This window comes from Hydractinia symbiolongicarpus, chromosome 6 (assembly GCF_029227915.1).
Source record: "Hydractinia symbiolongicarpus strain clone_291-10 chromosome 6, HSymV2.1, whole genome shotgun sequence".
NCBI classification, from domain to species: domain Eukaryota; kingdom Metazoa; phylum Cnidaria; class Hydrozoa; order Anthoathecata; family Hydractiniidae; genus Hydractinia; species Hydractinia symbiolongicarpus.
Window position 1 is genome coordinate 19,172,468 of NC_079880.1, and position 105,033 is coordinate 19,277,500.

Consider the following 105,033-nt stretch of genomic DNA (forward strand, 5'->3'; position numbering starts at 1 on the left):
ATTGAGGAAGATTTAATTTTTTTTATAGTTACCTCGTAATTAGTTAACAAATTTCCACAAATAAAAGATGCTATCTTCACCATTGCTACTTTTCTGAAAGACCCATCATGTTGAAAAAAAGTTGATGTTTTGCTTGACGTATGTATGTATGTATGTATGTATGTATGTATGTATGTATGTATGTTTTCTACCTATTTCATATGAAGAAAGCAGAAACTTAAAACTTAAAATATAAAATATAAAATATAAAATATAAAATATAAAATATAAAATATAAAATATAAAATATAAAATATAAAATATAAAATATAAAATATAAAATATAAAATATAAAATATAAAATATAAAATATAAAATATAAAATATAAAATATAAAATATAAAATATAAAATATAAAATATAAAATATAAAATATAAAATATAAAATATAAAATATAAAATATAAAATATAAAATATAAAATATAAAATATAAAATATAAAATATAAAATATAAAATATAAAATATAAAATATAAAATATAAAATATAAAATATAAAATATAAAATATAAAATATAAAATATAAAATATAAAATATAAAATATAAAATATAAAATATAAAATATAAAATATAAAATATAAAATATAAAATATAAAATATAAAATATAAAATATAAAATATAAAATATAAAATATAAAATATAAAATATAAAATATAAAATATAAAATATAAAATATAAAATATAAAATATAAAATATAAAATATAAAATATAAAATATAAAATATAAAATATAAAATATAAAATATAAAATATAAAATATAAAATATAAAATATAAAATATAAAATATAAAATATAAAATATAAAATATAAAATATAAAATATAAAATATAAAATATAAAATATAAAATATAAAATATAAAATATAAAATATAAAATATAAAATATAAAATATAAAATATAAAATATAAAATAGAGTTTTGCATGCATGTTTTCAGAGCAAGACGAGTATTGGAGAGCTTAATCATAGCATCTCTGTCTTCCCAACTTGCATGAGTGTCTCCTTTTCATGATCATTTTTCAACTCTAGAATATTCGAAACATTAAGTGCAGGAGAAGGCGGCAGCCAAAACAGGTGACACTTGGAACAATCTAAACATCTGAAAACAAGGTGTATATCATAATTTTGAAATCATAAACATTTTTAATGACGAACAAATCTCACACAAATACACCTTAGTCACACCTAATACAAACGAACTCGATGTGTTTGAAGGATTACAAATCATGTCTTACCATCAGCCCAGTCAATTATCTTTCCAATACAAGATGAAAATGACATCGTCATGTGGACGTCCCTAAGTCTAACAACGATACATATCTATGCATTTCTTCTTTCCATCTGATCATTTGAGTTTTAGCATAGACTGCTTCATTAAACACAACAATCTCTTTTAAATTACCTGTTTTTATAATTTTGTTGATAAAAATAGAAACATTGATAATTAACAGATAACCCAAAAGGACTTTTTTATTCTGCTGTTCCGCTGTCTAATTCCTTTTTTTTCTGCAAATCAGACTTGGCCTCAACTAAATTTACAGATCTAATTAAATGTGAGGACTTTAGTGTGTCATATATGCTATCCCACTTCCAATTTATTGATTTAAGTGCTCCTTCTGCATTAATTTTCATATATTTCATGTCATTTTTTGTTGACTGTATTTCAAATGACATGGTGAAAGAGCTGTCCCCTGTTTTTTTCTTATTTATTGGTGTGTTCATTTTATTAGGTGTTCGCACTCAACAATTCTGTCCTGATGGGCGTCTTTATATCTATTGACTTGTTTGTATTTAAAGGTGTATTTATGTTTACTGCTTCTGGTGTATTTTGCTTGCACACAATTGGTGTGTTTATAGACATATTTTTATTTAACGGTGTGTTTGTATTGATAGCTGTATTTGTAATACTGTCTAATGTGTTTGTTATGTCCAAGAAAACTTTTTTTGATGTTTTATATTTTTTATTTCGGCGTCCAGTTGCAGTAGGAAACGTATTTTTTCCTCTAGTAGTAAAGAAGAACCATCCTTCACAATTATGATTGTGTGTGTATTTTTTTCTACATTGCTGAATTTGTTCCAAACATCTCTGGAATAGTCCTTTAAGTACTTCACCCTGATATTGCCATGCATTTTCTTTTTCTAACAAAGGAAACAAGCTCTTTAGCCTTCCTGTTAAAGTGAGATTTCTTCAAGTTTACACAAGAAGGGAACATAGAAATGAAGGCATTGTATCTGACACCTTCATGGTGGTAACTTACACTCTGGATCTCACGTAAAACCTCTCCTCGCATAAAGGCGCGTTAAAAATAATTTGCCATGCAACCATGTATTGAATTTCTCTGCCTCCAATTCCCGCTAAATATCCGCCATTTCTATTAAAAATTCTCCCGCGCGTTTTACATCTGCTGGCATCACGGAAAAGTTCCGACGCAGGCACGGCAATAATGTCAAAACCGTGAATTTTTGCCGACACATTCTATTTCTGACAAATATTCTTGTGAAAGTGACGGAAAAGCATGATCGCACTATGCGCGTAGGACTTACGACATATTTTGTTGACGTAATTCATCCACAAAATGATTACGAACGGTAAAAAAGCCGTTCAAAGATTGTCGTATTTATATTTTTCGAGATATTCGCGAAAAGAGGATTGTTCAAAAACCTTCAAATCGAGGCTGTGACGTCATAATATTTAATTTACAATTAAAACACCTTTTTTCAGGAAGCCCTAAAGTCATGTTAACTATTGGACATTCATCTGTTATTGTGACTAGTACCCTTAAAGTGCGCCGATGAATTTAACAAATCCCAGACGTTCCGTAAGTTGCCCGAGTTTACCTACTTTTCCTTGCCGACTTTTCCTTACTGATAAGGTGTATAAGGTGTATATGTAAAAATGTTCTTCAAGTGTTGATATTTTTAATGGTGTGTGATTTGTCGTAAACCACAGTTCAAACATGTTATTATAAGTTTTATATTACTGTCTTTCTAAGAAGAATTATTATATCGGTGTTCATGATCAGCTATTCTATGACGAGTGGTATTAGCTTTCTTCAAACAACAACAAATTATTTAAACTGGTCTAAAAACAAACGAATCAAGTCATACATGCATGCAAGTCTCTCGAATCTATATTGCTACAACTGACTGGAAACCTGATATACATCATCAGCTAAGTAGTACAAAAAGATCTGGGTTTAAAGATCTGGGTTTGATTGCATCCAGTTCAATGATCATTCAAAGACAAAAATAAAAACATTTGAAAACTCATGTATATAACCTTTCTACGAAATTTTTTCAAACACACTATTTTCTCTGTTAGTGTACAAAATTTTTGATACACTTTTAATAAGTCATTGAATAGGCTATTTGATGTTTTTATGAAAAATCATTTATATGTCCACCAACAAAGAAGGATTTATAATTAATAAAATTTCTAGATCACATTAGTGTCTTTAGAAAATTGTTCTGATAAAAAAGCATGTAGCTACATAATAAGATTTTAAACTATTGATATTTTTAAAAGACAACTTAATTAATTTAGAAATATGAACAGATAAACATCGTTAGGAGAGGTATAATGGCTGTTATTGTTTGCTGATTTTATCCAGGATTCTCAGCCGAACTTTCTTGTTTACATTTTTTGCTATAATTAGAGGTGTTACGTAGTCAACAGTTATACCGGACTGTTTAAAACCCATCGTTAAAGGTTCTAAGCTATGCACGGTACTCGCATTAATCGGATGGAATTATCTATTAGTTAATAAATTACGTTACCAACCATTACATCCTGTTTAAAAGGGGCTCAGTTAATGCACCGTTATTTCCTTGTGTATTTTACCGTCTTTACCGGCTAAAAGGTTAGTAAGCAATAAATATTAGATTTCCCGGAATAGAAATATGAAATATTTTAAATGTTCTTTAAATGTGCAAAAAGCAGATACGTATAGAAACGTACAATTGAGGAAGATTTAATTTTTTTTTATAGTTACCTCGTAATTAACAAATTTCCACAAATAAAAGATGCTATCTTCACCATTGCTACTTTTCTGAAAGACCCATCATGTTGAAAAAAAGTTGATGTTTTGCTTGATGTATGTATGTATGTATGTATGTATGTATGTTTTCTACGTATTTCATATGAAGAAAGCAGAAACTTAAAACTTTGATTTCGTTAGGTGTCGAAAATTTGTACAATAATTTGTGCTGGTAAAATAGAATTATGGTGTAAGTTTAAAATTCCTATCCTAAGTCTTACACAAGTTATATTTAACCGGTCATAGGGATTTCATACAAATTTAAGCGGTAGTTTCAAGTAATAGCCAACCCTTTTTTTTACTTGAAACTATGGTACCAAAGAAGAATTTTTTGAAGATTGGCAAAACTTATGCAATATCCCCAGCCATACATTTCAATGAATAGAAGAGCACGTGATAAACATTAATTCTCATTAAGAAGAGGGATATACCTACGATTTTTTTATTGTTTTGTTTTGCCCCTAATTTATTGATTTACAAAAGCAATTTAGCAAACTCCGCCTTCCTAGCCGGAATGAGTAATCAAAGAAATTGTTAAATATGGCGACTGGAAAACAACAAAGAAACTAAATAAATTAAAGTACCACCATTTCCAGTTTTAGTAACTTTTAGATCTTCCAGTTTTCAGAAAAGTCGTAACTCCTCCAAGACTTTAAACAAATCAAAAAAAGTGTATGTTGATTTTTTGCGACAAGGCTGATTACGTGCCTTTAAAACCGGCTAACAGTTTCTTAGCCAATGATGATAGAGTGGTACGAACTTTGTAACATGTTTAGTTTAGCACTATTTTTTTCTTTCTTTTCCTCTCACATCCCTAACATTTCCACCTCTAGTAAACCCTCTTTTTTGATATGAGTTGTAAAATAATCTTTTTTCCGTCTAAATTTTGAGAATCTCAATAATTTCCTTGGTATACTTCGCGTAGCAAACGTCCTTTACAATTTTGATTTGCTCCGAAAAAAAATTGAAGTTGACAAAAGTGTTAAGAAAGGGCGGGGGGAAAGCGCACGCCCAGTATATTTAGGGTTAGAAAAAGATAAAGAACAAAACATTTGTAAATGTCAGCATAATTAGCCAATACGCAATACATCAATGCCAGAAATTAGTTATCACATGAGTACGACCAAAGTCCTCTCTTACATTTTCTTCCACCAGCGCAATTGCGATCAGTGCAGCAGGATGACAGATAGCCACGACAACCATTGCAATTCCTTGTGCTAGGACTACAATCCTTTGAGACAGTGGTGAAATCTTCAGCTCGATTACCTATGGGTACAATTTATAAATAGAAAAAAGAAGCAAATACGCCACCTTCATTATTTCTCGTAAAGTTTTTAGAAGTTTAGGTAAGCAACATAGACTTGTAACTTACTTGACTGTGCGTCAGCGTAGCCATTTCTGTATCCTTCCTGATACATACGAGAGTCGGCATCTAAAGGTATTATTACAACAATCTAGAGCAAAATTATAAGGATCGGTAGCTTAGTCGGTAGGGTGGCCGATGCATGTCAAATAGTTCGATCCCTTGTTAATGCCGCTTTGTATATTGGGTAAAAACGTCAAGGTTTCTGAGAGCTTTAAACACTGTAAAACATTTGGTGACTACTACTACTATGCAACGAAAGATCATTGATTTTTCCCCACTGAAAAAGTGCATACCTCTTTCTTCTGGGTAAGTGTTAAAAGCGGCGACGGTCGCAACAACCGCAAGCATCACTACAACAAACTTCATCTAAAAGAAAAAAAAATTAATACCAAAGATATATAAACATGGTTTGATAAGTTCTAACCTGTTAAATGTTAAGTTTACCTTGGCGTAAGCTTTTACTACAGGAATCTTTGACAAATTCTGTTGCTTTCTGGCCAACGTTTTCTACTCCGCCTGCATTTATACTGTGAAAAGTTAATGAAGCTGAAAGCAACTGCAAAAAGGTATAACTGGCTATTGCAAAAAACAATTAGGATAATTTGTTAGTAACTTTCTTTCTGATTTTATCAAAGTATAATTCTATTCCATATGAAATTGGATTAGCAGTGTTGCCACAACACCTCACCGAGCTATTTAAAGCTTAATGAACTTAACATGAGCTATAATAAAGCCGTTGTCGGTCTGTCTGTCTGTCTGTAAATGTAATTAGTCAATGTAAATAATACATTGACTAATGTCGTGATAAGATACGCACCGATCCTACTAACACAAAAGTCTGAGGACCGGTGGAGTAGCAGCCGGCGATTTTCGTGGATTTTACTAACTGGTAAAAAATTAAAGACAGAAGTTGATCCACCGAATTGTTTAATGGATTTTTACTGATAAAAACTTTAAAAAAGAAGAAGTGTAAATTGCAGTTTTGTCTATAAAGAATGAAAGATTTCAAAAAAGCACCTATGACGGAGATCGTTATTTTTAAAAACTCTTAAAATTATATTGTGACTATTGTATGCATGTCTCTTAAATCAGATTTTATGGGGAATACTTTTTTTTTGCTGATTTCCTTCTTTCATCAATTGACCTATTTCCTTTACGGAAATTATTTTTCTCACAACCTTGTACATCTCAAGTCCTTTAAATTCCGGGGGTAATCCTTAATAATATATCGTATTTGCTATTTTGTGTGTCCGTAGTACAACTTCTTACTAGAGGACGTAAAAACACAATACGACTAATTAACCTATTGGACCGGGGGTACCTTTTACCAATTTTTTTACTAACTAAAGGCTACTTTCTAGGGGGTAAAATTTGGTGAATTTTCATAATTTTTATTTGCTTTAGTACAAGCAAAATATTTTTGGTGTGATTTCATGTCTGTCGCTGTGATGTATTATCGCTTAAGAGGTGGACAGGGGAAAAACGGTCCAGAAAGTTTTCTTTTCTTGTTTATGATTAATAGTCATATTTTATGTGTTGAAATCAAGTAATTTTACACAGTTAAATAGTTTTAAAAGGCTTTTTCTTATTCTAAATATATGCTCAACAGTTTGCCTTATTTTCGTGATTGATATATAATGACATTACTCTAGGCTAAATAATGCCGTCCAAAATTTTTATCCCTCACTTCCCAAGAAAGTTTTCCATTCTTTACTATGACCTAGTTTATCGATTGCCAGACGCCAGCTTATCACGTCAAGATGACCCTATAATTAAAATCTGGTTGATTCCAATTATAGGGTTGATCTGTTTTTTTATCTTTTTTTATTCGATCTGTCGTAGACATAAATTAACAAAACTTCAACTTGTAATCTGATCCCCGATTACGGTTTTGTTTTTAAATAACTTTTAAATAATTCTACTGCAACTTAGGTATCAACGACAGAAAGAATCGTATGGAGTGGGAAACATGTTAAAAACGGTAATTTTGACAGGGCTTTCAACGTATTTCCTCCTATAATTTGGCTCCACATTTCTGTGATTTTAAATTAAGTACTGCTATTGGCGCAAGTTGTAGTAGTCTGGGAAGTAGCTTCAGACGTAAATGTGGGAATGGTCTAAATTGCTTGTCGACCCTGCTAGCCATTTCACGGTCAGTTGAAGACGCCCAATGAATTACATTAAAAACTAGAATTTTCGGCAGAAATAGTTCCGGGGAAAAACCTTGATGGAAAAACTTGCTGACACAATTTTTTTTTTTAGCGGAAAAATTTTCTGACAGGATTTATAAAGTCAAAAAATGTACGGGCAAGTCTTTTGATGGAATTTTAACCAAATTTCAAAAAAGTAATGATTACGGAAAATGCAACACAAAAAAGGCTAGAAGCATTTATAATATAGATATATTCCGTCAAGATCTAGAAAAGGGTGTTTAGGATCCAACTTTATAAATAGAGCCTAAGACAAATGTGAAAGTAACGAAAATAAAAATTCAAAAACTACAGTTTTTATTGATTTTTTGAATACGCTATATATAATTTCTATGCACTGAGTCTTTTCTTAAAAATTAGAAAAAACAAATATTTTCGGACAAAAAAACTTTCGGCAGATTCAAATTTCAGACGGAAAAATCTTCGGACATAAAAAATTCGGAAAGATTTCTGAAAAATCTTCGTTTCTAATGCAAAACCAGTACACTTAAATTGGAACAAATAGCGGGACTTCAAACCTGCAACCGCGCGTTTTTAAGACGAAAACACTACCACTATACCACCTCCGTTCGATTTCCATAATTATATTTGTAGTTATGTTTCGTGCTCTATGCCAGAGAAATGTTGTTTTGATCAGGTATAATTAGTTTTTCCTAATTGGCTTGTTTATCCAATATTGCAGTTGTATTTTATATGCAAAAAGGATTGTAAACCAGATACAAACACACAAGTAGGGGCGGATCCAGACTTTTTCAAGACTTAGTCAAAATAATTTGAATTAGTCTTGAATTTAGCAGCTGGGGTCCTGGGGGGTGCTGTAAGCGGGTACAAAAATCGCCGAAAATTGTCTTCCGATTTATCTAGTTATTAATAAAATTGACAAAAAGAAACGCTAAGCTATAAGAAAATCTCCTAAGAACATTTTTTATAAAAATCAACTCTCCATCTTACACATCTTATTTTAGATAGATAAAAGCACTAAAATTAACAGGGATTAACTACAATAAAGTGAGACAATTGTGAATATATTTCATTATTTATAAACTCTTGCTGTTTCTGCCAATATCAGGCTTCATCAGCATGACTAGGTGAATCAAATGATCACACCGGCCATGGACAGCAAAATGAAACACAATCATAACAAAAACAATAAGAATATGGAAAGATCAGGATAATGAAGATGAAATGTACATACATGTGATATGATACATACACACCCCAACCCATGTATTTGTTCAGATATATTTGTTTATTCAAAGGGCTAAACTCATGTTTCGTTTGAACTTTAAAAGAAGAATGAAGAAGGGCAATTTTCTGCTTTTTGCATGCTGAAATAGGAAAATGCAACTTTCGCTTAAGAAAGTTGCAACCTGGAACAAGGGGAACGTAATGATTTGGCTTGAAGTCTACACCAGACTTAACGATACCTTCATAACAAAATAAAGTTTTTAACTGATCTTCATCAGGTAAAATAGATGGGCGTGGCAATATACACTGTGTAAAGAGAGTTCGAAACCGTAACAAGCCGAACTGTGGGTAAAACGTATTAATTTTTCTCTTTATTACTGTTGACAAGGCAAGTATTGATAGAAAAGGAGACCATGTCTTGGGGGTACAGTTGTTGATTGCTTCTGCTTTAACTGCCTCATATCACAAACAATATGGAAAAGGGAAAATCTGAATAAACTTTTTTCACATATAAAAATATTTGCCTTTTGGTTTTTAAAAGCAAATTAAATACAAGGATGATTGGAATAAAAGGAAGGATGCAAGAAAAGTTCTGTGGATGTCATGATTATCAAAACATCAACAAGAGAATTATCACCTACCAATACCAACTATGCTGAGCTGTATAGACAGTCTCATGATGGATTGGATCTAAATATAATATATTTTGGCATGACTTTCACTCAACAAACTTTGTTTCCTAATAGCCATTCGAAGAGTTTTTTTCATCACCAACCTTAGCTACTTATCCAGTTCTTGCTTCTAATAACAACACAAATATTAATTGAGAAAGAACTCCTCCACAATGCTGAAAATTCTGTTCAAAGCTCATGTTACAAAAACAATTAGCCAGCTAGCTAGCTATAGCTAATGAAGTATTTGTTTTCAATAGTCTGTTGTAAAAAGCTCTCCCTCAACTAGCTTTTCGTAGCGAATATACTGAAAACCTTTAAATAAATGCAAGCTGTGTTGGAGAGTAAAAGACATACTTCTCACTTTAAATCAATAATTCCTTTATCTTCACACCTCGCCTCAGATGGAATGTATATATCTGCACCTGAATTCCGATGAAAATTTTTACCAACCAAGGGATAAATATGCCCAGATAACAAAAATGTTCGAGAATAAACACTTTCTGAAAGTTCTTTTTGCATTTTACGAAGAGATTCAACATTATCACACTTTAAATCAGTAAGCACCCGCGTCAACATGTCCGCAGCAGCCGAAAGGCCTGAGTCTTTGACCAAACCTGACGGATGGGAGTTAAAACTATAGCCTAACAGGTTATAAGTAACCACGCAGTACGGAACCTAAATTTTCTACGCTGGCTGCAGGCCACATATTGTTGGACTACGCATGGAGCTTGAAAATTACGTCACGATTTTGACGTCACATGCCCTTTAGGTGAGATGGGGAGGGTTGCGGGCCATAGCTATTTGATTTTTGACTGACTGAGTGACTGACAACATCGCCATAGGGGAAATGGAGAGGGCTGTGAACCATGGCTTTTCGCCGTAAACAATCTGATTTTTTAACGCCCTCCGTCTGCATCACCTGGATCGTCGACATCATTCACTTGACTAACATTTTTCGTCAAATTTACACTTAGTCACGCGACTTATCTGACTAACCCTGGATCCGCGCCTGACAAGAGTAAGGAACTTTACCGAGCGTTACAACGATGTTGTTGCCAAAAGGATAAAAAAAAATAGTTTTAATGCGTCAGTAACTGCTTATCAGCAGGGTTTACAAGTATAAACCCAGACCTACAATGCACCTTTCCCGAATTTATATTTTGTAAAATATTGCGTGCATGAAAACGAGGCAAAGAGAGATATTTTGCTTAAAAACTGAAAACTAAAACTGAAGAAAAAACGTGGGGAAAAACATGGAGGGAATGCCACCGTTCACGATAAAAGAAATTGAAATGCATCGATAGTGGTAAACAGCACGGTGTGGCAATTACTAAGACTTTGGAGCGTGGCAGAAAGTTTAGGGATGAACTATACATATCTGCTGATAGCATTTTCACATCAACAACTACATTTGCTCCAAGTAAAAACAGAATTTAGACTTATGGTCAGCCCTGTAAAAAGTAATGCTGACAAAAAGGTATCCATCTAACGTTATATGATCCTAGAATTAATGATAGTTTGTGTAACATAAATCCAAGAATATTAAAACTGCAAGAAGATATGCTTATGGTTGACAAACGGGTTGGTTTTGCTCATTTTATTTACAGTACACGAAAAAGAAAAAACAACATTAAATATGCGAACTTTCTTGTTCGATCTACATTGTCACACCAACTACTACCGTTAAAACATACCATCAAGATTGTTACTAATATTAATATATCAAATACTTCAAATAAATCAAAACATAACGAAACACAACCCTATGAGTTTATTGATGTAAATCCTGTATTAATCCCAAAAGATTGGGGTAAATTAAATCAACATTACACACGCAGCTAGCTGTTCAGTACAGTCGTTTATACTATCATCAATTAGTTTTTCTTTTAACATTGAATTCATAGTTTTGATAGTTTCTAATTCATCAGGAGTGAAAAAACCAGGTTGTTCTTTAGTGATCTCAGCAGAATCAGATGAAGAACTTTCATATGTGCTTTCAGAATCTGTTTCGACTACTACAGGAAGTGATCTTTTTTCGGACTTTTCCTCTTTTGTGTTGTATTATTTTGTTTGAACGTAAATATATATGGCACAGAGCCATTGATTAATGTTTTCCGTTCACGACCAAAACCTAATTTTACACAGTGTACTTCAAAGTGGACTTCGCATACTTTTGTGTTCTTGTTTACTGTGAACACATCACACCTCTCCTTCTACGATATCTTGAAATGATGCTTACCCATTGTTTTCTCAAACGTGGATCCGATGGAAATGAAAACATTCCAATGCCTGTTTAACTCTGGGTTTATTAAGAGTAGAACTTTTGCATAACAGTACGCAACAAGAGTTACCAGGTCGAGAGGTTGATATACCTGGATAGATTAAATTATGATAATTTTTTTGCCGACCTTTCTGATTGCTACTCGCCATCACAAATACATATTCTTCTTTTACAAGACAAGTATGTTTTTAAATACATTATAAGTGGTTTCGTTAAGAATAAAAGATCATTTACAACGCATAAAAGTATCACACTCACCAGCTGTATTTTTAGTGTTTACAAAGTTTACTAAGAAGTGCCTCGTTTTTATGCCGATGATGTAATCGATAATTTAAATTCGGGAAAGGTGTATTGCTTCGGAAATTTTGCAATTACTATTCAAATGTTACGATAGTTAAGGACAACACAATTTGTTTGTGATTTAAATGAATCGGGAAATTTTATTTTAAACTAAGGTATTCTTACTTTTAAAACCGCAATTATTTTTATGTTGTTCTTATATTTCGAGCAGTTTTGATTCATTTCATAGAACACTGATTCGATTTGTACCTGAAAAAAAAGGTGTTACAAAATGTCTTTTATGTTTTTATCAATAAGAATTTAGACTTATTACCATCTTTTTTTTTCAGCTATGTTACGATTATTTTCCAAGTGTTATATAACACTTAGGCTTACTGTTTTTATAAAACTGTTCTTATAAAAAATTCAGATTTTTTTTTAACCTAGAGACAATATTATTAACTTGGAAGTGACGCCAGAAATTATGCGACGTCATAGTTTGTGGTTTATGTAATGTTGCATGCTTTACGACTAGACACTAAACATTATAAATTAGCTGCTTCACACGATTACATCATGCAGCTTGCGCAAAAGAATTATTTTTATAATGCGTGATTATTTTACTCAAGGTTTTAACGTCTGCACTGGTAACTCACGATGATCAGTAAAATTTGTAAAATTTGTGAACACGTAAATCTCTCTACAAGCTACCAACTAGTCTCTTTAATAGTAGCCGTCGCCTGTCTGTTCGTGCGCCAAGAGCGACTTGTGTTAACCACGCACGAAATACAAGCATGCTAGCGCAGAAATGAGAAGCCTGTCGGACCCCCGCTTGCACAGGGACGAGTTCTCACTAAAATAAAGGTCCAATATTCCTTAGCAACTATTTTACCTTCCCCTAATATCAATCTGAAATTTGGCAAACAGATCGGAGCAACACATTGCTGGAGAAAGAAAAGTTTCCTAACTGTTTGCTTTCTTTTTCTATTTGTGTTCTAACAAAATTGCAGTTTCTTTCAAAACTTTTTGGTATTTTCCCAATTGCTTACATTTTTGTTCACCTATATGTTATGGGTAGCTAGCTATCCAGTCACGTTGAAGCTTTGTATTAGTTTATTTGTCTCTTAATGTCACGTTCTCTAGCCATATACAATTCTTTAACAAACCAATTTTAAGATTCTGGCTACCAACGCAGATGTGTTATTTTTATGTTAGCCAACATTATTGATTTTTGTGTCATCTTTTCTTCACTTAGCTACACCTGGGGTTGTGGCTGCGGTTAGGTACAATTGGCCAAACACATTTGGCTGCAACAGAATTTTTAAGTATTCTTTTTTATACTGAATGCAATTAAGTAGTTAGCTACCACTTTACTGTAATATAAACTTTAGCAAAAGTCAAAAGTTTATTAATGAGATACGGAGTACCTTTGCCATGTGTTCATCCCTTTGTTAACGACAGTCTGCTTCCTGAGTTTTTATTTAAACTGAAGTGATAATACAGTTTTTTAGAAAAGGCTATTATGCCTTATACGCATGTGCGGCACAGTTTACCTGTACTAAGCGCTAAGCCCAGTGTTAACAACAGACTGTTTTCTGTGTTTCTATTTAAATTGAGGCGACAATAAAGTTTTTTTGAGAAAAAGGGTGTAAGTCCTATACTGATGTGCGACATGGTGTATATATGTACATAACCTGTATATAAGCGCTCATCCGGGTGTCGCGATTAATATTCAAACTTTCACTACTTTTCCTGCAAAATAAAACAATGTTTCACGATTCTTTTTGCTTAAATGGGGTAAAAACAGGTTAAAAAGTGTATTTTTTTCACAAATTAAAAAAGGTTCCACAGAATATAATTGGTCAGTGATTGTTTTAACTGATTAGGGTAACCTGTGTTTTTATTTTGGAAAATGGTAATACACGGATATGCGAAAAGATATATACCTGTACTAAATGCTCAGCCCAGTATTAACGATGTGCTGGTTGTTTTCCAGTGTTTCTGTTTGTTGCGAAAGTTTTCTTTGAAAAAGGCAATTACACCTTTATGGACGTGCGAGATTGTTTACCTTTACTAAGTGCTCAGCCCTGAGTAATTCATTTTTGAACTTTCATTTTTGTACACTGTTTTTTATGTCAGCTAAAGTTGTGGGAAAGTTATTTTTTGAAAAATATATATTCACCAGAAACACCATAATGTTGTGTGCGCTTTACTCGATTTACGAAATTCTGCATACCTGTCCTAAAGCGCTACACCTAGATGTGTAGCACACTTTGCAGTTCTTATTAAGTGCTCCACCGGACGTTTACGTCAGGGTCACATAGTTACTTGTGGCTTAACCCGACGTTTCGAAGCAGGGTCCCACGGCTATCTATATAATAATACGCCAGTTCCGTCTGTCTGTGACTTTTACAAAGTGGATTATCATCTTCACTATTTTCGTTGATAAAGTCTGTGAAACATCCCCAAAAATATATTCTGTAATTTACCAAACTTTAAGGTTAAAAATATATTAACGTCAAAGGAAAGTATATTAAATTAATGAAGCCATTACAGCGCACCAAATAACTTGGAAACGAGGTGGTTACGTCAATGTTTTTTCACCGCGTGTGTAACTAGGGACCACCTGGGACCAATTTGAGTAAGTTTACCAAACCTAGGTCCCCAAATCCGTTTCAGAATTGACGGGTGATTACGTCATCAAAAAACTTTCAAATTCTAATATCTCACCAACCGTTTGTCAAAAGTATATGATCCTATACATTTTCTTGATCAGCGTTTATAAATTTCTAAATAAATTTTTTTTGTGTTTTCACGGGCCTTTGCTGACGTCAGCACAATTTTTAAACCCTTATATCTCCTTTTGCGTTGCTCGAAAACATATCATCCTATACATTATTTTGATCAGCGTTTCAACCTCTACACATTACCATAAAAGAATAAAATAAATTTCTCTAATTTTTTGGGGATCTTCACTGCTGTCGTCAGCAAAACAACCAAAACAACCCCTTTTTCCATTGTCCATCTGCCTAAATGGATTTCTCCACGGGCCTTATCGACTAGTCTATATAATAATACGCTAAGTCTGTCTGTCTGTCTGTCTGTCTGTCTGTCTGTCTGTCTGTCTGTCTGTCTGTCTGTCTGTCTGTCTGTCTGTCTGTCTGTCTGTCTGTCTGTCTGTCTGTCTGTCTGTCTGTCTGTCTGTCTGTCTGTCTGTCTGTCTGTCTGTCTGTCTGTCTGTCTGTCTGTCTGTCTGTCTGTCTGTCTGTCTGTCTGTCTGTCTGTCTGTCTGTCTGTCTGTCTGTCTGTCTGTCTGTCTGTCTGTCTGTCTGTCTGTCTGTCTGTCTGTCTGTCTGTCTGTCTGTCTGTCTGTCTGTCTGTCTGTCTGTCTGTCTGTCTGTCTGTCTGTCTGTCTGTCTGTCTGTCTGTCTGTCTGTCTGTCTGTCTGTCTGTCTGTCTGTCTGTCTGTCTGTCTGTCTGTCTGTCTGTCTGTCTGTCTGTCTGTCTGTCTGTCTGTCTGTCTGTCTGTCTGTCTGTCTGTCTGTCTGTCTGTCTGTCTGTCTGTCTGTCTGTCTGTCTGTCTGTCTGTCTGTCTGTCTGTCTGTCTGTCTGTCTGTCTGTCTGTCTGTCTGTCTGTCTGTCTGTCTGTCTGTCTGTCTGTCTGTCTGTCTGTCTGTCTGTCTGTCTGTCTGTCTGTCTGTCTGTCTGTCTGTCTGTCTGTCTGTCTGTCTGTCTGTCTGTCTGTCTGTCTGTCTGTCTGTCTGTCTGTCTGTCTGTCTGTCTGTCTGTCTGTCTGTCTGTCTGTCTGTCTGTCTGTCTGTCTGTCTGTCTGTCTGTCTGTCTGTCTGTCTGTCTGTCTGTCTGTCTGTCTGTCTGTCTGTCTGTCTGTCTGTCTGTCTGTCTGTCTGTCTGTCTGTCTGTCTGTCTGTCTGTCTGTCTGTCTGTCTGTCTGTCTGTCTGTCTGTCTGTCTGTCTGTCTGTGACAAGCAAAGTGAATGTGTTCATTTTCCTTTGATTTCGCCAAAAAACGTATGTCTAATAAGTTAAATTTTCTGTCGTTACGGCGCGACAAAAATGACACTACTTTAACGTCAATAGCTTATATTAAATTAATGAAGCCATTACAATCCACCTAAAAATTTGAGGCCAAATAACTTAGAAATGAGGTGGTGACGTCAATAATTTTTCACCGCGTGGGTAACTAAGGACCACCAGGGACCAATTTGGGTAACTTTCCCAAACCTGGGTCCCCAAATCCGTTTCGGAATGAACAGGCTAATGACGTCATCAAAACATCTTCAAACCCTAATATCTCTGCAACCGTTTTTCAAAAGTACATAATCCTATACATTTTCTTGATCAGCGTTTCAAGATCTATGCGATGAAAGTAACAGATATACAAATTTCCAAAAAGAATTTTTTTAGTTTTGACGGGCCATTGCAAACGTCAGCAAAAGTTTTAAGCCCTCCTATCTCATTAACCGCTCATCAAAAGCACACGATCATATACATTTTTGATCAGCAGTTTAAGCTCTACACAATAGAGGCAATGGAAAACAAGCCTCTGAACTATTTTTTGTGGATGAGTTGCTGACGTCACCAAAATTCAAATAAAGCTTCTTTTTCATTTTTATCCTGCCTCAGTGGATTTCTCCACGGGTCTTATCGACTACTCTACATAAAAAAATACGAAGAGTGTTTCCGTCTGTCTGTAATTGGCGAAATGGATGTGTTTATGTCTTGTTTATGGCAACCGTCTAGACTTTACGGCACGTCAACAATGCATTTAGACTAACAACAATTCATTAAATGAGAGTAGGAAAGCCACTGCAGTGCACTTTTAAATTTGAGGTCAAATAACTTGGAAACGGGTGAGTATAACTGACATCATATCATGCGTGGATAACTAGAGACCACTTGGCATAAAAATAGGACCGAGTTCCTAAAGTTGGTGAACCCATTCGTTTCGGCCCAGATGAGGTCATCCAAAACCCTTTAAACGTCAATATCTCCTTAGCAATTTCCCAAAAGCACATGATCCTTTTTCATTTTTGTAATCGCTGTTTCCAGGTCTACACAATTAAAGCAACGTGTAAACATGCATCTAAAATAAATGTAAAACAAAATTTCATTTTTTATAAAACAACGAAAGGATAAGCTCCTGCATCTTGTTGATCTTAAAATCCTTGTGAAATTTTTTTTACAATTAAAGGATTTTTAATTGCACAGCTTTTTGCTAACCATGTTCAGCACAGTGTGATAATGCATGTGGCGTTCGTGCGATATTGTGGAAATCGATAACGCAGATGTTATCTCGAATTTCATTTGTTGAGAGAAAAAGGACATTGACTCTTTTCTTTTGATTTTATGATACAAAAATTTATACTTTCCGTGTCTGGCATTGAAAGTCTCAATGCATTAAGCGGAAAGGATATGGCTTTTCTCAATAACTTTTTCTTTTGTAACTATTGTATCGGACCATCTTAATTCCATAAGCTATTTATAGGATATGGCTTCGTGTTTCTTATGGTATTGTCACAAAATACGTGCTGCATTTTGGTCTTTTACTGCTGTGGAAGAGGTACCCAGTATTGTTTCAAAAAGCGGTCAAAATGTTAAATAGGCAAAAATATGGGTATTTTCTGAGGCAAAAATCAATCAATTAAAATTCGACATTGTTGGTCAAACATCCGATTTAAGGATGAATATTTACTAAAATTCTAGACGAACTCAATTTTCTTATAAGATTACATCATAAAGGTTTCTTGTCACGTGGGTCAGTACATTTCAGACCAAATTGGGGGTAGAAGTTAAATTAACTACTTCATCATGTGATTGAAATGTTTGTTTGTCTATATTTTTAACACGCTTAATGATTTGTGGCTTCCAGGTAGATCTCTTGCTTTCCAGCGCAGAAGGTCGTTTGTCCAATCCTCTGAAATAGCATAAAATGTGAATAAGTCCTTTCTGATCAGCATTCACCATGACAATAGGATTGACGCTTTGGGTGGTTGTCTACCTGAGTGTTAGGTGCGCTCGCATGACTTAGTAACACAAATGAGAGCTTTAAATAAGAGCTTTAAAGACACTAGAACGGCTTCTGCAGTACCCCTATTGAAAACAGTTCAAATAGGAACTAGGGGGAGCTAGCCTGAGAAAATAATTGCAACAAATAGTAATAACTTTTTGAACTGTTTGTGTTTAATAATTCACGCGTTATTCTGTTTAGGTCTATGATAATGTGGGTGCTGAAGACAGAATAAATGGCTGAAAATTAAAACAAATTGGGTAGGAAAAAACATTGCTATAAACAAAAAAAGCTTTGCAAAATATAAAAATACGTACTCAAAAATAAAAAGTAGACTTCAATTACAACATGATTGTAATAAAATGACTTGGCGCATTGACAATAAAAAAGGCCAAAGAAATACACTAAGCAAAAGTAACATTAACAGAACTCAGCATTAACCAAGATGTATAAGTTTTTGAAACTTTTTATATGATTCTCATAAAGTCAGTAAAAGTTCTTTTTTACAATATAAATTTTCTTTCTTTGATTGCAGCATAAATAGTTATCTTATTTAATGATGTTGTGCACAAAAAATATTGGGAATTTATTAATAAAAAACCTTTACAGGTATGTTAGTATCTAATATATCGTGAATTGAATAATCCAGAATTTGGTAACAGTACAAATTACATTTTTAAGAGGTTTGTTAACTCTATGCTAAAATCTCTTCGAAAATAATTTCGTTAATAACACAAACGACACAGACACGAATTATTCAGACCTGTATAGTGGGATGCATTATATCATGCTTAAAATAACAGAGGAGCAATGTAACATAACGTTAACAGCTATAGCTACAAATATGGCTACGTATTTTAGAAACATCAATGACAAAAGACCACCTAAAATACTTGCTGTCTGCTTAAGTATTGCTCGATGCTTTCTAAATAGCTTTGGTTTTTCGACGATACCAACTTGACCAATACAACAACTAAGAACAACTGTTCGCCTATTTCGGAAAAACTAGCAGCAACATTGTACAACACGAGCAGTGTGATTTTAATTTTAAAACCGAGGCGAACATAGACAAATATATATTGGCATAGTAGTAATGCAATAATAGAGACCTGGCTTAAGATTCCAACCCAATGAGCATGTACACCACTCAGTTTGATTCTAGCACTGCAAGACACAGCAATAGGACTGCAATACTTCTTGAAACAAAACTGATTGCAACGGTCCCGTAAGACATTGATAGCACGTCCAATATCAATACTGGAAAATTTCGACCAAATGCAAGCCCGAGAATATTACATGATAATGACATGGCGAAAATAAACAAAATACTTTTTGACTGTAAAGCGTTTTTTAGTATTCTCATTCCATCACTGCCAACTACGCGTCTTTCGGAAAACTCTTCCTTTCAAGATTCTGAATCTTTCAAGTCATATTCCCTTGAAAGATCATGCACAAAACATATAACACTGATCTGTATAATAATGGTAACAAACAAAAGAATCAAGCCGGAGATATTTCCATACTGAATTCGTACATGACCAAAACGGATATTGTGTTCTGCAAACGGAAGAACAACACGAGGTCCAATCATAAATCCTAACCTGGAAGCAAAAATAAGATATGACATCTTGCCTTGTACATTTTGGATGGGTATGATCTAGCTGTTTTGCCTACAATCAAAGGCCTCGATATAATCACAGCCCTATTTAAAAATTGTCCAAGAAAAGGAAAAATTGGAGAGAAAGGTATGACATACAATATACTTCCAATCATGGCTATATAGTTAAAAATAATAATTAACAGTTTTATTCGTCTCTTGTTATCGGCATATCTCGCAACGACAGAAGACAGTAACATTGGTGGGATATAAACTGCAATGTTTATCAATCCATAATATAAACCTGCATGAACTTTTGTGATCAGTTTTGTCAAATAAATCCATAGCGTAGCTGTATTTGCACTTCTTTCTAGTCCTCTTAGAAAGAAGACTGGCATATAAACAAGAAAGGTTGTTTGTCGTTTTTTCTTCCTAGTTTTAATATCAAGTAACTCTTCCATGATAAGCGCGTGTGCTTAAGAAGATAAAGCTGTGAGTGTCTTCGTAATTGATGATCTGCTTAAATACTGTCTCTTTTGCATAGATAGCGTTCTTTTTTATTTTATTTTTTTTGAAATCCTTATCCTTGTTATTACTAAGTCCAATACAATGGAGTAGCTAATAACCTTCCAATGCAAAAAAGAAATAATTTAACACGTTCGGATGTGTGAATAAAATCTTTTTATTAATTACATTCTCCTAATGAGGCCTAAAGTTAAGTTGAAATTCCCTGCTTGCACAACAACAAAAGATCGTATTAGTTAGGTTGCTATTTGTCTCCGCGCACTGGAATTTATCGAAATATAGGACTTAAAAGAATTCACTTTGACACTTTGCAAAATTATTGCAGGAAATTTCGAGCAAATGCAACACTGAGAAGGAGACTAGAAAAAAATGTCATAGAAAACATAAATAAAATAATTTTCGATTGCAAAGCTGTTTTTAAATCTGATATGGCATTAGTGCCGGAAACTCTTTTTGTTGCAGAAGACGCTTTATTGCTCCTTTCTGATTCTTTTAAGTCATATTCTCTAGACAAATCATGTGCTAAGAAATAACACCAAGCTGGATGATAATGGTAACAGAGGAATTATGCGGATATATTTCCATACTGAATTCGTACATGACCAAACTGGATATTGAGTCCTGCAAACGGAAGAACAATATAGGAGGACCTAGGATGATTTTCATTTAAAATGCTTCCCAACAAAAGAAAAAATTAGAGACATAAGGAGGTATAAGGTATAATACGCTGCCTACCATGGCCTGAAAGTTTAGAATAATTAAGAATCAGTTCTATACGCTTTGTTTAATCAGCATATCTCCCCACCACAGACGATAGCAACATCGGTGGAATGTAAATTACAATGTTATTGATTCCATACAAGTCCGGATGGTCAGATGAGTTTTGTCAAATAAATCCATAACAAATCTGTATTTGTATTTTTTTCGAGTTTTAATATGACTTGAAACCTTCTATGTAATAAAAATGTTGGCACATATTAAACAAGAAGCAAAGACGTCTGTAGATCAAGGACGTTGTTTCATTATCTAGGTCGTAGAGACTAGATATTGATAAGGAATTGAGGTGTCTGTCCCACAATGGCATTTTTCATTGACTTTGAGCTCCTCCCGTATGTGACGTAGATTCGAACCCCAGCCGGAGCCACCGGAAAAAGTACTCCCCTAAAAAAGTACTCAAGTACTCACCCCTACTTATTTCCGGAAAATAAGTACTCCCCAGTATATATTTCCTAGGTAAAAAGTACTCCCAACTTTTTCCCAAAAAATTCGATCAAATAAAAACAACTATCTGTGTTTTTCAAGAATAAACCAAGCTAATTTCAAATTTTTGTTTGCAATTGGTTTACGGACATCATCGATTTCCGCACTTCCATCACTAAAATGTCAAGAAAGTTTGTTTACACTTTCGTTCTCTTTGTTTTGATAAACCGGCAACCTTTCCAAAACATTATTGTAGAAGTCCAGGTACACCGATCGCAAGACGCTACTCTGTTTTGGTTGGATCATTGCTAGGAATCTCGAACAAGTATTTTCAGTGGTTTATAAGCAGCGACATCATTCTTTATTGATAGATATAAAATCATGAGGACTATCTCGGTAGAAAGATGGTCAAAATAATTTTTTTGTGGTTTTTGCTGAAATTGTACGCTTTTTTGGGTCGTGATACAAGGTCTTTGGCGGTTGTTGCGGGTTGGGATGCGGGATGATCGGCGTTCGCTGTTGGTTTGCATGCGGGTTGTTTAGTGACCGTTGTTGTTTGTGATGCTGGACGTTCGGCGGTTGTTGTTAGTTGAGATGTAGGATACCTTTTTCCTTGAAAATAAGTTCTAGCCTAGTCTAGTTTTTTTTTGTTAGGATTTATCGGAAAGTCGCAATTTTTTTTCAGTCTGAGGCTTGACAATGCGTTTCCTAAAAAGCAAAAAAATAAGAAATAGAGAAGGTAAATGTTATTGTCCATTTCAACTTTCGCGGCAGTAATTAAAAGTGTTTAGAGGGAAGGTTCCCACTTAGCTAATTATACATATGGTGATGAAAATATTGAGCCAGATTTTCAGCGTGACATTTATGAACAGTTTTATAGCACGGTTAAATTTTTAAACTACGCACTTCATAAAAATGCCAATAAAATCAGTGTAATACATCCTTAAAACTCAAAACTTTCAGGTTTTATTCATTTTACATAGATCTATTCGAAAATCTAAACGAGAAGTGTTTACACAACTTTTAAATTTTGTCTGACGTCATGCAATTCGGGCAAGGTGTATTTGGAACCGAAGTGAAAAATGTTTCGATTTGGATAAAATTTGTTGCACTAAGCGAAAAAGACATTTTGACATCTGAAGTACTCTGATTTTATTGAATTTTGGTACTCGTTTGGAAACAAAATTAATTATGACTGTCAATGTCTGTGTTTTGCAAGCTGGTTGCCGTATATTATACGTCTTGTTTCTTTTAGCCGTTAAGTAGGGCGTAAGTAGGGCACCTATTTGACCGGGTTTTTTTCGAGGTGCGACTATTAATTTTGTTGTGTAACAGTATGATTCTCGAAAACGGATAATCTAAACAAAAAAGAATAAAAATTAAAGAGGATGCAGCTAAAAAAAACCTTCTTTGATTTTTTCTTCTTTGTTTATCTTACGCCTCAATTTATCTTCAAGACAACTATACGTCGCAAAAAATAGAAATATTGAGCTACAAATTTACATATTGCCACACGTAGTGTATTGGGTCGTCTGCCGCCCCCAGTTCTGGGTACCACGGATCGAATCCCGCCCACTGCCAAGCAGTATGTTAGTGATGAAAAAAGTAGTTCTTCTTCAATATGACTTTTATGTACTCAAAATCTTTGCGGAATCGATACAATGTTGCAGAAATATATACTAGCTCTACGAATAAATATGTAATTCTTGGTTAAATTTTCACCAAAATAACATAGCATTTGGCAATTTTTTGCTTAGGTAATACATGTTGTAAAAGGAAAGCAATAGTCCATACCGAGGATATCAGGTACTAAAATCATGTTGTGGACCCCACACCATCACAATTATGTTAAATATAAATAAAATATCACCCCGTTTAATTATTTTTTTTTTTTTTTTTTTTTTTTAAGAATACATATTTACCTGGCAGAGAAAATCGTATTAGAGCTTCGATCGAAGCTAGAAAAAAAGAATTGTATATTAAGGAGTGTAGGGGACTACAGCGAAAATTACAAGTGCAAGCAGCAGAATGAAATCCAGAGTGCTTACTTTGTAACAAAGGTTTCAGCCTCTTCACTGCTTGCGCTTATTACAGCAAAGATGGAGAATTATGCAAGATGTCAATCACTGTAACAACAGAGTAGAATGATAAATCTGGGGTGGCGTCCATGTCGTGTGTAAACAAAGTGATTGAACACGTTAGAGAAAAATTAGATCGTCAAATTTCTCTCGTTCATATTGTCAGCGATGGATGTAGCGCAAAATTTCGTTCGAGATTTGTGTTCAATTTGCTTATCCATTTCCAGAAAGATTTGCAATTGGAGTGGCATTACAACGAAGCTCATCATGGAAAAGAGCCTATGGATGGCATTGGTGGAACAATAAAAAATTTGGTACACCGCAAAGTTATGTCAAACGCTGTTGTGATAAATTCTCCTGAAGAATTTGCTTCGTGTGCAATTGAAATCAGAAATGTCGATTGTTTGTTCTTGTGAAAAGAAGATCTTTTGAAAGAGCCAGAGGAAGTTGCCAAAGCTACTCCAATTCCTACAACCTTGAAAATCGTGTAAAGCAAGGAAGCACTTTTGAAAACGAGTTTTTTTCTTAAGTGAGGATTCAGAACCTTTCTTCACTCGTAAGTATAGCATTCAGTGTGGCCATAAAGTGATGCATTCGGCCAGCGATAATCTGTGCAATTACTGCGAGAATGAGCATATTGAAGGTGAAGAATGGATGCAGTGTCCTATTTGTTCCTAGTGGTACCACGAACAATGTTTTTATAAATAGAGAATTCTCTAATGTACCTTTTTTCAAATCTGTTGGACGGAAAATTAAGTTTACTTTAACACGACTTTAAGCGTGATTTTTAGAATTTTTTTCTTAATTTGATATGATAAAGAGAAATACGTTCAAAACAGTTCCGTCCAACTGTATTAAGGTCATATTAACTAGAGCCAATAACTTCTTAATTAACTTATACAATAAACTGATTTCATTGTTTTTAGTTCCATAATTTATTGTTCCTGTTTAAAAGTGTAATTTGACTTATGCTATTTTTGTTATTTCGATAGAAAGACATGTTGAACATAAACTCATTTAGAACAAAATTCTATCGATTCCGTCCAACAGATGGGTTTGCAATCTCTTTTCTTCGCACCAGCAAACCAAAATTGTTTTAAGTATACTTTAGTAGAAAGTACTCAATGAATACTTTGATCAATCCCTCTTGTTTACTGATCTTCTAAGGAGGACGAACTTTATGACATTTATTTCTATCGATTTCCATCCAACAGATTTTCTCTATTCTAAAATAGCACGTACAGCATGTGTGGTGGAGAATGAAAACAATGTGGGTAGAAAAAAAAGCATTGCTGTAAATAAAAAAGAACTTTTGCGAAATTTATGAAATCGTTATTAAAAACAAAACATGTAGTCGAAATGAAAAGGAGACGTCGATTAAAATATGTTTACAACAGTCACAACAGTTTTTGTTGGCAATATAAATTTTGATTTGAATATGTATTGATTTTAATAGCTATCGACCAAGCGGTAAAACCACAATTTTTTTGTAAAATTTGGCGCATTGATAATAGAAAGGAAAAAGAAAAAAATTGAACAAAAGTAACTACAGGCTAAACTTTGAAATGAGCAATATTTTATCAGTTATCAGTTTTTGATCCTCCATATATAGAAGATTTTTATTGTAAAATTAATTTTGTCTCTTTGATTGGTTATCTACTTTGCTAATGGCACAAATCACATCTTTGAGGTTTGATTTATTAAAATTTGGCGCCATCTCATCATAGCATATTCATCGTTCGAATATCATAGTATTTTGTGAAAAAGGGACTTAAAACATGATAAAATATTGTCATGATAGATATTTCTTAAGTTCAAAGAAGTTTCAACAAAGACTATTAAATGCTGTTACTACTATAGCACGTAAAATATTCTCGGTTATCCTAAGTGAAAGACCTTATTTTTTATTTTTACTGGTAAGTACTGCTTATTTTCATCCTGTATAGCCATAAAGATTTTTTTTACTGTGGAAAGCTTATCATTTCTTTTCTCTGTTCAAGAATTCAATATCACAACAGTCTTAAATACAGTTTTTGACGATATGAATATTGGTGTGAATAGGTGAGAAAATTCATGTCTATCGACCAAACGATTAAAACCTTAAGAATGTCAATTAAAGATATTGATATTTTTTTTAGCCACTTAGATTTTGTTCATGGCCAAAATGTATTAAAAGGAAAAGAGGAAAAAGACGCACGGTGAAGCTAAACTTTGAACTGACCAAAATTTATTTTTATTGTAAAATTAATTTTCTTTCTTTGATTGGTTATCTACACAGATTTAATACTTCTGTGTACAAAAAATATGAAATTATTATTAAAAAGTTCACACAAATATGTTAACGGCTTACGTGTTGAGAACTGAAATTTCTAGACTTTGTTAATGGCCCAAATCACATCTTTAAGAGGTTTGTTATCTCTACATCGAAAATCTTTTCAAAAATAATTTCCTATTAACTCTAAAGATACGCACGTGAATTTTTCAGACCTGTATACTGGGATGCATTATATCATGCCTAAAATAGCAGAGGAATAACGTTAGGATAACATTTAAAGCCATAGCTATAAATATGGCTACGTATTTTAGAAACATCAGTGCCAAAAGACCACCTAAAATACTTGCCGTCTGCTTAAGCTTCCCTCGTATCCTTCTAAATAACTTTGGTTTTTCGACGACACGAGCTTGACAAATACAACGACTAAGAACAACTGTTCGCCTAATTCGGCAAAACTCGCTGCAGTATTGTACAACACTAGTAGTGTGATCTTCGTGTCAAAGCTAAGACGAACATATACAAATATATATTGACATATTAGTAATGTAATAAAAGAGATCTGGCTTAAAATTCCAATGCAGTAAATATGTACACCACTCAATTTGATTCTAGCACCTGCAAGACACAGCAATAAGACTGCAGTACTTCTGAAAACAAAACTGATTGCAACAGTCCCGTAAGACATTGATAACACGTCCAATATCAGTACTGGAAAATTTCGACCAAATGCAAGCCCGAGAACGAAACATGAAAATGACATGGCGAAAATAAACAAAATAATTTTTGAGTGTAAAGCTTCCTTTAGTATTCTCATTCCATCACCGCCTTGAACTACGCTCTTTTCAGAAAACTCTTCCTTGCAGGATTCTGATTCTTTTAAGTCAAATTCTCTAGAAAGATCATGCACAAAACACATAACACCGAGCTGTATAATAATGGTAACGGACAGAAGAATTATGCCGGATATATTTCCATACTAAATTCGTATTTGACCAAAACGGATATTTAGTTCTGCAAATGGAAGCACAACACAAGGTCCAACCATAAATCCTAACGTGGAAGCAAAAACCAGATATGACATTTTGCTTTGTACATCTTTGGATGGGTATGATCTAGCTGTTTCTCCTATTAATAAAGGCCTCAATATAATCACACCTCCATTTAAAAGCTTTCCAAGAAAAGGAAAAATTGGAGACCACGGTATGACATACAATATGCTCCCAATCATGGCTATAAAGTTTAAAATAATAATGATCACCTTTGTACGTCTTGTTTTGTCAGCATATCTCGCAACCACCGAAGACAGCAACACCGGTGGGATATAAACTGCAATGTTTATCAAACCATAATATAATTCTGGATGGTCAGCTCTGATGAGTTTTGTCAAATAAATCCATAGCGTAGGTGTATTTGCACTTCTTTCGAAACAAGAAATGTTGTTTGTCGTTTTTTCTTCCAAGTTTCAATATCAAATACCTCTTTCATGGTGAACGCGTATGTTGCAGATGATAAAGCTGCTAATTGCGTCGTCATTGATCATCTACTCACATCCTGTCTCCTTTGTTAAGATAATATGCTATTGTTCCTCAAAATCGTTGTTGTTACTTAGGTCCCATACAATGGATCAACTGATAACCTTCCAATGCAAACAAAAAACAATTTTACAAGCTTGGTTGTTTTAATAAGATCTTTTTTAATAATTACATTTTCCAAATAAGGTGCAAAGTTGAATGTTGTAATTCTCTGAATGGCCCAGAAAATCATATTTTTATTATTAATGTTTTCCAGTTAGTCGTCAATCCACCTGAGGATTCTTAAATATTCTTTTATATTATTTAATGTGTAGTAATATGCGCCCGAACCTCGTCTCTAGCTCACTTCTACGACTTTGATATTTAGGCTCTGGCTTTGCAAAAGCTCAGGTCCAGGCTGATAAAAATAACTTAAAAATGGGTGGTGGTGTCAGTTATTTCACCCCACTAGATTAAATCGGTCAATGGTTCCAAACCTGGGCCAATTAACCCGATTCGGGATTGATGATGTTGTTGCAACGAAGGAGAAGGAGAATATTATTCTTCATTCGTGCGTATGATACTCCGGTAATTATCGTCATTCTCCACAACACCACACCGCTAATGAGAGTAGAATCGACTGCTGTCATCAGTTGCCGTTGATAGACCGATCAGTGAAGAGCTGACTAACGTATCGTAAATTTGTTGTTGTTCTAAGTTCTTAGGAAGAAGCAGAATCCGAATAGTGGAGCATGACGATAATCTGAGTTATTTCAAAGATAGTAAGAGTTTATTTTCCATTTGTATTTATTTACGTTGTGTTTTGGTGTATTTATTTATTCTCCATTTTTGTAGCTTTGAATATTTTGTACATGTTATGTCGATTTTGAACCGAATTCAAAAAGTGGATTAGTGGATTTTTCCACGGGCATTATCGACATATACATAATTCGGTTTTTCGCAGCAATTGTATATATGCATTTTTCTATAGAACGAAGAGGAAGACCAACCCGGAAGACGTGCTAGAAGATACACCAGAAGATGATATTGACGTAACGCAAACACAAGCTAGTCGTTTGAGGAGCCGACAACTCACACGGAATCAAAAGGTTCGTAGCATAGGCTCTGCTCTTGATATTGAAATTATGATCATTTTATATTTTATCAGTTCCCCATCCAGTGCAAAGTGTATCAATTTAGCAACAAGCTCCAAACAAACAACGTTTGCCGCACAAATCGTGTAAACATAATACAGGGACTGCAAGAAGTGCAAGCAAAAGCGAATTAGACTGACACTAATCAGGATGCGTTTATTATCTCTCCTGATATGATAAGCAACCTTGTCACGTGTTCTAATATAAAAATAAGAAAAATAATCGAAAAGTTGCCTGATGACTTTAAAAAAAATAATGAATATGGTTTTACAGCACTTATCGATTCCTTCGAAATGAATGCATGCATTGGTGTATTTTTATACAGAGGATTGTAGAAATTGAACACCATGGATACCCCAAAACTTTTTTATAATAAATATGGGCCACCATTTCTTAGTGCTACAATGTCGAGAAACCGGTCCAATTTTATTCTTGTATATTTTTCGTTTGATGATGAGATTACCCGAGACGATAGAGGGAAGTTAGATCGTTTTGATGCAATACGCGAGTTTTTTTAGATGTTTAATACGCAATGTATGATGACTTTAGTTCCTGGTCATTATCTTTGTTTAGATGAAATTTTATATGCCATGCGAACGCAAATTAGTTTTAAGCAGTACAACTCAAACAAGCCTGCTAAGTATGGTTTACTTTTTATATCCATAAATGCAACACGCTATTTCTTTACATTTATCGCCGTTGCTTATAGCAGTAAACCGGTTAAATAAGGAGGTGATTATTGTGTTCAGGGTACGGAAAATATCTTACATAGTTTCACTAACCGATTAGACCCTGAAGCCTCATTGGCTGGTCGAAACATATCGTTTGATAGATTGTACACATCCCTCAGTTTGGTACTTTGGCTATATAACGAGAAGAACATGACCAGCATAGGAAAAATGCAAATCAACCGCGAAGGTATACTGGCTGAAATAACAGATATGAGCCATAGAGAACTACTCTCTTCAAAAATTTACCGGCAAGAAAATGGCTCATCTTCCCTTTGATCTTACGTGTTTAAAACATCGCCAGGTACAAAAAACGTGGTGTTGATGTCAACAGTAGAATCCATCCTTGGTGTCACGTCAGATAATAATAAAGTCAATCCAGCACTTTACAAGCTGTACGACTTCACCAAAGGTGGCACTGATATCAAGGGATTTTTGGCAAGTAAGGTGAAATCTAGGAGATGAACGTTGATTGCTTTCACTCAGCTAACCTTTGATCTTGTGATGCAGCTGGTAAAACCTTTCATTGAGCAACATAATACATCAAAGTTGCCCTGAATCGTCAAGAGTAAGATCGCGTTATCGCTTGGTCGACCAGAACAAACGCACAATATGAAGTTGCGCATTTAGATCCAGCGACCAGCAATAAAAGAGGTCAGTGTAATGTTTGTTAACGAAATTATATTCGAATTTGAAATTTTGTATCAAATCAACATTTTTGTGACATAAAGTTGTGCTAAGTTTCTGCGGTTATATATGCGTCATTATAACTTCTATTTTTATGCGTACTGATGTAATATTTGGACACCTTATCATATTTTTTGCCAAATATGAGAATTTTCACACAATACTTGTCGTTTTATTACAATTACAGTGACTGCAGGGTTTTTATCAACCGCTTGTCGATTTGTTTCCCATAGCGATGTCCGCCATTATGGATTTTAATTTTTTTTTTGGAAAATGGTACTGCAAAGGTTAATTTGATATTTGGCTTTTAGTGATGTAGCATACCTCAATTAGAAATTACCCGGTTGATTCTTTTTGCGACTATGTTTTATGTCAACTAACATTGTTTTTTCTTGTTGATCAGGAATGTTTTTAATAAAAACCACGTGTCTAAAGATAAGTTAAAGCTTGCCAGTGGCAAATTTGGAGTATGCTAGGCTAATCGGGTGGACGTATTTATTTTTTTGCTAAAAGCCTTATCGGTCACATTTAAAAAAGCAGTTCACTCACATAAAAGCCTTGTTGAGTGCGTTTTTAACCCTATTCGGTCCGGGGATTTTCGAACATACTATGACCGGGGGGTGGGGGGGGGCAAAAAAACCCCACCTCAATAACTTTATATAGGGTTGTTCAAATGGAATAAAACTTGACACGCTTATAGTAAATCATAAAAGGAACAAAATGGCAGCAATAAATTTTTGCTTGCGTCAGCACATTTTCTGTGACGTCATCAGAAGCTTTAAATTTGTTAAAAATGCCACTATCTGCTTAAAATTTAATTACTTTTGTTCCAGAGCGAATTTTTGCATTCTGTTTAAAGTTTCTGAAAGCTAAATAAAAGTTAATTAACATATCTTCCGGTTTTTACGTGGATCGCATAAAAAATTGCCAAAAAGTGTCCGAAAATCCGTTTTTTCAGATTTTCGGAGAAAATCCGACAAAATCGGGAAATCGGATTAATCACGTGTCCAAATTATGTAAAATGATTCTTCTTAATAAAACAAAGTTGTGTTGCAAGTTTCAAGTTCTAAGGATAATCCTAACAGAAGTTATTAAATTTTCCCCATTATAAGGATTTCATAGAGATTTTTAAGGGTAGTTTCCAGTAATGCTAATATCAAAGCCTCTGAAAGGTATGGGACCTAGAAATTTGGCATGCAGGTGTTTATTAGATAATTATTGAAACTCAGTAAGTTTAATAGCCATATAACATAGCAATAAGGAGCTATTAAAAAAAACCGGAATCCGCCCCCCCCCCCCCCCCCCCCAAACCGAATAGGGTTAAAATGCAAATATCATATTAAAGTCTAGCGCATGCTCATAAGTTGTATGGCGTCATGTGTAAGAAACCACCTTTAAAAAGTTAGTGGCGATTTTTAATTGAAGTTTTCTTTTATTTATTTTCTTTAAATAAATTAACGCTGGCAGAATAATTATGTAATTCATGAATGTTATAAACGATTACCTAATATATGAATCGCTCTTGTGATGAATGATTTCAAAGAAACTGTAATGGTATAAATTACATTTTTTTACCAATTTTTTTTTAAAAAAATAGGTGGAGTTTGATATTCTCTATCAACTTATAAATATGTAATGAGTTGTCGGTAGTTCGCTTAACACCTTCTTCACATCTTTGAATAGGCTATTGTTGTAAAGGTCAGGTTGCGAAAAAATCTTTTACGAGTAATTTTAGTTGTTCGTTTTTCACGATGTGTACATGACTTAAAATGTCCGAAACTCCCCTCCAGGATGGAGAAACTTAACAAAACTTTGCACACGTGCTCATCGATACCTGCTGCAAATGACTTTGTCACATTTTATGTATATTTTGATTATTTAAAGAAAAAGACAGGTTAAAACACAAAAGTCGCAAAAATGCCACTATATGTCGCAACTTGCAACACTATATGTCGTAAACGCCACTATATGTCGCAAAAACGCCACTATTTGTCGCAATCAAAGTTAACACTATATGTCGCAAATTTTTTTTAGCGAAAAAACACACTTGTGGCGTGGGATGAAGCAACGCTTTTGTTAAGAGCACTAACGTATGGTTAGTTTACCATTCTTTTAATAAGGTGGCGGAAAAGTGTATAGTCTTAATAATAATAATCTATACTTTTAAACATTTGAAGATATTATGTTATGTTATGTTATGTTATGTTATGTTATGTTATGTTATGTTATGTTATGTTATGTTATGTTATGTTATGTTATGTTATGTTATGTTATGTTATGTTATGTTATGTTATGTTATGTTATGTTATGTTATGTTATGTTATGTTATGTTATGTTATGTTATGTTATGTTATGTTATGTTATGTTTAGGTCTTTTGTTTCATATTTTGTTTAGCAGAACATGTATATAAGATGTTAACTCAAAAGTCAGATTTTTTGGTAACTTTGATTGTATTATTTTTCACTAGTAAACCTGGGTAAATAAGGCCTTTGATACTAAAATTAAGAACAAAAATTTAAAATCAAGCAAAAAAGAGGTAAACGCAAATGCAAATAAAACCATGTGCCCTTTCTCTGTATTTATCTTAATTTACCTTTAAAGCAGGGGTTCACATGACAATTAATTTGGAGGGAGTTTCAGTACCAAATTTAGGCCACGCACTTTTAATCCTTATAATGCCCTGTACACACCTGCTAAGTTTCAACATCAAATTCGTACGGGAAATAAGCTTTTTGAAAAAAATGGACATATAGTGTCAATTTTGTATTTTCTTTCGACATATTGTGTTACGACATATAGTGGGGTTTTTTGCGACATATAGTGTTGCAAGTTGCGACATATAGTGTCACGACAGCAAGTACCATGTTGGTTACTGAAAAAATGTTCTTCTTTGCTGGAAGACTGATGGCATCTAGTCTGTTACAAGGTCGAACTTCACCAGCGTTTTTAGCTGAATGATATTGTTCGTATATATCAAATGCTCTGGATATACTAGTTACTAATTTGCCCCTCGGGCACCAGTTTCTTCAGAGAAAATAAATAAAACAGGTGGGGATTTATTATATTGTTTTAACCAAGAATATATATGAATAATTTGTTTGTGTATTTAAATATATAGCATATTTCAAAATAATTCAACTTACTCACCTTTAGATCCTAAATTGTAAATCGAAGGAGAAGTTTTAAATACATACTGTTAGAAGATGATACTCTGGACATGCCTCAAGGAATTGGTTATCGAGGACTGTCACCCAAGGGGAAATTGAAAAATCGTTTTAAAATTGATAAGTAAGCAATTTTATTGGTCAATTTGTGTCAATTTTATTTTTTAGGTAGTACTTTAACAGATTGTTTACTTCAAATTTATATGTGCTCTTAGTTAGACTGGAAAGCGAATATTACACCAGAATAATTTTCCTCCCTTTTGATGCCACAATACAGTATAGCTGGGACAAATAAACATGAAAAAGAAGATGTTTAAAACAATTTCTGTGACGTGGTAGTCAAGTTATTATGATGGTAAGTATGTAATATCGTATTACTTCTTTATCATATTACTTCTCTATTTTTTTATAGATTAATTCTGGTATTTTATTAAAATTTTAAGTTTTGCGGCTACTAAATACCAAGCAGAGCACATTTATTGGTTGATTGCTTATTAAAAAAAATTGCATAATTAATTTAGAAACCTGAGACCTAAAATTGGAGGAAATTGTAGAGTTTATAACCGGTGCTGGTAATCTTTCTGCTGATGGTTTAGGACAGCAAATTAAAGTTACATTTCTACATGGTTGTGTACAGAACTGTAAATGTTTTCAAATCTTTTCCACTTGTGAAATTCAGTTATTTTTACCAGTCCATGTTTCAACATATGAAATAATGAGAGAAATAATGATAGAGGGGAATAAGAAAAGCACGTGGGTTTGGTCACGTCCGATGTGAAGTAAATGGCACAGAAAAACGAAATATTTTTTTTTATATTAGTTTGACATTTTTTAAAAAAAGGATGAAGTCTTGACTGTTGAGAACTATGTACAACTCGATTTTCATCATTTTCACCGCCCTGTTTATCAAATCTATTCTTTTGTAACAAGCGGTTATCGAGGAAACTGTTTATTCAATTTAATTTTTTTGTCTACCACACCTAGGAAATCCATTTCTTGTTGGTTTGTCATCCAAAAAAACAAGAGTTATAATGTATGATATCTCAAAGTTCAGAAATAACTCTTCGCTGCCTTTATATGAATAATTCTTCCTTGTCGGAGTTCCATTATTGCGGTTATATTTTTCACGAAAAGCATGATAAAAAAGATGATCTGCATATTGAAACAGTGGAGTCGTCATAAGTGGAGTCATCATAAGTGGAGTTGTCATTCTCCAAAGACAAGACTGAGTTCAGTCAAGCCCCCTTGCTGACAATAATAGTATCAAATTTAATAGTTATGAAAAGTGGCCTGTACCAGGATCTTGTTACAATGGCGCAGACTTGCCGAAAATGTCATAAAAACCATGGAGGCTTTTGATGGAGCTTAAGCGTGGTAAATATTCCTGCCTGGCCGGAATACATGCGTTTTATTTCGGCAATTAGTCATAAAATAAAACTATTTTGTTTTTGTTGCCAAAGATACAAAAACAATATGGAAAGCAAAAGGGCACGCTTTAAAAATGGTCATATTGTTATGGACCAAGTTATGTATTGTACCAGTAGGAAGCAAAGGGTATAGGGACATAGATTAAGGAGTTTACTTTATAGCTTACTCTAGTCTAAAATTTACTACTGTCTTCTTGAAATTTTGAATTTAACTCTGGGTTTAAAAACATTATCTAAACATACTAAATTATCATGCTTGCAAGTAATACGTATGTGCAGTATTCAATTATTATATGATCAGCATAAAATTTAATATGTAAAAACCGATAAAAATTGTAAGGATGCTTCGAATTTAAATGACTACAAGAAATAAACATCATGACAAAACAAAAAAATTACATAAAAGAATTTGTATATGAAGAATATGTTTTCTTTATTATAAAGTATAAGGTTATTTATTCATGTTACTCTTGTTACCTCTCAGGTTTATCAACAGTTTTTTTTAACATTACATGATTGAATTTCCGCGCCCGAAGGCGTAGGAAATTCTTTAAAACCGTCGTTTTTTTCTTTCGGAGCATTTTTTGAGAAAAAATCGACCCTGGGATTTCACGTTCATCTGAGAGGAGGATAGTATTGAACTGACTAACTAACCCTGTCCCAAATGGTCAATTGAACGTCACAGATTAAAACTTCGTACCCAAGCTCCCTAAGCACTGGGAAATCATCTAACTGATGTTTCAGGCCAAAATTGGACAAAATTTGGCACACTTAACAAAAAAGCTATGCTGAACATAATGGTGACATCATAATTTTGATTTCTTGTTACCTAAATGTCATTTTAGGCGAAAATTGGTCCAAAAATTAAAACTACTTTATTTTTAAAAAGAATTGGCACAGTTAACAAAAAAAGTATGCTGAACATGATGGTGACATCAAAATTTTGGTTTTTTGTCACCTAAATGTCATTTTAGGCCAAAATTTGTTCAAAAATTAAAACTACTTTATTTTCAACAAAATATGGCACAGTTACCAAATAAAGTATGCTGAACATGATGGTGACATCAAAATTTTGTTTTTTTGTCACCTTAAATGTCATTTTAGGCCAAAATTTGTCCAAAAATTAAAACTACTTTATTTTCGACAAAAATTGGCACAGTTAATAAAGAAAGTATGCTGAAAATGTTGGTCACATCAAATTTTTGATTTTTTGTCAACTAAATGCCGTTTAAGACCATAAACGTCTCAACCGCAAGACTTTCAACCATGAATGATAGGCTGTATTTTTTGTTAGCAATTTCTTTTATAATATGAGTTTATTATGAAGCATTGCGTTTTGCTTGCGGTTGTTATAACATATAATGTCACTTGTGTGCTTTATCTTCAAAGCTTCATGCACCAAAACTCTTCGAATGTTTGGCACGATAACACAACGAATTAGTAGGTTGTCATCAAATATTTTGGTAGCGAGCGGAAATTCTTAGAGGCCCCAGGGCTTCTTGTTACACATTGGTTCCTTCTTGCTAGTTTATATTTGTTGTGAAAAAATGTGTTTGTCTTAATGCGGCTCAACCCATTCTGACAACCTGTTCTTGAAATTTTGCATTGTAAACAAAGTTATGGCCTCTAATGTATATATAATTACCAGTGTAATAATTATAATTACTCATGCAATAGATGTAGTTTTTGAGTATGTCTAGACAGAAAATCATCAATGAAAAAAAAAATATTACAATTCTGTCGTTTTTCTAGAAATCAATAAGTGCCGTTAAGACTTCCAGGTCGATAAAATTTTGACTGTTTCCATTGATAGGATACATACGCAGCCATTGAAATGCACGCCTACTGGATTGAAGCTCGTGAAAGCTCCTTATTACGGTTGATACGATGCCGATGATTGACTGACATGGGGCGAATTACATCGCGGACAACAAATTTCGTAGACAACACCACTTTTAAAAGGCATATGAATTTGGTTGTTTTAGGGAAGGTACAACAGTTTACAACTTTCGTAACGTTAAGATAACTTGACATAAAGCTTTAAACCTAATACACATAAACATAAAGCTTTCTCAAATCTATCTGTCAGCTTACCGCGGTACTGGATAATTATCATCATCATTTCTTCCTCCGACTTTCCTATTTCGCTTGTTTGATGATTGGATCACAAAATGACGATGGATACTGGTTAATATGTAATATCTTTTTAGCTTTCTCTGAACCTTCGTGTATATATGACCATGTACTACAACTCAAATTATTCGATATACCTGACACCACTGAACATTTCTATTGGATGGAAGTTCATTAATGAACCTGAGTCCGTCTTTTTGCTATACCAAGTAGATTCTAGCAATCCATTTTGTTTACAGCAAACTAACATATCTAAGAACGGCAATATACCGATCCTTTCATTTTCAACTGTAAATTTTAATGATGGATGAAGATTGTTGATATTATGTAACACATTATAAATCTATCCATTTATCCATCTAACCGTTTGCAAAAGGTGGGGCAAAAAAGCTCCCCATCGGCAAACCATTTTTTTACCACTTAAAAAAGGCTACACACAAACTCCTGTGACTTTTGACACTCTAAAACGGTTTTTTTTTTGAAGTACAGTAAATTTCATACAAGATCAACCAGTCTGCCCTACCCAAATGCGAGACTCTCTGCCACAAAAGGGTTTTAAACTTAGTTGATCGCCTGAGAGTCAAATAAAATTATCGCTACGACCGAATTTTAGTAGGTAAAAAATACTTTTCAAACATTTGCGCTCGCGTCCGATCGCAAAAGCACCTAATAATAATAAAGAAAATAATTTACAAAGAGGTGGCAAGCCACCGCATGATGAACTCAACCTATTAGGTCTTTGGAAATAACCTAGAGGTTGTAATCCTCTAGAGAAAATGCCTCTAAAAGCACAATTCTCCCTTTTTACAAGGAATTAAAAAAAATATAAAAAAAATAAAAAGGACACAACACATTTGAAAAGATGAACAGAACTTTAACCAAGGCAGGTAGGTTTCGACCCATATCTCTGAACCTAAGTACCCTGGATGTCTAGCAGGGTCACCTCGAAGAGGTCCGCGGACGGTCATCAGCAGAAACTAGACATCCCTATCTTTCTAAAGTAAACTTTTACCACTTTCTGTTCAACTGTGCTATTCTTTGTTTTTAACTCAGGTAATAAGTGGAGTCGTTACTCTCCAAAGACAAGATCATGTGTGATCAAACCCCCCTGCTAATATTTTTTTTCTATTAATAGCAAATGATAACGACAATACCTTTGGATCAGTTATTCCCAGAAAGTCATCCGATCTCTGGTTATTGACTTCGTTTGCTGTCAATTTTGCAGTGTATGTTGACATAATTACAGTCATGGAAACAGCAAAAGCTAAGGACGATAGACGCCCATAAATGCTGATAGGATTTCTGCCTCCGATATCACGCTGGAATACTAAGCCTGTGGAATATGCAAGGACATCACGCCAGGTAAAACGTTTTTCAATCTTTAAACCACGTGTGGTGACATTTTCGAAGAGAAACAGCATAATTTGAAGTATTATGCTTGACGCTGCTATTATAATAAGTAGAAAATCATCCAGAGGTTCTAAAAACTCATAGGTGATGAACGATAACTTTTTTAGTGTAGTTCGGCGAATAATGGAAAAGTAACTATATTGATAGCCTTTTGAAAAATCAACAACTTTAATTCTTTCAACTGTAGGTGTAAGTGCTTGTATGCCAATATCTGCGTTACCAGAATAAACTTCATTGATAATACCATTCCAGGTGCCATTCTTAATGGCTCCGAATGCTCCATCCTCCGCTATATAAAGTTCAACGTTAACCTGCCATTCCTTCAAAATTAACATAAATAGATCCACTGCCATACCGGAACAGCATGAAAAATTCCATTTTTTATTATTTTTACTTGTGTCAGGAACTCGACATGGTATGCCAACAACGCAAACATCATTCTCTGGCTCAAATGGCAGCAAAACGCAATACGGAGCACGTAGAAGACTAACAGCCCTCCATGTCTCTGTGAAAAAATTTATTTTTAAATGAGAACATTCACCTCCATTTTTATTTATGCTTGTATATAGCATCGGCAAGACTTTAAATCTAAAAAAAAGAATTTTCTCAAAAACAAAAAGCTTTTTGTTTACTAAAAAGAGGTCTTATGTTGCCACTCGCACAAACTCTTTTTTTAAACACTAATATTAGGTACACTTTGTACCGATGCTAATAAGAAATAACTTATCTGTATTCCGGGAATTCGATATCTAAGAACTTACATATTGCTTAAATCATTTTCCTGGAGTAACTTTGTAACTTTTTTGGTATCCAGTATTATGTCCTCATGTACGCTGTTGGGAAGATTAACCATGTTTAATTTTGGGTACAAAATTTTCATTTCTTTGAAGACATGGACAGGTATGCCTGTTGTTATAAATATAATTCTTTTTATTGCAAAGCGCAACATTCTCTCCAATACCACATTTGCGTCCAGAACTGATAATAGGAGCAGCACCATCTCAGGTTTTTCAAGGATTTGCGGTATGTTGTGTAGTATTTGATCTTCGTATATTGAATTGCAGACAGATTTTACATTACTTTCCTTGAACTTTGAACGTAAATGGTTTGTGATTGTATTATTACAATCTTTATATACAATGACCAACAATCGCTTTATGGAAATATCCTCCATAAGTTCTTTCAATTTGTCACTATGACTTACACCAAAAGACGCAGTATGTTCCTGTTGATCATTTTCAGCCTAAAAAAGATGGAAGACATTCAATACAGCACCATTAGGAGAGCAGAATCTCATGCACAACAGATAGTAACTAACACTGGTAAAATCTTCAAATAAACCAGACAATAATCGTGAACATTAACGGGAAACAATTTTATCTAAGTTAAATTAATTACCATGCAAGTATAATTGCTACAAATAAAGTATCCGAGAAAATAAAATGAAATTATGTATATGGTATAAGCTCAATACGAGTTTTCACTTTTGCCAATGATTGCAAAGTGTTTAGTTTCTAATATTTTAAGACTTCGTGTTACATTACCAAAAGCTATACTTTTGGCAAAAGAAAAGCTTAACCCATCTAACATCGTAAACAAGATTATAAGGCTAACTGTAATCATTTATGTTCAGTATATTAATTTTCAAAGCTTTTCTAACGCTCCTACTGTCTTCTGATTACCCACACTTATGGCATAATTCGTTTTTAAAAAATAAACAAATAAATAAATGAACAAACAAGTAACAAACAAACGAAAAAAAAAAATAATGAGTGAAATCTCAAAATGAGAAATGTTTCATCTTTGTGGGGGGTCTAATCAAGACTTGGACCACAATATTTGGTAAGTTCTTCTTCGTTCAAATTCCTTTATATAAATCGTACTTACATACAAATTTTGGTGCATGTAATTTATGAGGTATTTTATAGGTCTTTTGGATTCTTTGTGGGGGGTCTGACCTTTACTTTGACCCAAGTATTTTGGTAAGTTTCCGAAATACCCAAAATTAAAACTTTTATCAAAAAACGCACTAAAAATAAATGACCCAGTAAGAATAGAGGAAATGGGACACAAATGAGAGATGACAAGGGAAATATAAAGTCAGATTCAGAGGCGATAAAAGAAGTGTATACACAATTTTACCAACAATTGTTTATAAAATAGATAAGAAAAGAAAAGTCACAAAAATAGCAAAAAGTGAGGAATATTGTGAAAGAGGAAAACAAGCAAGAACGAATAAAAATCAAGATTAAAACAGTAGAGGAAGTGAAAAAACGATAAAAAGAAGAAACACTGGAGACTGTGATGAGTGCTGTAACGAAAGAAATGAAAGTTGAAACTAAAACGGTTACTGGCTAACATTATATTGGAAACATTGGATTATCTCAACAGTGTTAAGAAATGTCAATTGTACAGAAAAAACAAAGGACAGAAAATATTAATGAAGAACAGAACAGGGACATACTTGACAAGTATGATAGGAAAGATTTTTGAGAAAACAGTATTAGAAGAAGGACAATAAAAATTAAGAATAAACACCGAACGGAAGAAGAAAGGAGAGATCGAAAAAAGATAACTGGCTGGCAATAATGGCTGTTATTGACCTGGACAGAGTTAAAAACGTGGGGAAACGAGGGACATTCTTTGGACCACAGCTTTACTGTAGCAGCCCCTAAAAAGTAGATGAGATGGGAGAAGTTTCATATAAGACTGTGATCTCACCGGACCTGGAACCTGAAACCTTGGTATATGTAGACGATATAAGGATTATAGGGTTAAAAGAAACAATAGAAAAAGTAAGAAAAAATCTGGCTGAAAATGAAAGAATAAAAGACTTGTTTTTAACACAGACAAGACAAAATATATGTTAATCAAGATAGAAAAGGAAGGAAATCAAGTGAAGTTACAATAGAAATTACAAAAGGTAGAATTGAAGGTAAAAAAGAGTATAATTATTTGGGAAATGGAGTTAAAAAGGAAGGAACAGTGTGTAGGCAGATTAAGGAAGTTGAAAAAAGGGAACAGAAGGTTAATTAGTCAAGTTTGTAAAATAGGGAAAGAGGAGCTAGTTGGAAGGCTATCAACAGAAACTAAGCTGGTCTTGTTCGAAAAAACGGTTGTTAGTCCCCTAGCTTACAATGTAGAGATCTGGAAAGTAATATTAGAGCGGCAGATGGAAAGGCTGGAAAGAGTATAAAGTACCCTAGCGAAGAGTTTAGTGAATGTGCCAGAAACTACACCTTACTTGGGATTGATGGAAGAACTTTGAATATGGACGATGGAAAAAAGGATTTGCTAGTAGAGACTGATGTTGTACCAACACATAATGTCATTGGATATTGATAGATTAAAGGAAAGTATAATGAGAAAAAATAGACACCAAAACCCAACAAAAAAATTCGAAGGAAAAAGTACACTAGTGAAATGGGAATAAAGGGAGCGTGGAGGATTGGAAATGATGGACATAGGACATAACATGGGAAGAATTAGTACTTGTGTATGTGGATAAAAAGAAACTGCAGAGCATATAATACAGCACAAAAGAAGAAATTTGTGCCGAAAGAAAAATATAGCAAAAGAATCGTTAAAGGAAACAAACAACATCAGGAAAATAAGAGGAACAAGACGTATGATATACGCAAACAACCTCGCGAATAAAGTTTACAAAAAGCTGTCTATCAAATTGGGATTTTTGTTACGAAGTTAGACACGACATATTTTACTATTCAGATACGCAATAATATTTGTTACACACTTATTTTTCAAAATTGATTTGTGAGACCTTTCTGAACGGAAAATTCCTCAAACTTTTAATTTTCGATGGGTCCGTCTTGGGTGAACCGACTGACAGGAAGAAGAAAGACCACAAACCCACAGACCCCAAAATTTGCGAAATTCATTAATTCAGTTAATTCTGCCTACATTCACTTTTAAAAAGTTTGGTGGAAACACCTTTATTTACTAGTTAGTTAAACAAGTGTTTTGAACACTTGTCTTATCTTTTTAAAAAAGAAAAAAGAAAAAAAAAGTAAAAATAGTTACCAAGATGAGATTCGAACACACGACGACTCCCGTGTCGGTGCTCAGAGAGGCAAAAATTTCCATTCTTGTAGGACACATTTGCGTTTTAATACAAGCTCACGAGCTTGTAACAAATGAATGGATTCAAGAGTACATTGAAAGAAGAGACAGAAGGGAAATGGAGCAAAAATAATAGAAAGAAGAAAGAAGAGGAGGAAAGAAAAGAGAGAAGAAAGAAGAACAAGAAAAATATTTTAACATAATTAAAATAAGAAAAAAAAAGAAATTAGCCTTGCACCTAGTCACCAATAAGAAAAGTGAAACAATATAAAGCTTGTTGGAAACAACAAAGTGAAACAATATAAAGCTTGTTGGAAACAACAAAGTGAGCGATTTAAAGGTTTAAAGAAGTTCTAAGTGCTAAAAGGCATGGGTAGGAAGCCGTGTGGTGAGCATGTTAAGCGTGGTGCCGCGACAGTGTTTGTTTTATGTATCGGGTATGCCACCACTTCTATGATATAAAGATTTAAAAACTATTTCAATTGTTCTTGGTTTAAAGGGCCGCGCTTTTTGTCTCTTTGTACTGCTAAAAGAAAATATGAAAGAAAGGAAGGGTACTTAACTGAGATTTGCTCGATTGGCTTTATGAATTGCAAACGGTCTAACTTGTTGTAAAAATAACACATTGACTCATTGGAATAAAGAAGAGAACAAAATTTATAAATGCTTTAAAAATTAGTTAAAATCGTCGTTTAAATGTATACTTTAACCAATTGGACAAATCAAGAGAATTATCAAATACTTTGTAGTTAAGATAGTTATTTTAATAATTTTATATTTTTTGTTGGACACACAAAAACGTTAAAGACGAAATTGTGTAACATGTAAACGGTGACAAGGAAGACACTTTATTACCACCACCTAAAACTGACTAAGTGTATTTTAATCGACTGGATTTGGACTTTGCAAAAACATAACTACATGTTAAAACATTGAGATCTCATCTCTTTAATAATAGCCGTCGTCTGTCTGTGTGTCTGCAAAAGCGGCGTCCCGTAACGGAAACACGAAATTTTTAAAATGCACACGAATATCAAAAGCGATATATTTTTATCCACTTTGTTGCCATGGCTAAGTTTAAAGGACGCGCAAACCCGTGGATTTATCCACAGGCCACCGACTACTAGATATATATTACCTGATTTACCTTAGAGTGAGAATCGATTCTGCTTTAAAAAAATTCAAAATAGGTACGGAAAATGTTAATAACGACAAAAGGATGAAGTGGAGAGGCACGACAAAACATACACAACATACCCAATTTTTATCTATATTTTCTTTGTTTCGAACCTGGTCGCGACGCATTATGTATATAAAATTTATATGTTATATCGACATCATTCATAAGAACTTTCTCTTTGTTACTTACCTTTAGTGTATTCATCGCAATTGTGCTTATACTTTGTCCACCATAGGCGTCCAATATATTCTTCTGCCGTTCATCCACCAGATAAATAAACTTTGAATTTGATTTGTAGTGCTGTGTATAAGAAGAAGAAAGTGATATTAGTCCATTAGACACGTTGCCTAGGGATATGTTAAGTTTATTCGAATACGAAAATGGGTATCCTGTATTGTGACGCAGATTTACATAAACTCCTTTTGCGCTACTCATTGTAATTTGCGTTATTATTACCGCAGCTAATTTAATTACGTTATCCATATCACACGAGATAATTAATTCCTGCTACTAATGCCACTAGCATTGCTGGATTTTGAAAGCGGTGAACACGACAAAATGTAAATATATACAGACTTTCAACTTGTACTTTGAATCGACTTTTCCATTTTCACCATTTTTGACATGCGATGCAAGATATATTTTCCAGAAGAGAAGAAAAGCATATTCAATCCGATTAATCTATAGAAATTTCCAAATAACAAAATATTTAAATTTAACTTTTAGAGCCATGCCCTGGTAGAAAAGAAGTTTAATCATGCATATATCATGCTTTGGATTTGTGTATGTAAGATAAGAACAATCCGTAGCAACAGGTGATCTGCATATTTTTTGTCTGTTATACAAAAATGAAATAAAACAATTTTATTTCTTTTACATGTGTGTAAAAATCATTCCCGTCTGCCATCTCTTTATCTCTTTGTCTTCTTTATGTCAGGTATTATATTACCTTTTTATAGATTACCATTCCTTTACAAATCTATACAGAACATGTGGAAAAGAAAGATGGAGAGACTAATTCTATTGGGCAGTTGGAAATCACAATAACAACCTGAATTTTCTTTGCAGATGTTTTAAATTAATATCAATCAAAACATGTGGTATGACCTTACTACTTTTTGAACTTTTTGGTGTGGATACGCCTCGAAAATATTTAGCAAACATTACTAACTGATACATAATTTTAACCAGTTTATACGGAAGAAAATAGACTTAACGACAGGCTTCATAAATTTATTTTTATAAATTAAACATTAATTAATTAATTCATAAATTTATTTGAAAACATTGAAACAATCAAACGATGTATTTTTTTAACAAAACATGGATTTTACAACCCTGTCACTGGTATTTGTTTAAACAATAATTCGTAAACTCGGTCAATAGTTTTGACCTTGGGTTACACTTCCCAGTACAGGTAGGCAAAACAGTTTATATTGTATTCGTATGCCATACCAGCTGAAATAAAGTTTACTAAAACATTTCAAAATACATCCCATCCATAAAATTTAAATCAATAAAAATGTTATTGATTAGGTCTGGCGAAAGAAAAGGGTTGATCACTAAATTCCCCTAAAACCTAAAGTTTGCAAGATATGAAACAAAAATCTCAATATATAGCTAAATTTAAATAGCTAAATAGGTTTGCATAGTCTTTCTGCCAAAGGTTGACATAAAATGTAAAAAATAAACAGTTAATAACACATCCAATATAGCCTAGTGCCCTTTTAAAAAAAATTACCAATTTGTAAGTATATTGTATACGGTCCTTTCTCGCCAAATGTTATACAAAATGTCAAAACAAAACAGTTTGTGAGGAGTCAATCCTAAATTAGGAAATATCAGTTTTTTCACCAAATTTCATGTTGTTCTTACCAATAAAATAATACACAAAATACAGTCCACCGCAACAAAAGTTTATATGAAATTAAAATTACAACTAAAGAAGTGTGAAATCTAATTGGGCGAAAAAAAATTTTTATTTTGCATATGGCTTACAAAAGTTAATAGGAAATGTTAAAAACAACGCAACTTGATTCATAACATTAAAAACAACAGTCTACCTTTAGTACATTTTATATCACTTTTTCACAAATGTCTATTAGAATTTATTTTCAGTGTAGAACAGGCCTTACAGTAATAACCTCGGTATCACGTTGTCACGTGATTTTTAAGTAAAAGGGCGGATGTTTCAGAAATTTAATCGATTAGCTTTCAATAACTCAAGGTCACGCAATTGCATTAGAAATGGACGAAGCTTCTGATAATAACGTGGAAGAAACTATTATCAACAGCCAATCTGCCCCATAAACGTTAAACGGAATGGAACAGTTTGACCTAATCAGAAGCTACATGGACAAAATTTGCAACAACAGAGTACACTGAAAAACATGAAGGTTTCAGCAAAAACAGAATCGTGGAGACATATAGATTCTATTCTCCACGTTTCGGCGTTACGCACACCCAACTAACGTCCTCGTCGGCACCTATGCCAAAAAAATCCCAATCACAAAGCTTCGTTTTTCTAAGAAAACCATCTCCACCGTCTGGGAGTATCGGTAACCATAACACACCTTATTCTGCACAATCAGCGTACAGATTTCAAGATTGTTTGCAAGATCAATGTGCTTCTGTTGTGGCTGGACTGGACACTGGAAAAAAGACTGCCAAAACGTTATCGGCCATAAGCAAGTCTAAAGAAAAGACAATAGATAAGTGTTTAAATTATGATAAGCATATTAGAGATAAGGAGAAGCACGAATTTTTTTAACGTAATGATACGTCTGGAACTAGAGTTAAGGATAGGCTGAATGAAAACTTAAAATACTGGCACACCATCGGCTGCAATACGACTATTCACAAAATTATCAAGCAAGGCTGTACTATTCTTTTATTTACGACACCACAAAAACAAACTTTTTCTAATAATGAATCTGCTACAAAAATTTGGAATTTATAAATGAAACGGTAGAAGAGATTCTTGATACAGGTCGAACTAAGGAAGTGTTTTTTGTATTACATGTTGTAAATCCCGTTTCAGTCGCTACCAAGAAAGGAAAAGAATAGACAGTTCTCGGTTTAAGGTATGTAAGCAAGCACATCAACAAAGAAAGAAAATAGTTTACAAAGAGATGGCTAGCCACCGCAATGATGAACTCAATATGTTAGGTCTTTAAAAACGAGCTATAGGTTATACTTCTTTACAGAAAATGCCTCTAGAAGCGTAATTCTCCCTTTTTCAAGGAATTAAATAAAGCAGGGCTACCATCACATAGATATTTCAGAAGAACATTAGAAATTCTTAGGGTTTTGACGGGTCATAGGAGGAAAGGAAAGATACTTTGTTTTTAAAGTATAACCCTTTGGTCTTTCTCCGGTCTCGTTTATTTTTTTCAAAAAAATAAGGTTGATTAAGACCCGCCACATATTTATTACAGTCTATTACATTCCTTCGTTTTCCAGAGTTTACTCAAAATGGAAAAAAAGGACCGGCTGACAAAAAAACTAAAATTTACACAGTTCAATACTTTTTTTGTGGTGCAAATGGTCCTCCACTAAAAAAATTAATCCAAAATGCTGCGTGAAGTGTTTCTAAATCAACAAACATCAGTTATTTTCGTAATATTGCATGCAGTCCCCCTCTACAAAAGCTTACACAAAATATAAAAAAACAAGAAGAGTAAATATCATTAAATCGACAAAAATCAGTTCTTTTGCATGTTGTGGAATTTTACATAAAATCCACAAAACCACAATTTGGCACATCAAATTTAGAGAAAAATTAGCCATTTCTGTATGTTGCACACCTTATCGAGCCCAGTTGGTGGTTCAAGCCACCAGCACAAGCCCTTACTTCCGCCAATCACAGCCACCTACCAAGCCGTGTGTTTCGGTAACATTACCTTCATCAGCCCACATATATTTATTTTTTTCTGGGTACAGTATACATATTATCGAAGACTATAAGCAGGAGCAGCAAAAAATAAATAAATAAAAAAGTAAAACGCAAAATTTCGAACAAAATCAAAGGTATCTAAAGGGGGTGCAATTCGGCCAACATTTTGACCAACATCGACTGACCAACATGTTGGCCAGCAACGTTGGCCGGTTTGCGTTTGCTCAAAATTTCGAACAAAATCAAAGGTATCTAAAGGGGGTGCAATTCGGCTAACATTTTGACCAACATCGACTGACCAACATGTTGGCCAACAATGTTGGCCGGTTTGCGTTAGGAGCCAACATGCTCAAGAAGAAAAAAGAATCTCAAAAAATCTTGGCCAACATTTAGTAAATATTTAACAAATGTTGGCCAACATTTTCGCCAGAATTTGCATGTTGGTAGCATGTTTGTTGGTTTGCACTGGGTAACCAACATGTTGGCGAACATTTCGATCAACATTTTAGCTTTCAAATGTTTTAATTCGAAATGTTTAAAATTCGAACTCCAAATCGAATGTTCTTAATTGATTCGAATGTTTATATATGTTTTACATTGGGCGGGCATGTCCTTATAGCACTCTATTCATTTCAAAACACCTGATTCTTTTGGTGTTATGTATGGTTCGATGAAAGCAAGAATCTCTTTAAACGATACATAGTTCATTCTCATCATTTCCCTGTAACTTTTTGTGTCTTCAGCCAGTAATTCCTGTACTAAGTTTGTATACAGCCCTTCGCAGTTTCTTTTTGGAACACATTTTCTTGTAGAACCACATCTTTTTTTGTCGTTGTCATCAAGCAAGAGGGCGAGTGCCAAACAAGCAGCACTTCAGAATCTGACATCCTTCTTCATTGGAAGTCAAAAACAAATGAATGAACATTTCGTAATGTTGGCTACTTGTTTTTTTTAAAAAAATATATACGCCAACACAAACCGCACCAACATGTTGGCCGAAATGCTGGTCGAAAATGTTGGCCAACATGTTGGCCGGTTTGCGCTTCACTTAAGTCCCATGACAGTAATTAAGTAATTAATTTAGACAGTAATTTGCTGATTTAAAAGCAGGATTAAAAATACAAAAGAGACAAATACACGCATCTTAACAATCGTTACGTAAAAAGCTAAATCTGCTAAGACTATAAACTTTCTTTGCATTCCAGTACACGAGGGAAAATAGGGCATACTACTAACATACAAAATCAGCTATTCAATCTATTGCATACAGCAACCCTTCCAAAGTTATACTCAAAATATAAGAAATCAATAGTTGGCAACATATAAAAGAGAAATATAAAAAATTGAATCATTTCAGTATATTCTATATCTACCGCAATATTTCAATCCAAAAATTTTTCGCGGCATCCTTTTTTGACGTTTTTTCTTCCTTGTTGTTAATTTTAAGTTGTATGCAATTATTCTTAAAACGCACTAAACTTAAACTTTTTTTATTTACCTGTAGCCATTTTTTGTTTTTTTTTTAAAGAAAGCCTTTAAAATCTAAACTTTCTTGATCATATTTGTCTGAAAAAAAAATGATTAAATTTTGTCCAAGTGACTAATATTTTTGCCAACTTTTTATTTTTGGCGACTAATTATTTTACCGATGAGTAATTTAATTTTATCAAGAAAACATCGCATGCCATGCATGATAACAATCAGCGTTTTCGAATTTAGGAATCGAACATATTTCAAACGATCGTAACGTAACAGATGTAAACATTGATTTAAGTTTGTTTACATTTAGGTTTTACATATATAGCCACTCTCCAAAAAAACATGGGACATTCTAGACTTGAAAAGCCTTAAAATATGTCAATTCGTTTTGATGAAGAATTATAAAGCATCTGAATATACATGTTATTACAGGGTCTTAAAACAGTAAATGTGCACTACACTTTATATAACGACATCAACACTTAGGGACTATTTCTTTCGCACACAAGAATCGGTTCGGAGTCCTTCAAGTGATTCTTGCTCCGAAAACCCATTTCTTTAGCACACATTTTTCGCCACTGAAAAACTTGCAGTGAAAAACCATTGTGAATACTTTACATGAATTAAAAAAACACGGCAAACGGAACTTAATTATTCATTTTCATTTCATTCGATATTTCGTAAATAAATCTACATTATCGATACCGTAAAAAAAAGATTATAATAAATTCTTTGTCATTCGTTCCCAGTTCTTTGGGTGATGCGTCGCAGCTTTGCGTTTGTTTTGCCAATCTATACTTAAGATGGCTAAGTCCTGTTTGACATTATTTGACCATGTCGTTGGTGGTCTGCCTTTTGGCCTTTCAAAACGCATCTTTGCTTTATGTCTAGAAACGAGCCGAGAAATCTATATTTTTTCCAGTTTGTTGTGTTTCTGTTGATGATATAATTGTGATGTAATTTCAGCTTTGTATTTCTGGATCGCATTGTAGTTACTGCTAATTCTGCTGATGTCATCTGCGTACTGCATTTCTATGTCAACGTCTGTTGTCTGTGTTGTTGTTGAATATACTACTGTAGCAGATGGACTTTTTTCATTTTTCGCTGAGATCGTTCTTTCAATGACTTGTTTGCAGGCGAATACGTGTTCCGTTGTCGATCTTTCTTGTCTGTATGGGGCTTGTGTAAGTGGAATTTCGTTACTTATTTTTTGTCCTGATCTTGGCCATGATACATGCTGCAAGTATTTTTCTCAGGATCATTAGTAAGATTATAGGACACAGGTTTGACATTGTTCTTTTAGGTTTTCCTGGTTTTTGTAGAGGTCGTAGCAGTCCGTATGTTATTTCTTTCGGACAGTCGCCAGTTTGTGCCACATTGTTAGAGATATCTGCGATAACTTCTAATATCTTTGTTGGCGCGTTCTTTATGAGTTCTATTTGAATTCTATCGCAGCCTGGACTTTCATCTTGAATACTGCTTTCCTGATCTCTTCGCTCGTGAAAGATGTAGTCGTTGCAGTCGGTTGAATGTCTGGCATGGGATCTGCATGTTTAACTAAGATATTTTAAAGAAATCAGCAATTATCTCAGTTTCTTCTTTTTCCTAATTATGCAGAAAAAAAATAAACAGGACAACTTCAAATGTAAACATGTCTTCATTAAAATTAAAAGCGCTATGTCATTTAACACTTCCGAAGATTACGGTTGATATTTGCAGAATATATGGGGAGGAAATGATGAAACAGGAGAACTATCTACGATAGAAGCAAGCGCTATACGTCAATCGCCGTCTCCATCGAAAAAAAATTAAAAAAGACATTTAAATTAAACCGGGTGGATAAAAACAAGTAAAAAAAAAACAAATAAAATAAACAGGTGAAATAGTTGACCAAAGCGTGCCATCAACTACTTGTACAGCAGTACTCCAATTTATTTCAAACAAAAGGCAACCTAAATTTTAATTGTAGAATATGAGAAATCCTTTGATAAATTTAAAAATTTAAAGTACAAAGCAAAAGTATGGCAAATTATAGCGCACGAAGTTAAAAAGGAAATATTAAAGTTAAACTATACAAATTTTCCATCTTGGCAACAATGCAACTAAATATGGAAAACTATTACCAAAATATTCAGGAAAACAGTCGACCATAATAAAATATCAGGAAATGACAAAAGAAGTTGCCAAATTTGTGAGGAACTAAAAATATTAACGGTTATCGGCCAAACGTCAAGCCCGTGAGCACCGTTAGTTGCGGGGTATGCGTAATGTTTAAAAAAAATGAAGTCGATGAGGAAAAAGTTGATGAAAGTGAAAGTGAACGCGAGGTCAGAAAAGAAAAAAAAAGGAAAAGAAAGTACGTTTCAAGTGCCCCTTAATCAGCTACTTCGTAGCGTTAAAAACAGTAACAACGGAAAAAATACTTTTTACATTTTATATAAATTCTTCTCTAGGATATACACGCTGTGTTTTACAAGAATGGCGTGTTTTCGTTTCAGCCTTAATGACAAATACTATTCTCATTGTGATCAATATTTTCTTATGAGGAACAAGTTATGAGGAACAAGTTCATTCTTAGCATGACTATGGCCTGAAAATGTATATTGTCTTAATAAAATAAAGCCTGCTATATGTCGCTATAGCTAATTCTGCTAGACGTAACGGACCATTGCTTTGGATAGAAAAAAATTCACTTTGTTTACCAATAAAAAAACTGAACTGCTAACCAATTTTGTGCGTTATACATATTCTTAGTATATTCCTAACTTCTGACCCATTGTTCAGAGTATATTCTTACAAAAAAGATCTTTAAGAAAATATTTTCCGGCTCAAGACAAAACATATTTAACTTAACTTCAACTTTATTTAAGAGAAAGTTTAGCTCTGAAAGTTGAAAGGCTGAAATAGCCTCATTGTGCGTGCTCACACACAAGGCGTAATAATATATAAAACGGAACCAAACCTCGTTTATGACACGCCTGAATAAAATTAAATGAATATAAATTTTAGAGTAATATATTCATGTTAATTTAATACAAATTAGTTAAAGTTAGAGCAGTGATTTATCTTTTAAATTCTTAAGTTCTTCTTCGCTTGTAGTGGAAAATCGTTCCATATTGCGTTTATTTCGCGAAAATATTTACATATGCTTAATAAGCTGATGTATAATAAGGTGAGTTAAACAATCGAACCAAATACAAAAATCCTTCAACGCTATAGATATAACCTCACCAACCTAAAGTTACAATTAATCTCTACGGCGGAGAGCACTGGCCATTTTCTTTAATGACTGTGTCTAATCAAAAAAATTGTTCGTTTGTTTCGTAAAAAAATAATTATGCTTTTATGAGAAGAAGTACCCTTATCACTTAATTAAATTAATAATTAAAGTGGCCTCATAAGGACGAAGAGAGGGATAAAAAATAAACAAGTGTTTCTTTGCAAATCAGTAGAAGTCTTTGAGGTTAAAGCTTGTAGTAGCTATAACATGTTAAGGCGTCGCGTATTCATGTCACTTGTTGCTTTTGGAGCAGTGTTGTTGCTACTTTCATTTCGCTTTGACACAGAAAAATATGTGCAGATACATGCAAAAAGAAATCAACAAAAAAATCCAAAAGAATATTTTACGTTGAAGTCTATTCACTTAAAAATATGGAAACAAATCAAGTTCTTGCAAGAGAAAAAAAAATGCTTAAAGAAGAAAGTATTGCACTGCAAGATTACAAATAATTTTGCTGGTTTTGGCTCGATTCTTCATCGATATGGCGTTTGTATTCAAGTGGCTTACGGCTTGGGCCGAATGTTTATTATCGAGCCAAGCATTTACAAGCACTTTGGAGGATTAAGCAACTGGTTACAAATTGACACAAAACGATGTAATTATGCCAGGAAAGAATATAATCGCATTCTTGCTGATACTTCGCAACGCTACAAACGTTTTTGTGACGTGCATGATCCTAAATGTTATCTTGAGAACGGGTACGATATTAATAATACATATCAAATTCTAACATTTAATCCTCAACCTGCGTTTCCGACTCCAAGACATATGCCAGGCACCATACCAACAGAGATCGAAAGAAAATTAAGGAGCCTAAATGTTTCCGATCCCAAATTGTGGTTTGCAGCTCAATTTGTATCATACAAATTATTACACCCTAAAAAATCTTTCTTGCGCCACTTAAGAAAGTTATCTGCGGAAATAAATTACGAAAAGCCTGTGGTTGCTATGCATGTACGTCACGGTGGAGACAAAATGCCGGAATCGAATTATTATAGTGAAAATCTGTATGTTAATAAAGTTCTAGAAATTTTTCAGAACAAGCTTGATAATTCCAGTAGAAAGAACACTTATTTGGCGACTGACGACTTTGGCTCGCTGTTCAGAATAAAGGAGCTATTACCACCAAACTACAATATCATTACAATGCCTATCAAACTTAGACAGGAATCCATGATACAATATAAGATAGAAGCGCCATCTAAGGTAGTAATCGAGACAATTCTTATAGACTTGCATTTCCTCGCTCGATCAGATTACATTGTTTGTACGTTAAGTTCGAATGTTTGTCGTCTCGTTTGGTTAATGAAGCTTGCAATATCACCATATTTGGTTAATGAAGACAGTATTAAAAGTTTGGATGAAGATATGTTTTACGATTACTATGGTTTCCAATATTATCCAGGGGGAGCCATCAGCGCTTCAATTGATTACAGATATTTCGAAAAAACTTTAAAGAGAAATAAAAAACTTTTAGTTTCAATCAGAAAAAATTCCAAATCAATTGGTCGCGACTTGCCATTTTTACAATATCCTACTGGACAGTTGTTTTTGACATTATATCCTAAAAAATTGTTCTCAAACAACTCAACACACGCCGTGGATGTATATTTGGTGAAATATATTTATAATTCAGAGAGAAATGGCATGGGCTTTGTCTATGCCGACGACATGATGGAATGGCCAGGGAAGCCTAAATACTATTTTGATAAAAAAAGTTCTCGATAAACTGCGGTAACTGTATATTTCACCACAAGGTTTTACAAATTGGCTAATGAGTGTCCATAATAGTATTTTTCCATCACTAAAAAACTCATGAAGGACGAAACGCGTGTCTTAGTTTTTATTACAATAACATATGCTACTGATAACTGAACAGTGCACGTTCCTCCAGCGCAAACTGTTCACTTTTAAATGCTCTTTAATTACTTGGTTTAATTATGACTTCATTTTGTAATCATAGGTTAAGTCGCGGCTGGACGTACCACGATATGGTCTTAAACAATATGTGCAAATTTCTCTCTATCTGCGCGATATTTTTTTTAAACTTCTTTCCCAAAAATTGGTTCATTACTTCATACAAACAGCTCAACACAGGTGAACGAATTACTCATGCTGGAAATACATACTGAAGAATTCCTAGTTCATTTGTTAGCATAAAGTAAGAAGTAACTTTGAGGGGGTCCTAAAGTCAGAACATTTTTGCACTTAATAAATATTGTAATGCATTTATGTTATGTACGAGCTGTTAATATAGAGATGCTCGATTTCTTTTTTTGAGTCAAAGACGGTAGTTGCAACGTAAAATTAAATGGATTTTCCATAAACTTATGGCTACTTTTTTGTTTTGCAGGCCCTCTTTATAATTTAGCACTTTTTTAAGAGTTTTATTTGATTAAGAACAACGCATGTTACATTTTAAACTCAAAGTTAAGATCTTTTATTGCAACCTACTGGACTGTGAAGAGTCCAGTAGGTTGATCTTCTTAGAAACAAAAAATAATTTTTTGCTTAAAAAGCATTCCAGTGCGTTTTGGAGTTTTTGTGGGTTTGTGTCTAGCTCTCTACCGACAAACAAGATTTCAAGGACAAAGGTAGGGTTCACATACCAACAAGCTTGTAAGCAACCTGCCATAAAACGTGAGAGCCAGAAGTACCCATCAATGTTAGCAACCTAAGGTCAGACCTCAAGGAAATGATTGCCTATAGAGGAAACGTGTCGGTACGTGTGGGCCAAGAAGAAACTTATTTAGACAACAGTCATATGTTATATTGATGTCAGCGTAAGAAGAATAATGTCAGTAGGCACGTAATGTCAATGTGCACGTGATGCTAGTATTGATTGCATACGTTTAAGCGCTATTTACTTTCTCCACGTCGATAGTTACGACATGCGTAAACAAAAAACTGTCAGGTATTGTTAAGAATCAGCACAACATCAGCTATATTTGATCAGTGATGGACCTTGTGTAAGGCAACATGATTGAATAATTTAATGAAATGTTTCTTGTGTGGTTAGAACAGTCACGTGGCTTCAATCTTTACCAATCTGAAATCTAATACCCCCTTATCTTCTTTGCATCTGCGTTCGTAAAACTTACTCTCCCTCCCCTTTTGTCTACTTTATTTACAGCGTATAGCGTGAACGAAATCCCCTGTTTGAAAGTTGAAATCAGTTGAGCATCTGATGCAACAGTCGAATCAATCATGTTTGATGTTCTTTTTTTCTGTTGGTCCCAACAAATGAATTTTTTTTTTATAATGTTTATTTTTTATTTTTATTTTTTTGAAAGAAGTAGAAAAATTGCGGAGGAAAAGGAACATTTTGTTTTCAAAAAAGATAACAAAATCGCCGTTACAATCATGATCGCTGTCACAGAAAGGGAAATTGTTCTGACTAAATTTTGCCGATGACCATAACATCTCGGAGCTTACACAAATTGCAAGCATGAAAAGTTTCCCGACCTCGCCTTGGTTACATGACAAATAGTCACTAAAGTTGTTGTGTTTCTGACAGCCAATAATCTTTATACTGTTCACAAATATTTGCAATCCCAAAATATAACATTAACTTGATTCTTATTTCTGCAAATCCTTAAGTGCTAAACATAAACAAATATCCTGAAAATTGCGAAATATATTTTGTTTCAATGTACACTTTCCAAATAAACTCTAAACGTTTGAGTTGTGTGTCAAATTGCTTCTATAGGCAATAATAAAGTAGATTTTATTCTTGTTTTTGAGATTCTTGTTCCCTATAATAGGGCGCCGAGAATAAAAGGTTGTGCAGCCATCTTTCAAAAGATGACTGCACAACCTTAAATATAAAAACTTACAGAATATGCAAAATATTATGGAGTTATACTTTCTTTGTAGGGTTGTTTAACGTTCCGTCGAGTCGTATTTGTGTTCGTCGCAGCGTATGTCACTTTGCGGCGTATTTCACTTCGTGGCGTATTTTACTTCGCGGCATATTTCACTTCGTGGCGAAAATTTTCATGCTTCTTTAACACGAATTTACCAAATACTTGTAGCGCTTACAAGAAATCCAAGCCACATGAATAAAGTGCAGTAAAATAAACAAAACCTTTAGTTTAGTGCTAAAAATTATATTCTATTTTTAAGTTAGTTTTACATTTGTGTTTATGAAGAAATATTATGTGTTGTGTAAGAGTTTTATGTAATAATTTATGTTTATGTAGTTAGTTACTTGATTTTTGATATTTTCATCAGAATCCATTTAAACTACAAAATAGATAATAGATTATACAGTGTAGCATGCTTAACCCTATTCCCCTGGCGGTTTTTTTTAATAACTCCTTATTCCAATGTTATTTGGCTATGAAACTTACTGACTTTCAATATTTATCTATTAGACACCTGCATGTGAAATTTTCAGGTCCCATACTTTTCAATGGTCCTGATATTGGCCATTACTCGAAAATACCCCTAAAAAGATCTATGAAATCCTTATAATGGGGAAAATTTAATAACTCCTGTTAGGATTATCTTATAAACTTTAAACTAGCAACACAACTTTGTTTTATTAAGAAGAATCATTTTGTATAATTTGGACGCGTGATTAATCCAATATCCCGATTTTGTCGGATTTTACCCGGAAATCAGGAAAAAAACGAATATTAGGGCAATTTTCGGCACTTTTTTATGCGATCCACGTAAAAACCGGATAATATGTTAAGTAACTTTTATTTAGCTTTCAGAAACTTTAAGCAGAATGCAAAAATTCGCTCTGGAACAAAAGTAATTAAATTTTAAGCAGATAGTGCCATTTTTAAAAAGTTTCAAGCTTCTGATGACGTCACAGAAAATGTGCTGACACAAGCAAAAATTTATTGCTGCCATTTTGTTCCTTTCATGACGTACTATAAGTGTGCCAAGTTTGACTCAATTTAAACAACCCTATGAAAAGTTATTAAGGGGGGGGGGGGCAGATTCCGCCTCTCGGTCTCAGTATGTTCGAAAAACCCCGGACCGAATAGGGTTAAAATGTATAGCTAGCTAAGTCTATATCTAAGAATGTATCGTTTATTAAAAGAAAATGACAAAATAATAGCTAGCTCTACCCAGTAGAAAGACCAAAGCCACTAAAAGGAAGGTGAAATATATTGTGTAAAAGCTTCACCAAATTAGTAATTCCGTGTAAAAAAAGCATAACTATTTTGCCTATTATTATTATTAACAATTTTTTTTACATTGACGTGTAAAAAAAAATAAAAAAAAAAATTCTAGCTTCTCGGGAAAAGTCGCTAATTAAAGTCAATGAAGAAGGCAATTAATTTAGTTAATTTGACTTCTTTGCTTTGCATACCATCATCCTGAGATAAAGGATGGTTAGACTATAGCTTTTATTTTTGAGATCCTATATATTGCAAGGAAGTGGTATGCCAGAAAATTCGGGAAAAAAAAAAAAAAAAAAACACAACAAAAACAAATCGCAAAATGCTATAAATACTAAATAAAAGTCTGCCTGTCAAATAAAACCTGATCCATTAATATACGGTTTGCACAACCTACAAGGGCAACTTTCTGGATTCCATTTCTTAATTTTTGACTTAAACTTTTGTAACGTTTCAGATGTTTTTATATTTGATGGTATCATCTGCCACAATTTTGGCGCAAAATTTGAGATAGTTTCAGTGCCATAAGTAGACGTTTTTGCTGTGCGATAGCAAAGTTCTCTTTCATTTCTCAAATTATAAGTGCTACTACGGAACAGAAAAATATCACTTATTATATCAGGTGAGAGTTTGTTTTTAGCTTTATATATTTCTATAGCTAGTGTTTCAAGATTTTTTTCGTGTATCGTTTTTGATTTATCTCTATGTAACAGTTCCTTAAATGTTGATGTATGGTCACAATAGATTATTCGAAGTGCTCTTACATGCAGATTATAATTTCTGTTATTCAATGTTCTATTGTGGAACATCCATATCAAAGGACAGTAACTGAATTGAGAGGTAACAAAAGCCTTCATAATAACTCTTCTTTTTTGAGTATCCATGTAAGGTGCAACACGCGCTAACGCATGTAGTTTTTGGCTGGTTTTTTGACATAAGTCCGTTACATGCAAATCAAATTTTAATTTTCGATCAATTTTTATCCCTAACAGTTTCTGTTGGTCACTGTTTTCAATGTACGTGTCTCCAACGACAGCTTTTGTATCAAGTGGTAAGCTAGAAAGAAGATGGCTCTTTGCTTCATTGGCTTTCATACCGTTTTCAGCAAACCACATAAACATTCTTTTTGCTGTTTTTTCAAGGTCTTCTACAACTTGATTTTTATCAGACCCATACGTATATGGGGTGTTGTCATCTGCGTAGCTAGCTATATCAGTTTCAATCGTTATCAGAAATAAATCTATCAGGAAAACGTTGAAGAGTAGTGGGCCTAAAATAGACCCTTGTGGCACACCAAATAAGATGTCCAGTAACGTACTAAATGAGTTGTTTATTTTAACTCTTTGTTTCCGGCCAGTTAAATAGCTATGTTTTAATCTCAAAGCATCCTTGTCAAACCCATAAGCGTGCAATTTAGCAATAAGTAAATCGTGATTTATACAGTCAAAAGCTTTAGACAAGTCTGTCAATAACGCTGCGTAAGATCCTTTATTATCTAGGCTTTTTTTACATTTTTCAATCATTGCTATAAGGCATTGCTGCGTACTAAAACCTCTCCGAAAACCACACTGCTGCTTGTTAAAAATAGGTTGAAAAAAAGCTTCAATTTGTTCGTATAAGCATTTTTCGAATATCTTAGAGATATTAGGCAGTATACTGACCGGGCGGTAGTTACACTTGTCCGTACGGTCCTCCTTTTTAAAAACTGGAATGACGTCTGCGTTCTTAAGGCTTTTTGGAAAATTGGATTGGTCGATGTTATAATTTATGCTATTGCACAAAACATTTCCAAAAATGTCAGAATTTTCCTGTATTATTTTCGTTGGAATGTCAGACTGCTGTGTAGTTTTATTTTTATCCAAATCTTTAATTTTTTTTGTAACATCAGATAGGCTGACTCGTCTAAAAGAAAGCTTTTTATCATACTCTTCATAAAACTGTTTGATTTTGACAACACTTGGATGATTAGCAAATTTTGATAACGAGGTCTCAATAGATTTATCATTAAAAATATTATCATTTTGTGGATTTTCATTTAGCTTGATTCTAAGATTGGGAACAAGGTTGCAAAAATAATCATTGAAAATCGATGCTATTTCAAGGTCATCAGTGATAGTTTTTCCATTTTCAACTAATGTTATCAGCTCTTTGTTTTTGACTTTCTCAGTAAAGCAAGGTTTAACTGTGTTCCAGAATTTTTTATTATCTGTAACACTTTTAATCTCCAAATTGTTATAGTAGGTTTCTTTACTTTTTTGTACTAGTTTGACACATTTATTTCTTTGCTTTTTAAAAGCAGTTTTATTTTCATCGCTTTTGTTTTTTAAGTATTTATTTCTTAGTCTAGATCTAGTCATTATTGCCTTATTTAACTCTTTATTCACGACGAAGAAAGTTACGACACGACAAAAACTATTACGAGTCTAAGAAAACCACGCCACGAAGAAAAATACGACACGACGGAAAGCATTACGACGCGACGAAAACCATACACGAATATTGTCCCACATATAACGAATGATGTAGCGCGGAGGTTACAAAACTGATTATTGACTTGGACTTAAGTCATTTACATGAAAGTAGAGTTAATGCTTTGAAAAACGGTTATAAGCATTTGGAGACAAAAACAACATTTTAAATTATCTTGAATATTATATTGGACGTTTAAATACAATTAGAGAATGTTTACAATTTATAATTTATTTCATACAAGTACCTTTTAACTAAAGCTTGCTATAAAAGCTACATCGATTATCTAGCGGCGTTTTTTTTAAATTTTTTTCTTATAAAAACATTGTTATCCAGAATATGCAAAGACGGAAAGAAGCATCAATAACGGAGATTATAGTGTTTCCTATCGCCTTTAATCAATGTCATGTAGATTCACACTCAGTTACTGCATGTTCCATGTAAATCATGTGAGTCAATCAGAGATAACGGAAAAAACACTGTGCAATAAACCATGCCCTCTCCTAATGTCTCATTTTATGTTCTGTAATTTATTTGCCCAATTTAACAGAGTCCTATTACAAAATTTTCACACAAAAAGAGCGTTTCGCAACTACAAGTTTACTACAATCCCAATGCAAATTGCCTTGCAGTGGAATTATTTTCACATTGCATACGATGTTGTTTTTCAATCAATAAATTATTGAAAACCTTTTGATGTTATGTTGAACACTTACCTGTCATAGAGATGTTGACAAAGTTTTCAATTATCACCGTTTCGATAGCAAATAACAATATTTGGGAAAGTCTTTTTCTCAAATGTGCTAAATTGAGAAACGCTACTGAAGCTTGAACCCGACATTAAGTTTATTTCTACGTTTTTTAATTACTACTAAGGTGTAGTAAATACATTACAAATATTGTTTTATGATAACTGTTTGGTAGATAAGATACGTTTTGACATGATGGCGGATGAATATTGTCTTTTCTTTTGGAAGACACTCGATAAGTACTCAGAAAGTAGCGATTCGTGAGTCTTATCGTATTTCGTCTGGGTAACACAACGGGCCATACGTTATTGCTTACGCCAGCACTTTCTTCTATGTAACGAAATTTGTTTAAGATACCCAGGTCTAGCCTTAAATTTCATCTATTTCAGTTCAATATCAATTTCAGGCAACATATAAAAAAGTTACACTCTAGATTTTTTCGAAAGGCTAAAGTCCGATTTTAAAATCGGAAAATCAGGTATAGTTAGTTTTCAAAAAACATAAAATAATTCTATGGTATAACTTTTAAGTTCTAATTATACATACTAAATTTACCAATAGTAATGACTTCATGGATATTTAAAGGGTAGCTTGAAGTAATGCCCAATATGCAAGATAACCAAAGGATATGAACTACAAATTTGGTTCACGTCTGAACAAAAATCAGTAAGTATCACAACTATGAGAAATAAGAAAAAAGTTGTTAAAAAAGGCAAAAAATTAAGTTTAACGGAATCTGACAGCATTAACTTCGTGCTTTCTCATCTTCTATAAAAGAGGAGAAACGTATTAAGTTATTTCTTCATTCATTCCTTTTTTCTGACAGACGTTACGTGACCATTCATGTTTCACGTTCCACATCAAACCATTCAAGTTCAAAGTAGTACGATTAAAGTGTATATGAAGTGTTTCATTCTAAAAGTGTCCTTTTAAGCAGTTTATATTGTAAGTACATTATACTCTCAGTCAACATCACGTTTAAGTGGTTCATATTAATCTAAATCCACCAGCGCAAAAGATTAGCAAAAAAAGTCGAAAACAAAGTGTGCTATGAAATTGTAGCACCCAAAATACAAAGTTGGTAAATCGAAAACTCTAACCTTGTATATGTACAATGCTTTAAATAAATTTGATTTGTGCTGTGAAATTAGCTAACTATGCTTTATTTTATACCTTCAAAAGCTTTGTCAAACAATTTGCATTTCTTTAAGTGCCATCGTCACTCCCAAAAAATGTTTAAAATGCATCCGCGCAAGATGGCAGCCCCATTTTATGTTTGTTCGCTTAGTTATGTGCTGATGTCAGCATAAATGTTTAAAAATTTTCGATATGTTGATTGTCGTTTGGTAAACTTTCCAGGAAAGTTTTTAATGCCTAAAATATCTCAAAAAGACAATCTTAATTATCTTCTAAGACTTTTAAAATGCTTTTTAGTGCGCCAAAATGAACATATTTTGCCATAAATTTATTACAGGTGATTTACATAAAAATAGAATAAATAATAACAATCTTTTGCAGAATAGGTACGCCATCCCGCTGCATAGCTGCAAAAATAGATAAAATTGCAAATAAAAAGCCTATTGGAGAATTTGTCACCCTCTGGGTAAATACTGTGTATGGGCGTAGAAAGGGAAGAAATTGAATAGACTTACAAAAGGATAATTTTTCTAACCAAAAGGAAAAGATAAATATAGTTTTACTTTCTTAAAAAAAAAACCCATGAAACAATGGGTGGACACCTGATCATGGGGTAATATCATTTTTATCTCCATTATGTTACGCAATTCTGCGGGACAATAACAAATTACAGATCTAAAACATTGGAATGGTTAATTTTCTCCTTCACTTGTATACGGCTAAAATAAAGTTAAAAAATCAAAAAGGAAATACCTAAAACTAAATGTAGTGCAGAGGAGCCTAAAATGTGGGATATACATCCAGTTCAAATTGATTTTAAATTTAGACCGTTCTTAGGCTATTAAAACTAAAACTACTAAATTTTCTAATTATTAAGGGCAAAATATATTACACTTGCAATTAAAAATGCAAATAAAATATTGAGAAAAATTCCATCCTAATTGTCTGCCAAGTGAATTTAAAGTTAAATGGAAAAGCGAGACGTAAAGTACAAATCATTCTCGTGACATTCAAATGTTTTGATTTTGAATTGAGTCACGATTTAATCTAAAGTAGCAGATAAAAGATATCATATTTAAAAATGCTCGATATAATTTATCGATATTCTTTCTAAATAATTCTTACTGCTTTCTGCATTATCTCTTTTCTTTAACAGGAAAACCAACAGGAATTTAAGGTAAGACAAAAATTTGAGAACCATGATCATCTCTGTGGAATTTAGGACATGAAATGGAAATAAAAAACATTCCCTCTCCTTATTTATACATTCATCTAGCTACCTACCTCATGAACGAAATTAGATGATACATGGAGACCTGAAAACCATGGAAAGCAGCTCTCTTTCTTCACGCGTAATTTTCCCTTTGAAATAAATTGGTAATTTTATTTTGTTGATGGAAATTTCCTGGCGTCAATGAAGGTGGCGCATTTATATTTGCTGTTTTTGTTTTAAAACAAAGATGCATGCTACCTCAATTGGTAATAGGAGAAATTGGTTTACAAAAAACGCTGACTAATTGACTTCACTGGCGTGTAAAGAATAACATTACTATGCTCTTGCGTTTTTTTTCTCTCATTTCCTGTGTGAGACTTTCTATAACTTTCATCCGCTCTAGAAAACCTCGAAAGTAAAGGTGTTTTCGGCAGGAAATAGAAACCAACTTTATATGACAATAGTTGCATTTTACACACCTATATATCTCACGGCTGTGCTCTATTCGATTCACTGAATCAGATCATTCAATACAAGTCGTTCGACAGTGATTATTTCATGTCATGACAATAAATTGTTGGTTTTCATTAACAAATATTGACATATTTGTATTTCCGCAAGAAAAATATTCTATCATCACATGCATGCATTCCGAAAACTTCAATGGGTGGTTTAAAAGCAATTTTGGAGCCATTTGTTATAAATGTATTGTGTAACATTTGTAACCGAATTCCCTTGCGAGCAAGTGGTATCATATAACGATATAACGATTTGTCAGTATTTAAATTTTACATAACAAACCAAAATAGTCTAAATAGATTTATTGTTAGCATTAGAGACAGAAAGAGCCTTAAAGAGTGTATTAATTAATCAATAAACTGATGTAGTTTCCAGAAATAATTTTAATTTTTTTGATTCAATTTCTCCAACTAATTATTGTTCAATGCCTGAAGATATGGGTTAGCAGCTGTTCAAAATTTTGTACAAAATTTTTAAAGATCTTTTTTTTTCTCTATTTTTGTCAGGACCTTGAACCCTTGGAGTTTTCCTGTAACCCAAGCCTTGGATGCAACACCTTAATAGATTCCGTATTTGAATAAAAAAATTATCTACCCATTAATATTTTTGTTCCTCCAAAGCATAACATTTACCAGGAGTATATACACGAAAAGCATCGTTTATTAACTCCTGTTTCACAGTTAAATGCATTTATTATATACCCGTAAGCAAAAACAGCCATTGAATAAATAATCGTATTCCACCCGTATTATTCAATGCTTGTGACGTAACAATAGTTTTGAAAAAACATTCGTAAACGCATGTTTTGATTTTATCCTTTCCGCCTCATTAATTTTTATCGTAATAACTGTGATTGGTTGTTTCTTAGTGGTCCGTTTTCTGATTGGTCGATTTCCAAACACGTGAAATGGCGGGAACTTTTTTGTCGAGAAAATTCTTTTTACAAAAACATCAAAACAAAGAAATCTCTTTTGGGTATACAATAAAACATATATACAATAGGTAAACATAGGTTATTGGATTTATTAACCCTCGGTGATATTATATTCAACTCCGCTGCGCGTCGTTGAATATAAATCACCTCGGGTTAATAAATCTCAATAACCTATGTTTACCTATTGTATATCTACTTATTATACGATAAATAACAAATATTGATGCAAAATTTTACTTTTAAGATTCATCCTGGTTCTTTTTAGCATGTTTTAATTTTAATCTAGCTGATCGCTACTGGAACAGATAACGTTAAAAGCAGAACTAACACAGTCTAGACAGATAGGCTGTACAAATATCGTTTTAGGTTCTAGCCTGGATGGATGTATGATGATTTATGCAGCGAAAGTATTTTTAAACATTTTCTTTGACAGTCGAGTGCACATAAAAATTGGAGGAAAAAAATGACGCAATATCCGTTCAATACCATCAATATGCGGTAATGCATGCGGCTTTATAGGTAAACAGTAATTCAAGGAGCAGAAAAAATATTGACATTTCACTTGTCATTGAAGACAAGACCACCACTGATAACATACTGAGCATCTCATATTTCAATTGAGTTTAAATACCCTACGGACAGTCCACTATCTTCAAACGTACTGGAATCGTTGTAGACGAAACAACAAATAGAGATAGACTTTCTTCAAAGGGAATTATTTTTATTCAAGATGCCACAAGTAAATGTTGATTTAGCTTTTGGTATGCGATCAAATAGCGACGAGAGGATCAGTAAATTTGAAGGTAAGTTTCTCTATGGTTTTCTCTCCGTATCAATTCTGTTAATTCTTTGAAGAAGGTTTATTGATTTTCCTTGCAGCCATGTGTACAAATGAATGCTTTAGAAAATAAAAATTACATTCGTAGAAACCGTTAATGGTGGCAAGTTGTGTGTATAATAATTTTGCTGATCAAAACATCAACGCTTTCCATCTCTCTCTTTTCTTATAATTTTAAAGGGTTTCGTGAAACTCCAATTACGCCTCGTGTTTAACTTGGCCGCATTTTGTTAATATGATATAAAGGGGATGAAGAATTAACAGACTGATGTATTTAATCGCCTCGAATACCTGTTATCGTATACCTTAAATAGAGACAATTATAAATTTGGCAATCTTAATTATTTAAAAAAACATGAAGGTAATCTAGACTAAAAGTTTGTTATTTTTTTTCAACTAGGTATTGCCTTAAACATTCAAAACCTTGACGACGAATTGAACGAAGACCGACTTTATGAAGAGTTTTCACGATTCGGAAAAATCCTCAGCACAAAAATTACAACCACTTCAAAGACGAAAACAAAAAGGTCTGGAGTTGTCAACTTTATGTCACCTGCTGACGCTTGCAGAGCGATTTCCGGTTTAAATGGTGGCGTGATTATCTCGAATACATTATTTGTTACTCTGGCGTCATCGCGTACTCGAGACAGACGACCCTCTGTTTGCAGAACGTCTTCTGTTCCCATTGTAAGTTTTATTTTGTTTTTCTGCTAGTACATCTTGGCGACCCTTACACAAACAGATGTTTAGGCCCACCAACGTGGTGTGATTAGTGAATAGCCAAACTTTTTCCTTTGCCTATTTTACTATACTTGTTTATTCAAAACAAAAACATATTGCTTTGTTAAATAAAAGCCATAAAAAGTTTAACACTTGTAAATAAACATGACAAAATGAAAGAATTAGCTTTACCGTGTTTAAGCCTATGTCAAACATTTGATTTGTGTCGGGGAAATTGTGTCGGGAAAATATGTCGGGCAATATTTGTTGTGTTGATATATATTTGTTTACTATTATAGCCATGTCGAAGGTCAAGAGGATACAGCGATGTGTTTAATAGTTCCAAGAGCTCTTGGGGTTCATCATCCAGTATTGGATCATCCACCGGTGGATCACTGATCGATTTCAAAAGAACATTATGCCGAACTGACTCACAATAAATTTGGATGATTTTTGACAGACTATGCTGCATTATTTTTGCAGCATCCAAAGACGACTATAGAAATTTAAATTTAACCAACGGACACTATCGCATAATTTATCCTTTTAGCCAATGACTGACGCGATAGCACACTATAAATTATTTTTAGTCATAAACGTATACAAATTCGACTATGGTAATGTTTTATATATATATTATTTGCATATTGTATATAGTGTTATATATTGTATATTATATATATGCCATACTTTGTACATAACCCATATTATCTTATAGCATATCATAGATGTTTGTAACAACAGAAAATTATACATTATATTATATAAACCAAAATTATTAAATTGGTGAATCTTTTCCCTGTGAAATTAGCTGCAGTTAACCTGTCGGCTACACCTACGCTATGCGGAAAAGTTTGTTTCGCGACTTTTTTCAGAAACAACCAATTTTTTGAGTTTACCTTAATAATTTCTTAACAATTTTAATTTATTTATTTATTTCCTGCCAAACTACTACGCCCTACTTAACTACTACACTCTACTAAACTACTACGCCCTACTAAATTGCTACTACGCCCTACTAAGCCCAGCCTATTTAATTAAGCTTTCTATGAGGATATCAAAATTCAGTTTTTCTCAAACAAAGGCTTAGACGCAAATTAACGTGTCAGTGCAAATGCCTAAAATTCATATTCAGCAATTAACACAAATTAATTTATCACAACGAACTCCGAATTATTAAAATCAACCAATGAGCACAAACCAGCGTGGTCATATTTTAACTCCTTAAATAGTACGAGAATTAATTATATTTGTTCGGTTCAGTGAGGGCATTTGCGAGCAAAATAAAGGATTTTCTAATAGTGATTAAGTGAGTAAAGAACCAATTAAAAATTCCAGAACGCAGATGTAAAGGCCACGAAATTTGAAACACTGAAATCCACTGGATGTACCCTTGGTACAGGAGTTGATTGGTCTATACATTATTTTATGAATTTTGCCTGACATCTGAATGAAGACATTTTCACAACTTCTACTACTTTCTCTTTTTATTTCTCATACCAAGTCAGAAATTGTCATTCATTTGCGTTTTCCTTTCTGCACAGCAAGTCGCAAAAGCCATACATTTTGCCTTTCATAAACAACTACCTAAGAGCATTTCTTTAGCTACCTGTATGAGCAAAACATGCTATTATTATTCATGACTACTTACAAAGACATTTAAATTCCAGTTTATTCTCCAAACTTAGATTTTTTATATATTTAAACACATTTATGTTATGAAACTGTGTTATTGACCTAAACGCGATTTACCAGGGAAAAATAATTCTTCTAATTGCTTGTTTAATATATGCGCGATTTTTTTGTACAAATATTTATTAGATCAAATTTTTCCTGGGTGCCGTTTGGTTAAAAGTCATTGCTGCAAGCGACAACTGGCGAACATAACGGTAATCCAATAATCCTGTTCATCAAACAAGGCTTATGCTTTAATTGAACAGTCTGGATATCGATGAATTTAATGTTGATTTTGTGACTAAAACTCAGAGAAATCCATGATCACATGTTTATCTTGTACCATGGAAACCTCGGCGAAGTGTTTACACAAGACGAAAATATTGCAAAACGCGAGGAATTTCTTTTGTGAAATAAATGACCTTAAATTACCCAGAAGATTACAAACATTTATCACATGTTTACTAGTAATATTGGATATTTTGACCATCCCTTTAAATATATGCTAAAACCAACACTTCTTTTCACAACCTTTGTTTTCGTGACATTTTACTGTCATAGCGTGTGTTCGTCTGAAATTCTTTAAATTCACGTCAACAACGGAAACATAAGAAGTCAAACTCATGTATCCACAAACAAAACTTAAATAGGGAGAAGCTAATCCGAAACTGTGTTTTGATTGTCACAAGACACAGGCGACATGCAAGAAGTATATTGTCTTCGCTGGTCGAACACACCGGCGCAGCTTGTTTAATTTAAGGCTCGATTTGACGCGCGTTTCCATTTGACTGCATTTTTATAGCGCATAGCGCAAAACGTCTGTAAGTTATATCTTTAATGAACATAACATAGAGTTCAAACATTTCTGGGCATCCCTGAATAAACTTTGTGCAAATAATTTTAACGCACAGATTGTTTCTTTCGGAGCGTGAAATTATACGGAGTATAGCTTCATGTAGGCATGCGTACACAGTATAACTTCGTATAGCGATTTTTTACTACTCCATATAAATGAAAATATTATTACAAGCTGTAAGCGGCACTTAAAGTAGACACTACCGACTTTAGCATGGGCGTCGAAGTCTAAACTAAAGCATCCTGATGATTTAACCTAGGCTATTTCAGTTCGTTCAAACACACAAGCAAATAAATTTTGTAAGAAGAAAGAGAAAAAAAAGTTTAAAATATAAAAAGTGTGAAAGCGCCAAGGGAAAGACACTAGCTTAAAAGTAGAAAAGTCTTTTTCTGCGAAAGCAAACATGCAATTTACCATATTATTAGCAGAACTGCCAAAGAGCTTAACCTTTTCCAAATAGCCCAGTTTTAAAATTATTTTTGCTTTACAGAGCCGATGCTTATTGAAGATATTTGGTATGAATTAAAAAAAAATGTTTAAAAGGACACTTGATCATGAGCAGCAGACAAATTTCCTCCCAAAACTCAAAAAGATAAAGTTTAAAAAACGGGGAGACTTTACGAGTTGTACTACACACATCAAAACATATTATGCAAAATATTCACAATTGGATAGTGAAGTTTTGCATTTGGTGTTGCAGTCAATATCCGTGATGACAAAATTGAAAGAAACTTTTGTTTTTTGACTAGCTAAATATATCGTTGGATAGTTTTACTTTATGGCGAATGAAAGTCTTCAAAAAATATAAGTCTAAAAGCTAGGTAAAAAGCAATTTTAAACTGAAAAATTAGATAAAATTATAGTTTGAGTTAAAAGCAAAGTAAGCACTTATATCAAATAAATCAATAATGGATATCCAATATATGTAGGAAACTTTTATTTTATTTTCAGTTATATTTAGATTCCGAATATGATATTTAAGATGATTTAAGTTGTTGTTTTTGTCTTCAGTTGTCAGAAACTTTTCCACCATTAGCTCAACTTTCGTGTAAGTCACAAGTCGAAAACCAACATCCGTTTCGTAGGCCCTTTAAATGCTTGTATTTTTTTCTTAGTAACGTAATTATGTAGTTTTTAGTAGTTTTTAGCAAGGTCCATAAAAGTTTGCCAATTTTAGCAAAGGTTTCTTAAAATTTTACGGCTGGTATTATCTTTAAATAGGTTTTTTATTCATTTAATGTAGTCCCCATGAAAAGATGTCCTGGGCTCAACATTAATTCAAAATTTAGCCATTTTTGAAAATTAACATGACATATAGGGATTCTGTTTTTTACGTGAATTCCTGTAACTTAAAATGTTGCAGATATCATTTTTTGCTAGGAAGATTCACAAAAAAAATTTATGGGTTTATCCTCATATCAAAAAACGCTACAGGTCCTGGCATTGAGGTTGGGTCTGTTTGAATCCAATTGCACCAATATTAAGTTCAGAAAGAAACGGTTCCCAGCAAAGATTATTGCACTGTCCAGAGTACAAATAATTTTCCAGTTCTGTTATTTAGTTTGTATATTTTACGAACCTTTAGGGGAAAGTCCAAAGTTTCAAAATGATATAATTTTTATGTTACGAATGCGCAGGAAGTGTTTCAGAAAGTTATGTTTGTACTTAGTTTCAGTTTTTACTCAACACTACTAGTGTGTTAGTAATTTTAGAAACAGTATAGTGGTTAAAACTTTCTTCTTTCTATACAACCCTCCCTGTTTTAATTGCTGCCATAACGTTCTGTTTCCGATAAAGATTAAGATAGATCGCACAAGAGAACATTGGTTATCTCAAAAGAACTGTTTTTGCTTACTTTGGCCCTTCCAGCCATTTTACAATGTGACCACGGATCCAAGTATGTGAATGAATTTATTAAAGCTGTAGTTTGGACATGGCCAGGACAATGCAAATTTGTAAATAGTAGTCCATGCCAGTGTAATCCCAAGGTCTGGAACAGAACCATCGAATTAATAAATGTAAGATAAAAAACTTACCGTGTAAACAGCAAAGATGTACAACTTTTTTCGGTTTTATAAGTTTTTTTAAACGATGGAGATGTTCAACTTTTGCTAAGTTTTTTCTATTGAAATTAACAGAATGATTAATGAGCTATTGTTTAAACTAAAGATTTGAGCATATTTTTTCAATTTCTAATTATAACCGCTTTTTTTCTTTCGATATTTACCCTGCTGCTGCTATAACAATACCCGCCACGGAATATTTACGTGTTTTCCTTTGGTATTCATTGTAAAAAGAGAGTTTTTTTAAAAAACTTATACAATTTATTTTAACGTGTAGACATGTATATTACCTGCAACGAAACTTATAAGTTTTTTTCTTACAACTAAACGGTCCGTTTAAACGTACCGTGTATTTTAGCCTTTAGAATTGGACGAGCTGGCTAACACAAATGCAGTGTAAGTTTTTTTAATGCTATTTTGATTTCTTGATCATCATTTTTTTTTAGCTAATTTCGGTTGGTAAGTTGCTCTTGAGATATTTAATATGTAAGTAGCTACTATTGTGTCCTAGATATAATGAACTGGACGTATTGCCCCTTTAAGTCGTTTTTGGACAAAAACAAAAGACGCATAAAATTTGTAATGTAAGCTAAAACGTGAATGACAGATGTGAACGGTGCTGATAATGGAAACGGATGAAACTGAGTACGAAAGTTTTGTCACTCCAAAAAAAAAGAAGAAAAATCTTTTGAAATGACTATAAAAAGCACGCAGAAAGACGTGTAGAGACAAGAAAACAAAAAATAAGAAGTGCAGAGGAGATGGCAGATAAATATGCCCGTGGAAAACACATTCATGTAATGGAGTATGAAGAGGGAGACCACTTGGCTGTTTTCGTTAAGAGTTGACAGACACACAACGCATTTTCCGAGGTCATTATGACTTATAACTCACAATAGACCAACGTGCAGGTGGTAGCCTGGAACCCTTTTGACGAGTTAGTGAATGCATACATTTTAAAACCGTGTGTTGACAAAAAAATTATTAACAAATTGGATTCACTCATAGACAAAACGTTCATGAATTAAAATTTGAAGGTGTCAATATATGCCTTACTATGCACGACACAGGAAAATACAGCGAAATACAATGCTGGCATCTAAATTCAATGCTCATATTGTATAATTAGACATAAAGTACGTTTGAAAAAGAGTAAATGTGAAATGTTGCGAAAAGATTTATTGACAATAGTTAGTGTAAGTTTTTAAAATGAAACTATATACAATTTTTTGAATTTTCGTTGTTCAAATAAGTTCAGTTTTTCTCAACATTAAAAAATTCAATGATAATACAAACATTCCTATAGAGAAGTACATTTCGGTAATATTACTAAGCAAAGGATATAAAAATCCGGCGCAGGTCCCAAGCACACCGAATAACTCATACACTCCGGAATAAAAATATATCTGGTCTGTAGTTTTCCAAAGTTCAGGTAACAAAACAGCATCATCGTTAATCCAGGATATGGAGCTCAGGTACAGCGTTGTCAAAAGAATAACTATTTGAACTAATTCATTCGAGCTAAACGTCGATATAAAAGAAAATCCAAAACATATCATCCGAATTATTTGCCATGATGCTAAAATGAGCTTGTTTGAGTAATTATTGAGAAGACGATTTTGTAAAATGTTGGCTGCGTATGCTATGCCGTACCGAAGTGTTAAAACAATACCAAAGAACAGATTAGCCATGTTGTTTTTCTCCCCAAACTCTTGAACGGCAATAATCATACTAACGGAAGTAAATCTGCTTAAAAAAGAAGTTAGAAATATCACAAAGAGTATTTCTTTTCTACCAACTGATTTCGTGGAACTTTTGTTATCAGGAACAACACATTTTTTATGTTCGCATGCGATAAAAATTAAAATCCAAGCGAGTATACAAAACAAAATGGCATTGATTAACATTGGTAAAGTATTGTTAGTAACTTCAACAGATCCTACTTTTACCAGAAAACCTCTGGGTACGAATCGTAGCAGACACATTATAATATCACCTATTGTATATCCACCAACAGTTTCACATATTTTACCTACTCTCTCTTTCGGGTCAAACAAATGACTTATCTCTGTGTAAATCACTAACGACTGACTTCCAATCGCAGAGCAAACCAACGCCGTAGTTATAACGTAGATGTTTTTTGAAAATATATAAGTCAGTAAACATACAACTTTCATACAGTAGAGTACAGCAAGCGCACGGTATGTTTGCCCAGTTTTATCCATGATGATGCCAAGTATCGGATTAAATATGAGTGCAGAGAACCACAAAAATGAATACCCAATGGAAAAATCTCTTTGAGCAGTACTTGGGTCCAAATCCTCAACAAAATGACTAAACATGAATATTGTGTAACCTGTTGCTTCCATACCTGCTAAGACAAACAAGATTCGCAGTACTAGATACAACGTAGTCTTTTTTAGCGCCATTTTTATGTTATCAATTCGTGGTTGAAAAAAAGAAATGTAAGTCTTTGTTTACTGAAAATATTCTTTAACCTACAAATAGAAAGACATTAAGTGAAATCAATCGCTGATCAAAACGGCGCGATTCTATACTTTATTTTCGTCGGCGTTTTAAACTCTACACAATACAGGTAACAGCTAAAAAAAATTGAGAATAAAAATTATTTGTGCATCAACCGGCCATTACGTCATCAAAATTAAAATGACGGACCTTTTTATTTCTTTTTCGCCTAAGTGGATTTCCTTGATGAGCTTTTTAAGCTCTATTCAATGCAAATAATTACTAAAAATAGTTCTGAATACTTTTTTTGGTCATTGTTGTGTCTTATTCTTATTTTTTACATTATTATCTTAGTTTCTGGGTCTACACTTTACATGCAACGGGTAAACAAATTTCGCCAGAGGTTTTTTTAAATATGCACTGGTAAAGCCAGCAAAATTTTAAAAAAAACACTTATATTTTCATCATGCGATTATCGACTAACCTATTATAGTAATACGGTGAGTACGTCCGTGTGTCTGCAACAGGCAACTTGGAAGTGTTCCTTTCCCTTTGATCTAGTCGAGAAAATGGATGTCTCGTTTGACAACTGTGTAGACGGTGCGGCACGACGTCAATGCATTTAAAATGACGTCAGTTTATTCATTAAAATTTGTGACGCCATGGCAGTTAAATTGGGTAACATTTCTAAACCTTGATCCACGAATCGGTTTCGGAATATAAGGGTTGATATCATCTAACAACATTATCACTGTAAGCAGATCCTTACTGACGTCATCAGAATTCAAGTTACGATTTTTTTTCCACTGTTCTCCTAAGTAAGTGGATTTCTACACGGGCTTTAAGAACTACTTTATTACTAAAATTCAATATACAGATTACTAACGCCCAGTGGCACTTCACACTACACCGATAAGTTCGAGAATATAAAACTAGCCTTTATTATGCTACTAGGCCAGGAAGCATAAAAGTTACAGGTAAAACAGGAGTGGCCTTCAACCTAGAACCCTAGAAAAAATTTACTAAGGTTTTCATTTTGAGCTTTCATTCCCCAGAGGTAACTGTCAAAGTCCTTTTGTCACTACTCTTATATTGAGTGACATTATTATCCCATTTGTATCCAGCATTTGATGGTTCAGTTTGTAAGTAATACCAATTCCTAGTTAAAAACATACTTTAATTATCGAGTGTTTTATCCCGTAAAAAGAAAAAGAATAACTTGTCTGTTATTGTACATATCTGTTTAAAGGTTGGTTTCACAGGAAGGTTGTAAACAAACAGAAAATTTTCTGCACAATTTAACATTGCTGACTTGATATTGCTAAATATTGAAAAGGGGTTGTTAAAACTGAATATTCTTGGTGAAAGAGTATTTTAGCTGTGTTATAATAAAATACCATATGGCTATAAAGCTAGTCTTAAAATTAAGTAATTATGAGATGAAAATGTTTTAAAGGCTTACTGCCCCCTTAGTCTTCTTAATTTTTAACTTGGACTAATAAGCTTCTGCTTCAAGCAGAGATCAATCCGTGCAAAATTAAAATACTGCTGTAACATGTTGTTTGCTGTATGAATTTTAGGTGAGGATTCAAAAATCACAATCATTTCGTCTCACAAAGTGGAGAAATAGCAACGGTACATTAAATGAAACTAATTCGGGAAAGGTGTATTGCCTAACATTTGACTTGGGAGGAATGTTGGAACTGAAAGGGCTTTTTTTTGTTCAGTTCTCTTTAGCTAGCCGCGGTAAAAAATTATGTTGAAAAAATATATTTTAACTTATGCAATTTCGGTTCTTCGAAATTTTCTCAAAGCAGCAATTTAATGTTGGCAATGTAGCCGCTATATTGTTAGTTTGGACTCTACTCAAGAACTAAAAGATATGATGTTGATGAAATAGCGCTTAAATTTTGTTATGTGCTTAAATAAAACAACACAAAATACATTCCCTGCTCATACTTTGTCATGTTGAAATTTGGCCTGTTATTTGACCTGGTAATTGACCTGTTATTTGACCTTAGCAGTGGCGATGGTGCATGCATCAACACCAGAAAGATTAAGTGTCGAATAATATACGATAGATGGTTCACCTTACACAGTTTTAGGTATTCCAAATTGGAGAATAAGCCTCGCGAAAATTGCTTTTCTCCACTTGCATTGAACAGCGGCAAGTAATTTATTTCAATAAAAATGTAAACGAGTTCGCCTTCATTTCTTGTCCAAAAAGTTTGCACTAACGAGTTCCAATTATTTTGTTTCAAAGTTTTGGTGTAATCAAACCTCAGAATGTCACACTTCATATAACATACTCAAAATATCACACTCCTTATATCATACTCAGATTGTCACACTTCATATAACATACTCAGAATGTTACACTCCATATAACATACTCAGTATGTCACACTCCATATGACATATTTAGAATGTAACACTCTATATAACATACTCAGAGTGTCACACTTCATATAACATACTCAGAATGTCACACTCTATATAACATACTCAGTATGTCACACTCCATATAACATATTTAGAATGTAACACTCTATATAACATACTCAGAGTGTCACATTCCATATGACATACTCAGAATGTCACACTCTTTATATCATACTCAGATTGTCACACTCCGTATAACATGCTCAGTATGTCACACTTCATATAACATACTCAGAATGTCACACGCCATATAACATACTCAGAATGTCACACTTCATATAACATACTCAGAATGTCACACTCTATATAACATACTCAGTATGTCACACTCCATATCGCATACTCTGAATGTCACACTCCATATAGCATACTCAGAATGTCACACTCCATATAACATACTCAGAATGTAACACTCTTTATATCATACTCAGATTGTCACACTCCGTATAACATGCTCAGAATAATACACTCTATATAACATACTCAGAATGTCACACTCTATATAACATACTCAGAATGTCACACTCTATATAACATACTCAGTATGTCACACTCTATATAACATACTCAGAATGTCACACTCCATATAACATACTCAGAATGTAACACTCCATATAACATACTCAGAATGTCACACTCTATATAACATACTCGTCACACTTCGTATGAAATACGTTTTGTAGAACAAGTTATGTCATATGTTTATACATGCTACTCACAAGAGGGGACTTTACTAGGAGCAGAAACACAAACTTTTATGAATGCACCTCACTCGGTAAAACTATCGTGTTCTGTATGTTCGTAATGTGCAAATAAACAAGGAAAACAATACCTGCAAGATATTATATAATTTTTAAACAAAAATGGTTTTATTTAAGTATAGCAGCTATACGGAGTATTACTCCTTATGAAATTATTCCTTATAAAATCTCACTCCGGACGGCACAAGGCAACTGGTATTGTTATAAATGGCAATCTGAGCGACTTAAACGCCTGGTTGGGTGCTTAAGTGCAAAAAAACTATACCGCACCATGCAGGTAGAAAAGAAGATTTCTATATCCATGGTTGCACATACGTAAGGGCCTTCGTACAGGTATACGGTGTGTCGCAATTCAATGCGATAAAGCATTTTGGATCTAATGTCTTTCTTAAAAAGTAACTCTCCCGCAACTTCAGCTTAATAAAAAACCTGTCATTACGCTGTCATATAAAAAAAGGTTCAGAATTTTTCATTTTACAAAATAATAATGCATTGCACAAAGCAATTGCTTGAAAATATGCTTTAATGTCATAAGTTTTTACCTCAAAAGATGTTATAATTTTATTTTTTATGAGGTAATTTTGCTGTTGTTCTAATCACAACGTCTTTGTTGTTTATCAAAGCTGATCACTGCAATCATCAAAAAAAAGATTTAGTTGTTATTCTTTGTATATTATTTTATTTTATCTTCTCAAGTGAAGAAGATTTATTCAATATATCAATTTTAATGATTTGCTGGTTGACAAGGATTTGTTGGCATCATTTTACGCTTGCATGGTAATATAAACAAACACGAGATCTATGCATACGCCACAAACACTGACATAAATATCAACGTGTTTATTACTAGAACCGCGATGTCTTTGCTTTCTTGACATCCTGGGACAGAGCACCGCCCTCGACATCGGTCTATTTATTTTATGGCGGCATTAAAATATTGCCGTTTACTGTCGCTTTTTTAAAATTTTGAAAGCGTACTTTCATGCCAAAATAATGCTAATTAGGGCACGGTATATTTAACCGCCCTCTCTTGAATAACCCTACCCATGTAAACGTGCCAGAGTTCAAGAAGTACCCATATTTCAATAAGTGGCAATATTGCATTAGCTCCGTCCTTCTTTCAATTAGGCGCCGATAGGAATGTCATATAACTAGTCGATAAGGCCCGGTAAAAAAAGAATTTGTCTATTGAATAAAGCTTATAACGCTGATCGAGAAAATGTACAGGATCGTGTGATTTTAACGAAGATTTTTTTTGGACATTTGTGTACCCGTTTTTTCCATTCTATAGAACTTAAAATGCTGATCAAGAAAATATGTAGCACCCTGTATTTCTTGTTACAGAGATAGTTGATGGCGTCTTTAACCGGACTTTCTTGTTATACCTGGCAATAATACGTGAGTGCCATTTGAATCAACCTCGTCCCCAGGGTCTTGTAGCCCCTGAGCCGTTATTACGGACCCTGGAACACGCTGGTCACGTGATACAAAAATGCCTAGATATGCTTTTTCGCCGCTATCAATTTCATCAACAAGGCAAAATGCCCTAGGAACGAGGTTGCCATATAAATGGCGTTGATCTTATTGATTGATGGGAGGCATATGTGATAAAAGTTTCTCTTACTTAAAATTTTTAGAGGGAGTGCAGGAAGGGGGGAGAAAAACGGTTCGGGCGTAATTAATGACGCTGAATAAAGATTAGGTATCAGTATTGTCTTCTGAAAGTATTGCGGATCTTCCTGCCCAACCTTCCCTTTCTAAATATTACCGGTATGTTTGATAAAAAGTATTAAGAACTGATTTTAGTTCTCCAGAAGAAAGATAAATGTTACTTCTATGTCCTACGATTTACATTGTTGTTAAGCTGCCTTAAAAAAGTGCGGTTAAATAAAGATGGCTATAAAATCTAAAATCTTGAGTCTGTTTGGTTGCGTGATTGTCGTCACAATGGCGTAGAAACCGGACGTATTTTCAAAAACGTTGCGAAATATTTTGTTGTAAAAGAGATAATCGAGTCAAGTGCTGTATAAACAAGACAAAAAAACTTCAACCAAAGGGACTTCTGTTGTTGTGTTTTTGTTGTTGTTTTTACTGCCTAGCTAAGAATGTTATATCTCTTTCCTCATCTTGGAGTTTGTTAATTCTAACTTTCGAGACAACATTGTTTTCACTTCCTCTTTACATCTGCGGTTGGTTTTTTCCTTCGTGATGTAATTTTGTCTCGAAGGCTTACTGTGCATTTTAAATTTCCTGTTACGTGAAGTTCCTACTTAACAGATATATTTAATGAAAAAATAGTCATATTTTTTCAGATTTATTTTTGGTTTGAGGTTGCTAGCTGTAACTAGTAGCAAGATTCATTATGGCTACAGATAAGTTGTGAATGCAGGCATCGTGATAGACAAAAAGAACAATTAGCTATGTAGCTAGCTATATAGCTATGTGTGTTATGTATGTATACGCATGTCCATTGTTCTAGATACAAAAAAACTTGTTCATATTCTGCTAGGTAGCGCCAGCCAGCTACAGGTGAATAACTTTTGTTGTGAATCACTTTTAACAAGAAAAATAAAATTGGTGTGACTTTTAGGAAAAAATTTGAGAAGGGTAAACAAACTTATTTGTTGCTGTCCCTTATCAGCTAGAGTGTGCTAGTGTTTATGGTACTAGTATTTGCTTATTCTCATTTTGTGTGTTTTTCAAGGGTCATTTACAAACCAATTAGGACAGCAACCTAACATCTGACCACCTTGTCTTATAACCCATTCTAACACATTTTTATATCCAGCTAATAGAGAAGATTCAAGCTTTTGCTGTTCTGGAATAAGTAAGCTCCTAAATCTCTAGCAGTATACAGCTTTTGTTTTACTTATTATATAATATGTTATATAAATATAACTATATAAATATGGTTTTAGATCTAGAAAAATTCAACTATAGTATCCAAGAGGTATATACAGTATGCATTCGATGGAGTACTTACTTAAAGAAGTTCACACAAAATTAAAGACTGCTGAAAACACTTTACAGAAATGTGAACAAGAAGTATTGTATCTGACAAAGAATTTTGAAACAGCAAAATATTCTATCTTAAAGTCTGTAGATCGACATATTGAAACATTGCAATGTCGTTCAAAGTGGTAGGTAATAACTTATTAAAGTTTTAAAACTATAGCACATTTGTTACTTTTAATATCTGACAGAGCTTGCAAGGCAGATAAAATTTTCCATATAAATTGATTTTAAAACTTTTTTGATAGCATTTTCTTTAAACTGAATTTTTGACTGTATGTCACGCAACACAGTCCAAGAATAAGGTATTTAGTAGATCTCTATGCTAATCAAGGTAAATACAATTTATAACTTTTTTTAAAAAAATGCTTGCATACTTTCCACTAAAAAAGAGTTGTAAGATATGTACCTTCTTTTTTAACTCACTCAGCTTGGATGGGCTCTAAATGTAATACTATTTTAACTGTTTTTGTGACGTCCAGCATACGGAAAATAGCTCTATTTTTTTATCTATGAATGTGCACCAAGTTTTTTGTCACAAAAAAGTTTGCATACAAAATTTAACAAAAGTCAATGAGTTATGAAATAAAATAATAATTGTTATGAAAAATGGTAACCTGAGCAGCCTATTTCAATAGTATATATCCTTCACTAAAAGATGTTTGTTAGACAAGCAAGGTTTCGTAAAAGTATGCATTTTTAGGTATTTTCAGTCACAATGGTTTTATTATATACCTTTTGTTTTCTTATATAATGAAAAAATGTATTAGAGGTGTAAAATTTGGAAATGGGTCTCATTTGGTCTTGGGTTGTCCTCAGGTGCCGTCAGATGAACCCAAACTTAAAAATGCAATGCAATGGTTTCAATAATCTTTATTTAATACATTTTTTTATTTTTTATGGTGATAATTTAGTATCTATGTTAATAGTGAGTGCATTATATTTTACTGTTGTTTTTATGCTGGTGTGTGGCGTTTGATGATTTTTAGAAAACTTGAACCATTAAAATGGAATTTTGAAGTTTTATTTTATTGTAAACAAATAATTTTCGCCATGAGCGAAGTTGAAACCATAACATTAAAAGAACAACAAGCAACCTACCGTAATGGTCCAAACAAGGCCCCTGGGTGCTTATAAAAATTCTGGATTTATTGCATGGGCGCTTAATCGAGGGGGGGGGGGGCACTATAAAAAAGATAACGGTAATTTTTAATTTTGTTTTTTTTCCTGAAAAATATAACTGAATAAAAGATGTTACATAATGAAGTTTAGTCTAGTTTCTAGGTTTTTTTAGTTTTGATTTTTATACAACATCGATATCATCTGTGTTTTTTTATTCCCAATATAAGAAAGTAAAATTTCCAAATGAGCGCCCAGTTTTTCAAGGTAGTTTTCGATTAAGTGCCCCCTTTTATTAGGTCGGTGCTTATTCGAGTTGGGGCGCTTAATGCTGGGCACTTATTGAAATTTAGGGAAATTACCTGGGAAAAATGCTGGGCGCTTAATTGGATCATTACTCTATTTTTAGTGCTGACTTACCAAAGTGGAGTTGGTGTGTGCGAAATGGCCACTATAAACTATAAATATGCACTATGTAAAAGCCAACTTTAAATATATGGAACAGATAGATCTTTTCAATGTTCAGAAAAATAGAAATCAATGTCTCTGTTTGAGAATAAAAATGGATAATAGGGACTGTTAAAACGCGTTTGTTAACTGACAAATACCTTTTAGATTTTCAGCTAGGTTATTTTTTTATGAGGCCATGTCTATAAGGTTTTCATCGGTATGTCCTTTTTAAACACAATTGTTAATATTTTTTGATTAAATATAAATAGATTAAATAGATTCCCAATTCTCAACCAACCATGGTGGGCAATGTGTATTAGCTCCCCTCCTACAATAAATCTTGTGCTTCATTGTTGTCTTTGTGAACAAAATTTTGGTTAGTATTAAAATGAAAGGGTTTTTAAAAGCCAATTAAACTGATGTCTAATCATAAGTAGTCATTGTCGTGTTTTGTTGGCTGCAATTAAGAAACATGAATTTAAACACGACTTCCTGTTGTATTTAATTGTTATTTTGCTAACTAATCGAAAATTTAAAAAAAAAGTTCTCTGTGCTTACAAACTAATCATTTTTTTAAAAACGGTTAAGGATGTTGCCATAATTGGAGTTATAGCCAAGTGCTAGTTACTGACCATGACCTTTAATTTTTTTAAGTCTTTTTATTTTTTTTGTTTTTTATTTGAGTAAACATGAGTATTTGAGTAACTTGATTTTTTAGACAATTTCGACATGCTTACAAAAAATCTCAATTGCATTCTATGTCAATGCTGGACTTCCCTATCTTAACTATATCCACACCAAATCATCAATAAAACATTTATATGCAAAATATATCTTGAAATCAGAAAAAAGTTTGAGATTAACTTTTGTTTAATTTGAGATTAACTTTTGTTTTTGTGTTTGCACTCTGGATGCTTTTTATTACGATCAAAAAAGTATATTTAATTTTTACACTTCTACTCATTGTTTAATGTTATTTTTCCTGTCTATATGTCTGTAAGCATGGTTATCACATGATAATTGAAAAAAAGTCACCATCCTGCTAGCTGTCACTCTGATTGGCAAGATATTTAAAGTGCAACTTTATATTTTTAGGCTGAGTTGCCACCTCAATAGTAGTTACCATTTAAAGAGAGACTCATTACAAACGCAAATATCAGAGCTACAAGAAACATCGTGTGCATTGAAAGGATGTCTTAAAGCTGCAGATAGTGGAGATGTCGATGAAGAATCTTTACGAAATTTCGTCAAACAGACTCTAATTCTTAGTGATAGTGCACCCTTGTTGCTTACGGAGAATGGTAAGATACAAATTGATTATATGACTTTTATGGATGGCACTTTTTTGAACTGAAACACTGAATGTATCCTGTATAAATAAACAAACAAATGTATGAATGAATGAATGAATGAATGAATGAATGAATGAATGAATAAAGTAATATGAATAAAAGAATATCTCTCTACGTGTTTATGATGTGTACAAAACAACAAGAAAAGAAAAAAATTTAGAACTTCTGCATAAACTTTATTTTTCATCTGTTAATTTACACTCTGGTGTGAACTAAGTTATTTAGTTACGAGCTTTTATAACAATAGCAGGTCGCTATATTGGAGCATGAAATTGCTGAAATACCTAATTATGCATGTCATTTTTAAAATGCGATTTTTAAAATAGGCATTTTACAGCTTTGGTTATTAGATATTGTGTTGGTAGTGGTTTCGTTTAACTACAACGTGTTTGACGTAATAAAAATAAAATTGATCTGCTGTCTCTTCTAGGATCCATGAAGTTTACTTGCGACAATGAGAAGTTAGAAGAAATGATCATTGGCTTTGGTGAAGTTGATATTGGTCCCCAGGCTACTGATGATGACGAAGAGGAGGAATATGATTTGCTGTCAGATGCTGATGGTGATAATGATGACATGGTAGTGTTTGGACGCAGCAAAGAAGAACAGATAAAACATTCAATGGAGAAGACATTGGAGGAAATAGAGATGAAAATGAAATCCATTGAAATGCAGCATATGACGTCGGAATCTGCGCTAGAAGATTTGAAAAAGTTGGATTTTGATGACGATGATGAAAACGAGGAGGTGGAGGAGGAGGAGAACATGTGTTGGCTTGTGCAGAGATCAAAAGCAGCGAGTTCAAATTGCGAGTTCGATTCTCCAGGATATAATTCGATGTGGTTGATGGACCATGAAATTATTGAATGCGAAAACGACTATGAAACTGTTTCACCGCCCTTCTCCTTTGATGATGAGATTACTAATGCGTTTAACAATAAATATGTCTCAAGATATGAACGCCCAACGTTTCTTCCAAGTGAAGACATAAAAGATTGGACTGTGAATGTCTCGCAAGACCACAAGTGGATGACGAGCGAGGACAACGACATAAAAGTGGCTTCACTTGTGTCATTTGAGCACTTTGACCGGCCCCTATTTCATTGGATGCCTTCAGAAATAAACACGGACAGTCATGACCATTTCGACAACCGCCACTTTATCGATCCGTTGATGAAGAGCAAGTTCAACAGTGCCCCGAAAATATCAGATGTGCACTCTAACAAAGAGAAAAACAAGATAAATAGTACAAAATTGATTGATCAGCTAAATGTAGCTCATTATGACACCATATTAAATTCTAATTTGTCGTTATATCTCTGGAAGCCGGAAATTAGTAGAAATGTTAAGACCGGAATCGAAACAAATGAAAATGTGGAGCACATGGATGCCATTTTAAAACGTCCGTTGCAATCATATTTGAAAAAACCTACGGGACCGAGTTCTGATCATTCCTCGTGCGCTTGGTTAGTTGGAAAATCTAGTGAACAATGTAACGCATGCAGTCAAACATGTGCTTTCGAAATAGATAACAACGAATGGTTGAAAACTGCTACTGGTTGGTGAAGTTCTCTAACGTCTTCCATATAATTCTTGATTAGTAATATGAGTATAACCGTATAGACGTTTGTCTCGATAATTAATGGCTGTCATGTGAATACAAAGTATAACCTATTTTGTTTTTGTTGATACTTGATACGTCCGGTTGAAACCACGCATTTTTAATGATGTTCTAACTAAGTTGGATTAGACATTTTGGATAATAAGGCTATTACGGAGATCAAACTCTGATACAACGCTTTCGCTAAGTGGTTTCTTTGTGTGAAAAATGTCGCATATATTTTATCTTGTTATATAACCATTATTCTTTCTTGTAAATGTGTGTTTAAATAAATCAATGTTTTTACAGAGAGTTGTTTTATAATTTGCAGAATAGAATAAAAAATGGTCTAATAAGGGTATTGCAATGTTAAATTACGTACCTATCTTAACGAGGCTACAAAACTACTGTTGGTTTTTGACTATAGTAACTTCACGAAAGTCGATTTAATGGCGGTGGAAAAGGTTATGGTCACTGAGGGCAAAAACAACAACTGCAGCTTCTCATGTTGTCTGTTTCCTCATCAAAAACTTTCAATTTTCCGATATTTCTATATTTTACAGACCCTAGCTTATTTTTACAGCCAAAAAGAATACCAAAGGAAAATTTTTCTTCTTTTAGAAAATAAAAGTAATAAGTTAGCAATTTCACCTTAAGAAAGTAATTATTCATAAAGAGGTAGTCTAAACGTCTATGTGGTTTTAAAGTGTGTTTCATCTCTTCCACCTTGACCTTTTGAGTGGTTCGTTTTTAGCTCGCCATTCTTCGGATGTGCAGGGATCGTTTTGTAGACCCTTTGATTAGACGTTTATGCACATCCTCCAGACAGGAGCAGCATGTCGAGTCGCAGTCTTCAGTTAAGGGCGCCTCCTTGATTGGATTGTTGACAAGTAGTTTACCTTATATGGTCGCATAAAAGTAGACGGACGGCTATGATATAAAGCGCATCGTACCTTATTAAAATATTTTTCACGTGATTGTTGAAAATATTTAGGGAGAAGTTAGCGAAGTTTCTGATTCCAAAGGTATTTATCCTGACCAACAATCGTTTGGACTTCATTTAGGACACTCAGGCTCCGTAGACAGGTCAGCCCCCCTTCATAGAACGTGAAATAAATGATGGTTACTGAAATGAAAACTGGTAGAAGCAAGTAAAGACGCGAATGGTCCCTTAGCGTCCAACACAAATTGGCGTCCAACATAAGCAACATAACGAAATGCCATCTGTTGTTGAGAAACATAAAAGAGAAAAGAAAAGAAACATAAAATTTTTCCTCTGGCTCAACGTTGAGGTAGCCGGTGGTCAAAAATTGCGATCAAATACGACAGATTGTCGAATAATAATGACAGGGCTATGTTTTCGAAAAAACTGCGTAAAGACCAAAATGGAAAACAAAGAAAACTAGAAAAGAATTAAAGAATAAATAATGAATAAATAAATAAAGATTGAATGAATGAATGAATGAATGAATGAATGAATCAAGGTATATCATTGTTTAAATACAGAGACTAAAACAAATGTTAAGTCCATAAATTTTTTTTAACCATGATAATACATAAATAGAATAAATAATATAATCCTTAAACTACATAAATAATACTACAAAATAATAAACAAAAAATCTAAAAAAATTGTCCTGTAGACAAGTCATGGTTGTACTGTCTAAATAATATTAAAATAGAATTTTTAATAAGTTTTACGTTAACTTGTTTGGACGCAGCTGATAAACAACAGCGAATAAACACCAAATTTCTTTTTAATTAAATGTAAACAACATATCTGACGCAAGATGGTATCCCATAGAGGGCGTATCCAACCGAGGGCGTATCCAATTGTTATTCCCCACTATGGTTTTATTTTCCAAAGCTAAAACACAAAAGTCAAGAAATAACCGTTAAATTTACGTTAGCATAATGATCAGTCATACTTTAACGTAAAACTGTTTGCAGAAAAAAAACACCTCAAGATTTTTTTAAAATGGAAGGACATTTTTTTAAAAAAGCAGAGGTTAGCAAAGTTATAAATACCCTAGTTATTTTGAAAGCACAGCAGCAATAGGAATAGAAAATACAAGCAGAAACTAAACGTTCTCACCCGTAATCTGAATCCGAGAATATCCGACATAACACCAGAAAACAACGACAAGACGACGACACGGGTGATGTTTGACAGCAGCGGGTTCATAATGAATCCAGATACTTTAAAAGGACCTTCCAGTTCCTAGAATAAAACAAAAAATATTTTAATAAAAAAAGTTTTTACTAGTAGAAAAAAAATTCTGATGAGACATGCAGTACAGGTTAGTTTGTAAGGTTTGTTTACAACCACAAAAATTATACCTAGAAAATCCGGGAAGGCTCTACTCATTGTGACTGTCATGCTTACCTTCAATAATTTTGAGGCGAGTTTTAAAACGTTGTTGGCGATAAGTAATTCTTCTTTCTTCTTCGAATTTCTTTCCATTTGCAAATAGAGATTAATCTAAAGAATTTAACATACATAGAAGCATAGACAGACAAATAAACAAACAAATAAACAAATGCCAAATAAAAATAACAACGAAGAAACAGACAGACAAACAAACAAAAAAACAAATATAAAAAAGTTTATACCTGTTCAGTGAGCAAGATGGACGTGTTTCTATATTTTCTGTTGATGTCAGAACCAAGAGCAATGAAACGAATCAGAAATACACCGAGGACTAAACTCCTGAAATATTAATCAGACTTTCATCACTTCTTTCGTTATCGTTACACATACAACAATACGAAGCAAGGAAAAAGACTGCGTGTTTCAAACCACTGTAAAGCAAAATGGAACTGCTCGATTGCAGAAATAAAGGTCCGCGCAGACATTGTGGGCAGGAAAAATAACGGTGTTAACATAAGAGAAGTTATAACGACTACATACCAGGCTGATACTTCCCAACTGAAGAAATATCCTAAGAAATGTTCCTTATCATCTTTTCCATTGATGGAAAGAAACTAAAGTAAAGAGGTTTATTTTCAGGATTTATCATTATTAGATTACCTACATAACGTAAATTTCTTGCAATGGTATCTAAAACATACTGTCTTTTTCTCCTTTTAATAGTATCGTCGTCAATAAGGTTTTTTCGTTTCAAAAAGGGCGATACCTTGCATACGAAAGGTAAAAAAACTATTTAAATAAGGATTTTCAAGGAGCTAAATGTGAATGGCACACTCGGCCGCGAATTAGCTGGGAAATATCTTTTGATTTTCACGGGAAATAAAAAACATATATGGCGAATTTAAAATACTGAATGTAAGCACTATTTTGGTTATTAAAAAGTGGACAGTTTTTTAAAATTCTTTCCAGTAATGAGTTTTCCTGAGAATAAACACTGAATATTACCTGAATATTGAGTCTACAGCTGAAATATTTCGCCGCTAAAAAGTAGGAACTGATTCTACTTTTCGTCGAAGCAAATATTTTAAACAAAAATGAAAAAAAATAATAATGCGCATGATCAGATACATTTCGCCGTCCAATTCGCTTCGTGAAAATCCCCCTTTAGGTAGGATTGGAACTTTATCCTGAGGACATACTATATATCTTTTCTTCGAAGAAGAAAGCTTAATTTACTAGGTTTCATATGCCACCATTGCGCAGTACACAGTTATGATGACTCCGCAAAGTTCGATTCTCATTCTCCCAGTACCAAAACAATAAGGTTGTTGTTATGTTTATTATAACCAAATAGGATACACAATGTGGACGACATGTGTGACATTTATAGAAGCCTAAATGAGAACACTCACCTGGACACAAGCTACTACTAGTAGTAAAACACCGAACATAAAAGCAAGAGAGACAATAGTGTCGACAGATCTTTGTGGTCCTCGTTTCTAAAACACAAAGCAATGAATTAGAAATACGTTTTTTAAAATTTTAACCGTTTTATAAATGCAGCTGTCAAAGCCTTGTTCATAAACACTTGTAATTATGACGGACTTTTGCCATTGAAATGGTGAGCGACGTCCTTTCAAATTAGAATAGAAAAGTTTTGTCTAATCCTTATACCCAAAACCCCTTTTTGAGTTCTACAGCCTAATTTTTCAAATTTTCGCTTAAGCCTCAAGGCGTTTAACGAAAATAAGCCATACAACTCACCTTCAGAAATGATCTGAGAGACAACCAAGCTTTGATATTTTTTACTTTGTGCAAACGGAAATGTGGAAGTCCGTTGCGACGTGCTCTTCTGGTCGATGTCAGTGCTCCAAAATATTTGGCGTACATATAACGCTGAAAGAAATCAAAAAACATGGATGAATAAGTTGAATGTTTTTATTATTTTTTATCTTTCCTAGACTTTAATCAATAAATGTAACAGAACTACTGTTGAGTGTTTAAAAAATACAAATGATTTAGCACATTACTGTTGGCCAATCTCTCTTATGATCAGTTATGTAAAATGGAGAACCTAAATGGAGAACTTAAATGACTCAAGTGAATTGAGATCCATATTATCAAAAGAAATAAAAACCTGCCTACCATTTTGTACGCGCCTTCCGCAACACACAAAAGAAAAAACATGGCGAACGACAAAGTGACACGTGACACCATGGCGATAAACACAACAAGTTGAGACCTAAAAATAAAAATCACGTAATACAGAATGATAGTGTTAGCTTTATCACACTTCGAATTTTTTAGTCTTAGATTTTAGGCTTCAATTCCCCAAAGTACAGCTCACATACGGTGTAAAAGACTAAAGCTATGACTACCAAAATTTGGGGACTTCGTGCAAGTGTTGCACACTGCCATAAATTTATGGCGACTGTTAGGCACAGTTTTAATAAGTTGGATTGGCAAATTGTAGCACCGTACTTCATTTGAAAGCATCCTGAGTTATGTTTATGTTGTTTTTACATGAGTCTGCATAAAAAATATAATACTATTCCCCCCAAAAAAGTTTAAAATTCAGAAATGATCATCAAAGTTAAATTTTGAAAACTCAAGCTTCAATCGTGGACAAAATTGACAAATTAAGCTTTTGCATCATTTTGTAAACAAGGGTATTTCACCAATGCTCTTCAGCAAACAAAGTCAGTTTTTTGCGCACAATTAGGCCAGGTAGAGAGCGTTTAAAATTTGCTACTGGCAACGAGATAGTCCACGTGAGGGTCACGAAGGTCGCAAAATTCAGAAAAAATGGCCGTGCTGACATCAGCAGCAATTAGCATCTCTCAAGTTTATGAAATCAATAATAAATGTAAGATCTGAAGTCCTAAGTGTGCTGTGAACATAACAAGCGAAGTTTAACATGTTTAAATTGCGCAACTCCAATATAGAAATATCCAATGTAATTATTTGTGGCGGCGAAATTCCAATTTTCACGACCTTTTTCATTACTATTATGTCAATGATTGTACATAAAAAAATTACTTAAATTTTCAATGAGAGCTTAAAGTCCAATGTTCAAGAAAATTTATTTGTCAAAAAAAGCATAGCGCAGAATAGTATAGCAAAGTATAGCGCAGAATAGTATAGCAAAGTATAGCGCAGAATAGTATAGCAAAGTATAGTATAGCATAGCATAGTATAGTATAACATAGCATAGTATAGCATAGTATAACACAGTACAGCATAGTATAGCATAGCATAGCATAGCATAGCATAGCATAGCATAGCATAGCATAGCATAGCATAGCATAGCATAGCATAGCATAGCATAGCATAGCATAGCATAGTATAGCATAGCATAACAACAAGTGACATACTTCCACGACGAACCAAAGAGCTGCTTGAAAATTCCATACAGTCCATCAAATGTTTGAATCTGAATCAATACCTAAAATTGGAAAGTTTACAAAAGGTAAGGAGCAGTCAACAACGTTTTCCGAATCCGTCTCGCTCCCTCTATCATAATATACCCTACATCTTAAAAAAAAATTTAATTTTTACCTGTGATGCCCCTTCAAACAGGGTTTTATCTTTGTTTAACTAAACAAAAGAAACTATTGGTCAGGATATAATGGACACGAATTAGAATAGTAATTCTCTTTCTCATACATGCAAAATGTAAATCTTCCATTATTGGTCTTCTAGTGAGTGCGATTATAAATACAATTTAATTGGAAGCACGTGCATCTTTCAATATATTTTGTTGAAAAAGGTGAACAAAATTACACTGCGCAACTTAAAATGGTTCGTTTTTTTGTCGCACTCACAAAGCAAAGATTTTGTCACACCGAAACATCATTACGATTTGTTGCAATATTTCCAAGTGCCGTTGCTTTAAGAAAAAAAACTTTACGTATCTACTACAAAAAAATAGAAAAAATCATGAAATCATTATGCGGAAAAGCATTGCTCCCTACCACGTGCGATTGATATATTCTGAAGGTCAATGGTAAAATTCCAATCAAGATGGCAGACATAATAGCGAAGGTTAGGTAATCAGAAGATTTCTCCACTCGTAATTCCTAGAAAAAGAATAAACTGATAGTAGCTTTATCCAACGCATTACTTGTTTTTACACAAAGTGAAAAACTTGCCTAAAGCGAAGTTCCAATTGTACAAAATGTTTGTTCAATAAACTCAACAAAAATATTATTAGGAAAAGATAAATCTCCAAAATTCATTTATTGTTCATTTTGGAACACGCAAAAAAAACCCATCATCATTAAAAAAAATAGAGAATAGTTAACTCACAACTTTCTTAACGACAGCCATCCCGATCTCAAAAAATGTCAACTTTGCTTTCTTGAAGGAATTCACATCCCATATTGACACATTAACTATAAACACAACGATAAAAAAGAAGTAAAAAAAAACATCCAGCTCAACAATATGCTCTCTTTATTTTGTCAATTATTTCTTTATGAGTATAGAGAGAAGAACAGTTGTCGCACAAACAAACCTTTTCTTCTTTTGGGAGTATGACTCTAAAATGATTTGTTTTCAAACAACATATCGTAATTGTGTACAGTACAGAACTGCTTACTTATTTTAGGTGACATTGAAGGTTACATTGATCTGAGGATATTACTTAATGCTTCACGTTAGAGATTATTAGGATTCGTCATAAACCAAAACAATATTCTTGCTTGAAGTATAATCCTGAACTGGGACGTATTTCTCTCCCGGCACCTTGAAGTCATGTTTCAAAGTGTGTTCGAAACACACATTTACTTTTATTAACACTTACTTAAATCATTTCCCAATCTGATTTTACATAGTGCACTGCTTTGTGTACCGTCTATCAAACCTTCTGTATTAGGAAACAGCACGTCCGCAGTCTCTTTATCGGTCATACGACTGACTTCGTCATTATCAGATATTGAAGATGTTGAAGAATCAGATGATTGGGAAGAGTTTTCGTTAGATGAAGTATCCTCCACACTGCCACTTGATTGACGCAAAGAATTTTTTCGTGATCGACCACTGGTCTTCGTTACTCTTTCGTTTGTCGTTGTACCGCCATTTCCTTCTAGTAGTAATCATAAATTTGAGAAACTGTGTAAGTCAAAAAAAAATACTTAAAATTAGTTTAAAGCCTGGAACAGTGGGATGATGGAAATGATAATGATACGAAACCAAAGATGTATACATAACAAAAATGTATACATAACAGAATTTTCTTGGAGTGAATTACCAAACAGGTATGTTTACTTTTACAATCTTTCATAAGAATTTAAACTCATGCATACAGACTTTATCGAAATAAAAAGGATGAAACTTTGGATATCACAAGTATTTTGAGACCCCAAAAATATGCCAAAATTTGCCTCTGCCCTTGAAGGAAAGAAAAACAGAAGGAGAAACAACATGTAAAAATAAAAATACCATCGTGGGCTATAATTAAACACCTATACCTGACTTTGTTTGATGAAATCTATTTCGAATACCATAACCAGAATCAACTTCTGTTTCCGATCCACCAATAACCCGGTCGTCATCGTTGCTGTGCAAAACACGCTCTACGCTCTCCTCCCTACTGGGCCGCTCTACACTTGTATCATTTATGTGGCCTGGTATGTCTTCGGTCCCAATGTTACTTGTATCTTTACTTTTTGAATTGTTTCTTTTGTTATGACTTTTCCTGCTGGTTTGTTTAGATCTTCCTGTTCGGCCACTTGAGCTGAAAAAATACAGACCACTGACACATTTACCCTATTTCTACTCAAAAGGACCATATAAATTTCCCAATTTATACTTGAGATTTTTACCATAATTAAACACCTCCTTTCTTATCAAATGTAGCTGGCTTGTAAGTCTTCCCAACACCCCAAAAAATTCCTGCCTTTTTAGAAAATGTTCAAGGAAACTGCTTCATTGTTGTGGTATTTATGAAGTTGCCATATTTTTGTCCCTATGGGAATATTTTAGTCCTGGGTAAGAAACTTATCAGGCTCGAATTTGCTGAATATCAACTCCCACGTTAATCTAATATTAACTAATATTAATTGACTTATAATTTGCAGTTATTGATAAAAAAATGCTTTAGTACTTGTTTCTTTGTTTTTTCTTTATTTTATGCCCAATCGGCTTTGTAAAATTTGTTGATACCACATGTATGTACATTTCTCCAAGCAAAACCAATGCCTACAAACAAAGACATTTTGATGAAGGTTAACAAATACTCTTTAGTTGCAAGCTGGATGCTATGACACAAAAGTATAACATTGAAAACATTCTACAAAAAAGGGTATTTTATTCTTTATCTCAACACCCTGATGAGCACCAAAATATGCACAGCATAATTTTTCCGGATAAAATATCTAGCTCACAGCAAATTCTTTCTTTTCCAGCAATTTGACTTCTTTAATATAATTTATTTCCACAGGTATACAAAAAAAAAGAACTGTAATAATACTTTTTTTTATAGATATAAATTTGATATGAATACCCACAAAGCGTTCTTTAATATAAAATTCTTAAAAAATAGACTTCCTAAATATTTTCAACCCAAGATATTAAAGTATATACAACTAGAATTAAGCTTATTGTTACATTTTTCTTCTCTTCACCACTTTTCATTTTTTTTTATCTGAAAACTATGGCACTCTAATCACTGCTATAAGAATTCTGCAAAATTTAACTTTTTATTATTTTTATCTTTTAATGTATACTATAAATAGTACAATATTTAGTAAATAAGCTATAAAAGCAAAAGCTTCTGAATTAAAAGTTCAGTAATTATAACCAATGTAGCTCTACATGAAGTATGGTATTCAAAACACCACGTGAACATAAACCAACATGTCTAAGGAGTATCAAAAACCGCAAAGAGGTAAACTTCATTTCATTGTAAGAACATAGCAAGTATTAGTAAAAGCCTATAAAGGGACCTACTTACCAGCAACGGGACAAGTGCTTCTGGCCACGATATATTCTGAGGAAAAAGTTTTAAAAAGGATTAGGCAAAGGTTAGTGAATGAAAACAGAATAGCACAACAAATCAGGAAAACTGAGTCATTAAACAAGCAGAGTAATTCAGGTATTCGGATAGAGTAAAATAAAATTAACACAACAGCACAGCAACAGCATCAAAACAATACCTCGAAGTCGTCATCATTCTGGTGTGTCATGTATATAATTATAGCAATAAGTTGCAAAAAATAAAGCATAAGAAAAAACAACCATATCGCAATCGATGTTTGCTGCTGCCACCTGAAACAAAAAGACAAAGACTTACTGAAAAATTCTCAATTTGTCAGCAATACATGTTAACTTTTCCTGAAAACGTACACATTATTCATGTCGTACCCATTAATAGCTGATGTAATGTAATGTGATCATCTCATACATTGTCTTTCAAAAGCCTTGAACATTAATACTATTTTTATTTTCCCAAACTAAAAAGTGTATTTCACAGAACAATTGAAAACAATTCTTTATTGCAAGAAAGACCAAAGTTATAGTCCACTGAAAGACTTGTTTTACGTAGGAGGAATAAAGTTATATCTTAGCATCCTACCAAGAAGGTCTGGGTAAGTTCACAAAATTTTGTCATTTAAAGGCTTGGTTCACCGAATACGTAAGGGTAAAGGTGAACAATTTTTTATTGCCTAAATGTTATTTTTAGGGTAACGATTAGTGAAAGTACTGATAACGAAAAGAAACAACTTCTTTATGACTGCAAATATATACGTTGTCTAACAATTTTCAATTTTCATTATGCAAATGTTGCATCACTGCCTGGCCTTTAATTTCCTGATGACCACCTGTATCCACCATTATGCACACTTTTCAAAGTTTGGCAAACTTTGTTCTACTACTGCGCGATATTTTGTCCATTATTAGAAGCCTAATAAGCAGTGGGTAAAGGAAGGATTGTAACCTCCAAACTTTGTGGCATGTTGGTGTATAGACACAACATATAATATTGATATTGATTTATCTACCTTGTCATTTCTAGAGGAAATGTTTTTTAAACTCAAGTCCTTATTTCCAGTCTTCTACAGTACATTACGTTTAATACAAACAAACAATAACATTACCATTTATAATAAAGAGGATAAAAAAAAACTTTTAAACATCCTGAAGCTGTAACTTGCGTCCAGTGATAACCAGGTTTGGCTTTTGTAAATGTAGAACCTAAAGAGAGTATATACTGTTTCAGAACTTCTGCTTTGAGGACATAATGGTGCTGTAGGTTCGATGAGGCTGTAGCTTGGTGGTTACAACTCTCATACTTTGTGCGGGAGATAATTTTTAAAAAAAATATCTTCTCTGTGATTGAAGATATAAAAAAATATAATATGAGATTTAAATATCCCGCAATTCTGAAGCATTTTAAATTCTGTGTTTCTAAGTTGGGCACCCAAATTAGATGTCCCAAAATCGGCATACCGATGTCCAAATTGGCTTGTATCAGTTCTTGACTTCCTATCTAAGCAATGAACTCTCCTTAAAATAATAGACAGGGTATATCCCTCAATATTTCTCGAGGCTAGCCATGTAAAATATGCTATATCTCTATTTACAGTTTATATTTTTATGTATATAGCTACAAAAAAAGCAACACAATTGTAAAGTTTACATTTGTTTAACACACTAAAAAACAGCAAAACAATAATAAGAATTATAATATCTTATTTTCAAAACATAAAAAACATAAAGTGTGTATACCTCTTATTAAATCGATATCCAGCAAATCAGTTGGTATATTTGCTACACTTAGTTTTTCTGGCAGGAACTACGTAAAAAAATATTTACATATATCAACAGCAAAAAACTTGACCAGCTCATAAATAAAATCTATGAACAAAAAAATATTCTCTTTCTCATGATTAATTCAAATAAATCTTCTCTTTTCACAATTTCATCTTTCAGTTTTTTTAAATCACTGTGCACCAAGTTGTTAATAATATTTAAAACAAAGTATAATTAATTAAAAATAATAATGACAATTAAAGAGTCCCCACAAAACAAAACATTCTTTTCCCTGCACACAAAAACAATCAAAAGTACAGTTTAAACTATAAATACCATGAAATTACAAATTCGAAATAACTTAATAATATTCCTAACCCTTTGGACTTCTTGTTTTTCAACAGTGACCTCCCAATTTGCTTTGTCATATGTTCCAATCTAAAAAATGGAATACTAATTGTGGTGTCTTAAGTTAACTTTTTTTTCATTATATAAAACTTCAGTAGAGTCAAATTTGAGAAAATTTAGAGACTTCTCAATCATTTTAAAAGATGACAGTGATTTGAAAATAAGGAGGAATTCAAAAACATTTTCCAAAAATTGAAAATATTTTTGTATATTTTAAAAGTACAGACAGACAGACTGCTATTATTGCTGCACATATGTAGCTTTTCTATGCATTTCAAAAACAAAAACATGCAACAGGTTTTAAAATTAAGGAGGAATTAAGGAAAGTTATTAAAAAATGGTCTTTTAGAAGAGATTTGAGAAGTTTTTTTGCCTGTGAAGGGACCACATGCAGAGCATCGGTTTGCGACTTTATCAAGATAAAAAGGTGTAATTATAGTATTTTCATTCTAATTGACAATTGGGGTAAGGTTAAAGAATTAGATAAATAAGTTTTCAACTCCTAAAAAGCAAAAATAGAGAGAGAAAAAAAACAATTACCTTTTTCTGGAACAAAGAAATAGCTCCATGGAAACTAAACCCCATATGCTGATAAAGCCAAGCAGTTACAGACTTGAGTTCTTTTAAAGTTAATCTGTTGATACATGTACAAACGCCACAGCACTGGTATCAGCTTTTTCACATGCAGCTTTGAAATGTGAACAGCTTTTAACCTTTTGTATTAGTTATATATAACACACTAAATGTTAATTTCAAAATAAATGACATGTTAATGAAGAAAAAATTCAAAAAATGGAAAACGGAAAGTATAATAGTATTAAATTCAAATAATTCAAATTCTTTAAAGTTGTAATTAAAAATTAATGTAGATGACAGACGCCTTTGTTAAAATTGTTGTTCAAAAAAGTGTTGTAGAGCTATATTCTAGCAGCTGTGTCTTTTAAAGTTAAAAATGAATTACAAACATGGACTCACATGAGAATAACACAAAACTATACATTTGAGTTCTGCAAAATAAAATGTTCGAAGAGACCCAAAGAAACTTTGAACAGGGTTAGAACTCAATGCATTATTAAATTTTTTATTTTGGATGTTTATTCGAAATGTCACAAAAATTTGGCGGAAATTGTATCACTTAATCTAAGTCTTTTAGGCTTAGATTAAGGTGAATAGCAAGAGTTCCTACAGACTCTCTTAAACTAAGTCTAACTTCAAGCAGAACAAAAAATCTTAATCTAAAAACAAAATAACAAATAACTAACACCTCTTTATTAATAATAGCAATATTCTCTCTGCCTGTCTGAAAAAGAAAAGTCAAATAGTCTATAATTTAGATGAGGGGCAGGCCAATAGATTCTTTATGGGTTAAGGACTACACTGTTTTATAATTACAGTACCATCTTAAACAAAATTCAGATGGTAACTGGTTGCCACTTGTGCTATGGATGCACAAATTATCAATGCGGAAAATATATGACGGGCAAAAACATGAGGACTGGCTAGTATTTTATATTAACACACTAGAAAATACTTAATAATATGCATATTAACATACCCATATACCAGACAAGGTAATGTATATTAGCTTCATTGCTGATGTACATAAAAAAGGAAACAGCTCATGGAGGTCCATTGTCAACTGTTAGCATTAATTCACTGAAGACACACACAAATGTTTATAGAAAATTTCAGGTTAATAAATTACATCACATAAGTGATTTCAACATCATTAAGTAAAAGTAAGCGGTAAGGCCATGTGACACACATGTCAATTAATTGAACACGTAATATAAAAACAAAATATTCTGAATATTTAAATCAGGAATAGGCCTAATGTAATTATGCTATGGCTCTAGATGATATACAAAATTAAAGTAGTAGGAACCATAATTAAAATTCAATAAAATCACTATAAAGAAAGATCACCCATGTTAAACGGAAGTTATAGAATAATATTGCAAGTTATAATAGTGCAACTATTACTAGTGAGACAAAACAAATTGAAAAGAATTTAAAATATTTTTTAATTGTATGATTAGAAATATTAATGAAACTATTAATTACATCATAAAGAAATCTCTGACACAAATTATTATGGTGTGGTAATATGTACTATTTGATCAGTGTTTCAAACTCTACGCAAAAGAAAAAACAGGTTGAAAAATTTCTGGAATTTTTATTTTTTACAGTAGAAAAGACAGGTCATTAATGATAATTAGTTGCAAAAGTTACAGCTCTAATAGGAGAAGATAATATGGTAAAATAACATATATATGCAAAACTCTTCAAAACCTTGAGAAAAAAGTCTGTGCTGTTCGCTTGATTAAAATATTGACGGAGGTTAAGGATCCCATTGTCTAACAATTACTGCATTAAGCCTTTGTTTTTCCCTAAAAACAGGATTACACATTGCATAATATTAAGTGAGATGTTATCAGAGGTTATGAAGTATCAACAACAACAACAGTTCTTTTAAAAAATTGTATTTCAATTACCATCTTTGTAATTAAAAATTATAGTCAGTTAATAAATTGCGAAATAAGAACCAGCAGACTTGCTTTAGAAAAGACATCAGCATATTGAGGCATCATCATTATCGACTTAACGTCTACTTTCCATGCTAGCATGGGTTGGACAGGGTATATTAATGGCCTTTAATCTGATCCAGACTGTGCTAGCTCTAAACTTAAATTCCTCTCCATCAAGTCTTTCCTCATTACTTTCTTTTCGTTCATTCACGAACTATACATTTAATGTGATGTAGTGAAGCATGTGAAGAGTATCATAATGCAACTGTGTATTTCTGAATAAAAAGCCATGCTTTGCTCTCTTTTGGAAAAATGTTTGCTTTTATTTAGCTTCGTAAACTTTGTGCAAAAATAGTTGTTTATATCGTTGCAAAGTCTTTTAGTTGGCTTATGCTAAAATCATAAGAATGCTTTTTTTTAGTTCTAACAAAATGCTTCTTACCAATGTCTTACCAAATAATCAATATGCGTCACAATTATCAAATCGTGACTTATTCATTACTTTGACTTTATTTTATTGATAAGGGTTGGGTTATAAAAATTCTGTTCCCACCTGATCTGCACTGCTTTAAGCTTCTACGATATATACTACTACATCACTCCACAAAAAAATCATATTCTACAACCCAAACACGTTCGTCTGCTCATTTTCACAACTTTGAAAGGATTTATTGGGCAAAGTTGTCTATTTTGAAGAAAATAATATTTTTTTCTTAATTAGCAATTCAAGTTTAAATAACAAAAAAAGGGTTTCATCTTTAACCATATTTTTGTAGCTATGAGGTTGAATTTTTCTTAATTTGTTTTCAAAAAATGGTCAGCATATTTGCATTTACAGCCAGCATTAAAATTTATGGAAACATGCAAATTTTAAGATTTAAAAAAATTCAAATAGGAAGAAACCTATCTTCCTTCCACAAAGTTTTAATTCTTTTTAGCTGTATATGCATAAAGTGTTTAAGCAGACAAAACTTTTTAACAAGTTTAAGCTGCTTCACGATTACCTTTGTCACTCTTCGCAAACCATAAACTTATGTAGGGAACAGAGTCGTTTGTTTAGATAACCACATAATAAGGACAGTAATTAATCAGCAGGGAAAACATAAGTTAGATTATTATGGCCAAATAAGGCTATATATTCACAAAATTAGAAGATGTTGTACCTGACGTCACAGATGTTACATGTTAGAGTTACCCAATCAACCGTATTTTTAAATTTCAATTTTGACATTGAGTCTGGTGAACTACAACCACAATAAAATATTACACATGCCTGTTTTCCCCACCACAGTCCCACATAATGGGGATATATATAGCTAGTTATATATTCCCATCAGCTATTTTTGTCCTTCACTTTAAAATACCAGGGTCTTGAGAACTAGTTTAAAATCGACTGCAAAGGTAATTTGAATGAGGCACACAAGTTATCACTAAATATCAGCCTTTAATGACACGCATAGCTAGGTGTACCATTTATTTAATTTTTTTTTCCTCAACCTACTGATCCTATTTTCAGTTTGCGCAAAATACTGCAACACCGAATAATTTGGCAGCTGCCCAATTTTAATGTACACACATTAAAATGTTTGAAATACTACTTGCTAACTTGCCAAAAGTAGGCTAAAACATAACCATTCCGTGTTGAGATGAAATTAACAAAGGTGGATAAATGAATGAAATAAATGTTTTCAAGAAGAACTGTTGTCAGGGTTTTAGTTTGCAGAATGAAAATCAATAAAAGGGTTTTGTCACTAAAATTTTGACTAAGTTCTTTAGCTATAGCTAGAAGTAGAAGCGAGTTTAAGCATTCACCTAACTACCTGTCCTGTATACTGTCACGAACATTCAGGTTTCACGGTAGGCAGATAAAATAAAAACGTCAATTGCACATTTCCTCAGGAAGTTGAAAACTCTAAAATACATTCACAGCTTTAGCATGGGATATAAATCAGGTTAAACTACAAAAAAAATCAACGCACAAAGCGCACTCACTTCTGTTGTAGTACATTGTACATCTTTTTTTGGAGTTCTCGATTACCCAATGTTTTCAGTATTTTTATTATGGTGCTCCTTCGAGGAGGTTATATTTGTTTACGTTTTTGCGCTCCCTGCGCTGGGGAACCTCTTTTCCAGGGCTTTTACAAATTTTGTTGTCGATGGATAGTAATAAAATAAAAAATATCACTACTATAAATATAAATAAATACTGTTTGTCTGCTGAATCAAATGTTTTTAAAAATTTACTATCCGAAAAATTATATTCTGAAAAAAATTAACCGAACGTCCAACGTTTTTGATAACCGTTTTGTCTTCTCCCATTATATACCATTATATTCATAGCAAAGTAAGATGACCGACAAAAGTTTAAGGTGAAAAAATGGATTTTATTTTTATTTTATTCTTCTGCAGTTTGCACATTTTTAAGCATGAGCATAATGCTTATATTTTTGATTTTGATTGATTGACTCAGAAACTTTCGTGACGTCAAGAATCACTAACGATCGCAAAAAAATTTGGCGATCCAAGCAAACCGCTCATGATACGCAATTTTACGCTAACAAACCTTATGCACATGCTCACATCTCAACCGCTCTAGAATCCGAGCGACCAAAATTTGCTTCAGCCTTTAAAAAGCCTGTCCAACGGCTTGCCTTGTCGAGATCTCAGTAGACTTCCAACTAACATTTTTGTGTAGTGAACAACCAAACTTCGGCTTCGACTAACTTCTGTTTATGTTTTTGTTGCTTGTGCCGGGAGTCTGTGATAAACCGGTTATGGTGATAAAATGTAGATGGAAAAAATAACCCTGGGTTCGTGGTTGTCTCCTTTTGTTTTGCCCCGTAAAAATTGAAATAATGGGTGGGAAATTGTTTAATTTGTCACGGATGCTCCCCAGTTCCATTTTGACGTCCTAACGAGCCATCCTGCCTAGGTAAGAGAAAATAAAAGAAGGCCATAACAATAAATGTTTTTAAACCGGGCTAGTGTCAGGGTTACTTTTGTCTCGCCGTCCCAATAAAACTTTAGGAAATCTCCGAGGAGCTATTGCGTGCTCTAATTTTTTTATTCGATGAATCATTGTAGTTGTTTATAACAATTAATCATTAATCAATCAAGCAAAGTTTGTTTTGCTTTGCATGGAAAAAAATTTTGATTTCCAGTCTCTCGATTACCCAGCGTATTTCCGGTGTCTTTATTAGCGCTCCTTCATAGGCGATAATATATTTGGTTCAACAATAATGTAGCTCACAATCATAGAGCTATTGTAGCATCTGTGACGTGTAAAGAAGAAGATAATCGTCCTGTCTTCTTTTTTTCTTCAACATAAGGAGATGGTCAAGATAGAGAGTAGCGGAGGTAACAGGCACAGAACATTTTTCTACTATGTTTCATGCCTATAATTTCTCTCATTTGGCTAAAAATGTGATTATACTAACGGTGACAAAAACAAGGATTATAGAACCTATTTTACGAGAAAGATCGCGATCGACACCGTTTTAAAATTAAAATATATTTACTTTGTTATTCTAAAAACAGAATAAATTCAGTTCCAGAACATCTTTGCTAACTTTTAAGGATATAGCCTTTACCAATTATTAAGACTGGTTGGTAATTTAATTTGCTTGGTGTAGATGTCGTTTTTAATTTGGTTGACTATTACTAAAAATACTGGTGTTGCATCTTTTTAATTTAGAAGGATCCCATTAATGCCTTTCAAATTGGACGTAATGTTTTTTTCTCCCATTGAGGTACATCCGGATGCCAAAAATCAATAATTAAAATCATTCTAGCCTGTGTTCCATTGTGCCACACTTCATGGTCAAAAGAATCGTCAAAAACAATAACTTTCCCATTTTGCCACGTTCTAAAAATAACAGAACGTGGTTGAATTCATATTATTATCAAGTCCGATATACTCATTAGTATTTTGTAATATATATACAACAAGGTGACGTAACTTTATTAATGATTGACAAAATGGATTAGTTTATCATCTCTTTCACTTTACTTCACTAGGTAAAACATAACACTTAATATGGATGATGTGCATTCAACACCGTCATAGGGTCGTCGTTTAAGGAGGTAAAGCAAAATTGTTAAAGAGGATTAATAAGAACTGGGGTGAAAACAAATAACTTTTTATCAACATTTTCCCAGGGTCTATTTTGGCGTTTTTTATATAGATTTTGGCGCGAAAAAGAAAGAAAAGAAATGTCGAAATCGCGTACCGTATTTCCTCATTTATTCCCCGTTGCGTGACTGGCTTTTTAATTTTAAAGTAAAGCCGGGCTTACTACACAGGCAGGGTAAGTGAAGTATATACAATTTTTTAAAAAGGTGTTGTGTAAAGTGTAACAAATGGCCGGGACAAGATTAAAATTATAAAAGAGATTTTCTTACCTTGTCTCATTACCAGCTCGGATGTAAACATTTTTTGGTACGACTAAACCGAGATGTGACCTTAATCGGCAATTCGTTGGTCCTGTGTGTGGCCAAACGTGTGTGCCAGGTTGCATAATGGAGAATTTGATCTAAAAAGATATAAAACTATAAGTTCTAGTATGGCTTGAAGCATGCAGACACGAGACTTATTCTCTTCTTATAAAGCCTGCTATGAAAACAGGTTTGCCTTGCCAAGACCTCGGTTGAAGTCATACTTCCTGATTGCCAGTTATAATAAAACCAAATACCTGCCCTCTTTGGTTAGAAGTTGCATCCGCCATTTTCATCAACAACTCACATGTTCTTGGCGTTTTAGCACAATTTTTGGTTTCCTTTCGGCCCTGATTGTATAGATCAAACTGTCTCCAATCCCCCTTCTCTGTGAGTTTTTCTGTTTCTAATTGAAACGCTGTTTTCTCTTTGTTTAATAGACTTAACCCTTCGTCACGTATTGTTGCCCAATGGCGCTCCAACAGCCTGTTCATATTGGAAAGCACAAATAGACATTATGTAGTGTGGGCTAGCGAAAACCTGTTATTTATATTTTACGTGGTTAGGCTCCATAATTTTGAGGGATTCACCCTGTCATTTTTTTCACGGGGAGACCCTAAAGGCAGCCTGACCAGACGCCTTATGTGAAGATCGAACCTACGACCTTTCTGTCTTCCTTTATCTTGTTATATTTCTTAAGACACACTTCTAAGGTGTTATTTTCTCATGTAGTAATTTAGTTAGCAAGATATTAACTTACAGTAAAGACCTTCATAAACAAGAAAGCATATGAAAAAAAGATTGGTTTGTTTTAAAAAATATTTACGTTCTCTTTTCGCTTATTGTTTCTAATGGCTATCTCCACCAGATATCATAAAATAGTAGATATAAAAATGTGCCATGCACATTGTAAAGAAGGCACATGTTTCATTACATATCAATCTTAAATATTGTCACACATCGCATTGTCGCAGTATTGGGAAAATGTTTTTAAGGCTAATAGCAAATTTTAGCAATTAATATGTGAAAACTTGGTACTATGGAACACACGATATAATGCAGCGCCTTAAAATTCAGCTTTAAAAGATCTTCTTAACTAGCATTTCGGTTATCAAGGACTCTCAAGCTTTGAGAAACTTTAAAACCAAACAAAAACAGATTATTACCTGAAGTGTTTTTCATAACCAGTTTCTTCTTTCGTCCACCATGGTTGAGCGCGCAGTTTCGTTTGCGCATTATATATGGAACGCTGTTCAGCAGAAGGAAAGATTTTCTTTGCAGCAGCTTCCTGATATATTTCCCATGCCTAAAAAATGTATTTTAGCACGACATGTTTTTTTACAAGCAATTGAAATTTTTAAAATGAAGCTGGAAAGCACTTTTCAGGCTCAAGATATGCTCTGGTTATGCTTAATGGCAAAAAGATTCATAAAAAAACACATGATCAGGCTCAAATATGCTTATTTAAAAAAAATAAAAATAAAAATACTGGATTTAAATTTTAAACATCAGTAATTACAACTTAAATCTCACTACACATTGGTTAATCAAACATAAAAAATAAAAAGAAAAACTGCTCACAAAACAAAAAACATAAAAACTTCGCAAGATTTTCTTAGGCTTTGCATAATGCTTCGCATATGCTTAAAAAAATGACCAATTTCAGTCTACGGACGTTTATAAATATTATTCTTATACATATTATGCTTACAAAAAAGAACATGTAATTACTGAAAAAGAAAGACAAAAATACGTTTTAATGTTTCCTTTTACCTTAGTATTTTGGTGTAACCGATTGTACGCATCACCCAAATGAAAATAAAATTTCGAATCGTCTGCGCCAATTGCTCCACTCCGCACACCAGCCAATAAGTACGGGATACATTCTTTGTATTTCGAATCCATTTTCAAAATGAAGCCAACATGAGAGTTGGCTACGCCATTTGTTGGATCGAGGTTTAACACCTGTGAGGTAGGGTTAACATTAAAGAACAAGAAAAACAGGTAAAAAATCAATAAGTAATCAATGGCAATTGGAGATGATAGTAATTACTATTAGAATGGTTTAGCTCATACAAAGTGCTTGATTTACGCTACAAATATTTTGCTATGAAACAACCAGCTTATTATAATATTTAGCCGTGAAAAGGAGCGCTTATATAGCAGGGCTTTTAAGATTCGAGTGCTTAATGATTGAAACTAAAAACTGCTAAAAGAAAACCTTAATCCCCATATTTTAAGTTGAGAAATGCGCCTTATTTTCGCAATTTAACAATTTTAATCCAAGGCTTTTCAAAGCAATAATGGCATTTTCCGCAAAAGTGCTTATTCAGTTAGCTTCAGTACCTTTTGAAACATAGGATACGCCTGTTTGTTTGCTCCAGCTATCATATGTGCTATTCCTAGCTCGTTCATCACATCTGTCTCGTTTGGTAAGCGTTGATTCAAATCTGATAACGAGGCTATAGCTTTTCTCGACTGCCCAAGAAATATATATTTTTTGGCTTGAGTGATCAAACTGAGTTTCAGTAACTTCGATGTGATTTTCGGTTGCTTAGCAACTTCGCCGTATGCAAGAACAGCCTTTAACAGCATTTCGTTGCTTCTCTGTATTTCTGATAATTTCTCCAAGCATAAAGCCTTACTGTAGATTGCACGCGGGCTGAGACTATACTTGTTATGCAATTTTTCAAAGTACGAAATGCATTTTGGATATTTCTTTTGCTCATAAAGCTTGTCTCCTTCACTTAATTTGGAAATTATATTTTTATCGTAAGAGTTTGTGATAGTGTCTTTCTTCTTTTTCTTTTTTGCAGTTTCATTTTTTACTTTTGTCGTAGTTGGTAAGGGTACAATCAATTTTTCTTCTGTATAATTTTTCTGTATTGCTTCGCTTCTGTTTTTTGTTGTTATCACATCCGTTTGTGGGTTTACTTTCTCCATGTTTACATATACTGCAATCAAGATGGTAAAGAGAAGTAATCCCAGTGTTAGCATATTTACGGACGAGTCACTTTTATGATGTGCGTCGTCAGAAACCTCCATACCTAAAATGATTAGAAAACTTGGTAAAGATGGGGTCATTTTAGTTTGTTGCTTAATATTCTAATCGATTGGGAA

At 33.4% G+C, this 105,033-nt stretch overlaps 6 protein-coding genes across 10 annotated transcripts in view; 3 read left to right on the top strand and 3 right to left on the bottom strand.

Moving 5' to 3' along the window:
* Positions 1-35,739: 35,739 nt before the first annotated feature.
* On the bottom strand, positions 35,740-44,024 carry LOC130647486 (glutamate receptor ionotropic, NMDA 2A-like). The gene is made up of 3 exons (XM_057453356.1): positions 43,442-44,024; positions 38,754-39,235; positions 35,740-38,580 (listed from the first exon to the last, which is right to left on the bottom strand). Exons 1-3 carry the CDS (start codon positions 43,733-43,735, stop codon positions 37,671-37,673), a joined length of 1,686 nt encoding a protein of 561 aa, XP_057309339.1. The 5' UTR covers positions 43,736-44,024; the 3' UTR covers positions 35,740-37,670.
* Positions 44,025-52,014: 7,990 nt separating this feature from the next.
* LOC130647727 (alpha-(1,6)-fucosyltransferase-like) lies at positions 52,015-54,339 on the top strand. The gene has a single exon (XM_057453682.1). The coding sequence runs from the start codon at positions 52,114-52,116 to the stop codon at positions 53,632-53,634; it is 1,521 nt and encodes a 506-aa protein (XP_057309665.1). The 5' UTR covers positions 52,015-52,113; the 3' UTR covers positions 53,635-54,339.
* Positions 54,340-64,311: 9,972 nt separating this feature from the next.
* LOC130647248 (embryonic polyadenylate-binding protein B-like) lies at positions 64,312-67,537 on the top strand. Its single transcript, XM_057453035.1, has 3 exons — positions 64,312-64,868; positions 65,304-65,590; positions 65,923-67,537. Exons 1-3 carry the CDS (start codon positions 64,796-64,798, stop codon positions 66,061-66,063), a joined length of 501 nt encoding a protein of 166 aa, XP_057309018.1. The 5' UTR covers positions 64,312-64,795; the 3' UTR covers positions 66,064-67,537.
* Positions 67,538-78,781: 11,244 nt separating this feature from the next.
* LOC130647371 (uncharacterized) lies at positions 78,782-83,726 on the top strand. Its single transcript, XM_057453210.1, has 3 exons — positions 78,782-79,025; positions 81,562-81,767; positions 82,249-83,726. The coding sequence occupies exons 1-3, from the start codon at positions 78,847-78,849 to the stop codon at positions 83,382-83,384; spliced, it is 1,521 nt and encodes a 506-aa protein (XP_057309193.1). The 5' UTR covers positions 78,782-78,846; the 3' UTR covers positions 83,385-83,726.
* A 1,213-nt stretch (positions 83,727-84,939) lies between these two features.
* LOC130647369 (protein phtf-like) lies at positions 84,940-95,690 on the bottom strand. Of its 3 annotated transcripts, none has more exons than XM_057453206.1 (21): positions 95,492-95,690; positions 94,922-94,981; positions 94,520-94,586; positions 93,889-93,985; positions 92,947-93,058; positions 92,745-92,780; positions 91,896-91,990; positions 91,261-91,526; positions 90,594-90,875; positions 90,098-90,183; positions 89,764-89,868; positions 89,348-89,386; positions 89,164-89,234; positions 87,935-88,031; positions 87,554-87,685; positions 87,202-87,288; positions 86,330-86,403; positions 86,032-86,128; positions 85,805-85,900; positions 85,514-85,639; positions 84,940-85,285 (listed from the first exon to the last, which is right to left on the bottom strand). In XM_057453206.1, the coding sequence occupies exons 1-21, from the start codon at positions 95,534-95,536 to the stop codon at positions 85,265-85,267; spliced, it is 2,091 nt and encodes a 696-aa protein (XP_057309189.1). In that variant the 5' UTR covers positions 95,537-95,690; the 3' UTR covers positions 84,940-85,264. The 3 variants fall into 3 exon arrangements, with proteins under 3 accessions (XP_057309189.1, XP_057309188.1, XP_057309187.1); XM_057453205.1 differs by having other exon boundaries at positions 90,594-90,872; positions 91,261-91,544; XM_057453204.1 differs by having other exon boundaries at positions 91,261-91,544.
* Positions 95,691-100,970: 5,280 nt separating this feature from the next.
* Positions 100,971-105,033, bottom strand: part of LOC130647370 (aspartyl/asparaginyl beta-hydroxylase-like) — a 6,363-nt gene continuing 2,300 nt past the window's right edge. For all 3 annotated transcript variants that reach the window (XM_057453207.1, XM_057453208.1, XM_057453209.1), the window contains exons 2-7: positions 104,260-104,960; positions 103,687-103,878; positions 103,080-103,219; positions 102,171-102,399; positions 101,881-102,011; positions 100,971-101,344 (exon numbers count right to left, since the gene is read on the bottom strand). In XM_057453207.1, coding sequence (XP_057309190.1) covers positions 101,194-101,344; positions 101,881-102,011; positions 102,171-102,399; positions 103,080-103,219; positions 103,687-103,878; positions 104,260-104,960 — 1,544 coding nt within the window. In that variant the 3' untranslated portion in view covers positions 100,971-101,193. The remainder of the gene's footprint in view (positions 101,345-101,880; positions 102,012-102,170; positions 102,400-103,079; positions 103,220-103,686; positions 103,879-104,259; positions 104,961-105,033) is intronic.

What these genes read in the sequence shown, in the direction of transcription:
- LOC130647486 (XM_057453356.1), bottom strand. Translation starts at nt 43,735, where the DNA reads ATGGATAACGTAATTAAATTAGCTGCGGTAATAATAACGCAAATTACA. An exon ending in TTGCGATGAATACACTAAAG is followed by an intron (nt 39,236 to 43,441) that starts GTAAGTAACAAA and finishes CATCTTTTTTAG; the next exon opens with GCTGAAAATGATCAACAGGA. An exon ending in GAAAATGATTTAAGCAATAT is followed by an intron (nt 38,581 to 38,753) that starts GTAAGTTCTTAG and finishes TCTTTTTTTTAG; the next exon opens with ATTTAAAGTCTTGCCGATGC.
- LOC130647727 (XM_057453682.1), top strand. Translation starts at nt 52,114, where the DNA reads ATGTTAAGGCGTCGCGTATTCATGTCACTTGTTGCTTTTGGAGCAGTG.
- LOC130647248 (XM_057453035.1), top strand. Translation starts at nt 64,796, where the DNA reads ATGCCACAAGTAAATGTTGATTTAGCTTTTGGTATGCGATCAAATAGC. An exon ending in GAGGATCAGTAAATTTGAAG is followed by an intron (nt 64,869 to 65,303) that starts GTAAGTTTCTCT and finishes TTTTTCAACTAG; the next exon opens with GTATTGCCTTAAACATTCAA. An exon ending in GAACGTCTTCTGTTCCCATT is followed by an intron (nt 65,591 to 65,922) that starts GTAAGTTTTATT and finishes TTACTATTATAG; the next exon opens with CCATGTCGAAGGTCAAGAGG.
- LOC130647371 (XM_057453210.1), top strand. Translation starts at nt 78,847, where the DNA reads ATGCATTCGATGGAGTACTTACTTAAAGAAGTTCACACAAAATTAAAG. An exon ending in TTGCAATGTCGTTCAAAGTG is followed by an intron (nt 79,026 to 81,561) that starts GTAGGTAATAAC and finishes TTATATTTTTAG; the next exon opens with GCTGAGTTGCCACCTCAATA. An exon ending in CTTGTTGCTTACGGAGAATG is followed by an intron (nt 81,768 to 82,248) that starts GTAAGATACAAA and finishes TGTCTCTTCTAG; the next exon opens with GATCCATGAAGTTTACTTGC.
- LOC130647369 (XM_057453204.1), bottom strand. Translation starts at nt 95,536, where the DNA reads ATGGGGTTTAGTTTCCATGGAGCTATTTCTTTGTTCCAGAAAAAG. An exon ending in TGGCTGTCGTTAAGAAAGTT is followed by an intron (nt 89,869 to 90,097) that starts GTGAGTTAACTA and finishes TTCTTTTTCTAG; the next exon opens with GAATTACGAGTGGAGAAATC. An exon ending in CGGAAGGCGCGTACAAAATG is followed by an intron (nt 87,686 to 87,934) that starts GTAGGCAGGTTT and finishes GATTTCTTTCAG; the next exon opens with CGTTATATGTACGCCAAATA.